We start from the raw sequence: 144,179 nt of genomic DNA, 5'->3' as shown, positions 1-144,179 counted from the left end.
TACAACCTCACTGTGGCCAAGGGTCCACCCTACCTCTCCAGAACTAAAATCTTTATTGCTGAAATAAGACTACCATAGCCCATGGGCTTAAGTGAGAATTGAAAGAATTCAGCATGCAGTAGGCACTTAATAAATTCTGATTTCTGCCTCTTCTCACTCCCTCCTTCCACCACTCTAAGCACAGCCTTAACTGCTCCTCAGTCCATTGACTACACAGTGCTCTGGAGCTCTGGCCTAAACTGAAAGGCTGCTCCAGAAGATGGGAGCATGTCCTGGGAAAGCTGTGGCTCCCGTGGAACCAACCTCCCAAGCTCTGCAGGGAGACTCCCAACCTCCTGTTAGACTCCAAAGCCTACTTCCTCCTTCCCCTTGTGCTCCAATACTGCCCAAACGGTAGTACTGATGGGTGATTACTCCCCATTAGGTACCTGAGGTATACCCCGCCCCAAGAAGAAGACAAAAGAATCCTGATTCCAGCATCATTCAGCTCCAGGTGTGGCTGAGGGAGGGACTGGAAGCTCTATCTACAGATTTTGAAAGGATCCCCTAAAAGGGCAGAGGAAGCACACAGTTTCCATGGTCCCAGAAGACAAATTCAGGACCCAGGACAGTACAAGGTATCAGGAGGTTCTAGAGATATCATACTGCCATATCTACACCACTTTCCAGGTCACAAGATGCTTCTTAGCTCAGAGTGTCTGGACTCTGTGGATCCTAACAGGGAATGACTACCTGCCAACAATCACAATAGAAATTTCTCTAGTGAGGAAGGGTGGAAAGAGGTGACGTTGAGGTCTCTTCAAGACCCAAATGTCTGCAAGGCCACCAGATGATCAGAATCCAACTCCTTCAAAATTTCTATGGATGACCCCAAACATCACATTCCAAGAAACTAGATGCTTTCATGAGGTCCAAAAAAACTCTCCTTTCCTTTGACTGAATGTGAATTCAATCCATGCCACATCCTTCAAAACCCTAGCCACAGCTCCCAGTCAAAAAAAGTCAAGCTGAAATGCCCAACTTCCCTTCCCAACCCATAAACTAGAAACTCACTTGCGCTGTGATCCTAACAAAGCAAGCCCTACATCAGTGACCCACTGAGGAAAGTAGGCCGCCCGACAGGGGGCTACCTGCAATTGGTGCCTGCAAGTGAAGCATTCCAGGCTGAGCCTCCCAGGACACACACATCTCTGTCCGTTCAGTCTCCACACCATTAACGAATGGAGATTTCCCTAGACTGATGCTCACCAGGCTAATTGGGCAGGAAGAAGCCAGCTTTCCTGAAACAATGAAAGTCACTTTGCCCTGGAACTTGCCAAAGTCAAAGTGGGCCATCTTTCTTCTCAAGATCCTAAGACCTCTACGCCAGGGTTGGAAGATATATATGAAGAGGTCACAGAGTGACAGGGACAGTGAGGGCCATTCCAACCCAAGCTCCATTCAGCACTCCATCCCTTGAGTCTCTTTGGAGAAGGAACAAGGAGCACCAAATCAACACCATCAGTGACTAGGACTCATGAATGACTGCAATTTAGAAGAATCTGTCCATTGCGTGGACATCTCCTTTCTATTTTTTTCCCACCAAGTCTTCATTTAGCCCAAAAGAACTTAATTCATCCTCTACTATGAACTAAATGGACATGGCCATTGCCCAATCAACCTAGAATTTAAAGAGAACTATGCCCTCCTGAATTCCCACCCACCAGTACCACCCACCCTGTGGCTCCTCTGATCTCACCCTTTCAGCTACTCCTGCTGGGAGACGTCCAGAGGCCTCTGCAGAAGAGGTGGAAAACCTTGCCAATGCACCGCAAAGTGTTTTTTACATGACAGGTTTGAGAACCAGGGCCCTCCCTGGTCTTGCAGTCACCCCAGGTCAGTAGAGGGATCATCCAAAAAGGGTGGGGACCCTGAAAGCCTGACCAAACCCACGTGGCTGACAAGGGAAGGCCCAGGAAGTGGATATATCCAAGTGGTCAGCAAACAGTGCTTCAAACCTCAGAGGAGAAAGAGGAAGCTCTCCTGAAACCACTGTCCCTTCTCTGGCCTCCATTCTTGCATCCTAAGAGAATTCCGTCACCATTTTGGGTTTGTGTCATCTTGTTGAGGTAGGGATGAGGTAAGGATCAGAACATTAGACACTCTCGTTTCCTCCAGGTGACCCACACTGCTGGTTTTCAGACTACGCTTGGTGGAACCCCATGGGGTTCACAGAGTACATTAAGGGGTGCTGGGGAGTGGATTGTAGGAGCGAGTAGGTAAGGAGCACCGGCCATGTTCTCCCTGCTCAGTCCTATCAAAGAGCAATTCTGAGATTATCCGTTCTGGAGATGGGCATTTTGTGTGAAGAAAGTCTCTCATGGGGCTTTTTGGACACCATTTGTTTTTTTAAAGAGAAAATAAAGCCAAGGCCCAAGGAGAGAAGGGAACTGGCCAAGGACACAGCGTGCGTTGGTAGGAGTCTCCTGACTGTTTCACCAGAGTGGTTTTCACATAATTTAATCAAGCTTTAGGATCAAAGGACAAAAAATGGTATCCAAAATGAAGGTCACTGATTTTCCAGTCGGGCTTTTTCTGTGGATGGAAACCACACGCAACCTGGGTTTGGCCAGGATGCCTGAGACCTGAACAGGTACCTGTGCTAGAATGTTCTCAGGACAGTTGATAGCCCTCACCTCATCAAAGCCCAGGTTCAGGACCCACAAGCAAACCCTGGCAACGTGCCCCTTCCTGAACCTGTCTGTGGAATTGAGCACAGAGTTCATCCTAAGGGGAGCTACCTGGCTCAGGTACGGATCCTTCAGAGGCCCCAAGCCAGAAGGCTCCAGGCAGGGCCCCAGGTGGGGGCTGAGTCAGTGTGAGGAGACATGGTGTCAGCGTCTAGCTAGGGCTCAAATAGATCATGAATAATTTGCTGGAAGCAGCTGAAGGCCGTACATATTCTACAGCCATCAACTGTGGACTGTACATTGTTTTTAAACTTATTTCGTTTTCTCTTTTGCCAAAAAAAGAAAAAAAAAAAGACACAAGTCTTGGGCCATGAGAACAACCCTGTTTCCTCTGCTCCGCAGCCCTATGTTTCCCAGGCCCAGGCTTTTATTGGTGTTTTGTCTGCGATGGGCTTTGGCCACGTAAATGTGGACAAAATGAGGTAACTCACAGATCTCCTGGCTGCACTGTGGCTGATGGCTAATGCAGAAAGAGACAGGCGGGCAGGCAGACACCCCAAACAAGTGGCCACGGGAGCCAGCATGTTCCATAGCTCCACAGGCTCCAGAACAGGGCACAGGACTGCGGAGGTTCAGGAAAGCAGGACGAGAGCCACCATCGCTAAAGGATGAGGGACCTGTCTCACGGGTGCCAGGGCTCTGGGCTGAGTGTCATGGTCTTGTGCACCACAGTGGCATCCCCACTCTGAGTGTGACCTGAGGACTTTCCTGTTCTCAGATGAACCCCACAGTCATTGGGGCCAGGAGAAATGTAGGCCAAAGAGGTGAACACAGCTGCTTTTCTACAGCCCATTCTTGTTCATCCCTGCATAAGTGGAAGACAAGAGGATAGGAGGGAAACAGAGACGAGGGGACTTCCCAGCAGCCAGGTGGCTGGGGACCGAGGCAGATTTGATTTAGCAAAGCAAATGTGACACTCGCGATACCCAGTGACATGGATCAAGCGGACGCCGGTTACACTGTTTTTAGGTTTATCTTACTTGGTTTGCCAGGTTCCACACCCACAGACACCAAGCACTGCCTCTCACCGGCTCCTCTACTGTGGCTCCCACCACAGTGGATCCCCAGCACACCCAGGGAAGACCCAGCTCACTGACCTTCCGGACCCCGCTGCAGGGACAGGGGGAGATTTTCCTGCCACAGGGGAAATTTGGGGTCTGACTAAGGCATGGTCTTTAGTAATTCATCAACAAACACTAACATACTCCCGAGTAAGAATTAAACACACACTCTCTCTCCCTAGATGAAAAGATACGATCATGGTCTTTTTCTTTCCATTTATTTATCTATTCAACAAAATATCTGGGGTCATTCTGGTAGGCAAATGCAGTGCTCACCAATACCTAGCTCTCCTCTTCTTCCTGGAGTAGCCCACACATTCCAATGCCTTTGCGACTGGGTGGGGCCCAGAACCAATTCTGGCCAAAAGGCAATGAGAGGAAGTGAGTTCCTCCTTCTGAGCAGGAGCACTGAGGAGCTTAGAGGACCCTCCTCTGCTCCCTGCTCCTACTACTGCACTCAAGAGTACACTCTTGGTGTGGCTTCAGATAGCAGAACATCCACTAGCAAGAACCTTGAGGAACCATGTGGAGCAGATCCCTCCTCCCTGACCTGTGATGGACAGGAGACGTGAGTAAGAAAGGAGTCTAGATCACACTACTGGCATTTCTGCAGTAATGTGCTACCCAATCCAGCCTATCCTGCTACAATGTCCAAGCCCATGAAATCTGTCCCAAAAACAGAAAGAAAGAGAATGTGAAAAGCCTGATAGATACGGGAGAGAAGTTGCAGAAAGCAGGGCCCAAGAGCTACCAAGAGAAGTTTTGCCAAGTCTGGTCTCCAGGGGTCAATCCCACCCCGTCCCACCCCAGCCAGTTACCGCCCCACCAATCTGAGGTACCTTCTGCTCTGTGCCCTCTCTGCCCCTCCCCAGTCATCCATCTGGGCCACACAGGGAGTGGGGGAGACTAGCTGAGAGTAGGCCCAGGACCAGCTACACAGTGAAGGTGCCCAGGACAAAATGAAAGCCTGCAGCATCTTTTTCACAACTGATTAAGAATCCAAGATGGTGGCTGGTGATATGAGGATCCTGCCAGCACAGAGGCTCAGAAAGCGGAAGGTCTTTTGGGGTTGGCTTATTTCACTTAGCACGATATCCCAAAAAATCCAAAGGCCGAATGTTTCCCCAGACAAGTGGATGATCATATATAACGGGGGTGGGTAGTGGAAGGTGAGAGAAGAATGGAGGAACTTTAGATTATGTAGAAGGAAATGAGAGGAGGCGGGTATGAGAAACGGTGGAATGAGACAGATACCGTTACCCCGTGTAGAGGTATGATTACACGAATGGAGTGAATCTACATCGTGCACAACCATAGAAACGAAAAGATGTACGCATTTGTGTACAACAAATCAAAATGCAATCTGTAAAAATTTTTAAAAAAAAGTTTTAAAAAGTGGAGGGGCAAAAAAATTAAAAAATAAAAAGTGGAGGGGCAAAAAAATTAAAAAATAAAAAGTGGAGGGGCAACAAGACAGGCACAGGCAGAAGCAAGAGCCTCCCAGGGTTCTCCGTGCAACTGAGGCTGGAGTGTTCTGCTCCTAAAATGACACCGGGAGAAGCACAAGCTCCTGGGACATCCCCAAGGTCATGCAGTCAGCGAACAGCATGCAGCACCCTCCTGTGCCAAGCACTGAGCCCAGCACAGCCTCTGGACCCATGGATCCCACCCTCCTGTTGTCACCACCATCAGCAAAATGAGTGAATGACAAGCCGTCCCTACGCACTGCTCTGGTCTGCCTGTGTCCCCCAGAGTCGGTGAGTTGGAAACTTGATCCCTAGTGTGACCGTGCTTTGAGAGGTGAATGTCACTATTTCAGGAGGGGGTCAGTTATCTCTGGAGCTGGAGCCCAATAAAAGAATGGGTCGGGTCCCTTCCATCTCTCGCATGCTCCCTCACCATGTGATGCCTTGTGCCATGTTATGATGCAGCAAGAAGGCCCTCCAGATGCGGCCCCTCCACCTTGACCTCACAGACTCCGGAACCATGAGGCCAATAAACTTGTGCTGCTTGCTGATCGCCTAGTCTGTGGTGCTCTGTTCAGCCACACGAGGCAGGCTGAGACACACAGCAGCCTGAGCAAAGAGGCTGCAGGCCTTGAGCCCCTTGCAGTCCCAGGCCGTGCCAGGCAGCCCCTGACGGGCACAGGGGCATCACATTAGCACCAAGCTTAGTGCTGCAGGGGAGGACAGAGGTAAGTCACAGACTGCCAGGCAGCCCAGGTACCCTACCTAGGAAGGCCCCAGTTCCACAAGCACGGGGTCCACAGCAACAGCCCCGCCTCCTCAACACGAGGATCTCCCATCCCGACTCCTCCTGCCTCCTGAAGAGACCACATGGAGTAAGAAAGGGAAGGAGGTCTGCCTCAGCCCCACTCTGACCTACCTTGTGATCCCCAGAAAGGCACCTGCCTCTTGGGGCCTGTTTCTTTTACTCACTGTAAAATCCAAAAAGGACTTAGATGATCATAAAGTCACTGCTGGCTCCCAAAATGTGACTCTTCATGGCAGGACAGGGCCTGTTAGCCTTGGGGGTCTGAATTTCAAGTTGTCTTGAGAGCAGATGGAGAGGTGGGGTGATGTGACTTTTCCTCCTTCCTGGCGTTTCTGGCACCCGCCTCCCTGGGAGACCTTGGGGCCCCCCGCCCCCTGCCTGGTGTGGTGCTATCTCACATCCTGGGGCTGCTGAGGGGGTGCTTTGCTGCGGGAGTGGCCAGCAGCCTGCTGTCCAGCTGGCAACGTGTGGGACCCTGCACAAAGCCTTTGTGCAAATTGCCCATAAAATCACACTTCTTGCTTCCCCACTCGGCTCTAATGGACCCCACAGAACCATTTATAAGGCCCGAGTGGGGAAGACTTCATCCACCCCAGCCTCCCCGCAGAGCCAGGCTGGCACAGCAGAGGTCTCTTTGCACAAGCATCCAGCTCCAACCAGATGGGCCGACTCCCTTCTGCACAGCCTGGGCGCAGCCTGGGTGTCAGGGCCTCAGAACAAGGGCCTGGACAGAAGCGCAGTGCCCAACACCATTTGCCATCAGTCACTACCCCAGGGGTTCGGAGCCGTCACCGACGCTCACACAGCGTCGCATGAGCTCCTCCCAACCACTTATTTTATTATTATAATCAAAGTGATGCCTGCCTAGAATTTAAGAATCAGACAGCAGAGAAGCAAAAGTCTGCAACCAAACGTGGAAGGAATTTTCTAAGAGGAAAGTCTAGGATCCACTCTACAGATGAAAAACCCACAGGAAGAAAGGTCAAGTGGCGGGCGAGGTCACTCAGCTGGTCTGTAGTGAAGCCCAGGCCCCCTGACCACCCAGGACCTCTGTTGCCTCTGGATGGCATTGACTACAGTCTGTCCTGACTCTAGAAGGGCACCCTTCCTTAGTCTGTTCCTGACCCCACACAAGTCCTGATCCCCCCCACACGAGAGCACAGTGGGAAAGGGGTGGCTTTGGCTCCCCTGTGCATCTGAGGGCCAGTACCTAGCACTGTCCACCAGCAGGCTCTTGCTCCTGGCCCAGCAGCCTCAGCTCCATGTGGAGGTAGCTTCGTTTGCCCATCGTGTGGCTCCTGCCCAGCCCCCGCTGAGCCACCCCCAACAAAGCCTGACTCAGCAGTTTCCATTCATCCCTGAGGCCCAGGGCTGAAGAACCCAGGCCTGGGTCCCCTAACCAACATGCTGAAAGCCAGTCTGCCGATGACGGTTAGCACACACTTGAGAGGCTCTGAGCAGGGCAGCAGGGACACGGTGGGGGCAGGAAGCACCCAACCTGACCCCCAGGGGAGGGACCAGGCCTGCCTCTCCAACCAGCAATGGATGCAAGGGGAGAGCACAGCACAGAATGGCAGCCTGCACTGGGAAATACAAATGAACACCTCATCTGTGGGCAAGAGAAATGCCAGCACTCAGGCCCTTGGGGACAACACCAAGCAGACCGTGGGAGAAGCAGCCTGGAGACCACAGGGGCCAGGCCATCTGCTGGAGGACAATGTCCAAGAGGCTCCTGCTCTGAGCTAGAAACCTGTGTCCCCTGGGCCTGCCCCAGCCAGAGCCATGTGGTCTGGGACAAGCCTGGAATCCTTCAAACCACCCAAAGCACCCAGAATCGTAAGAAATTGAACTTTAGGAGATCCCAGAAGAGGACATTTTATAACCTTAAATAGAATCTCAGAGAAGAGGAGAAAGGATGTCTGCAAGGCTAACATTCTCCCTGTCCCGGGACAGGGGCCCTCTGAGCAGCACCGCCCACCCCACCCCACCAAGAGCCATTCTGGCTTAAGGTTCCTCATGGCTGTTCACTCCCCTGCAGTCAGCATGATCTGTAGCTGAAAATTGTATTTTTTTGAGTTTTTTTCAAATTTAGGCTAAAATCCACTTTCTTGTAATTGTTGCTAACTAGCTCAACTCTAGTGCTATAAAGCAGTTGTTGTTGTTGTTGTTTTTGTGTGTGGTTTTTTTGCAACTTTTTTCCTTCTATAACATGAAACCAATGATCTACAAGTGAATTCCATAGGCGTTCATTTGTGCATTCATTCATTCAACAAATGTTACTGAGAATCTACTAGAGACCAGGTGCTGGAGCAGAGTACAACATGAAGAGAAAAAAGCTCTGCCTCATGAACACTATACTTATTATTGCTTGCAATAACGATAAGTAAAATATACAGCAGCTCAAAGAGAGATAAGTTGTAAAATAAATACAGCAGGGAAGAGAGAGGGAAGGGCTTGGAATATCTACTTAATAGAGTGTCAGGGGAGGTATCATTGTGCAAAGACCCAAAAGAGAGGACTGAGCTAGGCAGCCATGCAGATATCTGAGAGAAAAGCAAGGCAAGCAAAGAGAGCAGTAAGTGCAAGGGCCCTGGGGTAGAAATGCAATGGATTTCAAGTTGGGCACAATGCTATGGAGTCCAGCTGACTGCCACTTTAGCTGTCCACTCAAGAAAGAGCAGGGAATGAGGAGACATTTTAGAGACAAAACTTGAATCTGCTTTGATTTCGTTCTTAAGATCCCTTAGTACTTTATTATAGTATCCGATTATTCTGGCAACATACCTCCCAATAAAGACAACTCCTCACCCCTTTGCAACACTGTGGCTGGGAACTGCTGTCCTAGAGACAAACACAGCCACCCCCTACCCAAGGATGTGCTTGGGAGAGCAGAGGCCCACATCCCTCACTGTCCTCCCTGTCCACCTCTGGCCCCGCTCCAGACTGTCCAGGTCAATCAATCAGTCTCCATCGTCCTTTAAATCATGACATGAGAGATGGAGGAAAGGCACGCTGCACATCCGTTCACACACAACTCAGGTTGCTTCACCCAGACGCATGACCTCCACGTTGGGGAGCTGGTGCACGGGGTGCCCTCCCCTTCGTAATTCACGTCACCTCCAATACCAGAAACATGCATCACGCAGATCTTTTCCCTTCTTTTTTTTTTTTTTTTTTTTTTTTAAGATGTTCCCAAGAAAATCTGTATTTAATTTATGGGCAATTTATAATGGAAATAGACCATATAAAATGTACACAAATGTGTATGGCCATGTAGAGGGCTTGGAAGGAGATAGTTTAGCCTAGCAATAATTAACATGAAGGGTCTCCTCCATGTTGCCAGGTAGACGTTTGGAGTGCCTGGGCTTTCGTTAAACTTAAACCAGAAAGGGCTTGGGGGCCGAGGTCCAAACATTCCTCAACTCTATGGAGGACAGCAGGACGCGAAGCCGACGACAACCCGTTTCTCCAGGATTGCCAAGGCCTTGTTTAAGTTCAGAAGATGCCTGTCTTGCATTACTTGGACAGAAGGCGCCAGCCTGTGTGCCACAGTCAATTTTCTAGAAAATTGGAAACGAAATCATTTCCAATGCCCCAAACCCACGTGAGGCCACAGGACTGGCAAAGGGGTTGCAGGCCCACAGGACACCGATCTGTCCCCACACAGGTTGCTCGGGCCTACAGAGCGCACGCCTGCCCCCCAACACGGGGCCACCCTGCTTGAGTGGAAGAAGAGTTACAGAGAACCTCAGAGTTGCCAAGAGCTATTTCCAGGGGACTTTGATCCACCGAAGCTGTAATCTCTGAAGGGAAACATACTTCATTAAGAAGGTATTCTTTGGTGTCATTCCCAAGGAGAAGACATACTTGGTTTTGGAATAACACAGCTCGCTCTCTCAATCTCTCCCTCTGTCTCTCTCTCTCTCTCTCTCCTGAGTCATGAGCGCTGATTGTAATGGTGCACAACCTTGCCGAACACAGTGAGAAATCACAGAACACACTGTCGGCCAGAAAAGCATGTTTTCATGTGCCCAATTAGAAGCCAAATCCTAGGTGGCGGCGGTACCCTAGCCTAAGGGCCCCACTCCAGCCTCCTGCCCGCTGCCTTCGCCAGGCCCCAGCCCTAGCCCCATCCAGGGCGAGACCCCTCTGTGGGGGAGGTGGGCCACCTCAACACATAGGGCCCCCAGGATGCCCTGAATGCATAGCGAGGGTGGTACGTTTAAATAAGTTTTTCCTGGCGTCTTCCAACATGGTTTAGATCAGTTACCTCATTTTTCAACAATGAAAAGATTAAATAGTTGTTAAGGGTTATAAAATGATTTAATATGCTATTAAGTGGAGATATAAACTATCAAAGTTTAAATTTCCAGAGAGAGACTTAAATATCAATTATACTCGAATCCAATTTCTATGCCGCTCCTCCCAGACCCCCTCCCAGAAACCCACACCGTGGGCAGCTCCCCGCGGCCGTGGGGACACACAGCCGCTCCAGAGGCAGCTTTGAAAATCCAGTTCCCGTGTGTTGGTTTCATGAAAATTTGCCGTGGCCAGGGAAACCAGGCTCAGAGTGTTCACAACACTTTTTTTTTTTTCCTTGAAATGGAGAACAAATCAAATTTTGGAGAAATCTCGGGGATATGTATTCTTGCTGAATGATGGGAAAGGATCGTTAAGTGCCTTTTTTGAAACCAGAGTAGGGCTCTAACTTCTGAACTTTCTCCAGTGTTCACTCATTCACTGCTGGAAACATTTCAAAGGGTAAATTTTTTTTTTTTTCAAACTACCTTTTAAGGAAAAAAATGAAAAAAATAAATAAATAAATAAGCCAGACTTTTCTTCATCTGTCTCCTCTCGTAGCTTTAACTTTTAAAACTATTGGTTCCTCAAGCTCACTTTACTCCCCAAACATTCAGCCTGCAAACCTGCAGCCCTGGGTGTGGACATCTCCTCAGTTCGCAAAGCACCAGGTTAACCCAGAGTATCTGTGAGCCTGTCTCGGTCCACCTTTCGGCCCCTGGACAGGTTCCCACAATGCCAACCCCCGTCACGAGGATGACTCAATAACCCACTTGATCAACTCCATCCGCAAACTGTGCAGGCAGAGCCCACTGCCTGGGAAGCTCAGGGTCAGCCTGATAGAACCCAGATGTGCCCCCACTGCCCTATTGTCTCATCCCTACTCATTCCAGCAGGAGCAAATCCCATGAGATCAGCACCAGGAAGGTAGACCGCAACACAGCCACGCGCTCAAACCAGGTTCCCTGTCACCCCCAGCCGCCATGCCGCGTCTCCTGCCTTCAGACCCCAAGTGGTCTTTAGTGAGGACTAAGAGGGAATGTGATGGAGAGGCGACATTGCCCTGCTCTGCCAGGAGTCAGAGGGTATCAGCTCACAGGATATTTGGAACAATGTTTTGCAAATTAAATGTCTCCCAACCCCAAACTACTGCTGCCCAGTGTCCAGGAATCCAGAAAGTCCCTATCGTGCAAGATATGATTGCAATTATAAAATATGCACATTCCACGCCTCTCACGAAGTCGGACTCCCCAGATGAACAGTCCATCAAAATGGTCCAAACATGGGCCGAGGCTTCAGAAGCAGCCCGAGCTCCTCTGCCTCACGGGCGCAGGAAGAGAGCAGCCTTGGAGCTCAGCGCAGCGCTCCCCACGGCAGTCCCTGGCCACAGCACACACTGCCCACTGTGACTCAGAAGACGATGAAGCAAGCTTCACCGCGAGCATGGCCCACTTTCCCTTCTCGGAGAAAACCGTGTCTGCTCAGAAGACAGGCACAAGCAGCCTGTGGTGCAGCTTGCAGGATGGTGGCCGCCGGGCCATGCGGATGAGGTTTGTCCTTGTGGCCTGCACCATGCCCAGCCGAGGCACTCCTGGTGACTTCAGTTCCCCGTCTCCTGCTCTCACTCTCCCACCAGTAGACTACACCTGAAGGGACTCAGGCTGTCCTGAGGGGACCAGCAGGAAGAGCCCATGTCTATCCCATCTGCTGAGCCTCTGGTTCCAAAGGATGGCCATGTGTCCGGGTGCGGTGGGACCAGGTTCTGGAGGAAGGTGAGGAGTATCCTTCAACCCCATCCAGAGCACCTGCCAGAGACCAAGTGGGTTCTCGCCATTGTCAGTTCTCCTCCCTGGTTTCTTAAGAATTGAATCCCTCCCAGCAGCTCAGGAGGCTGAGGCAGGAGGATCACAAGTTCAAAGCCAGCCTCAGCAATTTAGCAAGGCCCTAAGCAACTTAATAAGACCCTGTCTCAAAATAAAATATAAAAAAAGGACTGGGGGTGTGGCTCAGTAATTAAGCAACCCCGGGGTTCAATCCCTGGTACCAGAAAAAAAGAGTAGAGACCCCGGTGCTGTTATGTAACCTAAAGATACTTTACCCAAATCAGGGCAGGCACAAGCGGCAGCTGCAAGCATCCCCCAAAGCCATCTCTGGAGCCATGGGCTTTGTTCTCCCCGAAAGGTGCCCTGAAGTCTTCCCAGGGACATGGGCAAAGCTCTCCTTAGAAAGGCAGTCTCGGGGTTCCACCAAGTGAGCACAAACATGAAATCAAAATCAAAATCACGCTTGGGATTTGAACGCGGATCCAGCCCAGCGGGGCGGTGCTGAGGCCCCGCACCTGGCGGAGGTGAGCAGAGCACGCAGCCCCGCCCCAGCCTGAGCAGGGAGGGGCGCCCGCAGATGCCGGGCGGGAGGTGCTGACTGCTGGTCGGCGCTATTTCCTGAGCCCTTAAAAAGGGCACCCAGTGAAGTTGCGCGCTCTCAGCAATGAAAGAAGCAAAGCTTCTTTTTAATTCTGGAGCATCACGTAAAACGAGGAGATTAAACTGCTGTTCTGCTCGTAAACAGGACTATAAAAATCACCCTGGAGGGGCTTCCCTCCAACAGGCACTCTCCATCATCACGCGCCGGGAACAGCGAGGACACTGCGCTCACCTTCCCGCCTGCGCACCAAGCAGCACCCGGGCGATCTGGGTGAAGGAAACGCGGAAAGCAGGGACCCACCAGGATCCCAGTGACCGCATCCAGGCGCCATTTCAAAGACCAAGGACCCTCCAATGACCCGCCTCAGCCCCTGGGATGAATTTTCCGAATCTCCAGGCTGCTCTGGGGCTCCATCTCCCCCAGGCTTCATACCCACTGCCATCACTGCCCAGGGGACCTTTGAGAAAGGGCGGGCATGTCCACCTCACAGATGCAAAGACGAGGTGGAGGCCTCCCTGCTGGCAAGGGGTAGGCAGGATCCGAGCCGCTTCTCCCACCTCGACCCATAGTCTATCTCACACTGACCACACACCTCACGCTGGTGTGAACACACGCACACACACACACACACACAAACACACATACACACACACATAAACACACACACACATACACACATAAACATACACATACACACACATATACACACATACACACATACACACACATATACACACACATACACACAAACACACACACATATACACACACATACGTATACACACATATACACATATACACACACATACATAAACATGCACACATACACATATACACACATATACACACATACACACGTGCACATACACAAACACATACACACATACATACACACAAATACACACATACACATACACTCACCTATATACACACATACATAAACATGCACACATACAAATACACACCATATACACACATACAAACCTGCACATACATGAACACATACACACATACATACACACAAATACACACATACACATACACTCACCTATATACACACAAACACATACATACATATACACACACATACACGCATATACACACACATATACACACATGCACATACACACATGCACATACACACACATATACACACATGCACATACACACACATACACATATATACACACATACGCGCGCACACACACACACACACAGAGGCTTCTGTGGGTGACAGACCCTGACATACCCTGGCGGCTGCTTACCCGCAGCCGAGGCTTCCAGGAGAAACCCCACTCCCTCCGTTTTTCCAGGGGGGAACATAAGGGCAGGACTTGGAATATAAATAATAGAAATAGCGGAGCCCCACTCTCAGATCATCTTGTTTCAGTGTGACCACAGTGCTGTGACCCTTGGTTACTCTCAAACCCACTCTTGTCATATAATATATGAACTATGCATAAACAGCTCTGGGTTATGATGTGTTTTCTAAAACTAAGGGAACTTCAGCCATAACACTGACATTTTGTTTCTGGAAATGAAAGCCTGGGAACGGTGAAAATACAGTCCATCAATTTATGAATTGTATTTCCGTGCATACTTCAATTCCCAGCGCTTGTGGGGAAGCAGAAAGAGGATTTGGTTTCTGACGGCATTGTCCCTGGATCAGCAGGTCTAACTCGCCTCGGTTTTCTACTTCATACCAGGAAGCCAGACTCTCCAAATAAGGCCCTCATGAGCAACCTGAGTGACCTAACACTGCAGAAATGACAAGAATAGATCCACGCAAGATGGATTTGCTCGCTGCTTTGGGGAAACAGGCACCCTGCGCCTGCCCAGTTCCTGGCAGGAAGGACAAATACCTTGAGACATTGGGACAGCTGGCCAGGCTTCAGCAGAGACCCAGCTTCTCAGAGGGATCTCATCCTGGACTGTGCCTGTCCCTGCAGGCCAGGGGCGTGGATCCCCAACACCTAGCAAGTTGGAGACGTAGCCAATGTCTGCAGAATGATGAGTGAGGGAGGGGTCTTAATGGCTATAGCCACCAAGGGAGGCCAAGAAAGAAGGTCTCCGTGTGGAAGGAAGATTGAGAGGAATGGGGAAGTGTAACAGGCAAGACGGGGTTTGGGTCTGGACACGATGGTAGGGTTTCACCAGCATCGAGCAGGTGGAAGACACCAGGTAGAGAGAGCTGGGCCACAAACCCCAGGGCGTGGTGGGTCCTGAAGAACAGAAGGAAGGGCAGAAAGCTCAGTTCCATGGGAGCTTTGCAGATGAGAAGGACAGACCGTTAGGATAAGTAGATTCCAGCCGTGATATTATGATGTGTCCTTTTGCTGAAAGATTCTAGAAGGGCCCGGGTGGAGGGATGCTAGTGCCCACACTTCCCATTCTTTTTTTTTTTTTTAAGTGTTTAGTTGTCAATGGATCTTTTTTTATTTTATTTATTTATATGCGGTGCTGAGGATCAGACCCAGGGCCTCGCACATGCCAGGCAAGCGCTCTACCCCTGAGCCACAACTCCAGCCCCAGCCTTCCCACGCCTGCTCCTCCCCAGAATCCTCTGTTGCAGTCCTCTGCCAGGATTGCCTCCCTGTTCCTCGCCCCAGGACAAACCCAGACACCCCTGCGCACGCTCTTCCTCCACCAGGAAGCTTTCCTCGGATTCTCCTCCTGCCCCAATTTCTCCAGCACGTCCTCTCCTCGTCCCACCCTAGCCACCGTCGGGCACCACGAGGCGCGCTCAGGCACTTTGCAGGTTGGCAGCTTTTCCCCCAGGAGACTGCAGAGGGCCCTGGAAGCAGGCCCGCCTCTTCCTCTGTGGGCTTCCCCACAGCACAGCTTTGCCCCGCGCCTGGTGCACCAGTCCTGTAGGAGACCAGCCTGGGACAGGGCCAGCCCGTCAAGCCCAGAGGGCCCAGGCCTAACCCATCTCTGTCAAGCAGGACTCTGACAGCCTCCCTAGCTAGGAGTTGGGGAACCAACTCGGGTGGTTTGGAGCCATCTTTGGTATCAGTGCATGTAGCAAGATCACCCAGCCTCGTCCTTGGACTTCACATGGCCGTCTCCCTGGCTGCCTGTGTCCAAATGTCCTCCTTTCATTAGGACACCCGTCATATTGGATTAGGGGATTAAGGTAAGGTACCTTAGCTAATTAATTTGGGGAACCACGGCTTCTAACCCCTTCTTCAAGGCTCCTGGAGAGAGGCACCAGCCCTCGGTTGAGGAAGTGACCCTGCCTTCTGCCCTCCTCCCAGCGCCCCCCTCGCCAGGCCTCCACAACTCCAGGCCACGGGTCACGGTCATTAAAGGCAGACATGTGTCCTGCCAGTGCCAGCTCCTTCTGGACACCACCACTTCCAGCCAGTCCCACTCCCAGGAGGCCAACTGAGCCTGGCTGCCAGCACCATCCATGCCGGGGGCACCCTGGCTGGTCAGGGAGGATGAACGCAGCCCGACCCCAGGAGGCAGTCTTGCTTTTACAAGGCCAGCGTGGGGGTGGGGGGAGTGGAGAAGAGGCGGGAGAGCTGGGCGGGTGCCGCCCTGGTCCTTTCTGAGTGGGAGCCTGGCCCTTACCTTCACCGTTTGGGGCACAGGAAGGGCCTGCACAGAGGCGTCCACCTGCAAAGAAGCCACCACCCGTCTTGGGCCTCCAGGTCAGTAGCACAGACTCCAGCCTTCAGGACTCTGACCATTGTCACAAGAAAAACATGCTGACGTGTCGCAGGAATTACTTAGGGGACACACACTCACATTACAAAACCATTGTTCCTTGACAAAGTTTCCCTTGGAGAGTTGACAAACTCCTCTTTGAACACGTGAGTGCCTCTGGATGAGCCAAGGGGGTCTTTCCCTGGAATCATACCACCTAGGGGTTAGTCACTCACCCCTCGCTGTGACTCACTTCAGTCAGATTGCTTTCCTGTTGCCTGATGGTAGAATTCAACTACCCAAAGAAAGGGATTTTGGTGGAGACTGATACAGGCTAGGTCAGGAGCACCACCAGAGACCTAGAAAAAGTGGGGAGAGGCCAAATAAGGAGACAAAGAAGAGCTGACTGATGGAGGGAGGGATCGGGGACGAGACGTGGCCTCTCAGCTCGGGCACTGAACTAGCTTGCAGGACTCGGAACAGAGGACCACAAACTGAGTGCCTTGAACAACAAGCACCTACCACCCCACTGTTCTGTGGGCCAAGAGCAAGGTGTCAGCAGCACTGGGCCCTTCTGGGGCTGTGGGGATCAGCCCCAGGCCTGGCCTCCGGCCTCAGGTGGTTTGGAGCCATCTTTGGTATCACTGGCACGTAGGAGGATCACTCAGCCTCGTCCTTGGTCTTCACGTGGCCGTCTCCCTGGCTGCCTGTGTCCAAATGTCCTCCTTTCATTAGGACCCCCGCCATATTGGATTAGGGGACCGCCCTACTTCTGTGAGACCTTATCTCAGCTAATTACATCTGCAACGATACTATTAAATGGAGGTTAGAACTTCACCTGTGGATTTGCGGGGGACACAATTCAGCCTATGACAGAATCTTTCCTGGGAGGGAACTCAACAGAAAAGAGACCAGCCCTCACTAGCTGAGGGGCTCTGAAAACCACTCATCTGCCTGACGTCAGTGACTCACATGTGGAGGTGTGGCGGGGGAGAGGGGTGGGTGACAGTCCCTTTCCACCTGCCTCCCAGCACAGTGGGAAGACCAGAGCCAGACCTGAGTCTGCCAGGTGTGACCGCTGTTCTCAAGTCTCAGCAACGCCTCACTAGAGTCTAGGCTGACTCTTCCATCCCTACTCAAATAAGGACATGGGGCCTAGTTACCAGCACAACCAGCCCCTGGGACTGGGAACTGGGGCACTGCAGAGGGCAAAGGAGTCACCTCCCACCAGGAGCCCTGGAGACCTCTCAAGTGGGAGAGTCTCAGAGACCACGAAAAAGCAGCCTGGAACAGTCCCAGTAAGACGGACGGCACTTGCAAACGGCTGCACTCACAGGGAGCAGCAGCACCCCACTGGCTGAGGCAGTCACTCTCTTCAGAACAAAGCCTGGACGAGGGCACACACCTGACACAAGCCAGCACACAGTAGGCCCTGCAGGAGCCTTAGACCGTGGCCTGGAGGCCCTCTCATGGAGCTAGGGCGACACCCAGTGGCCACCTGGAAAATGGCTCACACGGCCCTGCGGGCTCAGCTGTGCAAATCGAAGGGATGAAATCCTCCAGCCTCAGCCTGGGCCAGTGGCTGAGTCCACCCTGAGTCCTACATCCTCCGCACTCCAAGGTGAGACTCCAGGCCCTAGGAGGGACAGCAAGGCGTGTCCCTTTTACAGAACCATCTAGTCACGCTCACCTGAGAGCGGTGCACTGAGCCCTCGCCTGCAAACCTTCTAATGGGCTTTCTGCTCCAGGGAACATGCATCACTGCAGGACTCCAGGCGCCTTCAGCAAGCCCAGCCTGACACCAGGGAGTGGAGAGGACCCAGCGCTCTCTGGAGCCCTGGGCCTGGTTCTGCCCAAGGACGCTAGACAAGCCCCAGCCCTGCCTGGACCCACTCTCCCCTGCTCAGGTTGGAGTAAAGCATTTCCAAGGGCATCTGCAACTCTGGATCTTTGTGAGCAACTTGTCTTCTGATTCTTGAGAACAGACAGAACTAGTTCAAATTCTGCCTCTGCCTCTGCCCACAACTAGCTCGGTGGCCTCAACCATTGCTCCCAACTTCTCCCTTTCCCCTTCTTGAGTTACGCGAAGGTTCAATGACACACTGAACGCAAAGTTCCTCCACACGGTGGTGTTGTAACAGGTGCTGATGACATCAGTGCTGAAGGAAACAGTTGCAACAGATCTAAGGCAGCTGCCAGAATGTGGAACTAAGTAATCAAGTAAGATGAGAGCCACCTACTTCCTCTGCCCTGTGGTCCTCAGCCACAGCAATCACACAGCCCTGATCATGCACGCACACATGCGCGCGCACGCACACACACACACACACACACATACACAAACACACCTCAACTGCCTAGGGACCCTCACTGACCCCCTCAAGGTCAAAGCCACATTGACTACACCCTCCTTCCTAGAAGCTCCCAACATAATGACCCTCATCCCAACCCACATGGCTGCCTAGAAAAGATTGGAGGCCCAGAGATGAACAGGGAAGTTCCCCTCTGCTTCTTCCCCACCCAGCTGGGCCCAAGGTGAAGCTCTGGAGCCCACGTACAACAAAGTGGGCCCCAGCACTCAGCAGGAAGGAAGGGCTCCAGAAAGTAAAGAGGTGTGGTTGACACCCTCAGGCCGAGAGCAGAGTCTACTTCTTAGATGTCCCATGTCAAGCAAAGGGTAGATCAGCCCTGAGAAGCCTCTGCTGAGCTAGCCTGCTGGTGGGGGACTTCCTTTTGGGCTGGGGGCTGGGATCCTTCCCCACCCCACACTGTGACTTAGGACCTCACTCCCACCAAGTGTACCCTTCAGATAGGCCCAGGCTGCCATGAGCCCAGAGGGTCTTTGTACTCAGTGACTTCAGATGAGGGAAAGTGGAGACCCAGAGGGCTTGGGGAATTCCCCAAAACCACAGAGCCAGTAAGTGGCAGGAGCCAGTGAAATTAGGTCCAATATGATTTTATTTGATCCAGTGTATCCAAAATATTATCATTTCAACACATAATCAATATAAAAATGTTAGAAATATTTTACATTCTTCTATTTGTACAAAGTCTTCAAAATCTGGTATCTATTTAACACTTACAGCACATCTCAATTGGGACAATAAATTTTCATCCAAAATCCTTGATTTGCAGTTGCAGATTCCCATGTTTTAAATGTTAGTATGTTGTTTCAAACATGCATTAAAATTTTCCAGTAACTGAATTAAGTATTTTTAATATAAATTAATTCAAATAAAATTAGAAATACAATTCCTCAGTGACAGAAGCAACACTTCCAATGTTTAAGACCCATGTTTGCTGGTGTCTGCTGAAGTGGACAGTTGTAGCTTTAGATCTTTTGCATCACTCTTAAATAAGACCAGATCCAGATATCAAACACTTGGAACCCAAGTCTTTTCTCCCTACCCTGGTCTGTCTGTCTCAAATCCCTCCAGCTGATTCATAGGTAGGGGTAATGGAGCATCAAGAAGAATATTCCATCTCTAGCAATTAGAGAAATGCAAATCCAAACTCCTCTAAGATTTCATCTCACTCCAGTCAGAATGGCAATTATCAAGAATACAAGCAATGAAAATAGTTAGCAAGGATGTGGGGGAAAAGGTACACTCATACATTTCTAGTGGCAATGCAAATTGGTGCAGCCACTCTGGAAAGTAGTATGGAGATTCCTCAGAAAACTTGGAAAGGAACCACCTTTTGATCCAGCTATCTCACTCCTTGGTTTATACCCAAAGGACTTAAAATCAGCATACTACAGTGACACAGCCACATCAATGTTTATGGCAGCTCAATTCACAATAGCTAAACTAACCAACCTAGATGCCCTTCAATAGATGAGTGAATAAAGAAAATGTGAGATAAATATATATATATATATATATATATACATATATGATGAAATATTACCCAGCTTTAAAGAAGAATGAAATTTTGCCATTTTCTGGCAAATAGATGGAGTTAGAGAAAATCATGCTTAGTGAATTAAGCCAAACCCAAAAAATCAAAAGTTGAATTTTTCTCTGATATGTGGAAGCTAATTCACAATGTGGGGGATAAGGAAGAATAGAGTTACTTTATATTAGGTAGAGGGGAGTGAAGGGAGGGGAAGGGGTATGGGGGAAGGAATGAGAGTAGAGTGAAACAGACATTATTACCTCATGTACATGTATGACTGCATGACCGATGTGCTCCTGCAATATGTACAATCAGAAAAATTTATGTATGATCTATCAAAAGTGTATAAGTGCATTCTACTGTCATGTACAACTAATTAGAACAAATAAAGGAAAAAAAATTTTTAAAGAATAATGTCTACCCAATAGAAATGGAATAGAACATCACTTCTGAGCAAATAACCACTACCTGCAAAGACCCAAAAGGTCTGTGGGGCAAAGCCAGTATGTGCAGCCCAAAGACTCAAGAGCATTAAAGGAGACTCCCAGAAGCAGTGGCAACATTGTATCAGACTGCTGTGAGGCCTACAAGGGAAAACTAACTTGTCTGAGACCAAAATTTAATAAGCAACAAAGCCACAATGAGAGCCAAGTTTTCTGGTTTTCAGCCTGAGCTTCACCAACTCCCATCTATAACTGCAGGTTCTCAAGGGAAGCCAGGACCTGCCTGGGGGTACCCGGAGCAGAAGGTCCCAGCCCGTTTCCCAGTGTAGGAGATGAGAGCCCAGGGTCTGGATTTCTACTCTGAACTGAACAGATGGCCCTCAGCCATCTGTGGCAGCCTCCTTCTCTGCTGTAAAAAGAGGGGTATGTTTGTCTCCCACAGCCGCTGTAACAAAGCATGGCAAACTTGATCGACTAAAACAACAAAAATTGATTCTCTCCCATAAGACTAGAAAAAGAGTCCCCGGTGTCAAGAAGGCCACACTTCCTCTGGAGGATCTAGAGGAAGATCTTTCCCGCCTCTTCCAATGTCTGCTGGCCCATAGCAATGTCACTTCAGTCTCTGCCTCCCTCTTCACATGACCGTTCACTGTCCTCTGTCTCAAATCTCACCTGTCTTTCTCTCAAAAAGATACTTGTAGTGGATTTACAGTCCACCCAGATAATCCAGGTTAATCTCTTTATCTCAAGACCCTTATCTTTATTATATTTGCAAAGATTCTTTTTCAAATACTGTCATTTGCACAGGTTCTAGAGGTTAGGTCAAGGACATATGGGGGGGCAATCATTCAACCCACTGTAAGGGGTTTGACCAAATGAAGCCCAGATCTCACTCAGCTTTACAAACCTCTGACAAAGGCAACTCTCTACTACATAACTCAAGTAGGCAAGGTAAACATCAACATCCCAAGGGGTCCTGGGACAACTCATATAGACAATTAGAAGAGGCTTTGATACGTAGGCTGACTCCCACAGATGTTCTACCAGATGTCAAAGCAAGGCAAACCAAAAATGCACCGCAGATTTGCTTAGGCTAAGAAAACTAAAACCCAGTGCTGGCAAAGATATGATGAAACAAATTTATGCCTGAGAAACTGATATTTACTCCCCAGGACTGACTCAGAGTGGGCATTTACTGAATCAAATTGATGATGGGTATGTAAATTAGCAAATCTCTTGGGAGGGGGCATGTGGCAACATGTTCCAAGAATCTTAAAAAGTGTCTCTTGGCTGCAGATTCCACTAAGGAAATCATCCTTACGAGTGCAAGCATGTCGCAGCATCATTCAGAGCAGCTAGGTATTGCAAACGACCTAGTTCAAGGGAATGGGAACAATTTTGCACAGACATTCTGTAGCCGCGAAAGTGACATTAAAACCAGGAAACAGATAAGGCCACATAAATAAATCAGAACTGCTGCGGGGAAGGAAGAGGAAGGTTTCTGGAACATCAGAAAGGCTTTGCTGGGAATACGACGGCTTCAGAATTAATTCCATAAACTATGCATTTCTTGTGCTGTTTTATAATTAAATTATATTTTACAACGAATAAATACATAGAGGACAGATCATATCTTGCTTTTTAAGCAGTAGACCCAGGAACTGGAAGGACACTCTCAAGCCTCCGCAGAAGCACAAAGCCCTTTCAGCACAGCCTTGGAGGGCTCCAAACCATCGGTAAGGTCAGTGTCAAGGCAGCGATTTTGGCCCTGGTTCTTCCTCCAAGTCCACACTGGTGGGCGGAACAGGGTCCCTAGTGAGGGAGATCTAGGAAATCCCTAGATCTGGTCCCCAGAGGCTCAAATGGTTTGCTTTCCGACCTTCCCCAACCTCTGCCCCTGGCTCCCAGACGCGCCTCTTCCCCTGCAACCCGACAAGGAGAGTCGGGGTCCCCTGGGCCTTGGAACAGCCTCGCGGTCCCGGCCGGTCCCGCGGCGCCTCCCCAAGAGAGCTGTGGGGACACCGGGCAGACAAACTCTTGGTCACACCTGGCCAAGTGCCTCACCCACTTGCGGGCGCTCCCCGGAACCGAGAGGAGACAGCGACCTCGGCTTCCGCACCGGCTGGACCGCGGTGAAAGCCCAGGGCTGCGCACAGCCGCTCTGCACCCCGCCCAGTACCGGGACCCAGGTCACCGCAGGCACCAAGGTCGGGGGTCTGTGGCCCCGCCCCTTGGTCCTTCCTGCGGCGCACTTCTCTGCCTCAGCTTCTGGTTGCTTCTTCTGCCCTTTTCGTCCGGCCTCCGCTGGCCCCAGGTGAGGGGTCCGATGGAAGTGCCCTCGAAAGCCTCTATCCGTCCACGTGGATTTTCCACGGGAGGAGCAGGGAGGAACCTGCCTTTTCTAACAGACCCCCAGCCAACGGGGACTTCCCAGCTTGGGTGGAGAGCAGCTGCACCACCAGGAACTTTCCAGATGAGGCTGTGACACGCATTCTGCAGAGCCTGCAGTTTGTCGGTGTGGGGAGAAGACTTGTGGAATTTTGTGACCCAGTGTCCCCAGGGCAGTTTCTCCCAACCAACACAGCAAGACTGCCTGACCTGGGGAAGAGGAGAGTTGAGAGAGAGGGATTTGAGGAACTCCCCAGCTCAGGCTGCTTTCCAGCGCCTGTTCTCTCCTCCATCCGCCCCGCAGGAGAAGGCCTTGGGCCTCTCTCCTGAGCATTATTACCCTAGGTGCTCCTGGTGACAGGACTCTGAGAGCTGCCATGCTTTCTTGGGCTGAAAAGTGACTTTAATCCTGACATTTCAGACCTTCTGGGGGATCTGCCTACCCCTGGTTGCCTGGCTGGCCTTCTACTGTGGTTACGTGCTGTGTGAGAACACCTGGAGAAACCCTATTCAGGGTCTGTTCTCGGCTGTCATGGTTGACCAGGCGAGCAAGATTCTGAGATGCCCTGGTTGAACTTTCCCAGAAAACCAGAGTCCAACACTCCAATAGCCAAGGCAAATACCATGCAACAGCCAGGAAGACAACTGCCCCCCACCTCCCAGCCCAGGACTGAGAACATTCGGGAACCCAGCCTTTTTCCCCCCAAGGCATGCTGCCTCACCTTAGCACAGACTATCTTCACGGTCACAGAGACCACACTCTCTTTGCCTTCCAGGGTTGTCGAGCAAAGCCTTAGCAAGTGGAGCAGCTTTGTGGGGTGGACAAAGAAAACCACATACCACTTGCAGGTGACTGTGACTTACTCGGCTTGGGGGAGACCATAACTGGAGCAGTCTGCTTAGTTCCTACTGGATCCTTCCCCAGCACCAGATGACAGGCAGGAAGCCAAACATTGTAGAGCCTTGGGCTCAGGCGAGGCTCAGAAGAGATGGTGTTCCAGGGAAGAAACCTCGGGTGGGATGACCAGGCTGGGCATGGCTGTGACATCAACTTGGTGGAAGGCCAGCTGGGAGCCCAGCAAGAGCTAGTCTGGGAGTCTGAGGATCTAGAGAGCTTCCAGGAGCTGTTGAATAGAAAAGTTGAGATTAGACATAAGCTGTCTAAATTCAAATCTCAACCTGCTCTTTTGCACTCTGCTCCTTCCCCTGCACACCTCTGCCTGTCTACTGACAATCTGCTTCTCCACCCCACCAGGTCTTGGCCAAATCTCTCTCTTCAACTCTTCCTGAGTCTTCCCTGAGGCTTTGTGCTTTCTTGCTTTTCCTCCAGGGTGATAAATGGCTTTCCTTCTATGTGAGCAGGAAGATATCTGGACCTGTGGAGCTGGGTGAAGAGCCCCCTGCCGCCATCCCATGATCCACTCCTAGTTCACTGGGTCCCTGAGGAAAATGCCCTGTAAAGAGAGCTACATGGAGGGAGCATGACCAGAATAAGGTATGTGAGCTTGGGTGACATCCGCCAGAAGTCTCCAGGGACTGAAACGACAGCATCCATCCTCTGAAGATTAGCAAACTCCTTGTTCTCATGGAGCAAAGTCCCCTAGTACTTAAGTGTCATCAGCCATGAGCTAGGTCCTTTCCTGGAAATGAGATTCGGTTAGTTAAAAGGGAATAGAGCAGTGAAGGTGAAAGAACTAAGAGGTATTTGAGGTAAGCAGCGTGCAGTCAGCACTCACCAGGTGGTGCCTTGCTGTCACCTGAGAAACTAAGAATATAGCATGAAAGTTGGTGCCCCACAGCCCTTAGGATGGCTCGTTGGCCTTCAGGATGGTCCAGAGGAATCTCTGGTCTTTCCTTTGTGTCTTCCCCTTCCAGACATAGAACCGACTTGCTGGCATGTGTTGTGAAGAAGAATGTGCCCAAGATTTCTGAAGCGCTGGACCCTCAGCCGTAGAGGCAGGAGCTCTGGCTGACTGCATGCCTGTGGTAGAACCAAGGATTGACCAGGCAATCCTTGGCCAGTTGGGGTAGATTGGCCCACCTCTTTCCCATATAGTGCATGGCTGGGCCTCCCTCAGAGGGAGGTTCAAAACCACGTCAGCCTTCAAATGCCCCTGTGGCCTATTGACAGTCTGGAGACAGGAGTCACCCTGCCCACCTGGGAAGGTCCCCCTGCCTTTGCCAGTCTTGACTCCCACTGGGAGCCTCTCTCTTTGGCCTGAAGACTAAATACAAAGAGCTCCCTTCTGCAGGCCTCTCTGGCTGGGCCTCTCTCTCCTCTTAGCTCTGCTCATGCTGGGCCGGGAGCTGGAAGGCGGTGCAGCCAAGCTGGACTATGGCCTTACCAGCACTGGGGCCAGCGTTCTGACACTCACTCTACTCCAGCAACAGGCTAAAGCTACCTGGGTGAATTCTACCCAGCTGTAACCCTTGCAGAGTGAGGGGACAGATCAAGAGATGCTCTATAATTGGCCTTCGCAAACTCTGAGCACAAGGACAAACCCTGTCTGCGGGAGGATGCAGAGAATAGACAGCAAGTGGTTATGGTCAGTGTCAAGGTGAGACCCCACTCACACACTGTGAGGGCCCTGCTGTATGGTAGGAAAGGTCCTGGCCTCAGAAAGCCTAATGAGAGCCGGTGTTTTAGGTTACTGAGTATAATCCAGGCATGGGGGGTAGAAGAAAATTCTCCATGAGAACACCAAGCACTTCCCCTCTTGAAATAAGTCATTCACCAAATTCCACGATGGGGAGGTGGCCACTAGCAGATCAGCCGTCAGAGTCGACATCCTTTGAGGTAGAACTAATGAGCTCAGATGCCTCTGCAGGATTATACCTAGATGAGTGTTGGGTCAGCGTCAGCAGACTCTGATGGCAGCCCCAACAGGCAACTTAGAAACTGACAAGACGGGATCAGAACCCATCCTAACAGGAACAGCCCAAGAGTCTGCAAGTGCCTCTCATCCTGTCTCCAAATTTGTACCTGCCATGCAAGATCCCTAAGTGACGACGCACCTCTCAGGAGATCTTGGTGTCATCTGAGCCCATCAAGAGTTTCCCACCCCTCCTGTAGCGTTCTCAGTCAGGATCTTCCCCTGACTTCTCCAGTCTCAGCCCTGGCGACAGCCATGGCACTTACCCAATCCTTATGGACACTTCCTCGTGTTGGAGGAGCCAGCCGCTTCTCACCACTCCCCATGGTGACTATCAGGATGGACTGGAGACAGGTGTAAATGGACACAGCCTTCTCCAGAGTGCCTCACACCCTGTTTCCAAATTCTTCTTGGCAACTGCAGAAAAGAAAGTAACCAGCTAGAAGATCAGGATCTTGGTGGAATTTTGAAGAAAACCTGTTGCTTAATGCCCCCTGCTGGAGGTAGACTTGACCCTAACTCCAGAGTGAGAGAATTCTGTACCCCTCATCAGCCAAGAGGCTGGTGGTGACACCTGTGGCATCCAGACCCCAAAACAGTGAGTTCTCAGAAACCAGAAGGAGCCATATGGGAATCTAGACCACCAGGTATACAGTTTGGGGACACTGAGCAAAGTCCCTGGAAGGCCCAGGTCCTGGAGTATTTCCTGGGCTCTCTGGAAGACATCTGCCTGGCACATGCAGCTGGATGACTTGGCACCAATGTCCAGAGTTGAGTCTGGCAAATGTTCCCTGGTAACTGATAACGGATCAAGCAGGGGAAAGCCACCTGGCCGAGTGGGACTTCTAACCAATCCTCTGTTTAACCAGTCATTAGTTGTGTGACCTGGGCAGTCATTTTGTTGTTGTTGTTTTTGAACCCACTTTCTGAAGAATGGGGCTTTGGCTTCATTAAAGTCACTGGAGACTTCAAAAATGCTGATAAAGCATCCTGCACGTAGACGTCCTCAGAAGGAAGAGGACTGTGTGCTCCTGACTGACGCCCCGAACGGCCCCATTCAGGTCTCCATGACGTCTTCCTTCCCTATCCCTTCTCAGACTTTAGCTCCCCTCCCCTCTCCTCCCCACCCCTCCCCTTCCTCCCTGCCCCCACTCTTCTCTCCAAAGCTACTAGGAAGAAGGTGCCTCAAGTCTTACATCTTAAGATGAGTGGGGCTGGGAAGGAGGGGGTATTGGATCACTCTTGGCTTCCTGAGGCTCTGACGAGGGAACCTCTGCTCCTGCTAGAACAGAAGAGCCCCTGTTTGTGGGAGCTTAGATGCTGGAGAGGATCCCAAGACATTGGCCCCGTAAGGTCCCTTCTACTAGCATTCAGCGTCTCCGTGGTGCACTCACTTCTGTTCTCAGCTCCATCTACACCGCCAGACCCGAGTCTGCCTATACTTGCATCTGCTGAGAAGAGAGGTGGAGAGAGAGCCCCTCCCCATGCTAGAGAGCAGTGACACTGAGCAGCCCTGCCCCACCAGTCCTGCCAGGAACCTTTCTGCCTGTGCCCCCTCCACAGCTCCAAATGGCCCCAACGCAAGTGCTGACCAAAGTGTGCCTTGCCCTTCCAGCAGAGTGCCCTCAGCGATATCTTAGCTGGGCCCATTCTGTTCTCTTGGCCCCAGGAACTCTTGCTGGAGGAGGCCTTGCCGGCAGCACTGGGTGAATTCTCAAGGCTCCTTGGCCAAAAAAAACCTGGCTCTCACCCTGTCTAGTGTCTGGCTATGCTAATTTTCAGGCATTTTATGAGATGTTTAACAAGTCTGGTTATCTTTCTAGAAGAAGGAAATCCATGAGTCCAGAAATCTTGGTCTTCCGGTCTCATATCTCCCCTACCCCATGCCCACCTTGAACTCAGTCCTGGGACACGTGCTTGCCCATCTGGCCTGGTTTTCAGTAGCTATGAGGTTATGTGCCCACCAGCTAGAAGATCAGGATCTTGGTGGAATTTTGAAGAAAACATGTTGCTTAATGGCCCCTGCTACCCTGAAACCCTGTCACCTTCCCCTGGAGAGCAGTACCCAAAGATTCTGTCTGTGGCCTCAGCTGACCATCTGCTTCCTGGTCATCATGGTGGTTGCTATGATGGTTCTGTCCAAGATGACCTGTAAGTCATCCATGAATGATACCAGATTCCAGGTGCAATAAACACAATCAACCAAGCACACAGCACCCTGCTGTCCTATCTGTAGAGCGCTACTTCAGAGATCTTCCCCAAATGAGGGAGAACTCTCAGTGTTCCACAGAAGCCCTTGAGACCTTGACTTGAAGTTGTTTAGTAAGGTGAGATGATTAACTTAAGCCAAGTTGTCCAGCTCCTCAGGTACCAACAGACCTATTAGCAAGGAGGAAATAAGAACAAGAATAGTTATCACCCTCGAATCATGAAGTGGAGGAGAGATTGCCCTGGAGCCACCTCATGCCTGAGAACCAGATCTCTGAGTCTCCATGAGCAGTTCAATGCTCCAGCCTGCCACCTGGCTCCCCTTTCTCAGGAATCGGCCTGACTTCTCGGGAATATGGTTCTGTTCTGCTTCATAAGATTGGTCAAACCCTCTTGTCCCTCTTCTCCACTTGAGTGTTTTGCTGTGATGTCCGTGAGACCATCTTCACTCCCAGGGTCAATGTTTAGCTCAATTCTGAGTTCACAAAACAGGATCTGAATTAGAGCTCATGGTTTAAATACAGGCCTCTTGATTGGGGCCCTTCCTGGCCAGGTCTCGAAGCAGTCTTGGAGGAGTGTGGTAAGAATGTTTCCCTTGAGCCCAGTTATCGAGCTGGCCTCCTTTCCAGATCATGCCGTAATGGACGGAGGCCTCAGCTCAGCCCACACTCTTTTCTGGCCCAGGCAGCCGTCTCAAAAGGGCCATGTTTCTTACTGTAAAAATGGGTGGTCCATCTTGTTAACCTAGCTAAACATCAGGTGTTGGTTAGCTGTAAGCGGGTCGGGGGCCTCCTGGCCTTGGTGGGGAAGAACCCTGGCTGCCTAAGTCCCTGCTGGATCCTAAAGGCTTCAGTGTGCTGACTTCTCCTCATTGAGGACCAGTTCATTATCAAGATTTTTAAAACATTCACAGCAACAAACAAAAGCAGAACATTTTTAGCACAAAATGTTGGCTCACAAATAAAGGATGCTTCAGTCCATCCCTACAGTCACCCCAGGATCTGGTGAGAAGGGGACGCGTCCACAGGGCTGGAGAGCGTGCCAGGGCTAAGACTGGGATTTGCATGTTGTCGATTATCATTGTCTAAAAGCTAAACTTCTCTAAGAAGCAAAAGTAGCAAGTGGAGCTGCCTTGGAAGGGGGAGCACTCTGTGAAGTCCAAGAGCAAAAGGCAGAACACCTGCACTCACCTGTGGTCCAGCTGAGCCAGGCACTGCCACGTGGGCTGGGGGCCACAGGGAACTCCCGCATCTATTTTCCTTCCCACCGGCCGCCAGGGGCCAGCAGCTTCCCCACTAGGGGGATCAAGGACCAAGCTGCAGAGCTCAGCCCCTCCCCTTTCCCACTGCTCTGCCACCATCTAGGATCATGTCCTAATTCTGAAACTCTATTGCCAGGGAAGTGTCCCCTTCTCTCCAAGTTGTATCCTCATACCCAGTTCTTCTCCAGAGAAGCCCAGCATCGCCTCCAGATCTGCCTGTGCACATTAGCAATTAGTTAAACCTGGTGTTGCTACTGGTCCTTGAGACCCCCAGCGTGGCGGGGCTGGACAGGAGCAGCAGGTGAGAGGCTGTTTCCACTCTCTACTTTGCAAGCTGCTCATGAAGCCCATCCTTGTTTCTGTGAGGATCGTGTCCTTCAATAGCCCCTTTTGCCTTGAGGCAACTCTGAATGTTTCCGACCCTTGCAATGACATTTGTCTACAGGCAGAAGCACTGGTCCCAGGGGCTGAGTCACTTGTCTTCCTGTTTGTCTCCATCATGTCTCACTTCTTGTAGGTGTGAGTTAAAGTAGAAAAGGACAGCCACAACCCTATCGGTGACCAGCCCTCCACAGGAAAGTGCAGTGGGATGGCCTGGCGACTGGCAGAGCCACAACCAGCCCCAGGGCTGTGGGCTCCATCCCACCTCCACCACTGGATGCGGAGCCGGCAGCCTGCCCTGTGCCAGGCGCCAGTCAGCTGAGCAGAGCAGGCCTAATTCAGCACCTTCGAGGCTAGGGTGGCTTCTGGCAAGAACTCTTGTCCAATGTGGGACAAAAAGAGGGAGGAGCAAGGTTTGCCCTGGGCTGAGGGAGTTCCTGAGATGCTGGATTTCCAGTTTCAAAACAGAAAAAGTCCTGGACAAGCCAGGACAAGTTAGTCAGCCTGGAAGAAACTCGAGTGTAAGGAATAGAATTTGGGGCTGTCTCCTAACTTTGGTTACAGCCTCACTGAACCCCCTGATTGTCTCTTTTGGTAAACAGATCTGCCTGTCTTGAAGGGATATCCAGCAGCTTCCATGTAGATACATGGAAAATGGCGGACACTTGCCTTATTGGAAGGTGCTCTAACAGATCTCTCACCCTCCTTCTTCCTACCCCTACTCCCCTGGACCTGGGGTTTAATGTGAGATCACTATTTCCTTCCTATATTTGTAAATCAAATTATAACCAGCATTTCAGTGAGCAGAAACCTACTGAGGTAGGAACGCCCCCTTCTCCCAAGGTTCTTCAGGCCAGCTTCCTTTCCTACAGCCCATGGTTTGGGATATGTGCCTTCCCCCAACTCATCTGTGGTTTGAGCATCCTGTTTAATTTGGGACTTGATTTGAGTGCCCATAATATTCTTCTCTGAGTCAGATTACTGGACCTGTGCATAATTCCACACAGGGCTGGGTCAGGGGTTCTAATCCTGGAGGATGATTCTGAGCAAAGAATTTAATCCTGGGGTGGGTCTAAGGTTTGGTGTCAGGATTAGTCAGGAAATCGGTGTAAACTGAGGGGCTCCCCTAACTGGAAGTCACCACTACTCTTAAAACTGAGAGTTGGAAGAACTGGCTCTGGTCATAATTCTATTATTAACCAATCACATAAACTCGAATCCAGAAGTTCCTCCACTGTTGGTCTACCTGTGAAATAAAGGAGCAGATGACTTCTCTGGTTCCTTCCAGCTCAAGAGTTCTATGACTCTGATGAAAATTGTATGCCCATTAAGCAATTCAAAAGGAATTATGTCTGGTGATTTGAAAGCTAGCAGCCAGCCCAAGGAGGAAGAGCACAGGGAGCAAGGCCGGTCTGCTCCCCAGCCCAGAACTCTTGCTGCGGCGTTAATGGACGATGATGGAACACAGCAGCGATTTATGAGAGTTCATGAGCAGGAAGCCTGAGGAGGCTGTACATTAGTCATGTCTGAGATTCCTTCTCACTGATACTGCAAGTCCAGGGAGCCAGCACAGCCACTGCCCAGATGAAGGACTTATTGATCCAGAGAAAGGAAGTCAGCCAGCATTGCTTTATTTTAATAGCAAATAAAAATGACTTTTTCCAGGGAGGAAACCCATATAAAACTATTGGAGACAGAATTCTGGATCAAGTCAGACTGTGACGAGATAACAAAATTACGTGGTATTGCCAGTCCCGATTTGAGAGAGGAAGCATAACACTCCTCAAAAACCCAAACCTTCGAGACTCAGTTACAAAGGGAGGTCTACCTCCAGCTTCCCTGTCCTCCTCCCAGCCCTCTCATGATTGTTCAGAGCAGGTAGCAGGTAGTGACCCCTGGACACGTATCACCCTGTACTTATAAAAGGGCTCAGTGCCAGAAATACACACAACCAACGTGGTTCCTGCTCTCAGGTCCCCTTTTTGAAGGGGACAAAACATGGAATGAAAGAGCATAATTGGAAACTAGGTTGAATGATATGGATGGGTGGTTCTCAAACTTGAGTGTGCATCAGAATCTCTAGATCACGTGTTAAATCACAGATGGTTGGGCCCTACCCCAGGGAGTCAGATTCATTTAATTTGGGGTGGGGCCTAAATCTTCATTTTGAGCAAGTTCCTGGGTGCCTCTGGTGCTGCTGGTTCAGAGACCACAGAGAATGAACACAGTAGATCAGTGCTCCCCATGCCTCAGTATGCACGGGATCCACCTGGGGATCAGTTAGGATGTAAATTCTGATTCAGTAGGTCGGGCACAGGCCCAAGAGGCAATATCTCCCTCTTGCTTCTGGCTTGCTCGGCATTGAACCCAGGGTCTCACACATGCTAAGCATATGCTCTACCACTGAGCTCCTTCAACCCCAAGACTGCATTTCTAACAATGCCCAGGTGCTGCCAAGGCTGCCAGTCTGTGGACCACATTCAGCAGCCAGGGTACTTCATCAGTGTCAAGGAGATTGGAGAATCGGGGTGAGCGGGGTTGATACTGGTGGGGATGGTTTAATGGGAGTTGTTGGACAACGCTGGTCCTTGAAGAATGAGCTGATTTAAGTAAACGAAGAAAAAAGGGTATTCCTGGAGAGAACACTGAGAAAGGGTAGAAAAGTGAACACTAGCCATTGTCAGATGCTGGTGGAAGTGACAGATCGAGGCTTGGGGCTCCACGTGCGGGCGCCTCGCTCCGTTTGATTCCACCTCACCCTCCCCATTCCAGAGCTGGTCCAATCCCAATAAGCCTGCTGGCAGCTGGTCTTCATGATGGAAATAGTTATCGTTCTGTGAGCCCCAGACTGACAGCTCCCATGCCTGTCTGCTCAGCCAACTTGGATATTTTTTCACCTGGCTTGCTAGTAATGGTTTCTTGTTTGGCAGCCTGAAGTGACTCCCACTTTTCTCTTCCAATCTCAAGTCAGAGGAGCCTCAGTTCTCCAAGAGTTGAGTGCCTTGCAACCACACAGGGTGGTAATGAATTTCTCAGCAGGCAGCCAGAGCAAACCAGCATGTTTTGTACAGTGCTGAGTCATGGGTTCCTCTCCTTATTCAGTCAGGGTCATGACCAAATAAAGAAACGCAGCCCTCTCTCTCCCCTCCTCTGCCTTGGAAATCTTTAGTTTATAGGCTAAACCAACCGAAGACACACCCTTTTCTCAACAAAGCTTCATTTGTGGGTGTGAAAACACAAAAACACAAAAGGTTTATCACCTGAAAATTGAACTATTTATAACTGTTCTTATTTCCCAGTCCTACTCTAACAAAGTATCACAAACTGGGTGGTTTACAACCACAGAGATTTGTTCTCACAGTTCTGGAGACCAGAAGTCCAAAATGGAGACATAGGCAGAACCATGCTCCTTCCAAAGACAGGGAAGGAATCTCCTCAGCTCTTGCAGTTCTGGGTGTTCCTTGACTTGCAGCAGCCTCACTCCAACTTCTGCCATCTTCATGAGGCCTTCTGCCCTGTCTGTGTTCAAATGTCCTTTTTCTTGTAAGAACACCATTCACATAAGGACACTAGGAATGGTGGATGAAGGATCTGCAGCTTCCATCTACGTCACCTTAACTAATAAGATCTGCAGGAATCCAATTCGCAAGTAACATCTCATCTGAGGTACCTGTGGCCAGCACTTTCACATATCTTTAAATTAATTCAGTGGAAGCCATCACAGGTACCGGTTACAAAGCTGTATCTTTTAAAAGTCCCTGCTGAATTTGACCTCTTAGAGGGCTTTCTTCCTCTAAATTAAACCGGAAGTGTAAGCTGTTCTAAGTAAAATGAAATCTTACCTACAAATTGGGTCCTTGCTCAGGATCAACAAAAAAGGGGTCACAACACTTGCCCACCTCATACCTATTAGCCAATGATGAATCTGCAAGCTCTAGGCAGCACGTTCATAAGCAGGTTCCTATCAAGTGGTTCCTTGATCCACTCCATACAGTCCTAAGGGCTGAAGGTACAGTAGGGTACAAAGCAGGCACAGACTCCCGTCCCACCTGCCAGTGGGAGGAAGACAGGCAGACACAATGCACAAAACACGGTATGAGTAGATGGAAAAAAATACAGAGACACGAGGAATATGATCACGATTTGCAATTTTAAGCAGAGTGGTCAGAAGAGGGCCAGTGTAAGGCCAAAGGGCAAGCAATGCATGGCGGGAACAGCAAGGGCAAGGTTCCTGGACACTAGCCTGAGATCTGCCTCTCACTCTGCTGACGGTGTTGAAATATACTTTGGGGGTGAGAGCAAAGCAGGAGACTTGTAATACAGAGTCACATCCGGGGATGATGGCAGAGACGAAAGCTGTTGGAATCTGGGTCTACTAGTGGCACACTGGATCCAAAGTCAGGCCTGAAGATCTGGGGCCATAAAGATAGCATCAGCTACAGGTGCAGGACTGAAAGCTCGCTTTGGGATGAGGTAAGTTTTCACCACATCAGTTCTTTAAATCTTTAATCTTTAAAAGAGCTTTAAGTGGAAATAAGTTCAAATAAATAGGCTGCTGAAAGAATATATATTTAGAGGTATTCTTGATATAAACTGGTCAAATTTGCCCCGAAAGAATAGTCACTAAGGTAGGGAACAGAACTAAAAATTTTTTAAAAATGTGACTGGCAAAAGGGAGCTTTTAAACCATGGCTTCCAGTGGTTTTGGGTAGAAGTGGTTACTTCTGGAGGGAACGTGGGGCAGCCTTCTTCATTCACACCTTCCTGACTGTTTTGTCATTACCATATCCATAAATATATTTTATAACAAAAAATTGGCAATCATTTTTAATATGGTTTTTAAAATTATAGGCCTAAGAAAAATGAGGTAGATTTCTATGTCCTCATGCGAAATAATAGCCAAGATAAATTATATTTAAGTTACTGAATAACAGTATGTACAACATAATTCTTTGCATGTGCGTGCATACATGTGCCCATGTTTGTATGCAAAGAAAAGGGCCTGGAAGGGTAGACATGAACCACGGTGAGCCTAAGAGAGTCAGAGAGGGAGTAATGGGGGAACTTTCACTTTTTACATTATATTCTGCAGCTTTTGCTACTTCTTAAAGGAGTACTTTTACATGTGTTTTAATTTAAGATAAAGGTCTTCCCTATATTTTGCTTCACTCAGAGCTCAATTAAACCTCCACACAATCCAAACAGGGATGATTGAATATTTTAAAGAAATAGGCAACAAGAAAATAGAAACCTTCAGTTCCTCTTTATTTGTATGCCTGCAAGAAATAATATGAGCACACAATGATAAGCTCTCCTTAAGGTGTTCATTTCTTTCAATAGTAGTGTTACAACTTTAAAAAGTTAGGCATGGCTCCTAAAAGAACACAGAATGAAAATATGACAAATGTTTAACTGATTAATGAGAGAACCACCCAGGTGGTGAGAGAGCGCTAAGTATTGATGGGCAATGAAGAACTGGGAATAAAGTCGCCAGGTTAGATGCAACACTGGTCTGTGTTCTTCAGGGCAACAAAACCATAGCTTTTAGGGTTGTCTTTTCTACCAGACAGTTCATTTGCATCTCCTCTGAACAAAAATTGACAAGTTACATGTAACCTCAGAGTCTGGCCCCCAATTGAGAGTAGAACTAAACAGTCCTGGGGTCGGGGGTCTGTCAGACAGTTTGGTATGATGCTGAAAGAACATGCGATCCCTCCTTTTGCCTTTTTTCTAAGCATTGGATACTTTTCCTTAACATAAGATACAAATTTACATACTGGCAGCCACAGTTTTCAAGTTTCCAAATGGAGTTTGCTCGTAATATTAATCTGCTTTTCACCATCCTTTGTGTCTGTTTTCAATCAGAAAGAAAAATGACCAACAAGCAATTCTAGCATTGCAATAATGTTGCATTATAAAAATGAAATATATTTTAACATCGTTTGGATACTTACCTTGATGAGCATTAAAACATTTTATGAGCAATTTAAAATTTTTATCGGGACCCAAAAAAAGTCTACGTATCTGCTTTGAGCTGCTGCCTGCTCAGCAACAAAAAAATATCAACTGATAGGAACTGCAGTTTCATATGTTTGTATGGACTGGGGCAGAACTTTGGGCAAGTTACTGAATTTCTTAAATCTCAGATTCTTCCTCTGTGAAAAAACACTTTTGCGTCTCTGCTCCATGCATGATTGTGTGCTGATAAATAGTGTTACACGAGGGTGTTCTCAGTCTACTGTTGTATGCACATTCACAGCCCGTAATTTCTGCTTCTTTACTTCTTTACAAGGTTTTATAATTGTCTTTTACTACATGGATTCGCGCTTTTACCTTCTCATAATTTTAAAAAGTATGAACTATGTTTCTTAACCCGATAGTTTTTCCAAAAACAAAAACTGTGTTTATCATCCTCCTTTCCTTTTCGTAAAGAGTAAAATGGTGTCTTTTGAAGTCCCCTAATGTTACATATGAAATGCAACCAAGTCTCTCAGTCTCCCCCCGCCAAACCCCCCACCAAGTGCCCTTGGCCATTTATGATTGGAATCCTCTTCCCCTAATTTACTGTCACATTTTTGAGAAATATAGGAAATGTTACAATCTAAATTTATGTAGAAGCAGTTAAAATTACACTCTTAGCTCACATAGCAACGCCTCAGTCTGCCCTTTACTAGGCTCTAGAAAACTTAGACTTGTATGTCAACAATTAGTTTTTAAAAAATAACAGTGTATTAGCCCAAACACCCTAAATAAGTTCAACACCACAGCTGCAGCAGAGACTTACCTCCTGATTTCCTCAGCACAAGCTTCTAGCCAGAGACTATCACATGAAGCAAATTAGAATCATGCTGCATACTTGGACAAAACCAGAAGTGGCATCTTTGATCTGTTTTGACCACGTGCTATTGTTTCTGAAGCACACTCATGCTTGGTCTTTAATTTGCCTAAAGGTGCTTTTCTGCATTATAACTTTATTAAGTACAGTTTGCAGGCAAGAAGACCATAAAACCCAAAAAGCCTGAAAAAATGGTGCAGAAACTGAATATACTTTAAAACCACCTAACTGTATACTTCAAATAGATGAATTCTCTCAATAAAGCTGTTTTTTAAAGCATCAGAAAAACACAAGTAAACATTCATGCTACAACAGTTTATGTGAAAATTGCTCACTTTCCAATGGTTACATTTGTTCTCATTGCTCAATTTGTGTTTCTGTGAAAAGTGAATATTGTGGGATAAAATGGAATTATAATTTTTCCAATTAAGAGTAATGGAAATAGTTTTCATTTAATAGCTTTTCACTTAGAAGAAGCATTTTCAGGGACAAATGAAAGTTGTTAAGCAAGAGATAGGTTTAATTATTTGAAACTTCTAGCTAAATTTTTAAGGGTACTAGACTTGGCAGAGATGGAGATATTGAGGGCAGAATAAATGCTGAACTGATTTGCCCTGAGTGTTAAGGATACACTATATTATGCCCACTGAGAAAGGCTTATGACCTACAAAATGGCAGAGGGCCAAGCCTATGTTTAGGATAGAGAAGCCAGTATAAGACAGAAAACCAGCATAGATGCAGAAAAGAGCAATCCAATGATGACTACAAGCTGACTTGGAAATTTAAGCTTGCTTTTCACCAGCTGCACCATAGTTTACTATCATAAAGTCAGTCCAAGGTTTCCTTCAGTTCCAGACTTCCGAAAAAGACAAATAGCTTCAAGCTTCTCAATTAGTGTTGAGAATAATTTTGTAAGCTCAAAAGTAACTTAAGTCCATTTATTCTGTTTTACTGTACTCTGTGAAAGACAATTCTTATAACAAACCATAATCATCATCTGCTTTGTAGAGAGAAAAGAATGGAACAATTCAGTTTAGGCACTTTTCTAGTAGAAAAAGGAAAAGAACTCAACAAATACTGACATATGGGAACAATAATGAACATAAGAGTATCTCTGAGGTAAATATCAAATGTATCATTTAGGCAATCAGAAACTTAGAACCTGAATGTGTAATGCCTCATTTTAAAGATGATAAATGAGGTAAATGTATTATTTCCTTGTTATTTCCACTTAATGAGAAAAAAAAAAATAAGTGCCTGTGTCCCCAATAAGCAAGTGCTGATTCTGAACTTCGGTGATATTTTCCCTGAAAAAGGATGAAGAAACTTTGAATAAAATTCAGACAACCAAATGAAAATTTTTAACAAGTTTTCTTTTTCATATTATATCTGATCTCAGTCAAGAATAAAGAAGAGAATACAAGCCAAGAAAAAAATAAAGTTATATAAGTAGTATTTAAGTATCCTCTTGAGTGGAATGGTTTTAAACTCTCCCAAGGTCTAGAGACTTCACTTAAAAAAAAAGGTAAAAAATTTTTCTTAAAAGGGATTTTTCTGTTTTCATGCAACTTTATAAATTCTTTTAAAGCCATTTCCAACAAATGAAGAGATAAATCATATTGGAAAATGTGACTAATTCCAGAAATATAGACTTCACTTCTGGCCATCTTACTTCATTTCCTCTTCATAGGCATTCACCTGCAGCCCAAATTCTCCATGTGTCTTGCCAGATATTATTTATGAACTATAAACAAGGCAATTAGTTTGTCTGCTTCATGAGACCTCTTTTACTTAAAAAAAAAAAAAAAATTATTAAGGCCAATGATGGCGATTGCGTCTGAGAAAGCCACAGAAGCTCGGCTGCGCCTTCCTCCGGAGACACCAGGCAAACACACTTTCCTTTTTTCCCAGGAGGGTAATTTCCATCCCAGAATAACTTTCCTGCAGCAGCAATCAACTAGTTTGGTAGATCTCAAGATGAGGGTCTGTATCTTTGAAAGCCAAACCACAACAATAAAAATTTTCAACTATAGATGGGACATGCTGGCTTTGGCTTGCTTTCCCTTCAAGCTCTTCCCAGTTCCTGAGAGCCTCATCAGAGCCCAATTGCCTATTGGCAGCACACAATAAAATGGGATTTTTAAAGCTTTACATTTACCACGTGTTTCTGACAAATCCTTACCTCTCTATCCACCCCCATACCACCCCAAATCATTAGTTTGAACAGTGCTGTTTATATGGTAAGTATATTGTAAGTATTCAGTAAGTGCTGAGGACAATAATTACGGTCATTATCCAGAGACAGAAAGGTAGGTGCAATATTTAAAACCTTAACCTCTTATCCATGATTTCTAGAGAAAACAAAGTACAAGCTGAGTTCTTTTAGACTGCTCTCCTGCAAGACATATCTTTATTTTTAAGCCCAAATGTCATGTCTCTGTATCCTAGCCACATAAAAATAGCTTTACTCTCAAAGCAAGTGCAGTGGGTAGAAAATGAACAGGGGACGGACGATTCTAGATTAAAAGAACTCAGAGACATAACACAATGCAATGAAACCTGATTGGTTATAGACCCCCGAATAAAAATCAACACATTTGGAAATAATTTGGCAAATCTAAATGTGGGCTGGATACGGAAGGTTTTATGAAATTTTAATTCATACTAAGTGTTATCATGCTATCGTGCTTATAAGGAGGATGTCTTTATTCTTGGTAGGGACAAGCTGAAGCATTTAGGGGTGAAGTACCGTGATGTCTGTTTCTTATTCTCAAGTGGTTCAGCAAAAAGTATTTTCTTTTTGTTTTTTGGGGGGGGGTTTTATTTTTACAGACTGCATTTTGATACACTGTACACAAATGGGGTACATCATTTCATTTCTATGGTTGTGCATGCTGTAGATTCACACCATTCGTGCAATCATACGTGTACATAGGGTAATGATGTCTGTCTCAGTCCACAATCTTTCCTACCCCACCTCCCTCTCATTTCCCTTTTTAAACATAGAGGAGAAACAAATGTAGCACGATGTTAACAACCGATGAGTCCAAGGGAAGCATTTCTAGGTGATGGCAGTAACACCCATACACTTTCAACTTCTCTGCAGATGAAAAACTTTTTAATTAGAAATTGGGAATAAAGTAGCAAAAATCAGAAGTTCCACTGAAGAAAATACCACACATTTCTTTAAATATTTCACTGTAATAATATACAATTATACATCAATATTATTTACACATTGACAGTTTCTCAACCTGAAATTAACAACCTTAAGTACATGAACTCTCAGTACCAATGCATAAATCTTAAATATAAATCAAAAGAGCTACTCTAAATCAGAGCCCCTAGAAGCAGATGTAAGAATCATGAATTAATAGTTCAACTGAGTTAAAAATTTCAGTAATTTTTTCCAGTATTTCTTCTTTGTTTTTCTTCTTTGTCTAAAATAGTCTGTTTTAAGCTCAGAGCAGCATCTTGGAATCCAGGATTTAAGTCTAGTACTTTCTTGAAATCTTTCAAAGCATCATCGAAATATCCTGTACCAGAACCAAAAAAAATAAGAGAAAAAAAAGCTGAGTATTGGTGTATATTATTCGTAGCAAAATCTGGATACACATACCTTTATATTTATGAGCTTTCAAACACTTGTAGTATACCAAGTTTTTCCTCTTAATACAGGGGTATATAAATTAATTTTGTGTCTTTATGGAATAAGTACACCTAAAATTAACTGCGGAAGGTTGGGGGTAGAGTGCAAGGCCCTGGGTTTGACCCCACACAGCAGGGGGAAAAAATGAAGTTGGCTATGAGTTTATTTATAAGAGTTAATAGGTTAAGTAGCATAAATCATAAAATTTTAACAAAACTATACAACTACAGTAAAATTGAGACATAAGAGATTAATTTTCTTTTTAATTTTAAATGAGAAACAGGATCCACAGTCTCTCTAATAAAGGGATCTGAAACTTTTTCACTTTCTACTGTCTCAAGGGTCTTCAAAGATCTTAACCCAGAGAAGTGTCACAGGTGAGCATCTGCATGACCCTCATTCTGCAGACAAGAATGCAGAGGCACAAAGTAACGGGGTGCCCGGCACTCTTGCACCCAGGTCCAATTCCCACCTCAGTGCTCTGTTGTGATCTACAATGCCCATCAAACACCCAAAATAAACTCAGGTACGCTTCCTTCGTTCCACGCTCCAAACCTAAGTTTCATGTTACCTTTAAAACTTGATGACTACTACATTTGTTTCACAACATTTAATCGCTCTGAAATAACAAGGCAATTGATGGAGGAAAGCAGAAGTAAAGAAAAAATTTTTTAAATTTCTTACCCAGCCTGTACAATATCAACCCTCTGTTGTAATACGGAACTTCAAAACTGGGCTGGACTTCTATGGCAGATGAGTAGTCATCCATGGCTTCAAAAAAATCAACCCTCAAGTACTTGATTTGCCCCCTGTTGTTATATGCAGTAGCCAAATCCTCAGGGCTGCATTTACTTTAAACAAAAAGTTCACATTAAAAACACAGCGTTACCAAATTCCTCAAATTTCCACTTTCATTCTCTTTTGGGCATTGTCAAACTTCATAACCTATAACATGCATTATCTACACTGAAAAAAACATGCAAATAAATAAGAATTGAAATCAATTTCTGTCTAACCCTGTTACTTTTGTAGGACTACAGAACTTCAATGTCAAACTGAAAAACACATGAATTTTATAGGGTGCTCAATGCTCCTATTCACTGCCAACATGTTTTGCTGAATATAATTTTAAAATGACTTCATTTTCTAAGCACACACCAGCAGGGCAAAGAAGACAGATCAAATTGTGTTGAGCAAGAAGGAAAAGCCAGTCCAAAGTTCAAGTTTGCTATGGATGGATCACAAAGTGAATCACCAAATTTACTCTCAAATTCTGAAGTCACCTTTAAACAATGAGACAAAATCATTTTCCACCAGTAAAGAAATCAATACAAGTTAATCCTAGTTGAAAATTCAACACACTGATTCCAGGGAGTGATCTCTGGGATAGAGGTGCCCTCTCTCCAGCCTTAGCAGGGATCCCCCAACACCAGGCTGCCTCCCTGAAAGAAGGGTGGGTTCCAGTTAACTCTGGAAGTCTTGTGTGCAGAAGAGCTCTAGAGACTGCCCCAAGAGCATGAAGTGAACAGACTTTCCTACAGGGGGCTGCACGTCCTGCAGTTCCAAGAAGCCACCAGTTCCACAGGTCTCAGCACCCTCCCCATTACTGCCTTGAACCTCTCTGTATTGGACAACTATTTGCACAGAGAACATTAGGGATTCTTCTCTGAGTCAGGGATGATTCTGTTTTCCTTTCTTTTTTTCAAAAGTGACTCTCAAGTTCAAACCAAACAGAAGCTGCAGGTTAAACTTATCTGTCATTTCTTTGTTATACCCCATAGTGCAAACTGTAGTCCTCAGAAAGTATTTGCGATTGCGGTCAGCTACTTAACATTTCCATTCTTAATATCTTAGACAAGCACTATCACTACTGCCGTCAGCAGAGGTACTAACAGTCTAAGTTTGCTAAAAGTAAAAGAGGAACTGCTGCAATTTTAGAAAATCTCTGTTCTCTGAGCTCTGAAGACTACGTCTACATACCACTAACACCACTGTTAAAAGCAGGAGAACCAGGGCTGGGGATATAGCTCAGTTGGTAGGGTGCCTGCCTCGCAAGCATAAGGCCCTGGGTTTAATCCCCAGCACCGCAAAAAAAAAAAAGAAAAAAAAAAAAATGCTGGAGAACCGGAGGGTACAGGCGCTACATCTGTCTGTTAGTTCACTAGTTGAACTGCTACCCAGTAATTTGAAGAAAAAAGAAGCATCAGGACTTCAATAAGGTTTTAGTAATACATTTGAAGGTTCAGAGCTTTGTTATAAATTCTTATATTCAAAGGATCACACTGAATGTTCAATGTAGAATTAGATCTCACTACATCAAATTCTAAAAGCCTACTTTTTCATGCAGAAGTTTCACTTCCAATTTTAAAGAAATGGGCTAATGGCTGCCACTGAAATTTTTTAATGTTAGGATTTTTGTGAAGATAGTATTTCTTGTCATGGAATTTACCCAAGTTACCTAATCCAAATGAGGATTTTTAGCATTTGGTAGCTTTGGCAAAGACAAGGTACTTGAAAATTAGGTTATAGCTATGACTGCACCTTTGGATATTAAAAAGAAAATATGACAAACCATTCAGAGTAAAAGACATTCAAAGATTGCAAACAGTATCTCAAAACAACTCAGGGCCCTAATAGTTTAAAAACAAGTTTAAACTCTGAAGGATATAGTTAGAGGGAAAAGTTAACAGAGTTTAATTTCAATCCAAGAGCTCCTTGAGGAATATTAGAGCTGTTGGGAGAGTGAAGGCTCATTTTACAGATGAGAAACTGAGGCTCAGAAAGGGCGCCAGTACTGCAAAAGCCAAGCTGAGTATGCAGACATGCTGAAGTCCCTTCAAACCAGCCAAGGCAAATTTTCTTTCCTGTGCTGGTAAAGGGCTGAAATTACATTTGCTATGGACATGTGTTCTTGGGCTGAGATGTGCAATGGAGGAAGTCTAGACGGCATCCACATAATCTATTGCTGAATATTTTTTCAAATCTATTAGAAAGTTCTATTCTCAGAGATAAAAAAGAGGATAGAAAACTAAGTGTCCTATGTTTACCCGTTTTTAAAGGGGGGGCAGTGTTATGCAGGGATAGTGGCATCATCTCACTGCCTGTTCAGAAACTTGTATTAACTATCATTCTAATGTATTCTTGAAATAAGAGAACAATTTTTATCTTTCTAGTTTAGTTCTATATATGGGTTTAACACAAAGTAAGAATAGAGTCTTCAGTGTTTTTTGTTAAGCTTCAGGCAAGAAACTACTGGCATCTGATCAAGAAAAATCAAACCCTCCAGGAGAGAGGAAGGTGATGGTGCAGACATCTCTCAACTGTCCAGAAATTCAACCAACCCTTTCTGTTCTCTTTCCTCACCTTGTTCCATTCCATATCATCAACAAGCGCGACAAAGGCAAAACTTGAAGTAACAACAAATGCAACGACATCCAGGCATAAACCCCAAAGATGCCCTGCACGAGCAGATGTTAGCAGGTAAGGCTGCTAACATCACAAAAAAGAACAACAACCAGACTTTACATGCTTCCTAGCGGAAGCACACTCATCCACTTATAAAATGTTCTTGCCATAATATTCGATCAAACCACAAGATTTTACTACCAATGCACAGACGACCACATTAAATGACAACAGAAACATGCATTCAACAAATCCAAAATATGGAAACTCTCAGAACACAAGATAACGGTTTTCTCAAAAAATAAACTGCTGGGGGGGGGGGGGCCGCGGGGGGCTGGAGGGCGGAGGAGGGCTTTAAAGATTAAGAGACCAGATGTGCAGATATGCAGCCTGACTTGAGCCAACTGCTAACCGACCAATATCAGCAAAGCACTTTAATGTCAATCAGAAAAGTTTTAACACTGACTGGATATTTGATACCAAGGAATTCTGTGATATTGTGGTTATGTCTTTTTAGGAATCCTTAATGAAGGATTATGGAAAATAATAGTCCTACAAGATAGCTCCCCAAGAAAAACGGAGGGACAGTGTGGCTTGGGAGGAGGGAGGGGAAATTGGCCAAACATTAAATCTCTCCCGGTAACAATGGGCCCTGAGGGGATAAAGCAGGCTTTCATCCCCAGCATCTCCACCAAAAGCAAACATTTATCCCTCCCAACCCCAGTGCATCTTGAAGGAAGGAGGCAAAAACTGAATGCTGGGCCCTGAACTTTGACCTTCCCCCATGGCAAATGAGTCCTAAATGGAGTCACAGCAAATATTGAAACTCTGAGAAACCAGGAATCCCCGAGAAAGTAAAACAATGGGCAAGATTTGAGTACTCATCCTTCGGGATATGGGCTCCTATCTCCTCAGATGATAATGAGTTTCAACCCTTTTTACAACCACCCTTCTAAGTTTTAAACTGTACAACTAGCCCCTACCTCTCAAAATTGCATGTCCGTAGACACCAATGAAACTATAAAACCCAGAGTCCTTCTGTAATCCAGGGGCCAGATCCATACCCAGAAAATGGGCCCTCCCGTGCCTGATCCCTGGACCTCGCTGCAGACTAAAGGAAAGTTTGCTGATTCGAGGTTTGATTCCTGGCTCCCGATTCCGTCATTTGTGGGTCATGAGCCGACACTTAACGTGGGGAACGCGTTGGAAACACCCACGAATGACACCAGGTCTGTGTAACTGATGATGCTTAAGCGGGGTGATGACGACCTGCGTTCATTACTCGCCACTCCGCACGCTTAACACGTTTTTTCGTTAACAACTCAAAATAAAAAGTCCAGTTGTGGCTGCAGCAGGGGCACCGTGTTCCGGCGTGGCCCTGCCCGGACGTGCACCCTCCGGTCCCCAGGCCGGGGATCTCCGCCTGCTGACCGCTGAGGGAGAGCCCGCTGGGCTCCAAGGACCGGGCGAAGGGAGAGACGGGGAAGGCCGGGCGAGGGGCGGGGAGCGGAGGCTGCGGCTGCGCTCCGGAGGCTCCTTTAGAGGCAAGCTCCCCGCTCGGGTCCTCCCGCCCGTGACCCAGACCTCGCCTCGGTCTTTCCGCCACACTAGCGGACCCGCCTGGCCGCGACCTGCGCGGCGCTGAACTCGGGTGAAGGAACGTGGGAAATGAAGGATCCCAGCCACGCAGCCCTAAGCCCGAGACGCGGTCCGCCCCAACTCTCGCGATAGTTACCTTCCCGGACGCACGCCGACGGGCGCTGCACAAGCGCACTGGCGAATGTAAGCGGAGTACAGCGCCTCGGCTTCCGTGTGCTCGCCCTTGTCAAAATGAGCCTGGGCGAGTGCTAGAGTGGCGTGGCTTCCTTGCCCCTGCTGTTCTTCCATAGCGGTCGAAGGCCTGGCTCGCGGTGGGGAATAGGGGTTTCCTTCTGAGAGATTAAAGGCGGCGCCACGGAGCTCCTAGTGTACCCCGGAATTTAATTTACCAACAGAACCTGGGCGGTACGGACGAGGAAGTTTGAGTCTTCTGAGGACCCTTCTTCTCGCGAGAGAATTGGTCCGCGGCTAGCGGACCGCGCGGGAATTCGGGGGAAGTTTGAACTGGCCCTACTGATCTGCCGCTCCTCTTATCATTGGTCCCAAACGTTTGTAAGTCCACGTCTAACGTTGCGAGGCGCGTGCTCTTTGTCACAGTGGATTAGGGCCTGTTGTGCTGGAGGCGGAAGGAGGAAGCCAGCGAGGTTCTACGAGTGGCTCTTGGGCTCGCAGAGTTGCCGTCGCTCCCCTCCGGCGCAGCGCCCCACTTCGCAGAACCGGAGTTCAGGATGCTGTAAGCCGACCGGTCACCCCGAGAGACGTGTTGTTGAAATCCTGCAAGCCTCGTTCCTCGGCTCCGAGTCCGAATTCAGACCACACCAGATATTAGCTCCAACAAGGTAGCTGGCAAGCACTCCACCACTGAGCCACAACCCCAGCCTATAATTTGAGTGTTATTGTTCGCCTTAATTTTTTTTATTTACCACTGAAAAATGCATATACTGTTAAAAATACATTAGTGGGAATTACGGGTTAGCAAGAGACAAAAAAAATAATCAGCTGGTATTTTCTGGTGTAAGAAAATGGACTGATTAGGATCAACAAATATGTGAAAAATGTTCAATAATTAGGGAAATGCAAGTCAAAACTACCCTAAGATTTCTCACTCCAATTGGAATGGCTGTTATCAAGAATACAAGCAACAGTAGGTGCTGATGAGGATGTGGGGGAAAAGGCACACTCACACATTGCTGGTGGGATTGCAAATTTGTACAGCCACTCTAGAAGCAGTATGGAGATTCCTCAGAAAACTTGGAATGTAACCACCATTTGATCCAGCTATTCCCACTCCTCGGTTTATACCCAAAGGACTTAAAATCAGCATACAGTGATGCAGCCACATCAAAGTTTATAGCAGCTCAATTTACAATAGCTAAATTGTGGAACCAACCTAGATGCCCTTCAATAGATGAATGGATAAAGAAACTGCTACATATACACAATGGAATATTAGCCATAAAGAATAAACTTATGGCATTTGCAGGTAAATGGATGGAGTTGGAGAATATCATGCTAAGTGAAATAAAAAGGCTGAAAAATCAAAGGCTAAATATTTTCTCTGATAAGTGGATGCTGATACATAAAGGAGGGGAGGGTAAGGGAAGAATGGAGGAACAGCTGGGTTGTGAAGAGAGAAATGACAGGGAGGGAGAGGGTGGAGGGAAGGAAAGATGGTGGAATGAGGCAAGCATCATTACCCTATGTATATGTATGATTACAGGAATGGTGTGACTCTACATTGTGTATAACCAGACTAATGAAAAGTACTCCATTTGTGTACAATGAAGCAAAATGCATTCTGCTGTCATGTACAACTAATAGAACAAACAAAATAGAAAAAGAAAATGGACTGATTCGAGGAGATGACCAAGAAACATGACCCCAATAGGATTTCTTTTTTTCTTTTGGGTTTTTGTTGTTGTTGTTTTATGGCTTTTAATGTGTATCCTGAAAGAACAGATCCTTTAAAATGTGTGCTACTGGGAGATTGAGTTAACCATCTGAGGAAAAATACTTTTAAGCATTTAAGTTACCAGTTCATAATACTCTTCTTCCAGGTGAGTTAGAAAGTTAAAATATTTTTTAAAGTCTCCAAAAATAAAAAGTAGGATGTGTAAGATAATTATCCCAAATATAAATAGGTTTTTCTACATAAAAAAAGGAATACTATGGTTTTACTGTGTCCCTCAAAGTTCGTGTGTTGGAAATTTAATCTCCAGTGTCATAGTGTTTGGAAGTAGATCTAATAGCAGATGTTTAGGTCAAGAGGGTTCCACCCTCATGAATAGATTAATGCCAGTTATTTAAAGGGCTTGAAAGTAGCAATTTCTCTTATTCTCTTGCCATGTTAGGCCTTCAGCTGTTATGAAGCAAGAAGGTCTTAACCAGATAAAGCCTCGTGATACTGAACCAGCCTCCAGCGCTGTAAACCAAATAAATTTCTTTTCTTTATAAAATTACTCAGACTATGGTATTGTTTACAGCAACACAAAACTGATGAAGACAAGAAAGAAAAAAATTACAAAGAATCTGGTATAATCAACTATAAAAATAACGCAGAAAGAAATATGCAACTTGCAAGATAATTGCCATCTTTAGCATATACAGAACTAAATGTTCAAAAATCATTTCTTGAGCATCTATGTGACAGACAAGTTAAGAACTGGGAGCAGTGCAGTGAACAAAAGGAAGTCCTCTGCCCCTACTGAACTTACAGACTAGCAAAGACATGATTTTAAAATTAGTGATTTAGTGCCACAGGGGAAAAAAACAGTATAGGGGGTAGGGAAGTGGTGATTTCTACTTTATAAGGTTGGGTGGAGAAGACTTCATAGGAAAGGTGACCTTCTGAGTACAGACCTAAAGCAAGTAAAGGAGCAAGCCATACTGAAACGGGTGAGGAAACCAAGTGCAAAAACCATGAGGTAGAAGATTTGCTCAAGGAGTAAAAAGAATATTCGTGTTTCTCAACACTGGCTAGTGATCTGAGAAGGAAAACAGCAAGATGTTTACTGAAGGATGGGAAGTGGAGTAGTAGGGAGGTCCTAAATAGGAGTAAATGGCCTTTTTGACAGTCTGGTGAAGCCTACAGCTCCTTCCCATTGTTTTTAAGTGCATTTAAAATACAGGATTATGGGTCTAGGGGTAGCTCAGTGATAGAGCGCTTGCCTAGCACATATGAGGTACTGGGTTTCCAGCTGCAGCACCACATGAAAACAAAATACAGGAAATGTGTCCATCTACAGCTAAAAATATTTTTAAAAAATAAACATTCGCTGGGTCAGTGTGTTTCAAGGTGTAATCTAGGACCGCCTGTATCAGAATTCCTTGACAAGCTTTCAAAAATAAAGATTCCTGGGCTTTAGAATGACTAAATGGAATAGGGATGGGGCCCAGGATTCTACATTTTCAGTGAATTCCCTAGGATTCTGTATGCTGAAGTTTGAGCATCACTGCACCAGGGTCTACTTAGAGATCACAGAGTAAATTTCACAAGTTTCTTTAACTGGTTTCCTTTAGTGAAAGTCATTTACTCAAATATGAAAACTTGGGCCAAAGGGCTTGGTTTGAGATGTGGAGACCTGAAATGTCAAAGGTCACCTGCCTGTTTCTTTTCTGAGTCTAACAAATAACTTAGTTTGTCGTGTTTTTGTGTGTTCCAATCTTCCCATTAGCAAAATAAAGACTGGCCTGTTTGAATGAATGAATGAATAAATAAATAAATAAAATACAGGATTTTGAAGGGACAAAATTATGTTAAAATAGATGTGGAAGTCTTAACATACATACTTTTTATTAACACACTAAATATCAAGTGGAAAACCCAAAGCTAGCAGAGAAAGGAAATAATAAAGGTTAGAAAAGAGATAAAATAGTAGGAAACCAAATATTGGTTCTTTGAAAAGATCAACAAAAATTGATAAACCTTTAGCAAGTTTGACTAAGAAAATAATTACATCAAAAGTGAAAATGAGGGCAATTTTACATAAAAAGAATTATAAGAGCACACTATGAAGAATTATATGCCAAAAAAATTGATAACTAGATGGAATGGACAAATTCCTACAAACAGAAAACCAAGGTTGAATCATGAAGAAATAGAAAATATGAATAACCATAACTAGTAAAGTTGAATAATTAAAAACTCATGCTTTCACTGATGAATCCAACACCAATTCTTAAGTTCTTTCTAAAAATAGAACAGGAGGGAATACTTGCTAACAACTTTATAAGGCCATCTTTTCTCACACTAAAGCCAAGGAAAGACACTAGAAGAAACTACAGACTAACACCACTTATAACACTAATTGAAAAAAACAAAAAGAAGACTAGCAAATCAAATTCGACAGCATAACCTCGTGTACACATATGACTGCATGACGGATGTGATCCAATATGTATATTCAGAAAATGAGTGATCACACTCCATTTATGTATGATCTATCAAAATTATAAAAGCATTCTATCATGTACAACAAATTAGAACAAATTAATTTTAAAAATTCAACAGTATAGAAAACGAATTATACACCATGACCAAGTGGAAATTATTCCTGGAATGCAAAGCTGATTCAACACATGAAAATCACTGTAATACACCAAAATGACAGAATAGAGAAAAACATGATAATCTCAATTGACACAGAAAAAACATTTGACAAAACTAAAAACTCTTTCATGATAAAAACAAGTTAGGAATAAAAGGAATCTACTTCAACATAGTAAAAAATATATGAAAAACCCGTAAACATCAGTTCATCAGGTTCAACAGTGACTGAAAGATTTTTCTCTAAAATCAGGAACAAGGAAAGGATGCTCATGACTCTCATGACTTCTGTTCAATGTAGCAATGAAGATTTAGGCAAAGCATTTTAAAAAGTACAATGGAAAAGAAGAAAAATATCTCTGTTCTCACACACACACACACATACACATAAATAAATATACATACATTTGTGTCCCTAAAAATACCACCAAAAGAAAATACTGTTAAAACTACCAAATGAATTCAGCAAAGTAGCAAGATACAAAATATGCAAAATCAGCTGTATTTGTACACATTAACAATGAACAATCCAAAAAATTTAAGAAATTCTATACAATAGCACAAAACAATAAAATACTTAGAAATTAATTGAGGTAAAAGACTTGTACAATGTAAACTATAAAACACTGTTGAAGATAAATAAATGGAAACATATCCTGTCCCATGTTCATGAATTAGAAGACTTAATGTTTTTAAGATGGCAATATTATCTAAAGCAACCTACAGATTTAATTGAATTTCTATCAATATCCCATCTCATTTTTCTCCAAATTTTAATTTTACCATATAGAAATTTAAACTATGCCAAAGAAGAAATTGCTTAAGTAATAAACCTAAACCTCTTAATGTCAACTTTTAATTTTAGAGAAATCTTGTTATGAAACTTTTAACATGTTTCTTTAGTTTTGCCTGTTTATTAACTTAAATCACACTAAAATATAAATTAATGCTTTTTAGTTTTAAAAAGGTTTTTACTTTCTCATCTATAGTCTTATGTATTTCTGAAATTTTCAACCATGAACATGTTACTCTTATATTTAAAGCAAATAAATATTAGTTTTACTTAAAAGAAAAAAAAATGAACTGAGAACGTAATCATAAAAATACACAGTAGGGGGCAACATAATATTACTATTTTCATTTTGGAAACTGGGAGGCAAGAGCTTGGAGCTGTCAGCAAATTTAAAACTCTTGATTTTTCTCTTAAAAACCTGGCAACAAAATTTTTTCCCTTATTTCTAAATGAGAAATGTCACCTCTGAGGAGTAATTCTCTGCAACTTCAATCATTTGACATTTGCTTGTACCTGTATAAGGATTGGGTTTCTCCCCTTTGATAGCAAAAGTGGTGTGATACATCTGTACCTGCTCTCTCCTTGCCTTCTCCATTCGGCAGCACAACTCCCTGCTAACCAACCCCCACCAAAATATTTAAATGAAGACAAAGCTAACAGCATGTTACCCATAAGTTATCAATAAAGAAAACCTGGGATAAACACAAGTTATTTTTTCTTCAGTATTTATTATTTTCACAAATGTTCAGGTAATAATAAAACCTAAGATCTCAGCACTGGGAATACAGAAAGACAATTTCAAAGTATATCTGAAGAAAACAACAAATTTTTAGCATTTTGTGAGTGTGGTAAGTCAACAGTGCTACGTAGCTTATTAGGCACACTGCTTATTTGTACAGCTGTATCAGTTGGTTCTGTCATTTCAATACTCAGGCCTACTATATCATTCTAAAACATAATATAATTCAGAATAAAGAACAACAGCATTGCTCAAAGTGAGTCAGTTCATGTTTACTGCCAGAGGAAAAGAGAATAGCAATTTCATTATCCTGTCTTCAGTACTCTACCTCTGTCCATCCAACATCTCTTCAGGTATTTGTTTTATGTAGTTAGTTTTGCTTCTCTTTATCCCTTTCATCAAGGGAGAGTTGAATAGAACCAATCGGATCAATTCATACTAGAGGGTCTAGTACCATTTTCAAGCTGAACAAAGTCCCCTGGACAGTGGCAGATCATTAAAAAACTTTCATAGATTTAGATCCCCAAGAGTCATACACATTTTTACAATAGTAGAAAAGATGTGTCTCTGTGTACATACATAGTTATATATGTGTGTATAAATATATAGATTCATATACATATATGAAAATTAGATCCACAGGTTATAAGAGTTTGTTTTTAGAGATTTGGTTTCTGAATCAAAACTGAACATGAAGTTCAGCTTGGCAGTAACTCAGGATTTATCTAAAATAATTAGTTGGAGGAAAAATTTAGGGCTCAGGCAGATGGAGCTAGATGGCTTCAAAAGAAAGTTACCAAAAGGTTATTAGGAGAGGTTTAGGAGTTAATGAGTTCTCAGTAGACTCCTGGGTAAGAACAGGAAAGGGAAAGAAGAGGCAGCAGACCATGGACCAAGAATCACAACTAAACAGCGTCCTACAGGAAATTCTCACAAAGATGGACCTAGTGACAGGCACACCATCCCTACAACCCTGAAAATTCCTCTTTCATTGATAAAGCAGAGAACAGTCTCATGGAAAGATACAATTAAGTTCAACAGGAGCTATGTTCTCTTGGGCAGATACACTGTAATACACAGATTATATCAATCTCTAAATTCAGCTTTGCCCATTCCCATGCTTCCTCCATTGCCCATCTACCTCCCCAAGATTGTACAATGAATTAGTAACCTTGGAATGGTGAGAAAAAAATATTTATTTGGAATGTTCCCATGGGATCATGTAACTAACCATAAGATATATAAATAACAGAGATAGGAAAAAAATAAGACTGACTTCCATAAATTTTATATGAAAGTTAACCTTATTATTTTGCAGTTGTACCTCTGCACAAAAGCTAATAACATAAAATGTTAATAAAATACAAAAATACAACTATAAAATAATGAAGCTTATTTTCATATAAAACTCAGAAAGAAACATTACATATACAGTTAGAGCTAGGTATATATGTTACATGTACTTTTACAATTATATACATTCGTCTTTCCTTTATCCCACTGAACTATGGCATAAGGGACAGAAGTTGTAGTTGCTGATTTCCTGAGCAAGAACACAGTGCTTGCACACAGTGCACATCCAGAACTGATACTCCGTGATTGGGCTTCCTGTGGCAACGCATGTTGGCAATTTCCCTTCTCCCCTGGAGAAACAAAAGAAAAACAGTTAACTACACTTTAAAATTTCCAATTACTCTAACAATGTATTTAATACCCTAAAAATTAAAGAATGAAAAACATGTCAAGATAAACTTCAAATAAATATTTTATTTCATAGTTTGTTTTTCAACTAAAAACTTTTCTTACAATGAGGAAAAGCATTAATATACATGTAGATTAAGTAAAACAGAATGTGTTGTTAAGGTAAACTACTTTAAAATTGAGTGCTTTAATTATTATATTACACATCATACCATAGAAATTCAAGCTTCAAACAAGGTAGAATGGTAGCTACTAACAACAATTAGCCTACCCTTCAAGAAGGCTGTCCAGTTCAGATTTTCTGTTATCTTTTGGAGTATGTTTGGTGAAGATTTCTAGAGCAAGGTCTTCATATTGCTGTTTCTGTTCTGAACTGAGAGTCTCTAATGATTCAAGTTTAATGAAAGCTTTGGAACAAGTACCAAAAGCTCTACTGGCACATGCACAGAGCGCTAAAAGAGAGTATATCTCAACTGCAGGGATGATGTCTTCATAGTCTCTCAGGTGAAGAGCTAGGAAGAAGAGGACAGTGTGAGCATTTAAAAATAATCATGATATCATGAAAATGCATGGGAAAGAATCTATGTAAAGCTGCTGTAGTTTAACCAACATGAACTTCAACAAACTTAAAACAACATTAAGAGAGAGAAGTACTAATAGAGGAAGTAGGACCCATGGTCCCTAGGTTAGGGGAGCCAACTGACAGCTCAGGTCCTGTGATGATTATAACCACCAAATGATGCACACGGCTGACCCACCTAGAAAGATACACAGACAACAAAATTTCTTAATGCTGAAAGACACATCTTTTTTTTCCATTTAAATTAGGAATATCTGTGGCATTCAAAAAAAAGTAGATTAATATACTGTTAATATTAATCATAACTGTCAATTATAACTCAAAATAATGTTTATTTTTGCAAAAATAAATGCAAAGCAGTATAAAATCACATGTTCTCTCTTCTTCTTGTTTTTAAATAGATTAACCCATAAGGTCCCAAATTTTCAATTCTGCAAACATAAGTATTCAAATAGTATTTCAAAAAAATAATCACAGTAGTAAATATATAGTTCGATTTCAGTGTTTTTCTGGGACAAGAGGACAAAACTGATTAATGCTTTTTGTTTGTCTCATTGAAACAACAGGACTCAGAAAAAGGAAGTAAAAATGAGCCTCTAAATTGTCCACTTAGACCATTTATTTTAATAGTTATTATATCTTAATTTGCAATTATTCTATGCTAAAGACATAATCTTTCTTTAAAAGGTACTATAGTGCTAATATCAGATTTGTACCTAATTTGTATCTCTTTCTTCTCTAGTTCTTGCAATCTTAAAATATACCTTATCATAGTATACTGGAAATGTCACAAAATAAGCATAAAATAATATACTCATGTATTTTAAAATATAAAATTCCTCAGACTGGTTCTGAGATCAAGTGTTGATAACAAAGTTTAATGGAAGAAATGTATAAAAATATATTTATTTAGTTACAATAAATAATACCCTCTAATTTCACATCTGGCACATAATGGATTTGCAGGCAATTTACAGGACATACATTGTTTCAGATGGTTTTATAACTGAAAAAAAAATGGAAATATATAGATATCTCCACCCAGTTGGTAGACTCTCAAGTTAAAGTTCTAATTTTTCTTTTAATATAAGTCTAGAAATGGTACATAAATTATAAAAATATGACTTTAAACAGGGCATAATTTATATCAACATTAAGATTTTTTATAAAATAAATATTAAAAATTATTCTTTTGTATAATAACCAGTTAGAAAGACTTTTTCATAGACCCATTGCTTATGATGGCAAAAACAAAAATAAACTACAAAAGAAATATTTACAGCATACAAGAAGAAAACTAAGAATCTTTGGAAAGATTGCCAGTAAATGGATAGAACTGGAGACTAAAATGCTAAGGAAATAAGCCAATCCCAAAAACCAAAGGCAGGATATTCTCTCTGATATGTGGATGCTGACACACGATTCGGGGGATGGTGGGTAGAAAAGAATAGAAGTTCCTTGGATTAGACAAAGGGGAATGAAGGGAAGGGAGTGGGAATGGGAATAGGACAGACAGCAGAATGAGTCAGACATAACTTCCCTTGTATATATGAATACACAACCCATGAAACGCCACATCACGTACAACTGCAAAAGTTGAATCCTAATTAGAAAAATTATACTCTATGTATGTATGTTGAAATACACTCTACTGTCATGTATACCAAAAAATAATAAAAAATTAATAAGACCACAAAATAAAAGGCATAAAACTACAACCTAAAAAAAGAATCTTTGGAAAGAAATACAGATACACCAATGGTTTTTAAAAATTGATGTTTCTGGATGAGAAAAGTCACAAATAAATAAATCAATGATACCAATATTAATATATTAAGTTAAAGCAATTCTAATACAAAGTCCAACAGGATTTCACTGAAACTCCTCCTACCCTCAAAAAGATTGTAAAGTTGATCTGGATGAACTAACACAAGAAAATATCCTTCAAAAAGAAGAGTAACAGCTTAAATCCCAGATATTAAAATGTAAAAATAAATACGAGGATAGTACCAGCCCAGAAGTATACAAATAGAAAATAATAGTCTAGGAAGGGATTAGATATAGTAATTTAATTTCATTAAGGGAGAATTCCAAATCTCTGAGGGAATAACACGTTTAATAAATGATTTTTGGTTAACTAAGAAGTTACAATAAAATATAATATGTAATAACCTTAAAGTTAATGACTTCTTAACTTCCTAAGTGAAAAATATGAAATATGACTGATCAAAAAGCACTATTAATATCATCATCATGCTGTCACTACTCAGGAAGTCCAGGTACCAGAACAAGTGATTTTTCTTTTCAGGAAATTCTCTCTTCATCAGTGAAACAACTGTGAGGAAGATACTATTACCCACTTGACATAAAAAGAAACTAAGGCTGGGAGAGGCTTAGTGATGACCTTATTGCTGCTAGGGAATCAACACATATGAGAGACACTCATGTTATAAAATCTCTCAAGAGTTCTTATACAAACAGTGAAAACAAAAATAAAAACATCACTATAGAATTATAGAAACATTCAAATAAGAATTTCTCTGAAAGATTTTTAAAAAATCATTCCCCAGAATGCAGATTAATGACTACTTAGGATTAGGGGGTGATGTGCACTTGGTGATGATATGAGCAGCAGGGGCCCACCCAGTGTGACAGAGGGCGGGCAGGATGGCCAGGACAGTGTTTGTACTGCTGTTGTGCCGAGCTAAAAAAGCAGTAATGTTACAGTAATGTTTTAATCATTCGTTAATGTTTTAATCATTCGTATGCCTTAGTTTATAACACAGATCTCATAATTAGTTCTTAGGAGTTAACATATCTAAACTCCAGCATACTGTTAAGCCAAAATAAGTTCCAGATTCAAATACTACATGTAAATAATCTTCTATAAATTATAGTCCATAAAAAACCAGCAATATTATATAACTATTAAAAGTGATACAGATCTATGTTTCCCAATGAGAGAAGATAATTACAATATACTGATGGTGGGGAAAGCAAGCTCTGGTCTGAAGAAACCAGAAGGAAGTTTACCCAAATGTTAGTGATCATCTCTGACTTATTATTTTATCAATTATTATTGATTTTATTATTATACTATATATTAATATATTTTATTATTATATTTTTCCATTTTGGAAATTATTAAGAATCATTTTATAAAAACAAGATAAATATCATAGACGTGTATACAATATAAAAATATTTTATAACATTATTTTTAAAAGTAAAAGTATGCCTTATTTCACTCCCAATATTGTAAAAAGAATGTTTTAAAAAGTTTTATATAAATATAGATATCTCCAAAAGGATACAGACTGATCTCTCGGTGTCTAGCTTTGAATGGACAGCATATAAATGCTATACACATTCTTTTGCTTATCTCAAACTTCTGATATTTCTATGAACTATAAATGCTGCCTTCTACATATTAAAAATTTGTTTAAACTTCAAAAATGGAAATAAATTATATATAGCATAATCCAAACATATGAAAATAAATCCATAGTGAAAAATGTTATCGAAACAAATATAAAAACAAGTTGAAGGAGCTGGCCTTTCACATTCGATCTGAAATTTTTCCGACACACGGTATATGTAGTCGACACGCCCACCTGTCTTCAGCGCAGTGTCCACGTAGCCCTCGTAGAGCTGCCTCTGCGCCAGGATAAAGAAGTGGTAAGCCTCGGCCCCTCTCCACGCATTGTCTGTGAAACGACTAGTCGGAGACAGAACTTCCTCTTCCAGCAAGCCAGCCAACGCAGAAGTGGCCTGTGAGAAGGGCAGACAGCACTTTGGGTCAACCCAAACACCCTGTTCCAGCCACCACACAACCTTGTCATTACAACGAAGGTAACCTCTAAAACCGGCAGGAACATATCTACAGACCGGATTTTATCATTATAAATCTTTCATTCCAATTTTTTCCATTATGATTCAGATTCTGTTAAACTGGTATGATCAAGTTTTAAAATAGGATTGATTAAATTTAAGTTAATATGAGATTCATTTATACATTAAAATAATATACATATTCTAAAAAAGATTTCTGGATTATTTGTTGTTCTCTGGTGCTGGGAATTGAACCCAGGGCCTTGCACATGCAAGGGAAGCACTCTACAACTGAGCTACATCCCTAGCCCCTAAGTTTTTTAAATTCTCTGATTAGAAAGGAAGATTTATTAGGTAAGTAAAAAAAAAAAAAAAATTAACAAAAATAAAGCAAAGAATATATATTTTTCATGTAGAAAATATTGAAAATAATTTTCAATATTTCTAAGTAGAAATTTCTAAATTTGAATACTAATTCTAAATCAGTCGTACCTTTCTTTGTATCATTTAAGTAAACAATGGAGATATACAAATTAAAGGGCTTGTCTACAAAGAAAGGTTGGGTCTTTTCTCCTAAGCAGGCGACATGACTGGAGGCTATTTCAAGTGACCTCACCTCTGAACTCTTGCCCTTCACTTTCCCTCTCTGGGCGTTCTTCATCTGCTCATGGTACTGCTCTATAAGTAAGGCTGACAGTACATAGAGCTTCTTCACACGTAAAGGCTTACTTCCTTTCTTTGCCTCTTCATCAGCAATCTTCAAACAGAATTTGGGGAAGATACTTCTTAATCTACATTTGTACAAATATGAACATTTCAAAATTAACTGAAATTTGGTTATCTAAAAAAGAAAAAAGACCAGTAGGATGGAATACAAATACCACCTATTTAAATTTGTGTTTTATATTTTAAAAGCCATTTTCCTTTCCTTATTACTAACATAAATACTCAGTTCTTTCCTTACTATTCAGCCCGTGGAGTTAAAGCTATTAACAATCTTAGACTATCTGCTGTTAAATAGTTAAAGCAGAATGAAAATAGTCATGATGGGATGAGTAACTTCCATACACGAAGGTTTTAAAAATAATATTCCAAGTACACAAAGACACAATGGCATTAACATGGTATATCCTTCAGAAGTTTATTTAAATAATTTTGAGGGAAATTTTTCCTTTTTCATTAATCAAACAGGAAAACAATACAATGTAAAATCTGCATAGATTGATACTGTTCTAGTTAGTTTTATTCCCTCCAAATGGATATTATCAAAAATGCAATATTTTAAAATTTATATAATTGCAAGGACTCAAAATGAATTATCAATAACATTTAATGCCCAAATGAAGGGAATATGTGCTTGGTGGTTCCAGCAAATTCTTTAAGTTTTTATTAACTTCAGTACCAAATATATAATTGTTTAGGAATCAATAAGTTGCTAATATTAATAAATACCCTTGTTAGTAAAAGGTAATACTAAAGCAACAAACAGTTACCATAGTCATAAAATCAGAAAGAGTTTGCTGTAACAAACATTTGGTTCCCCCCCAAAATAGCAAATGTGTTCAGTACTATATAAAAAAAAATTATAACCTGGACAAATCAAATACTCACCAAAATTGCTACATTACCTTAAACATCAGTTTAGCAGCATCAAAAAAGTAACTGGCTTTCCGATAGAGTTCTATGGCATCAAGAGTTTTATTCTTTTCCAATAAGTGAGATGCATATCTAGCTAACAGGGATCCAATTTCTTTCATACTATGACTTTTAGCTAATTCAACAGCTTTGTTCCACTAGGGGAAAAAAAATTATATCATTTGGTCACCCAAGTATCTATTTCACGTGTCATAAAATTCATACATTAAGACTTTAAAGTTTGTAATAACTGATGATATTTCTTCAAAATAGAAAAAAATGATTTTAAAAAATCACTTAAATTCAGAGAAACTATAAGTTCTATAAGCTAACCATGTCAAAAGGATTAAATGATCTAAGACTACTTTGTTTAAGAAGTACAACAGAAAAGGAGTTTATAATCACATTAATTTTATAATTCTATTTTTGCACATGCTAGAAAAGATTCATTTCTTATTCTTTACAGTAATGCAAAATATCTAATTTCAGTTAAGAAAATATCGTTTCAAAATATCATTTCAAAATTAACATTTAAAAATTATTTTTATACAGTAAATAGAGCTTTATAAAATACTCAAAATACTTAAAAGAATATACTGATAGTCAACAGTGTCTATAATAATTCTATACTTTCATTTGAGTTAAATTTCAGTTCTTAAAAATGTCAAATACATGTTTTCTATAAAGGGAAAGGAAAACTGATTTGCCAAAACAAATATTGATAGTGTAACTAGATTCCTTCCTCAGGCAATGACCTACCATTTAATTGGTCCTTCTTTGGAAACAAAACCTAACCCTAAAAAAATGCAGAAAATTGTGAAATTACTTCCAGATAAAAACTTGCCAGACTAAAAGCACAGGTTTATTCATGTTCCCTTACTGTGTTAGTAGGTCAATAATGAGTGGTCACCCTTCAAGGTAGCACTTCAAGAGGCAAGTGCAAACTCCAACACTTTCTCAGGCTTCAACTCTAAGCGGGAATACCTGGCTGCCTCCTTTCACAAAATTCCCTGCAAACCCTCCAACCCTTGCACTTGCCATAATCTCTACAGGATCATGACAGTGATTTTAATTTTATTTCAACTTTAAAATTCCTAAGACAACCAGCTGCACAGACATTAAGTCTCAGCTCCTTACTTGGTTCAGATGTATGCAGGTATCTACGGCTGCCTTGGGTTGATTACATTTCAAAAACGCAGTCACTGCTTGTTCACACATTCCAACACTCTCAAACATTTGTGCTATTTCCTGCAAGGACAAAACAGTACTATCAGATTTCACAGACGAAGGAAATCATTTATATTTTAATTAAGCAAAACTATGCAGGGACAAATGAAAATTAAATTGGTAGTTATAGGAATTTTTCTTTTAAACAGACAGGGCAGAGGCTGTAAGTCAGAACAGATGCTAAATCACCTCCCTCTACAAAACCAGTACTTCACTGATTTAGGCAGTGGATCTATCTGATTTTTACCAGTTTCTGAAAACACTACACACCTTTCCTCTCTCAGCTCAGTAGCTAGTACACAGAAATGTCAAGCTCCAAAACATATCCCACACTAGCAGGTAAAAAGAAGACAAGGAGGCTGGTGGTATGTTGGATGCTAATCATTAATTAAAGGCATAAGAAAAATTCTCCCATCCACAGAGCTCTCAAATACCTCTAAAAAGAAATGCTCCCGTACCAGGCATGGTGGTGCACATTTTGGTACAGCTATTCATAAAGTCAAGGCTCAAGAGGATCACTTGAGTCTAGGAGTTCAAGACCAGTGTTACAGTTTGGATCTGGAATATTCCCCAAAGACTCAAGTGTTCAGAGGTGGGGCTTTTAGGAGGTGATTGTATCATGAGAGTGCTAATCTCATCTAAGACTGAATGGACTATGGCAGGCGAGAGAAAGTGTATGCAGGAGGTGGAACCTAGCTGAAGAAAGTGGGTCATTAGGAGTGTGCCCTACACGGGTGTATCTTGTCCCTGTCCCCTTCCTTGCTTCTCTGCTTCCCAGCTACCATGAACTAAGCAGCTTTCTTCTGCCATCGTTCAGCCTTGATGTTCTGCCTCACCTCAGCCCAGAGCAATAGAACTGAAACCTCTGAAACTTTAAATTGTTCATATCAGGCATTTTGCTCTCAGTGATTAAAAGCTAACACAACCAGCCTGGGCAACAAAGTGAGACCCCCATCTCAAATCAAAATGAGAAATATGCCATTCATCAGTTCAAGAAGCTAGACCCAAACAATTCCTCTGGGAAGTTATGGTACGTAAGGAGAACCACCAGGACAAATCTTACCTGTATGGCTATGTTCCCCACTTTAAGAAAATCAAATTTCTGTTTGTTTCAGCATTCCTACTTAGCCAGATTGTTTCTCTCCCCAACCCCCACACCACTTCCAAAATACTTTTGGCAATATAAAAGTATGTTTTTTATCCAACTATCTTTTTAAAATAATGCTTCTTTTTTTATTAAAAATAATACATTTTAGTAGCAAAAAATATTATAAAACATGAAAAAGTAAAGTTACTCATAATCTCATTACTCATAAGAAACCTCTCAATATTCTGTGTAATTTCCTACTATTTTTGTCCTATGAGTGTATATGTAAGTGTGTGTTTATGTATGTATAGTGACCACACTAATGTAGTTCTGTATCCTGTACTTCCCACTTCATTATTATGTATACATTTTCATATTATTAAAAATTCCTCTAAAATTTGATTTAAAATTTATAGAACAACTTAAAATTTATTATTTTAGTTATTTGGTTACTATTACAATTAAAATTTAGTATTTTCTTAGTAATATTATTATTCTGGATCCTCTAGAGCAACCTTTTTTTTTTAACTTCATCAGACACACCTAATAGAGGACACAACTAACATAGGCTATCCAGGTGCCCATACCCAGAATTATAAGTAATTTTGCTTTCCTTCCTACTCAAGAAAATACTTAAGACTGAGAATAAAGGTAAATGACAATACCGTTATTACAGGGATAACTGTTCTAGTTCACAGTAAGAAAACTGAATTATCACAATTCCATACTTATTTATTAGTTAACAAAATTTTTGAGGTGGAACTCACAACTGATACATGTCCACACCCTGCAGTTTAGAGCTACAACTCCATAGGTATTGTACAGCTCAATGATTTACAGATAAAATACAAATACATTAACAATATTCAACAATTAATTAAAAGATGCTTAAGAGGAATATTCAAATTAAAGAGAACTCTGCTTTCAGTTTCTCTTTTTTGACATTAAATACTTTATTGTTAATGTAACCTACTAAAAGCTGAACTATCTTTTTAAATTTAAGTTGTAGTAAATTTCAAATAATTTCAGATTAATTTGAAGCAAATCCCTGACAACATACATTTCATCTGTTAATAGTTCAGGTATTCAGCTAACTTTTTTTAAAAATATTTTTATTAGTTGTTGACGGACTTTCATTTTATTTACTTATTAATCTTCAGTGCTGAGAATCAAACCCAGTGCCTCACACATGCTAGGCAAGCACTCTACCACTAAGCCAACCAGCTCATCAGCTAATGTTTTAAAGCAATTTTATAAAACTGAAGAAACTATATAAGACTATATGTTAAAGTATTAAGAATATAATTGATTTCCCCTCTACTTTCAACTATGTTATAATACTGATATATTATTTCTTAATTAAAATAAAAGCACTATTTCATGTCTAAGAAACTATAAAATGATACATTTTTAATTTTCTATATTACAGAGGATAATTCCTGACTATAACATAAAAATTTAACAAAATAACCTAACAACTTCAACAACTAAAATTTGCAATACCTACTGGAAGTAACTTGTGGTTTTCTGGGAGTGAACTGACAAGATTCTCTAATCCCGCATAATCTTCTAACATAAAATAACATTCAGCTAAGCGTTCCTGGTTCCGGCCTTGTACATAATATTGTACAGCATTCAACCTATGAAAAGAAAGAAAAACTTTTAAAACTAATGTGAATCTCTTAATAAATAAGTCCTTCCACCAAAAATGTTCATTAGATTTACCAGTAGTAGGATTACCCAAGTCATCATCTTCAGTTATGCAATAGTTTTAAAGCATATAAATTAGCAGGGGAAATCTAGAGACCACATAGCATATTCTAGTTGTAACACTCTGAATATTCTTATGAAATATTATTTTAATCTGATATACCACTATAGTATCCCCACTGACATAAATAAGCACATTGATCAAAATGAAAACTTAAGAATAAAAGCAATGATTCCTGAAAATAATCTATAATAACAAAACAAGAAAATATAAAATAAACTTTTTGTTCAAAAACAAATCACATAATATCTTAGAATTACACACTGTGATTTCAGTGGAAAACTTCCTGGAGCTAAGTGCAAGTTTTATTTACTAACTCCAAAGTTTTACAGTGCTCATTTCACAACTCCAAGAATCTCTTGTTTTCTATTGTGAATCTAGAGAGATCTGAATTTTAGGACTAAGGAGAATAATCTTCATTTCCCTAGCACTATTTCCAAGGGAAGTCCTCTTGCAGCTCCAAAGCTAAATGTTGCATGAGGTGCTTCAGATAGGTTACATACCACTTTTGTCGATCAGCAAAATAGTCTCCAATGGCACTGTGGGCTTGTTCAAGGAGACTGTCATCTGCATCGCCAGATCCAGTTTTCAGGAGTTGGAGTACTCTAAACCAATCCCCCAATTTCAGTCGGAGGCCAATAGCGAGATCTCTGCAACCAATGACATTCATTCACTCATCCATTCAACAAATATTTATCGAGTGTCTACCTTTTGCTAGGTATGGTTCTAGGTAAAGAGAATACAGACAGATAAGGTAACTCTTCAAACACTTTAGAACTAGCCTGACTAGGTAACACACAATGGAGAAGATTCAGATGTTATGGTTCGAATGTATGTCCCCTCCAAAATTCATGTGGAACTATAATTCCCATTGTGGTATTAATAAGAGATGGAGTCTTTTCTTTTCAGGTCTTAAGGTGTATTAAGGATCTTCTGGGAGGATAAACAACATTAATGAAAATTAGAATATTTCCAGTTGAAGTTTGTACGTTATTTTATATGAATAAGAAATGAAAATATGTAATAAAACTCAGTCTATAACACCTTTGATTTTTATTTTATGCTTCCTGAAATGGAAAATTAAATAATGGCCTACACCAAAATAAGAGAACCAAAATTAAGAGCTGTATGATAAATGATAAAAGTCCCTACTCCCTATAGTTCTATCAATATTTTTCCTACCAAGTGAAAAAAATCTCTATAGTGAATTATCAATAGGTGTAAAAACAGAGAAGCAAGCTACCCACAAATTATAAAAGATAAATTAATGTATGGAATATCTAGGTTGTACTCCAAGCTGAAAATTATTTTTAAAAGAAATGGCATGATATATTTAGTCTATTTCATATTTCCCACTTGTAATCTATTATGAACTAAGAGTGACACCTGATCCTCTGTCACCTACCTTCTGTCCATATCAAGATACATTCTTTCAGCTTCTTCAAACCTACCAAAGTAGGCTACCACCTCTGCCTGCTTCATTGACTCACTCTGCAGATTTCCCAGGCGCTTCACAAACTTAATGCCTTGGTAATCTTTGCAGCGCACAAATGCTTGCTCTGCAGTGTACAAATCCAGTTTCTGAAGCGCTGCTTCAGCCAGTAGTCGCCTTTATTAAAAAGAAGAAAGAGAATGCCTATCGAAAATTTCTGATAAACAAGCCTTGAACCAGAACTCAATGATCACACCTATTGTTTCTGGTAAACATGGTGGGAAGTATTTATTTTAGCACATGCAATCACTTTTTAGTCTCTCTTATATTGAGGACTTCCACATCTAAAATGAATTTCTACATTTTCAAAAGAAGAGCAAAGAAAAGTCTGTTCCCATCAGGAGAGATCAGGAGATGACAGAGCTGGGACTTTAAAAGCATGCACCGGACATCTTGGGAGGTTTTGAGTTTTTTAAATACCAAAGTCGGGGGTGTGGATTGTCCTCTATGAACTGAGATGCATCTTCAATTCCAACCTTCTCAATTAATGCTCGACTATCCCGCAAAGACCGAATCTCAAAGTTAATTATATAATCCTTGTTTGGATGCTCTGGATTCTAAAAATAAAAATGAAAAACAAAGGATTCAAATAGCTATTTGTAGAGCATGTTTCTTTTTTTACAATTAAAAAATAGAACCAAAAAAACCTTACATCTCATTATAAGCAAAATTGGGAAGAAAAGAAATCCCCATTGTTATGATTTAGAGATGAGGAGTCTCCCAAAAGCTCATGTATGAGACAATGCAAAAGCTTAGAGAAGAAGTGATTGGGTTATGAAAGCCTTAGCCTAATCAATGCATTATTGCCTGGTAGGGATTAACTGGGTGGTAACTGTAGGCAGGCAGGGTGGGCCTGGAGGAGCTAGGACACTGGAAGTGTGCCTTTGGGGTATGTATTTTGTCCATGGTTGGGAGGGTCTCTCTCTGCTTCCCTGTGCTATATGTGCTCAGCTGCTTTCCTCCGCCATACACTTCTGCCATATATTCCACCTTACCTCAGGCCCCAAGGAATGGAGTCAGCCATCTATGGACTGAGACCTCTGAAAATGTGAGCCCCAAAATAAACTTTTCCTCTTCTAATTGTCAGGACTTCTTGTCAGATCTTTTGGTCATAGCACAGAAAAAGTTGACTAAAATATCCATGTTTGGATATTATAAGTTACTTGGAAAATATCCAAAACACACAAGTCAACTCCTTCCTGCGCAATCGGCCACCTATGGGACGAGTGCACAGTGGTGGAAGGGTCCTTCCCAGATCTGCATTCCCGTTTCCCTCTGCTTCATTTTTTCCCCAGATGATTCCCTTTTCCCCTCCAGAGTGCTCCCAGGCCTCTGCTGGCACAGAAAACACACATGCAGCAGCCTCCACTCTGTCACCCCTTCAGCAACTCTTTCCCTGCCAGAAGCAATAAAACCGTTGTTACGGTACTGTCAGGCAGCCAAGGGATGAAAGAAAAGAAAAAGGGCCAGTTGTCATCACTACTTTCCTATCATAATGCAGCAGGCTGACTAACACAATAAAACAACCAAAGGCCTGCCTTTCAGGAAAGAGCTAGCTAAATGGCCAAACAGGAAAGGCAGTGCAGTCGACTAACTGATACTCTACACATCCCAAGGAATGGAAGAATGGAGCACAGGAGGCAATCAGACCAAGAGTGCAAAACAGCAGAGGGTGATCCCAGACAGGAGAGTTCTTTGAAAAGGTAAACACAGCCACAGGCACCAACCCCCACCCTGCAAGGAAAGCACAATAGCTAAAGCAGGCAAAGTCCTCTGGGGAACTCCTGAGCACCAAGGAGGAATTTAAGGAAAGGGCTTGAGACCTGGATTCAAACAGCTGAGCTCTAATCCATTCTGTCACTCAATGGCTATGTGACAACTCTCTCCAGAAACTGTCCCACACCTCCCCACACCAGCCCCAAACACCCAGGAAGCCAGGGTCATTCTTCTCCAAACAGAAACCCAATCATGTCCCTCCCCCGCTTTCCTCCCCCACTGACTCCAGGATAAAGCGTAAACACCAGAGTCTGCCTACAAGGACCCTGAGGACCCACCCCAACCTCGCGCTCCCAGGTTCATTTCTGCCAGTGCTCCAGCTGAAAGCACCAGCTTTGAAGCCACACCACTTGGAACCAAGTGGTGCTTCTGCAGATTGCTAACTGGGTGACACTGGCAAATGAGCTTCACTCCAAGCCCCAGATTTCCTTCCCCAAATTGTGAGGATTAAGAGAGAACACTCGTCAGACCTTGAGCGCGAGGCCCAGGCGTGCTCTTCACATTATTCCCAGTCTCAGAACTGACCCAATACTCTCCACATCAGAGCTTTGAACAGAGACACCTTCTGACTGAATCGGCACCCCAAGCCTCTTCTGGTTGCTGAATTTCTATCTATCTCCCCACAGGAACTGGCTCCCCCGAAGGTAGGAACTGTGTCTTACCAGCTCTTAACCAATATTTCCCAATTCAATAAATAGATGATCTTCAGATAAGTCATTTTACCCACCAAGATCCTTCCTCATCCAAAAAAAGAGGTGTGTGTAATATCTACCAGGCACGGTCGTAATGACAACAAATGAACACATTTGAAGGTACTGTAGTGTATATTAACCCCTTCCTTTTCCTTCTATATTTCCTCTTCTCTAGTCCTCCAAGAAACTTCTCATATTATTCTTAAAACTGTGCTTGAATGAATCCATAGTCCAGCTAATCCATAGCCCTAAGCCAACAACACCCCAGAGAGAGGTATGACCATATTCTTTTCTTTGATAAGCTTTGCATGTAGTAAGCCAGGTAGGTAATGGAACTGTCACAGAGAATTTGGTTGTGGTTACAGCTTAACTCTTCACCCCACCCCCATTCCTTCTCGACAAACTGGGCACCAACACGGTAGGCTCTCTATTCTAACACTAGTGTATCCATAGTTTTGGATACACCTAACCAATTTAAGTACTTATTTTCTAAACACTTCAGTAAAATCAATACAATCATCAGTTACAGCAATGCACTTTCAAACATTCTAGAACTTAAGGCAATCAGCAACTATGAACCTTTCTTGAAAACCACTACTGATGATAAAATCCAGCCAACTAAAAGACTAATCAAAGAACTCACGTACAGAGAAAATGTAGTAAAAAAGACTAGTATTTGAATTCATTTAAAGATAAGAATCAACAACTGAAAGTTAGGCTTACAAAACAAAATTAAAATGTTCTAAATTTTGACAATGTAAACATAAGAATATTGCTAACACAAAAGAGGGTGAAGATGAAAGAATGTCATCTTTTAAAATGAAAAGTCAATCCAGTCTATTAAAAATTAAAATGTAGTTTAAACTAATAAACTTAGTTTTCCATAAATTTTCTTAACCTGGGAAAATGATATTGTTTGTGGTGAAAAAAAATTTATCTAAAAGGCCAGAATTACTTTATTCACTTTCAGATCATTTAATTAAAATTAAATTTAGCCAGGCATGGTGGTAAACACCTGTTATCCCAGCGGCTCAGGAAGCTGAAGCAGAAGGATCACAAGTTCAAAGTCAGCCTCAGCAATTTAGCAAGACTCTAAGCAATTTTGTGAGATCCTATCTGAAAATTTACAAAATAAAATAAAAAGGGTTAAAGATGTGGCTAAGTAGTTAGCACCTCTGGGTTCAATCCCCAATACCCACCCCCAAAGTTAAATTTAACACTAAAATTGTGGATTACATAATGATTTTATTTTTATAAAGTTACTTACGTTCATCTATCTAACCTATCAAATCTGTCCCTCCACATATATCTTATAGCTATATGGGATGATATTCTCTTATTTATCTAATGCTAATTATGAAAAAAGCTGTCTGGTGGGATTTTGGGTGCTTTCTTAAAATCTTCCTTTTCATCACTTTTCCATATTGATTGAATTATATATAATTATATTCACCACTTTTTAAAAAGTTATAAAGTCATTATTCATTTTTTAAAAAATCAGTGTAATGGCTGGGCAAGGTGGCGCATGCCTGCAATTTCAGTGGCTTGGGAGGCTGAGGCAGGAGGATCTCGAGTTCAAAGCCAGCCTCAGCAAAAGCAAGGCGCTAAGCAACTCAGTGAGACTGTCTCTAAATAAAATACAAAATAGGTCTGGAGATGTGGCTCAGTGGTAGAGTACCCCTGAGTTCAATCCCTGGTACCAAAAAAAAAGTAACAAACACTTCCCAAGAACCAAGTATACCCCAGAAACTTGCTGGATGCTGGGAACTCAAAAAACTCACTGTTAAAGTATTAACACGTAAAAACTTTAGTCATCTTAGGTGGACTTTACCAATCTCTTTGTTTCTGAAAGGACACAGGTAAAATCACATTTTCCAAAGAGAGTCCCCCAAACCTAAGTCTTTTGGAAAAGAGGTCAAGATAACAAGCATAGGTGAGGAAAACAGATATTCTCTGATATTACAGGCAAGGAAACAAGCTCACTCGTTTTACAGGTTCTATACCTTAAACAGGACAAGGTCTCTCTCTTTACTCTTTGCAGAAGTGCTATCCACATAGAGAAGAGTCAGTCAAACGTGGAAAGCATACAGTCTTAGAGTGAATCAAACTCCATTTTGATGTTTGACTGCTGACAGCTTTGAGCTTCATCCTTCTCTCCCTCCCTTTCTGCCTCACATGAACCAAGATGAAAAGAACAGGCCTCCTTTGGGGCCAGCCAGAGTTTCAAACCATATAAGCCCCTACCCACAGGAATCAAAGCACAATTAACAGAGCAGGGCTGGACCCCAGATCTGCGTGACCTCTGAGTCCCCATTCCTATGTGACCTCTGAGTTCCCATTCCTATGCAGGATGCTACACCACCTGTTCAAACATGAATCCCAGTGAAGCTGGCAAAAAGAAATATATTTTTTTAATTACCTTTAATATCTCATCCAAAAGGACAGATTTGATTTCTAAATCCTCAAAGTTACAAATATATCCAGAGGTCTGAATGGGTTCCTTTAGAGACAAAAACAAATGTTAACGTTTCATCATGTAAAATGTCCCCTCCTTTAAGGAATTCTGATTTTAAATATCATCAAAACTTTCAAACCAACAAAAAAGTAGAGAGAATGCCATTACCACCGTATGCCCATCACCTAAATAATTATTAACATTTTGCTAAATAAGCTTTGTTTAATTTTTTGACAGTAGCATTGTAAAGTAAATTAAAGACATCATGACATTTCACCCCTAAACACCCCTAAGCACATTTCTCTACAAGGACATTTAATTCTCAGTAAAACCAATAAACATGACATTTGAATCATAGTACATCTCTCACAATAACACCACAACTTACTGAAAAGTCTGTCTTCTGTAACATAAGCCAGAGAGTGTTCCTGATATATTTTCTACGCAAGAGTTTATTTGCAAATATGTAAATACATCTGTTATATGTCTGTATCTTACCCTGATATTATGCAGGACTGTAGAAAGAAAGTATAGGAAATGCATACTGTAATGTAAAGTAGCTGCCCTAAATCCTTAGTAGAAAAAAACAGGTATCAATAGCATATAAACCAAAATAAATAAACTGTTAATATACTTAATATCTTTATGAATAATAAAAAAGGAATAGGATATGTTATCTGATAATGTAAATAATATCAAAATATAATTTTTAAGAATACATGTGCAGGTATCAGACATATATAATTGTACTGTATGATAATATAATATAATTATAATAAAAGGAAGATACCAAATAGATGAAAGAGGTAAAAGAGGTAAAAATGGATTCACATTTAGTTTGAGTTTATTTGTCTAAGTTTAAGAATGAGGTTCTTGTATGCAAAGTAGATATGTCTAATGGGGTTTTAAAATGTATATTTTCTTTTAAAAAGCCTAAGTTGTTAGTTAAAATAGTCAAAATTATAAAAGACAATTTTATAAAATTTTATAATGCTTTTGCCCTAAAACTATTGTGCTGCATAAGGCAAATAATGTATTTTTATGAGCAACAAATACACATAAAGAATTAGAAAAAATTTAATTGAAAAAGAAAGCACATGTAGTATTTTTTCTATAGGGTCCTTTCACACAGTTTGAGTATTTGGATACTATAGGTAACCAAATATATTTGTATAAACTTGTTTATCTTTAGGAAAAAAATTATTTTTAGCCAGATAATGTAGAAAAGTAGTCAAAAGATAAGTCATAAAAGTTGAACCATAGATAAAAAAGAAAAAAGTACCAAAAACAAAGAGAAATAAAGGGAAAAGTAAAGACAGATGAGATGAAAAACTAAAGAGTTTCCAAAATAATCTGATTATTTGCATATACATAAATATGCAAGTACTTTCACAAAAATATTTTAAAGTTCAACTTCTGCTTGGATTACCTCAACCAATTATCTTTTATTTTCCAAAATTCACCATTCATTCATTCATACCTCAATTGATTATGAAGTTTCAGACCAATGGTCTACAAAGCTAAGCATACACAAGATATTTCTGTTTATCAAAAAAGTATCTAAAGTTTTCCATTCTCTTCCTAGAAACCTGTTTCCCTTACCCAGCAACAAGTCAGAAGACCACAAGTGTTCTTTACTTTTCAATCTTTGCACACTGTGACAAACTAAAGTTTGGACATACATAATTAAGAGGCTTGAGGGATTATATGATCTAATTTTAGCTACCCCTCACAAATTAGACAAGTATCATAAAAAGTTTCTTGACAAAAATCTGTGAATGCAATGTAATACTGATAATACAAGCACAAGCTAATGAAAAGGCAAACTGACTCCTCTGTAACTCACAGCACAAAGCCTTGGGTCAGCCACACTATGGTGTGAAAACAAGGACACTTTCACCTATCCTCACAAGGATAAAAATATATTCAGTTATTAGCTGCAAAACAATAGCTCATCTCCAGAATGATAATACCAACTATGTCCTGGAGGAATATACTATTCTGTAGTTCTGCAGAACTGTTAAATTCTGTCCAGGGCTAGAAGTGTAGCTTAGTGGTAGAGCATGCCCAAAGCCCTGGTCAATTCCCAGGACCTCATGAACACACACACACACACCAAAAAAATCTGTTTTGAGATATGTGTTCTTACATGATCAGTAAGCATCTAGAGAATTCTTACTTATAAGTAAACAAGCAGGAACCAGAACAAGTCAGTGTCTTCCTGAATGAACAGAAAGAACAGAACAGTATGGTTTATTTAAAAAAAAAAAAAATCTAGACAGTAGTAAGGTTGTTTGAAAAAAAAATCCATCTAGCTTTAAATCTAATAGAAACTGAATTTCATGCCAAGCCCAAAAATAAACTCGAATAAAGAAAATAATATTTTTTTAAAATAAAGGCTGTTCTGTTAGAACTACTTAAGAAACACTTTCCACCAGGCAAAAACTTCACTTGGTGCTAGATTGGCCGCGTGTGCTCTGCACACATTATGAGCAGCCAGCCATAACAAACACTCACTTCTCCAGGCGTAGGATTTCCAGCTTAGTATGAGTGGAGCCAAGGACAGAGAAAAAACTCTTAACATTCAAAAAGTATTCTACTCCCATCTTCAAGGTTATCCTGTGATTACCTGTTAAATTTCTACACTTGTTTTGTTGTAAGGGTCAAATATTCCTTAGGTCCTTATAAAAACCCCATGCTTGCAGGTCAAATGTGGCAATCCCAAATGTCTTCTTTTTTTAACCATTTCTTAGGGTCTGAAAACTACAAAGGCCCTCAGATTCCTTAAAGCTTTAACAGAGCCCTTTACATCAGGTTATTTGCCAACCCCAAAATCCTAAGTAGGGCTCAAATGGGGAAATGTAAAAATAATTTAGGATATTAAAGGGGCCAACAGCTTACCACTAAACAAATCACCACACAAAATCTTTGGCAGCTCAAGAGCCCAAGCATGCAATTTCTTCCCAAAGGAAGCTATCAATGTGAAGAAAAATGAACAACACAAAGCATTTATTAACTCATCCCTCTTATTACTTCCCCTAGTGAAGTACAACAGAAAATTCCAAATTGAAAATCATTACTAATTTAAAAATTGTTTAAAACATGTATCTTCTTGATTAGGCTACCACTCAAATTATTTTGTGTTTCCTAAATACAATAGCTAGCAATTGTTCCAGAGTAGACTGAACGACAGGAAAATCCAGAACATAAAAATGAGCTGATGTGATCCAGAAGTGGAAAATCAAAATTTAAGCTTAAAAATCAGAGATAAGAGTTTCCTGATAACAGAAAGAAGAAGAGAATCACAATCCACCTGCACATCTGCAAAAATATCCAGGATTTTTTAAAAAGCCTGGATTAGATGGTGACATTGTGAATGTATAAAAAGTTCAGGTACCCATGAAACTAGACTCATAGGCAGAAGAAAAAGAAAGAACAACTCTAAAGCTGCATATTTTTTAGTTAGATGTTTAAAAGAAATTCAACAAATAGACTACTGACTTTCTTTTTTTCTTTTTCTCTTTGAACTTTGATTAGGAAAAAAGACCATTTAGTGGCCATGATTCTGTTTTTTAAGAAAAGAAAGATAAATGCTTAGAAAGTAACTTTCAGAGAAAGGGGAGAATATCTAAAAAATGAGAATTATTCCCACTTCAGACCAAATATCTTTAACCTCCACAGGAATGTTTACTTTCACAAATTTATGTAGCCAACACCAATGAACCTCTTAAAAAAACAAAGGGGAAATATCCAGATTTTGATCTTTGGCTCATGGACTGTTATGTATGGACTGTTAGCACTCATTTCTTGTTTTTACCTCAGGATCCAAGTTTCTGAAAACATACATTCTCGTCTTCTCCATCATGGCAAACAAATCAGGATTATCCTTGGCCCACTTCATATCCCAGACATCTTTTCGCTCCAATTTTAACAGCTCGCCGATTACTTGCTGTCCTGTGCTGTCTGTTACCCGAGCATCCAAGTCAAAGAAAACCAGAACTCCTGAGTTGTCCATGATAGCAAGACGACTACAAAGGATGCCATTGGGGAAGGGACACAAATGTGAAATTACCATCCGCAGTCTTGAGTACAACAGCTACAACTGTTCTTCAAAATCAATTTATCAAAAACCTGAAACATTGGGACTGGGGTTGTGGCTCAGTGGTAGAGCGCTTGCCTAGCACGTGTGAGGCACTGGGTTCAATTCTCAGCACTGCATGTAAATAAAGATCCAACAACAACTTAAAGTTTTTAAAAAACCTGAAACATTACAAAAATGGCTTTAATTTTTTTTTTAGTAAATTTGACAGGAGATATAGACTTTTCCCCATTTTGCTTCCTTATAAAAAAAAAATACCCAGAGATCAAATCAATTGATAAGAAAAGTGAAAATACTCTCAAAACACTTAAAGAATAAAAAGCTATACAAGGATTTCCATATATCTAATAAAGACATTTAAACCAAAAGCCATACAGTTTAAGACAAGTTCATGACAAACACACTTGTTTTCACATTTATTACATAAACCCAACAATCCCAACTGATAACTTCTTAACACCCCATGAGGAGAGTTTTTAAACTTACCTAGAGTTGCAATTTAAGGATAACTGGTAGGCTCGACAATTAAGAGAATATTTTTGAATCAAACCAACATTAGGAAGACTGTATCTCTGAATGGTGCCAGATTCACGACCCTGTAGGAATTAGTTGTGATTACTAGAACATATTTACCATAATAAAATCAATCTACAACTACAGGTTTCTCTGTATGTCACAGGTGTTTTAAAACCAAAGTGACATCGTCCTAGCAAGTTCCCAGTTCTGATACTGAATTATATCATTAAGTATATGTTTATCTCCTAATTTAATTTAAACCTTTTTAAAGTGGCCAAAGATGGTCTGATTTTTTTTCACAGAACATTCAAGAAAAGTCAAAAACCTAGCTCTTCAGTAAAATGTAAATTCTTACATCACAAGGAAGAAATATCTACAGTTCTTTCTAGTTGTTGTCTATGTTAATATTCAGGATACATTAAGAGCTAAAGCATAAAGTGCTTTCTAAATTAAATTTCACATGTATGAAAAATCAATAGAAGATCATGGTATAAAACAGCTGTTATTGAAAGTCTAGGTTTTTATCCTATAGGCACTTTTCTAACACGAGTTTTGGGTAAGGGAAAAAAATGACCTGAATATCTTGAGTATTTTAAATATGTTTTAAAAAATAAAACTAAATATACATTCCCATGCAATTCTGGGAAAACATTGAAAGATTGACCGCAAATACAACAGACAGGAGAGAGCTGCAGTTTTCAAGCACTGGCCAAGGGACAGAGTGGAAGGTCCACACAGCCAGTCTTGACCTCTTTCCTTTAAATCAGAAACTCATGCTGCAAAAGTTGAAAAGAGGAGCCTGTCAGAAAGGTGGTGATACTACAGAACACAGTGCTCTTAGGAACTTTTTCCCCGTAAAATTAGCTAATGGTTAACAAATGTAACTAAAACTGGAAATATATACACTACTAAGCCTCTGTTTCTGTAATTCCAATGCAAGTCCACCAGCATTGCTATATTAAACACTTATTTCTAAAATTAAATTTTTTAAATGCCAGAGCTCAGGGAAAGACACTATACCATTGATTCTATTTGCAAAGTTCAGCAGACATTTGCCAGCAACCTCTCTACTGCTGGCGAACACCACCTCTTCATTCTAAGTCTTATGAGAGTATCTGAGCCAAAGTATTTTCTTCAATATAAAAGAGAAAACTTTCTAAATCCCACTACCACCAAGCAATCAGTCCCACATCCTTCAACCCTTTGTAGGGAGGGCTCTTTCAACCTGCTGTCAAACTCTAAATGTACTTTATCTTCTCAGATGGCCATCTTTAATTTGTGAGGCAAACTTGAAAACTTTCTCCTTTCTTACATTAGTCTCAGTAAAACATGGGGTACTCACCAGATGCTATTCAAATCCAAAAATCATTGCTTAACTACTTCTAAAATTTAAGCAATTATTACTTATAAAATAAGTGTTTTACAACTTACCACAATCAGTGTCTTATCAGATGCAGTTATGGCACAAATTGGATCTCTTGTGCCCTAAAATAAATAACCAATTATTATTATTTAACAAATACCTATTGCATGCCTAATCTGTAAAATATAGTTGCAGTTCACCAAGAAGAATATGGCAGGGTTGGGGGTACAGCTCAGCAGTACAGTGTACGCATAGCATGAGGAAGGCCTTGGGTTCAATCCCCAGGATCAAAAAATAAAAGAAGGAGAGAGAGAAGGAAGAGGAAGAAAAGAATATTGTCCATAAAGTATTTATTAACTTAAAAGAAATGTACTTAGTGAGCACCTATTATGTACCAGTCACTGAACTAAGTACAAGAGATACTCAAATGAAATCTTTACCCTTAAGGATTACTCAAAAGTGTGCTGCAGAAGATGCTGAACTGAACACTTAATTGTAGACAGCATGACAAAATAAGAGGCACAGAGAGGGGTTATGAGAGCACAGAGGGAGAAGCATCTAACCTACAAGATGGGTGAAGTAAGTTCTAAAAGATGAACGAACAACAGCAGGGCCAGCACATGCCAGGAGGAAAGGTAAAATGGCATGGCACTGCAGCCACCTCCAGGGCATCGTGTCTAGGGAAAAAAGTCATCTCAACAGGTTATACACTGTGTGATTCCATTCATAAAACAGTCTCAACTGATAAAACCATACAGACGGACAGCAGACTAGTGGATGCCAGGGAACATGGATGGACCGGGGAGTAGACAAACACGTGAAGAGATAGCGCTGAAAAGAGTTCCTTTCTGGTGATAAAATCACATCACATTCCATACACACAACCGTATGTGAACACTAGTGGAAACTGAATCAGGAAGAAGGCCCCAGACTAGCAACAGTATTGTATTAATGAAAAATTTTTTTACAATCACATAAGATGTCACCATTGAGGAAGTGGAGTAAAGGGACTATTTTCGCAACTTCCTAGGAGCCTACAATTATTTCAAAATAATTTTTTTAAATAAATCAAAAGAAAACATCAGCCAAACATAGTCAGGAAACTGCAAGTTAATTAGCACAGCTGAGGAATGTGCAGAGGGAAAAAATGGGCATGGAGGGAAGTCGGAGGGTGGTGGAAGTTGTGGGTATCTATACTTTATTCTTAAAAATATGGTAATCTGCTGAAGATTCATATTTGGTGAGAGGAGGGAAGGCAGCTGCTGTGCTATCTTGCTCCCACCGATGACCCACAGGTTGACATTTTAGAGTGCACTGACCAGCAGCATGACAAATGGGTTGGTGCTGTGAGCACGGGGAAGTCTGCAAGCAACAGCCTATGCTGTGCCATTAGACACCAGAGCCACCCACCACATGTCACCATTTAATGTAAAGCTTGATTGATTAAAGTGAAATAAAACTTTAGATTCAGTTCTTCAACAGAACTAGCCAAGTGCTCAGTAGCTACATATGGCTAGTGGCTACTGCACTGAACAAAGATGAAATTCTTCTATTGTCATAGAAAGTTCTCTTACTGCAGTGATCTAGACAGGAACTAATGAAATTGAACTGATATAGAAATAAGAAGGGGGAGGTAAATTTGAGAGAAATGAAGGAGACAGAATGAGGACTTGGAGAGCAAGAGAAAAGGATTTCTCATGATTCTTCCACAGATGGCAGAACCAGTCACTAATATGTACATGCATATGGAGGAATGGATTTGGAGGCAAGTTGAATCTAAATCGGGCTAAATTGGGGTGCTTTCAGGCCATGTGAATTATTACACCCAGACAGCAAGAAATATATTATCATAAATTAGAAAAACTCAACATTAGAAAGATAGGTATTACAGTCATCAGCTTATAAAGGGTGGGTTTCCATAAGAACAAGAAGAGTGCATTAAGTGATGGTCTAGGTCTGGACATAAGGGGACACCACAGTAACAGAGGGTAAAGAGCCCTTGACCAAAAAGACAAAGGAAAAAGCAGTTAGGTACAAAACCAAGAGTGTAGTTTCATGAAAGTCAAGCAGAAAAAAGTGATCAAAAATATTAAACGCCATATATAGATCAAATATAAAGAAAATTCCTATCAGAGTTGGCAATTCAGAGGCCTCTGGAAACCAAACTGCAATGGGGTGAAAATGGAATGTATGAAGAGGGAAAGAAAATGAATATAAGATATTCTTTCAAGAAGTTTAGCTCTAAAAAGGATAAAGAGACAAGGCAGTGGTTAGAAGAAACCATGTGGCTGACAATGGGGACTTGTTTTTAAGATGGGAGAGATTTCAGTCATATTTTATGTGAGGTAGGGGAAAGAACTGCTTGATGATGAATCAATGTGGAATTTCCTGAAAGTTCCCTAACAGAAGGGACTTTCTTACTCACCAGTAGATTTCAGTAGCCAATGTATGACATATGAGAGACATTCAGTGAATACTTGTTGATTAAATAGAAGGAAAAGGTAGATGACCAGAGGGACTCCTGCATATTCTAGTGAACAGATCTAGATCTGTCAAAAGATCTAAATTGAATCCTCACTTTGCTACTCTCAGTTTTCTGTGCATAAGTAGGGAGGAGACTCCATGCTATCTGCTTGGAAGCATCAGATAAGAAACTAGATAAGAAAGCTTTAAATACTCTCAGAAAATCTTATTAAAAATGAAATTGCTACTAAAATATTAAATTACATTAGCTTATAAACAAAAGTATATTTCCACAAAGATACAGTGAACTATGCTACCTAAAACAACTGGTATACTCACTAATATGCCAGAGATGACAGGACCAATCTATGGTCAGTAGATCAAGTGACAGACCCACAGACAATAAGATAGCAGATGCTAAAAGGGGAGGGCAAGAAAGAGGAAAAAGTATGTGCCCCAATGCTTTCAGATAATAAGTTTTTCTATTATCCTATTAGCTACTTATCACCACCTTTATTTTAGTTGAAGAGTTTTTAAGATTTAAAAAAAGTTTTTCAGAATAAAAAAAAAATTTAAAAACTGCTAAAATAATATCCCATTCACTGGAAATGAATTCTTTTTCAGTTCTCAAAATAAAATTACAATATTTACAATATTTCCAAACCTACAGACATTTTCTGGGAAAAATAAAATCACCTACTTGAATGGCTTTGCTATAATCAAGGACCCCATCCACTGATCCAGAAGGAGTATCATCAACATGATAAAGTCTGTTTAAAAAAAATCAGAATTTCAAAGAAAATTTAATAAGGGTTATATTATTTCATAATCTTCAGAACAATGAAATGTTTGGGTGACACCATTGAATATTGTTACTTAATATAAAAATCCTGATTATTTTAACCAATTCTTGATACAGCCGAGTTTCACAAGGTATCTACCAGGTGTGTATAGTTAAGCAACTAATCTGCTTCTGATCAATGTGCCCCCAAATAGATGTGAACATTCAATCATGTTCCCAATGAATTTTATCAAACTATGAGAAAGAGGTTACCCTACCCTCTCAGGAGTAACTTCTAATACATGAACTTTCTCTGTAGCTTCTCCATAATTTCCCTTCTATCAGTATGTTTAATAAAAATAAAGCTTAAATGGATTTCAGGAGCACTAATTAAAGAAGATATGCCACTTATGAACCCTGCCATCTCCCTGGCACCATATTACAATACTTTCTCACAATGCAGGGGAGCGTCATTGCTGGTTTACTCATCCATTGACTCTCACTAGGTGGTAAGTCTCCTGGAGGCAAAGACTCTTTAGTCCCCAGCATAGTACCACACACTCTCAAGTGCCATAATGTCTGCTGGATAATTATTAAAATGAATGAAATAACTTTTAAAGAATTGCTAAAATACTATCCTAGCTTACAGAGTAGCTCCAAGGCCTTGGGCAAATTACTTTACTTTCCTGATCCTCAATTTCTATCTCTGTAAAATAAAAGTAACATTTGCCCTCTGCAGCATTTCTGGAGACAAAGTAATGTTTGTAAAGCACGTAATAAACACAGAGCCTAATACATACAAGGGGTTCAGAAATTGCAGCTATAATATAATCACAGAAAAACCGTGCCATTTTCTAGTTTTTAAATACCATGAAATTTTATAATTGTTAATCTGAAATCATGACTGTACTCTTATCAATGTAATAAGTGCATCAAATTTTAAATAAATATAATAGACATCTATTAAAATGCAGAAACATGGTATGTCTAAATAGGTACATGTTTCTGCATTTTAACACATTTCTATTAAGTATATCTAGGCCTATGCAGTTATCACAAAAGAAGTCAAAGATAAAAAGAGCAGTTCCCTCAAAAGATCATGTGGTCTAGTTCCTTCTCTTAAAACAAGAAAGATACAAGAAAGGCCAGTTCCAGTAAAAGGACTTGGAGTCAGATTAACCAGGCTTATAGATGTCCCATCTATACTTAGCACCTTATGACCTTTGGCAAATAATTGAAGCTCAGTTTCCTGTATGAAACAGGAAATAATACAAACACTGACAAGACTTACCAGAGGATCTGTTACATAAAGAAGTACTCAATAAATGTTGGCTGTTCTCACTGCCATCAACATATTTTACAGATGAGGAAACCGAGATCCAAGAAGAACCAGCTCCGAATCATTAACACCAGCAAACACATCCCAGATTGGAAGATAAGGATGTGCTGTCTTCTTGATTTAAATAGAAACCTGAATTCCTACAACTGGCTAACAGAGGACAATGGTTATACAGAAATGCTGGGTCTTTCCCTCCCACCCCCGGAAACTGTCCAAAGATCCAGCTTCTCTCCAAAGACTGCAGGTATCTGCTTATCATCACTACTACAGGAAGTCCATCAAAGGACTACTGCACTATCCTCAAGGAAGCCAAAGACCCTCTCCAGCTAATCTTCCAGCACCACTAAGAAGTCAAGATATTTACTTTTCAACAGCTTCTGCTTCCATTGAATTCACATGCCCCAAATGCTTTCACTGGTGAAAAATATGCTATCTTTGTACATGAGTGAGTCCTAAAGGGAAGGGAAGGTTGTATTGAGATATCAAGTGACTGTGAGGGAAGAAGATGATTTGAAAAATCAGCCTGGGATTTCTGACCTGACGCCCACCACCCCAGTCCCACCAACACACACCTGTGCTACCTCATTCAGAACCATCAGGTTAACAAATGTGACAAAATGCTTTACTTAAAGACTTAGGGTAACAACATAGGACAACAAACAAGAGTATCACTAACAAAGCCAACTTACAAAACCCTGTAAATGCAACTTCACCTAGACTTACTATAGGGAGTCGTACCTGCAGGCTCCTCACCTCTCCACACAGAACAGCCCACCTTACCCCATTTACCACAAGTCTTCCCAACTCCAGACTTCCTGGAATCCAGAGCAAGGGAGAGAAGTCAAGTCCTCAGTTCACCCCACCTGACACCTCTTCCATATCTGTGCCCAAGGACCCGCTTGTCCTGTGGTGACTGACACTAGAATATTCCTGGAAAGAACTATACCACTAACGCAAAAGAATGAAGCTTTAGTTAGATACTTGGACCTCAACTGAATAATCATATTTCAGTAAACATAATAACCCTAGTATTTGGGGATAGGTGAGTGAAGGTAGCCATTTCATTACTAAAAACAAAGGTCTCTAGTCTTTATCTCTAAGGGCTTTCTTTTATTACACCATGCTATTTCTCTTTTGAGAAATTTAAAATGGATCAATTTGAAAGATATTCATATTAATGGAAAAATATTTTGTAGTAATCAAGGCAACTGGCATTTCTCAAGCATGACAATTTATAATTAACTATATCTAGTTTTCATGTGATATGATTGAACTATTAAAATAAGTATCAAAAGAGATACCTCTCTCTCCCTTCTTTCCGAGGCCGTGTGATCTGATTTATTTCCAGCGCTGTGAGCTTCTTTGCCACACGATATTGCCAGATATAAAATGCTTCTTTTGAAGCTGCTATCACGTGAGTTTTAGTCATTGTAACAAATAATGGTACTGTCAAAAAGAACATTAAGACAAGTTATGGTTATATAGAATCATAGAAGGTCCTCCTGAATGGAACTTCAGGAATCACTGAGTCCAACTCCTCATTTTACAGACAATATACTTGCAGTTTCAAAATATCCACATACAGTTTCTCAAATCAGAAAACAATCTAAAACGCACAGGACCATACCATACAAAAATAACGGATCAGGGGTGGAGATATAGCTCAGTTGGTAGAGTGCTTGCCTTGCAAGCATAAGGCCCTGGGTTCGATCTACAGCAACACAAAAAAAAAAAAAAAAAAAAAAGAAAGTGAAAAAGTTGGGCTGGGGAGATAGCTCAGCTGGTAGAGTGCTTGCCTCGCAAGCACAAAGCCCTGAGTTCGATCCCCAGTACAGCAAAAAAAAAAGAAGAAAGAAAGTGAAAAAGTGTACAGAATGGGAGAAAATACTTATAATCATATATCTGAAAAGGAATTGTATCTAGAATATATCAAGAACACATAAAATTCAATAGTAAAAGCAGGCAAAAGATCTGAATAGACAGTAACCAAAATGTTCATTAAGAAAATGAAAAGATGGTCAACATCATTAGGTATCAGGGAGATGCAAATGAAACCACAATAAAATACAATTTCACACCCACTAGGAGAGCTAGAATCAAAAACTCAAGACAATAACAAGGGTTGACAAGAATGTCAAGAAATAATGGAAATGTAAAATCCACTTTGAAAAATGTCTCAAAGTTCCTCAAAGTTCACTTCCTCAAAATGTTAACTATAGTTACTATATACCCTAGCAAGTATACTTAGATATATACCCAAGAAAGATTAAAACATATGTCCACAGAAAATGTCATACAAATGGTCATAACAGCATTATTCATAATAACCAAAAGGTAGAAACAACCCAGATGCCCATCAACTGATGAATGAATAAATAAAATCCAACCCCTGCCTTCCCTCCCCACAACCAGTTACGGCTTGGTTTAGAATTTATTTTTTCTCCTGACCTCATACGTGTTACATCCACATTGTAACCTGGAAAAGAAATTTTTCCCAAGTTCCTTTCTAATTTAGGAATATATTTTTGTAAACAAATAATTTTTTCATCTGTTTTCTCTCTTTAAAAATATTTAATTGAGCTCCTACTATGGACCCTTTTATGAAGGTAGACAAGATAATCAAATCCAGTTATAGATTTGAATTTTGGATATAGAATTTTTATACTATATAACTGAGTTATACTGAGTTATATTTAAAATGTTATTTTCATCACAATTGTCAAGTTTTTTGTTTAAAATATGTACTATTAACGACCTCTAGATGGAGTTCCAAGTCCCTCCTGGGGGAAAACAAAAGCCAGCCATGAAGAATAGCAACTAGGCCTCCAGGGGGCGCTCCAAGCCCAGGTGCTGTTCTTCACTTCGTCTTAACTAAATTGTAAAACATTTGCTAAATATTTAGTAAATTCCACCATGAATACTCTGATGCTGGGAACTATTATGCTCTTAGAGTAATTTGAGGTAAGTTCACAAACCTTTACTGCTTTCTAATATAATTTTTCCCAAGCACACAAAAATATTTTTTTCCAACCAATGTTTTATCACAATTACAAATTATAATGAAGTTCCTTCCTTCTTTTTGATACATTCTAAATACTCACAAAAGTTTATTGTTAGCCTGATTAATTCATAATTAGGATGATGGTTCAAGGTAAGAGTCAGATTTCTTAGATTCAAATCGTAGGCACTTGCAAACTGTGGCACTGGATAAAGTATTTGTTCTCCCAAAATCTCAGATTACTTATAGTAAATTGAAAATAATAATAATGACAACCTTAGTTTTAAAAGAGAAAATAAATATGAAGCATAGCACAGTGCCTGGAATAGAGTAAATACTTAATAATTTTAAAGCCAATATTTATTGATTTTTAAACCAAAGGCCGAATGTTTTCCCTGATAAGTGGAGGATGATATATAATGGGGGTGGGGGTGGGGAATGAAAGAATAATGGGGGAACTTTAGAATATGTAGAAGAAAATGACAGGGAGGGGGCTAAGAAAAATGGTGGAATGAGACAGACATCATTGCCCTATGTACATGTATGATTACACGAATGGTGTGAATCTGCATTGTGTACAACCATAGAAATGAAATTATGTACCCCATTTGTGTACAATGAATCAAAATGCAGTCTGTGAAAAATTAAAAGCTAAATAAAAATAATAAAAAATAAATAAAAATTATATATGTATATATATATATATATATATATATATATATGCCAGGCCTTCTTTACACATTATAAATATTAACTCACAACCACCCTTTAAGGTAGACATTATTATCCCCATTTAGCATATGAAGAAGGCATGGGGCTGGGACTGTGGTTCAGTGGTAGAACACTTGCCTAGCATGTGTGAGGCACTGGGTTCGATTCTCAGCACCACATAAAAATAAAGGTTTATCGATAACAAAAATATTTTTTAAAAAAGAAACTGAGGTATGAAAGAGCTATAATTTACCTATGACATATGCTAGAAAGTGGTAGGGTTGGACAAGAACCCAGTCAATCTGACACCACATTTTGTGCTCTTAACTCTATACTATACCACCCCTCAGTAAGGATTAGGAAGTATTAGGCACAGGTGTTATTCTTATTATTACTTTTACTATCTATTTAGCTTTTTAAAATACAACCATATACAAATTCTCTAGTCAACACAAAATTAAACACAAAGTACATTGGAAACATGTTCTTTTGAGTCAAGATAGCAGTGATTTCAGTAAATTTATATGGGTTTTAATGCCATCAATATAAATTTTGATACATCTTTATTTAAAAAATTCACTTATCCAGATTAAGCTTCTAGGTTAAAAAGAAGGCCAAATTTTAAGGGACCAAATGTTTTAGAAAAAGAACATTTCCTAGACAAAAGCATCTCACGCCCTCCTGAACTATGTAATACCTGGAAAGAAAAAAATTCAAAATATCTAGAAAGAGTTTTGAACAATATTTTAAGAAAATAATTATGCTTCCATTAATTGCACTTTGTAACACTAAAAGCAGATGTTACTGGTCAAGCCAGGATGTAAAACAATTTAAAACAATTTAGGAATTCAAATATAAGTAAAACCTGCTTGTAATATTTTAATGCTGAGGCCTGCATATGTAAGGCCCCTCCCCCACTTTCCTACTCATGCGTTTCTTAGTTCTTTAAAAGGACCTGGTAAACTGAAATTTGCATGCCTCCATGCCTCTGCAAATACCATCAACTCTCTTTAAAATACACCTGAAGAAATACTTATCCCTCAAAACTCTGCTCAGCTGCAACCTTTTTTACATAGAAAAGATGCCCCTGAGTCCTTACGTGCCAGGACTCATTTACCCAACACCTTCCAGGATACCTGGCCCACAGCAGGGGAGCAATAAGTCATCGTTCAATGGACTGACTCTCTCTTAATTACTTGTTTATAGACATCCTGTAAGAAATGTCATAATTAATTTCTCATTATTCCCAGTGATCACTGAAGTATCCAAAACAGTATATACTTGTTAATGATTTGCTAAATAATTACTCTGTATTTACATGACAGAAAATATTTTCCACATGTTCAATAAACTTTTACTATAGGCCAAGCACAGTGTTAGGTACTGGGGATACAAAAGTTAACTAGACAAAGACCTTTAAGCAGTTCAAAATCTAAACGGGAAGACAGGCAAGAAAATCAATAACCACAGCACAGGATAAGAAGTACCTGTAATAAAAGTACACCAAAGATACTATAGTGCCCCCATGAAAGAGCTCCAAAAGAGGGTTCCCTAACCCCCACATGAAGAGTACGACACAGCCCCACAAACCACACTCCAAAATAATGTGGAAGATCCTTTTAAAAGGTTTCTACAGAGACTAGCAGGAGGAAAAGTATACAGCAAAACAAAAACAATACATTTTAGAGTAGTGCCAGTCACATGTGCTTTTTGTTGTTTTAGTTTCCTGTCCTCGCAAAAATTTGGCATAGAAACTTTACAAAGAAATTTTACAGGATATGTATGAAACAAAAATATTGAGTCTTTGACTGCTTTTCCTGCAGAGCAATGAAAGAACTGTTTGTTAAAATGTCAGTCAGCAAGACTGCAAAAACCATTTTGAGACTCCCAAATACGAATAATCATGCCCTCAAGAATTTGCCATCTTCTGAAAGGGAAGGATTTATATTTTGCTTCATTTTAAAAACAGTCTAGCCTGGTGCAGACGTGCATGCCTGTAATTCCAGCTATTTGGGAGGCTGAGGAAGGAGGATGGCAAATTCAAGGCCTACCTGGGCAACTTAGCAAGAATGAAAAGTAAGAAAAGGTTGGGGAATGTAGCTCAGTCATAGAGCACCTCCAGGTTCAATACTCAGTTCCAGAAACAAAAGAAGAAAAAAAGTCAACCTGAGATAAAAATTACTTAGAGGCTAACCCTATCATCATATGAGTTTATGTTAAACTGCAGATCTTAAAAGAAAAAGAATATAATCTGAAGATTGATGAAATTTACCCTTACAAACTGTCATGCTTCCAATAAATAAAAGTTGCTTGTAACAAGAATCAGTAATAGGAGCTCCAGTGGCGCAATCGGTTAGCGCGCGGTACTTATAAGAATCAGTAATACTCTTTAAGTCTTTAAACAAGGAACATTAACATATGTGGACATAAGTATGAACATACCTATGCCAAAATGGACATAAAATAGGAAGCTGAAACATTTCAATGTATCAAGGTGAATGAGTTACCAAGACCCCAACTTTGGAGCATAAAATCTTCAAGGTCAGTAAATATTTTTCATATTTGCTTATATCACCGGAAGAGTTTAGCAAAATGCAAACATTTAGAAGGTGACATTAACATTTGATTGCTTAGACTGAATGTCCAATCCAGAAAAAAAAAGACTAGTTCTCAGAGTCAGAAAATAATTAAATGGGGGTTTTCAATTTTTTAGATAATTTTTTTGTCATATCCATCATACTATAATAAACTTTAAAAGAAAATCACTACTTTTCAAAGTTATGTGAAACGGCAACAAAATATTTGTTAATGATTATAAACAAGCTTCTTTGAATAAGATTTGAAATTTTTAAGTGGGTTACTTTCAAAACTACTGGATAAAGAAAAATGTAAAATTAAAGAAACAAATGCACTCTGGAAAAAGTAGGGAATTTTTAAAGCTGTCCCTATTAAATAGACTAATTTCATTAGAAAACTCTGGAAAGGGCAAACTTGATTTTACAAGCAGCTAAAGTGTTTTTATGGAAGAGAGGTATTTACAAGCAGTTTAGTAATAGTAAAAGGTGGTTTAACAGCAAATTCTTTCTATAATCCTCAGTTTATTACATTTAAGCATTATGTAGCATACCAATTTCTGTACAATTATATTTCCCATTTAAAGCAAATAATGGCAATTATGAATTATTATGGATTTTAGATACAGTAACCTTATAATTTATTATCTTAACTAGGAGCTTTTGAGACTGAAATGGAGTGTTAATAAGTCTACTATGAGAACAGGTATAATCTGGTACTGGACCTGACAAGCAGAAAGTATGGTCATCCTCTTTACAGGGAATACTATTCTAATGAAAACCATAGGTTTTTAAATTCGTGTTACAAATAAAACCTGATTATTGTTCTGGGGATATGGCTCAGTGGTAGAGTGCTTTCCTGCCATGCCTGAGGCCATGAGTTGAATCCCCACCACAAAAAAGAAAAAAAAAAAGCAGAAGAAATAGATAATAGAGGAAAAGAGAAAACAAATTTAAAGAGGAAATAAGTATTAACATTTCCTTACCAATATCAATGTATTTGGGATCCAAGGGTGTGCCGATAGAATTACAAAGAACTAGCACAAACTGTGAACAAACAAGACAAAACAATATCATAACTCTTGTTTATAACTAATAAAGCAAATATATATCATGCTTATCTTTTTCAAGTATCATTAACTAGGAAATAATTGATAAAATTGTTAGGTGCAAAAATAGCAAATAAAAAGAAAGATAATCTACAACATTAGCTATTTTAAAAATATGAATTAAAATTAAATGAAGACTGATTTCTCAATATAATGGAACACCACAGTTTTAAGAGGATACTTTAAAAATACCTATACACTGGCTCCTTTTCATCATGTATACTTCTAAAATTCCTGACCAGCTATAACATCAAAACTCGTTTTTATCCTATTATAACCAGCTATATAAGAACTAACTTAATTTGTTACCGTTGCACCAAATGTCTCCATTTCACTCTCCTCCTTTGAAGCAATATATAAACATGAGAAATTTAGAAAAATTCAGTTAATTCAGAAAGAACATAATCCAACCTAGCAAAAATGACTTATATTCAAATAGTTATCAATGACCAATATTAGGAAGATATTAAAGCACCCTTTACATCATACCATTCTAAAGTGATAATTTCATTTTTCTTTCACTGTATCAGCAGTAGTATTCTATTTAGGTGTTTTCCTAATCAGAATAATAATTTCAAATAAACCAATTATTTATGTGTTTATTTCATACAGATGTTTTCCTTTTTTCAGCATCTCAATTAAAACCTGTTTAATTAACTTCATAAATATAAACTAAATGACAAAAGGTATACTAAAAACACAATTTACCCTTCCACCCTTTAAAAGCGTATTTACTGTCATGAAATACCACAAGTTGTATTTTTAATTTACTTTTCATTTTTATCAGTTATATTTTCAAAAACTAATTCCACAAGACTTCTCACTAAAACAGCCACTCCCCCCCCCCCCAGCATCCCGTGCCTACTCCCCTGGACTCCTATTCTTGCTATTTATCTCCACGAATCTGAGTAACATGTTTCTAGAGCTATTTCTTGTCTTTTGTTTCAATCCAGTGTATTATTTAAAATCCCAATGATGTACCTTACAGAAATAGAGCAAGCAATTATGAAATTCATCTGGAAGAATAAAAAACCCAGAATAGCTAAAGCAATCCTTGGCAGAAAGAGTGAAGCAGGGGGTATCGCAATACCAGATCTTCAACTCTACTACAAAGCAATAGTAACAAAAACGGCATGGTATTGGTACCAAAATAGAAAGGTGGATCAATGGTACAGAATAGAGGACACGGACACAAACCCAAATAAATACAATTTTCTCATACTAGACAAAGGGGCCAAAAATATGCAATGGAGAAAAGATAGCCTCTTCAACAAATGGTGCTGGGAGAATTGGAAATCCATATGCAACAGAATGAAACTAAACCCATATCTCTCACCATGCACGAAACTAAACTCAAAATGGATTAAGCATCTCGGAATCAGACCAGAGACCTTGCATCTTATAGAAGAAAAAGTAGGTCCAGAGCTTCAACATGTCGGCTTAGGACCAGACTTCCTCAACAGGACTCCCATAGCACAAGAAATAAAAGCAAGAATTAATAACTGGGATAGACTCAAACTAAAAAGCTTTCTCTCAGCAAAGGAAACTATCAGCAATGCAAAGAAAGAGCCTACAGAATTGGAGAAAATCTTTGCCAATCATACTTCAGATAGAGCGCTAATCTCCAGAATCTATAAAGAACTCAAAAAACTCTACACCAAGAATGTAAATAATCCAACTGACAAATGGGCTAAGGAAATGAATAGACACTTCACAGAAGAAGATACACAAGCAATCAACAAACATATGGAAAAATGTTCAACATCTCTAGTAATAAGAGAAATGCAAATCAAAACCACCCTAAGATTCCATCTCACCCCAATTAGAATGGCAATTATCAAGAATACAAGCAACAACAGGTGTTGGCGAGGATGTGGGGAGAAAGGTACACTCTTACATTGCTGGTGGGGCTGCAAATTAGTGCAGCCACTCTGGAAAGCAGTGTGGAGATTCCTTAGAAAACTTGGAATGGAAACACCATTTGACCCAGCTATCCCACTCCTTGGGCTATACCCAAAGGACTTAAAATCAGCATATTACAGAGATACAGCCACATCAATGTTCATAGCTGCTCAGTTCACAATAGCCAGATTGTGGAACCAACCTAGATGTCCTTCAATTGATGAATGGATAAAGAAAATGTGGTATATATATACAATGGAATATTACTCAGCCATAAAGAATGATAAAATTATGGCATTTGCAGGCAAATGGATGAAACTGGAGAATATCATGCTAAGTGAGATAAGCCAATCTCAAAAAACCAAAGGAAGAATGATATCGCTAATAAGTGGATGATGACACATAATGGGGGGTGGGAAGGGTTAGTGTTGGGGTCGGAGTTGGGTTTAGGGAGGGGGGCAGGAATGGAGGAAGGAAGGACTGCATAGATGGAGGGGAGGGGTGGGAGGGGAGGGGGGAAGGGAAAAATGGCAGAATGAAAAAAGAAGAAAAAAAAAATCAGTGATCATATATTTTGACTGTGTAATTGCTACTCAGTTGAGCCATTCATTATACCATGATTTATTTTCCTTTCAAGCATGTTTTGCTTTCCCTATAGTTTATAATTATTTTTATTTTTTCTCTTTGCTTAGTTTTCTAAGGCACCTATTACTAACTCAAATCCCCGATTTTCCTCAGTTAAGTCTATCTCCTCTCAAGGGTTCAAACATACTAGGGATTCTAACAATTGCCTACACTTAAATTTCTTCTGGAACCTTCTGCCCTTCTCTCACTGACCTCCCTGGGCATGTGGCAGAGCAGTCAGTTGGTACCACTGTTCACCAGAGACCCTGTGCTCCTGTTTCTTCCTCTTCCCTCATTTTCATGGACATTATCCTCAAATAACTAACTCCCTAAGATAGGGCAGCATGGAAGCTTGCACATCTGAAAGAGTCTATATTCAACTCTCACACTTAATTGGTTTTCTTAAGATGTGGAATTTTAGAATGGAAGTTAGTTTCCCTCAAAATTTTGAAGGCAATTCTCCTAAGCATTGCTTTTCACAAGTTAGATGCCATTATGGCTCCTCATCCTATGAAATCTGTTTTTCCACTCTGAAAGCTGACTTTAAAAAAAAAAATCCCCAGTGTTCTGAAATTTCAGTGATGTGTCTTGATGTGGAAATACATTTATTCACTGAGCTAGAGGTTTCCAATCTAGAACCTCAAGGAAAATTTTCTTGATTTTTTTTTTTCACTTTCACTCCCCTCCAGTTTGCTTTTTCAAAGTTTTCTTAGAACTACTGATCAAATGCTGAACTTTCAGGACTAAGATTTCTAATTTTCTTATTTTTCACTACTTTCCATTTCCTTGTCTTTTTTGCTCCACTTTGTAGGGTGTTTTCATTCATTCAATTTCTTAACCCTCTGCCTAATTTTTCAATGTGATTCTCATATTTGTAATTTCCAAATTTTTCCTTTTCTATACTATGCTTTCCTTATTTTATAGATAGACACCTCATAATAATAATACATGGTTCTTTTCAGAAGATGTGTTTTTGAAGTGTTCTTTTTGTGTAGTCTTTACTTCCTCCAAGTTCTTTTCTACTTGTGCTTATATTTGGTATCTGTTAAATCCAATGCTTTCTTCAAATGTCTGAGAATTCTTGTCTATCTGCTGTATTTAAAAGTGTAAAGTCAATCAATAAATGGGCAAAAGAACTAAACAGATAGTTCTCAAAAGAAGAAACATAAATGGTCAACAAATATATGAGAAAATGTTCAGCGTGTCTAGCAAGCAAGGAAATGCAAATAAAAACTACACTAAGATTTCATCTCCAGTCAGAATGGTAATTATCAAGAACATGAATAACAATAAATGTGGCCAAGGATATGAGAGAAGAGGTACACTCATACATGACTGTTGAGGCTGCAAATGAGTACAACCACTTTGGAAAGCAGTGTGGAGATTTCTCAAAAAACTAGGAATGGAACTACCATATGACCCAGCTATCCCACTTTTCAGTACTTATCCAAAAGAACTAAAACCAGAATACTATAGCAATACAGTCACTACGAAGTTTATAGCAGCACAATTCACAATAGCCAAATTATGGAATCAACCCAGATGCCTGTAAATAGATGAGTGGAGTAGGGAAATGAGAGGGAGAGAGGAAGGAAGAAAAAGGAAAAGAAACATGACATTAATCAACAAAATCATGTTATATACATATAAAAATGTACCAAAGGGAATTCCATCTTTATGCATATGTAGAAAGTACCAATCAAAAATAAATACAGGAGCACAGGGAGATCAGTAGAGGAGGGAGAGGGAGAAGGGATGGGGATTGAAATTGAATCCCCTGTATATATAATTTTGTCCAAAGGAACCCAAATACTATGTATAATTATAATGCTTTAATAAAAAATAGTGGGTTGCTAAAAGGCTACTTGGGATCTACTTGTTCTTAAATAAGCCTTACTGTGCATGGCTTTTATTGTGAAGTGATGGAGCAGGGCCACTTTCTTGGGATTCCCAATCTTAGTCTTTTCTCATGAGTTGATCAGATTCTCTGGGGGGAGTCTTTCAAACTGCTACCTCAAAGCCTGATGCTTGGTTGCCGGTGCTCTGGGAACCAGATATGGATAGAGGACTGGGAGTAATGACAAGTTGTGGATTTTTAATTTAATTGGTTTCAGCTGAGTTCTTCCACCCTCAGCAATACATGGTGCCCTTCAATGCAGATCCTCTTTGATCCTCCCTGGAGATTTAAGCCCAGTCTTAATAGGTGGTAATCAAGCAGCTGCCCACATTTCATTCTATGGGGGATCTGGGAACCTTCTTTATTATGTCTTTTTTTTTTTTTTTTTTTTAAGTTTTCTCTTTCCTCCATCATTGCTAGTACTTCCAAATTGCTTGTATGTTAGTTTCTTTCTCCTATCAGGCACTCCAAGTCCTGTTCCTCTTCAACATTCTGGAACTGGATGTTTCTTTGCTTTTTCCATAAAAGGTTTATGGTTCAGCTTTCTTAGGCCTGCTAAGCTAATTATCACTAATCCAGCTACTCTATAATCTCCAAAATTTCGTTGCCATTTCCTCTCCCTCTCTGGTCCCTATGGGCTTTTGACTTAAAAAAAAAAAAAATATATATATATATATATATATATATATATATTTACTGTTGTTTCAGTGAGTTTCAGAAGAGAACAAAGACAAATGTGGCTATTTAAATGGTTACCTTTAACCAAAAAGATAATGAGAAAATAAATTATAACCTAGCCAAAGAAATTGGTAGTCCTATTTTCTAATATTTACATCTTTCTACAAATACTTAAATTGTAAGTATACTTTTTAACAAGATATTATTTGTGCTATTTATTTTGTGCTATGAGATGTTGATTTTTAAACTAATATAATTTCAAATAAGAGATTTCTCAATGTCAAAAGCTACCCAAATACTTGTAAATAGTCACTGTTGGGGCTGAAGAAATAGCTCATTTTGGAGAGTGCTCGCCTAGCATGCGCAAGGTTCAAATCCCCCACCCCTCAGGGAGAAAAAATAGTCATTGTTATATCATTTCTTTAGTATTTATAACAGGCATCTAGACATTCATCTTTTGCTTGTGAAATTTTAACTTGGTAAGGATTATGATGTTTTAAATATATTTAAATATATTTCAGAGAAAAAATTTCATTCAGTACTGAACCAATCAATATGAACTGCCAATGATTAGCTTAATGGAGAAAAAAAAAATCAAAGAATACAGAAGCGATGGAGTCACAGTTTTCCAAAACAGGTCTAGATTAAGGTGGCCAAAAGACCCAGTGTTTTGCTGTACTTATACTTGAGAATGTAGATAACTCTAGCCCAGTTCTGCCAATTGTTAACCAGTCTGTGCTTTAAGAAACCAGGGAATTCCTACCTGAGGATGACTTTCATCAGCTTTCGTAGCCAAAATGCAGAAATCGCCACAAGTGGTAATAGAAATGATACTCTTCACATATTTAACGTATTTCTCATTGTTTTTAGTATCCCAAAAGACAACACAGTACTCAGGACGATCGGGTCTGGTGTATGCATACACCACAGTATTTGAGCAATAGCCCCACTAGGAAGAAAGGAAGCAGAAAAGGGAAGAAAAGGGAGGAGGAAAGAGGGGAGAGAAGAAAGAGGAAGGAAAGAATATTTAACTTTGGGAGAAAAAAGCATTTTCCTTTATTTTTACTTAAGGAATACTGCAGATAGGTACTTTATCAGTATTGACAAAATATATTCTTCAGAAATGGAAGAATTTCTGAATTCTGAGTCTTCACTTCATACCTACCTTTTTCACTAAAATAACAAAAAATGTAATAATACATTTCACAAACAAAAAATGTGATGCAAAAATAAATTCAGTGTGTTTAACCCTCCTCATTTTAATTCTTAAGATTTAAGCTTTGGTGGTACCAAAGCTAGTATGAATCATCAACAGTGTGATCCCTGTCAAAATTTTAAATTCTGAGTCCTCAAGTCAATATTTAAAAATAAGGGTTTCACCTTTCCCCCATGCACATATTTTATGGAATTTGTTCCTATAGTCAAATCTTTCTGCATGACTTATTATTTAGAACAATAACAAAATGCAGATCCTTCCCCACTTCCTCTCAGGAAGAACCTGTAACATCTTTAACTGTAACTAGTCCAGTATTAATCACCACACTGCATTAGTTATTGATTGTGAAACAGGCACTTTCAGCTTTTCCTTCTAACTCTTATAATATACTTACATGTAATTTTGAATACACTAACTCCTATTGCCACATTATGTTTACTATTAATAACTAATAATTATGTTTAGCTTTTAATGCCATGATTATTTTCTACAATAAGCTTTGACTTTAAAATCGTTTTAAATTTGCAGTGAGGTTGCAAAGATATTACAACGTTCCCATATTCCTCTCACCCATTTCCCTATTAACATTTTATATAACCATAGTACATTTGTCACAACTAATATTACTATTAACTAAATTACTATTACAACTAACTGAACTCCATACTTTGAGTTTCATTAGTTTTTCCCTAATGTCCTTTTTCTATCCCAGAATTCCATTTTAGACACATATTTAGACAATGTGTCTCTGTGGGCTCCTTTGGGCTGTGACAGTTTCTCAGTCTTTCTCTATTTTCAATGACTTTGGCATTGAAAGAGGAGTACTGCTCTGGTATTTTATAAAGTGCCCCTCAATCTGGGTTTGTCTGATGTTTTTCTCATGTTTATTGTGGGATTATTGGTTTTTAGGAAGATCAACACAGATGTGACATGTTTTCATCACATCCTATTAGGAGGTATGTGGTATCTACAGGACTTCACCAATAACTTAGCCAAAGTGGTGTTCATGAGGAGTCTCCACTGCTAAGCTACTTTCTTTCCTCTCTCCATCCTCCATTCTTGGGAAGTGAGTCACCAAGTGCAGCTCCCACTCAAGCTAGGGGAACGGGGACTATGCTCTACCTCCTGGAGTGGGTATACATTAAGTGAGATGGTACACTTCTGCAAGGAAGATCTGTTTCTTCTCTCCCATTTATCTGTTCATTTAAATAAGTTAATTTTATCAGTGTTGACTCATGGACATTAACTTCATAATTTGGGTTATAATACACTTGCATCATTTGTTTTATTCCTCAAATTGCTCCAGTGTTAGCCACGTGCCTTTGACATGGTCACATCCTTTTTTGTTAGGGTTCTTCCTTACTGCCTGGCACTGTACCATGCTCCAAGCTTATCTTATATTTTCCCTGCCCTAGTGTTAGAATCAGTCATTTCTCTGAGGGACTTTGCCCTTTTAAATTAAATATATAAGATTTTTCAAAACATATAATTTATCAGATATTTCAGAGCTTGTTTTGGATCAAATGTTAAGTTTAAGATAAAATATTGATTAAATATCAAGTTGCTCCTTCTCATTTTCCCCCTCCTAATCCATTCTCTGCTCCTTCTCTATTCTGCTCTGAGCCCTGGAAACTGATTTCTATGAACTCTATCACCTGGGCTACCTTGCCATCTGGTACCTAGTTGGATCGACCAGTAAAAGGTACATAAGGTGGAAAGATGAATGGACTATTTACTCGCCCAATCTGTCTCTGCCTGCCAGTTGGTGGTAGCCAAGCCACTGCTGGGCAGCTCCTCTTACACAGTCACAGCTCTCCTGCATTCCAGGAATGCTACTCCCTTACCTTGCCTACTGGTGATGGCATCTATTTGCTAAGCCCTGGGTGCCTGCTTTACTTCCCTTAATGCTAACCACACCTCTGTAATAAACCCTTCAAGTTTCCATCTGTTTCCTACGGAGACCCTGACTTAAAAGGTCATTTTACTAACTATACACAGTATACTAGAAAAGCTAGTTCGAAGGTCCTCAGACACAACAAAAGCCTCCTTTCTGTTAGTTTCTAAAACAAAACCACTATGAATATAATGATCTTTAACAAATTATTTCGTTAAAAACACTTTATTTTACAGACGTTCTTAATACCTTATAATCAGGCCGAATGTTCGCAAAATATATAAAGGAATCAACAGTTAGGGCAATTTTCAGTCCATCTCCTTCCCAAGATAGTGCAGACATCTGCTTTCCAGGAACTTTCAAAGTACCCAGATGCTGGAGAAAAAAAATATGTATATATTCAATCTAAAGTATGTATCACAATGAACAAATTACCACTGAACATTTCATCAAGATCAAAAGTGGTATGGAAACTCTTGTGAAACAATATTACTAATTTTAAGATCATTTTCCTTGCATTTTAGTCACCAAAAAATGCATGTGATGGGAGATATTTACAAATTCTATCCGAAGAATGTGTTATCAAATTTCATCAAATCTACCATGCCAGAGATTAAAAAATATACATCTTTATTTTTATGTACAATTAAGAAAATTGCTAATTAAAATATGACCACTTCAATTACATAATGCATCCCAATTTTTTTCTTTCAGTTCTCAGGATTGAACCCAGAGGCATTTGTTTATTGCTGAGCTACACCCCCAGTCTTTTTTATTTTTTATTTTGAGACAGGGTCTCGCTAAGTTGTGGAGACTAGCCTTGAACTTGCCATCCTCCTGCCTCAGCCTGAGTTACTGGGTTTATAACCATATGTCACCACAACTGGCCAATGCATCCCAATTTTAAAGTTGTAAAAAACTGTAGTTTTTAGATTCAATGAAATTTTGTATTAGTAACCTCAACACTGAAATCCTACCTCTCTCTTTCCTCCCCTACAACCAACCAATCACCAAACCCCATCACCTTTGCTTCTTTCTATTCTCCACAGCTGCTTCTTTGTGTGACTGAACTATGGGAACAGCCTCCCTTTCATCTCTTTTCTTATTTCCACCCTCTCTCCTCCAGACTCAATCTCTATTCTGTGTCACAGTTACCTTTCTGGAACAAAACTCTGATCATATCCTTCCCTGCTTTAAAAAAAAATTAATACTTTCCAAAAATCAATAGCTCCCCGTTGATCATACATTCTTTGGCATGGCATACAATACCTTCCTCCCATATGGCTTCCTTCTTTGCTGAATGCCCCCACTATACAGCCATAATTACGTATGCCAACTTGTGAGAGAACTACTCTGCCACCATCCCTCAGGTCCTTATCACAACCTTCTGCCGGAAATCCTCCTCTTTCCCAGGCCTCCTTACTCTTGCTATTCCTTGTCCTTCTGGAGTACCCCTCTCCATCCCTCAAATACAACTCAGATAGTGCTTCCTCAGCGAGCCTTGCCTTCTTCCCTCCATGGTCCCAGGGAATTTGACAGTGAGCTCCTCAAGAGCACTCACTTCATGGTCAAGTTAGTTTATTCATATACTAACATACTTGCTCATATACTAACGGTTGATGAGTGAATCAATAAGCAAATCAATGAACACAGCACTTTTAATCTATGGTTCTCATTTGACAGACCAGTGTAAACCCCAAATTTCCAATTAACTGCACTGGTATCCCTTATTCTTAAGCAGATGTATCTAAAGTCAAGTTTAATGTTGCTTATGGTCTGAATGTTTATCCCCCCCCCCAAAATTCAAGTTGAAATTTGACCTGGAAACAGTATTAAAAGGGGAGGCTTTTAAGAGGTGACCAGGAATAATGTCAGGTGAATTCAGCCCTCTATTGTCGCTTTCTTGCCCTTCCTCTTTTCCTTCCCACCTTCCTCCATGTGATGATGGAACAAGAAGACCCTCACCAAATGCTGCAGCCTTGAAAAGGGACTTCTCAGCCTCCAAATCTGTGAGCAAATAAACTTTCTGTTCACTGTAAAGTGCCATAACAGACCAACACAACTGTATTGAACCCTATTTTGCCAGGGAAACCAATGAACAGAAAAAAACTCAAGTTTTAACCTAGCAGGGTCCATCTTGCTGCCTACATGAAACAAAAGGGAACACACAAGCTCTTATGACAGTACACTTGGTACTGACCCATCCACAGAGAGAGAATAAAGTCATCTCCTAACTGTACAAATCAGCCAGTTGGTAGCAGCAGCAAGGGCAGAAACCAGACTTAGTAAGCACTGGCTACATGCCAAGCCCTGGGTAGAAACTTCATCACTGTTCTCATCTTTCATCTTTATGACAGTACCAGGAGGCATTGCCCTTCTTTCACAGAACAAGTAAACCGGGCTTCAGAGGTTAACTTAAGATGAACTACACTGTGGAAACGGAATACAAAACCAGTTCAACCTGACCTCGACCACATGCTCTCTCCTACCACAGCTAAGACCACAGTGCAAAACTCAGTGAGCCCTAACCTTCAGATTCAAAGCAAATTCTTCTCTGAGGCTTAAGGTTGAACCTTTAGATATCCTCCTTCCAAGTATCTTCCCAATCTTAATAAAATAGATTCAAAGATAAATCCCCCATATGTTCACTCATCCCAAAAATTTCAAGTGAGTAATATGCCCTGAAAAGTTACAATTGATACTTTTAAGTACAGTTGAACCAAAACCTTCTTAACAGTTTTCAGAATATGTTTAACACACTGATTTTCAAAATAAAATACACAGGGCTGGGGAGATAAGAGTTCAGTTGGTAGAGTGCTTGCCTCTCAAGCACAAAGCCCTGGGTTCAATCCCCAGCACCACAAAAAAAATAAATAAATAAAATAAAATAAAATAACACAGACCTTAGGACACATGTTTTTCTACTTGAATAAGGTTGAACTAAGCAGGCGGGAGGACAGATAAAATAACAATGTTAAACTAATGGGGACCCACAAGAAGAAGCAACAAAGAATATGAGTGATGAAAATTATAAGCACAGAAATAATTAGAATTCAGATTTTTATTTAGGAACCTTAAAAACTCTGCTTTTGTTTTGTTTGTTTTAGCTTTCACATCTATCAGAAATATCATTAGCTGACAATGCACAGACAGTGCCTCCGCTCTGCAATACATTCACTAGGTAAAGTTGAGCACCAGAAAATACCATTTCTTATCCTTACAAAAAAGCTCAAAATCTATAAAAATATTAATATTAAAATATCAAAACAACTGGTATAAACTTTTTTAAAAAATATTTTCATTAGTTGTTGATGAACCTTTATTTTATTTACTTATTTATATGTGATGCTGAGAATTGAACCCAGTGCCTCATACATGGTAGGTAAGCACTCTACCACTGAGCCACAATCCCAGCCCTGGTAAAAATCTTTTCATAGCCAAAAATACACATTCTTGCAGTCTATGGTGAATTTCCAAAAACTAACAAGGTATCTAAAAGGAAGAAAATAGAATATAAGGTTGGAAAATAAGATAGGCAAAAATATATTAAGCTTACTTATTAGTAAGCTCTCGTTTTCTAAATTCTTTCAGATTCACAATACATTTAATCTCTTACTTGAATGGTCCAAAGCTACTTCAGAAAATTCTCTTTAGAATTTAATTCATTAATAATATCACAGAGAGGAATAATAAATGCATTTATGAAAACAATGCTTATATTTTAATGTAGCATCATTTAAGATTCAATATTCTTTGTATAGCCTGGAGATTAATGCTCTACCTGAGGTATAGGTAGTAAAGATTTTCTCCAATTTTGTAGAATCTCTGTTCACATTCTTGATTGTTTCCTTTGCTGTGAAGAAAGTTTTCAGTTTGATTCCATCCCATTTATATGTTCCTGATTTTACTTCTTGAGCTTTAGGAGTTTTATTGAGGAAGTCCGTTCCTAAACCAACATGATGGAGAGCTGGACCTACTTTTTCTTCTAGTAAACACGGCGTCTCTGGTCTAATGCCTAGGTCCTTGATTCAACTTTGAGTTAAGTTTTGCAAAGTGAGAGATAGGGATTCAATTTCTTTCTGTTACATATGGATTTCCAGTTTTCCCAGCACCAGTTATTGAAGAGGCTATCTTTTGTTCAATGTATGTTTATGGCACCTTTGTGTAGGATGAGATAACTGTATTTATGTGAGTGTGTACCACCTGTACATCAGATAAAGCATTAATCTCCAGGTTATACAAAGAACTCAAAAAACTTAACACCAAAAAACAAATAACCCAATCAACAAATGAAGTTAAGGAACTGAATAGACACTTCACAGAAGAAGAAATATGAATGGTCAAAAAAATACATGAAAAATGTTCAACATCTCTAGCAATTAAAGAAATGCAAATTAAAACCACACTGAGATTTCATCTCACTCCAGTCAGAATGGCATTTATCAAAAATACAAGTAACAATAAATGTTGGTGAGGATGTGGAGGGAAAGGTATACTCATACATTGCTGGTGGGACAGCAAATTGCAATCACTATGGAAAGCAGTATGGAGAATCCTTAGAAAACTTGGAATGGAACCACCATTTGACCCAGTTACCCAACTCCTCAGTATATACCCAAAGGCCTGGGCTAGGGAGACAGCTCGGTCGGTAGGGTGCTTGCCTTGCAAGCACAAAGCCCTGGGTTCGATCTCCAACACGGCAAAAAAAAAAAAAAAAAGAAAAAAGAAAATCACCAATCTTCCAACAACTGACCCTCAATCCCAAAGGACTTAAGATCAATATACCACAGTGACGCAGCCACATCTATGTTTACAGCAGCTCAATTCACAATAGCTAAGCTATGGAAACAACCTGGATATCCATCAACAGATGAATGGATAAAGAAAGTGTGGTATATACACACAATGGAATATGACTCAGTCATAAAGAAGAATATAATAATAGTATTTGCAGGTAAATGAATGAACTGGAGAATATCATGCTAAGTGAAATAAGCCAGTCCCAAAATACCAAAAGTCGAATGTTCTCTCTAATATATGGATGCTAACCCAAAATAAGGGAGAGTGAGGAGGAGAAAAATAGAAATCCATTGGGTTAGACAAAGAGGAATGAAGGGAAGGGAGGAGAGAGGGGAACAGAAAGGACATAATTTTCCTAGTCTTGTATTTGAATACATGACCAGGGTAACTCTGCATCAGGTACAACCACAAGAATAGGGTCCTAAATAGAATAAATTATACTCTATGTATGTACAATTTGCCAAAATACATTCTACTGTCATGTACAACTAAAAAGAATTTAAAAAAAAGATTGACTCTTAAGATAGGTTTTCTTAAATAATCACTGCAACAAATTAAAATCATTAGAAATTTGGCAGAAGGGCAGACATATATGTATGTTTAATTTCTCATCACATTTAAAGTATCACATTAAGAATGACAAAATTGAACCTCAAACAGGTATATTACACTAAAATCTACTCAAAAACCAGTTGTGAAAAGAGATACCTATTCAGATTATAGAGAAAATATTCTAAGTAACTACTGCACAGTGATTTATATCAAACTTATGGCTTTCTAAATGTACAGATTATAAAATAAATTCTATGATACAATAAAATGAAAATATGTAAAGTGAAGACATTAGTCAGACATATACTTGATATATCAAGATTATTACTTAAAATGTCCTTAAAAGAAAAATTGACAAGTTTGTACCTTTTCTTCATTCTTTTTTCCCTCCTTGCCACTATACCATTAAGTGGAAAGAAGATAAAACAAATACACTTACCTCACCAAATGGAGTGTAAAACTGCACCGTGTTGACATCTTTATCCTGAGTGACTACTCTCTGGGAGCCTGCCACGGCTAACACGCTGCCAGTTTGGTTCCACTGAATACTGACCACATACATGCCCGTATCAATCAAAACCGGATCTAGTCAAAAAGAAGATAAAAACCAAAAAACAAACTGTTTGTGCACTTAGTCTAGAGGACTTGATGATATCAAAAGCAATTTTTGAGTATGTTTTAAATTCTCCAATTTCAGATAAACAGAAAGCTTACTTACTTTGGTCATTCTCATGTTTCATTATTTGGCATCTCCCATTGTCAAAACAAATAGCAAGGCAAGGGCAATCGGGCTCCACGTAGCCCTCTGTGCCGTGGTACCAATGAATTCCCGCAATGCTGATGGCTCCAGTGACGTTCACCAAACATTTCAGCTTCATTTTCATCTAGGTAGAATTGGTTTGGTTCGATATTTACATTTTGAAACAGAGCAGTATGAACGGATACCATAAATAGGATTTAAAAATCTGGACTTGAATGCAAGCTTAAACACTTATTGGTTTATCAACCGTGGACAAATCACTTACCGATCTCTATCTTCCCCACGTGTAAAATGAAGGTTAAAACAAACGGAGTTTTTTAGACTCAGATGACAAGAGGTATATGAAAGTGCTTTGAAAATAGCAAAGTGTCGTACAAATGGTAGCAATTTTATTTTCACCAGTCATTGGATTTCTGAACTGTCCCAACCCTCACTAAAAACAAAACTGCCCATCAGAAACCAGAGATCCACCACAGCTCAATCTTGCAAAGCCAAAACTTTTCTCCAGGTTATGCTGTGAGCTTCCTCTTTTTCATCCTTTTTCTAGAAATTGATTTTTCTCCCCTGGTATAAGTTGGCCATTCTTTTTATAAACAAACTTTAGCTGCTACAAAAATAACATTGGTATCTACATGTAAACTTTGGCTTCAGGCACCAGAAGACATTCTCAAAACTTAAATTCTACATTATCCTACTCATTATCCCTCTGCTTCAATGTTGTAGCACCTTGTTCCATCCATCTACCAAAAAATCACAACTAAAAACTACACTCTAATATGTTACATTAATTTGCCTTAAAGAACTCAAGACTTAGTTTTAATATTTTTTAAAGTTGGATGATTAGAAAAAATTAAAAAGTCAAATTAAGGACTGATTACAGGGGTACAATGCACACACCTATAATCCCAGTGACTCTGGAGGCTGAGGTAGGAGGTTCACAAGTTTGAAGACAACCTCAGCAATTTAACAAGACCCTCAGCAACTTGGTAAGAAACTGCCTCCAAATAAAAAATAAAAACGGCTGGGGCTGTGTGGCTCAGTAATTAAGCACCCCTGGGTTCAATTCCCAGTATCAATAAATAAATAAATAAATAAAGACTAATTACATAAGCCATCATAAAATACAAATATATATACATATGAATGATATATTAAAAATCATATAAAATCATATAAATAGAAATAATATATATGCTTACTATAAAATTTCCTTGATTATCATAAATGTGTATTTCACCATTTGCCATTCCAAAAAGTAAGATTTTACTATCTGCAGACCATGCTACATGGCACAACTGTACGCCCTTCAGGTCTTTTCCCCAAATACGATTCCCTAAAACAAAACATAAACATAATTATTAAAAGTTCAGATTCATGATCCTCCAATAGTTGCTTTCAAAATTTTTGTTTCCCTAAAGAGTTCTCACATTCCTCTCAGCAATCATGCAGTCATTCAGTGTATTTGGTCAATAAATATTTATTGAGCACTTTACAGGAGCTAAATTCCCAAGAGACAATTAAAATAGCAGCTATTTCAAACTTTCTCCCATTTCTTCTAAGCTGATACAGGTTCTCACTCCCAATTAATAGACGAGTTCATCTTCCACTTTGGAAAAGAAATATAAGCTCCTCAGAAAGAAATTCAGGACATTTAGAACACAACTGGATCACACATCCATTCTGGTTTGCCCTCTGAAACAAAGGAAGAGGTCTTCCAACCAGACCTCTAAGGTTAATCCTTCCACCTAATCTGTGATCTGAACCCTTCCATATTTGCAAAAATCTCCCTTTATGGATTATTCTCATTTTCTTTTTCTCACTAAACTCATCTTTCTAGGCCCTTTCTAATAAACATTTAAATATACAGAGGTCTTCTAAATCATCACCTCAAATAAAAAGCAAACAAAATAAAACAAAACACTTCCTTCAACTCTAAGCTACCTCTCTAGCCACCATTCCCTCTCAACCAAACCCCAATAAGTTGTTGAGGCTGGCCTCAAACTTGGGATCCTCCTGCGTCAGCAGCCTGAGAATCTGGGACTACAGGAGTGAGCCACTGTACCCCATTTCCATCCTCAGTTTCTAAAACTACAGTACAGCTATTGCTCTATAAATTCTCAGAAATATTCACTAATACACATACACACATGCAAACACACAGATGTGAAAATGACTTTAAAATAAGTTATTGCTCTATCAACAGTTTCATTCATATTATTACCTGTAAAGGTGCTGACTTACAGAAGACCCAGTTTTATCTACATACTAGAATTTGAAAGACATAGGTTTTAAGGCTCTAAAATACAACAATGATACACTATCTTCTACTAAAAATACCATAGATTGCTATAATTTTATATACTTCTTGAAACTAAGATCTATGTATTTATATAGTCTAACCAATGTAAAGATGAATTATATGACAGATGTATTGAAAATAATGCTGAGAAATTAATTCACATTTTTTTCAGTGCCACTGTCGAAGATCAAAAAAGAAGAAATTGTTTTCTCATGTAGACTTAAAAGCAAACGGTTAGAACCAAATGATGCTCCTTAGATTTCATCAAAATATAAAGCAACTATTTTCCCTTTTAATGTCTTTTTTTTTTTTTTTTTTTTTTTTTTTGCGGTACTGGGGATCGAACTCAGGGCCTTGTGCTTGCGAGACAAGCACTCTACCAGCTGAGCTATCTCCCCAGCCCTCTTTTTTCTTTCTTTCTTTCCCCCCGCCCCCCACGTGAGGGTCGCTTGAATGCCTGGAGTTCTCAATATCTCAGTTCCTCCACCTTTGCTCCTTTCCCCTGGATTCAGAGCCACCTGTGCTGCAGTGTACACCTGCCAATCTCAGGCCGCCCCCGAACAGCCGCAGGTTCCAGGCCCAGGAGGAGGGGCTGGGCGGAAAGGAGGAGAGTGGGAGCGTGGTGCTCACGGCGGGTCGGGGGAGGCGGAGGGGCGTCAATCAGAATGCTAACAATATGATAATTAACTTAAATCTCTCAAAATAAAAAAGTCGGCTAAGTGCTGCTTAGTCGTATGTCCAATAAACACATTACCATCCACTGAACCAACTATCACAGCCCCGTCTTCATACACGATGCAGATCTTCTGTCCGTCCGCATTCCAGCTCATACTTCGAACCACTGATTTATTCCGATTATTGATCATCTCTTCATACCAAGAGCCTGTTTTCCCAAATTAAAAATTACAAGTCAAAACTTTCCACATCTATTAAATGGTACTTAAGAGTTGACAACACTCTATAAAGTACAATGTGCAATAAATAATTGCAAAGTTTTGTACGCTTGAGATATTAAACTAGACAACCTTCAAATCAAACATAAACAAAAGGAAAATTTAATTAGGCCTTGGCTAATCATTTTTTCAAATATTCTCACAGGAAGCACATCAAATGCCCACCTCTTTTCTTTCAACTCTCTCTTTTTCTCATTTTCTTCTTGTCAATTAAAAAAGGAAATTTCATTTTCTTTTGCAAGGTTAAAACATACTATTTTTCTGAGAGCCTAACTTTCCCCACTTGAAACCTTAACTTTTCAGATAGTAACTAAGGGGGAAAAAACAGAATAACAACAACTTTATATATATGCATAAACTCTCCAATGACTAGTTATAAGTATATGAGGTGAAAGCATATTAAGTACAACTCTAATCCTACTTTGAAAAATTCTTAAAACAACTCATATTACATCAGCAGTACATTACATATGCTATCACTAATGCTGAACAACAAAAACATCTGAGCTACACAGAGCTGGAGTAAGATGTGACTTCTCTTACAGTATAATCAAATTAGAAGCAAAAGAACAGGGAATTTTGTCTTCATTTTTGTGTTTTTTAAAAAACTTATCACATTCTGGCCTAGGGAACTCTGGCTAGCAGCCAAGCAAATGTCATGTGATTTGAAATAACTGGTCAGAGGAGGGTATTAATAGAATTAGGACTGAAGTCCAGAGAAAACTTACTTTGGAAACAAAGTTCACTTCAATCTACTATACTTTCTACCAACTCCACTCCTCAAATACACTTTAAAAATAATATTCAAGTGCTAAGTATATTTTTTAATTATAGATTTGTAAACAACATACCCTGAACCTTTTGAAAACAGCACACATGTACCTGTCCCTTTGGAAGATAATGGCTACAGGCTTCAAGAGAACATGTATTATGAGTTGCTTTTCTAGTACTAATGATGCATCTAACCTAATCCTCCTCTTCCCCTCTCTACCTTGCTTTCTCTCTCTCTTATAGATAAGAGGCAAAAATTATAGGTCAGAAGTCAGAGCTAAGATAAAATCTGCATCCATGAAAGAAAAGGAAGTTGACTGGTCCAATATAGGAAATGAATTATTATTGCCACTGACTTCTTCATAAATATGCTTTTATGTAACTCCCACCACCAACCACAGAGGAACTAATTCTTATTGGAAATCTACAAGGGTTAGAGGAAGGAGAAGAGCTTTCTAAGGATAGAAACTATTTTACCAAGTACCTAAGTTCATTTTGGAGTCACCTAATTTGCTTTCTTAATGCACAGTTACAGTTCAAAGGAAATAAAGTGACAAGCAGGCTACAATAAATCCAGAAATATCATCACTATGCAGTCAGCATGAACTCCTCTTCTGTTTACCAGGGGTCTATTTTGGAGATGTTATTTCTCCATCCAAACACTGTGATCCAGATTCCAATTTGTGAAAGATTAAAGCAGCAATTCTAATGCACCTTTATATAACATCCAGACAATGATAAGCCCATTTTGATCACTGGTGGTCAACTTCTGATACTGTTCATTCCATGTTACAACTTGAACAGAACCTAGAAGGTAGGAAACAATTTTAAATGGCTACAATTAATTTCAAATTTGTGCCTTTATAAAAGTGAACATCAAGATGGATTTGTAGTTCAGTGGTAGACCACTTGCGTAGCATGTGTGAGGCACTGGGTTGGATCCTCAGCACCACATAAAAATAAATAAAATAAAGGCATTCTATCCATCTACAACTAAAAATATAGAATTTTTTAAAAAATAGTATGTTAAAATCAAGACTGTTCCTAATCAACTAACCAGTCTTTCAAATATTATGAATGCCAAAAATATTGTACCCAAGATCACTAATTTTCTATAACAATGCATAGTACTCTCACATCCATCCCTGCAAAGGCACACTTCATGGAAAGCTGCCAGTAAATCTGATAGTGGAAACAAAAGTAGCAGGATTTATCAAACTGGCTTGCCTCCCAAGGATAATGCTGTCCAAAGGACACCAAGTTATTCCTTTGAATTGTTTTATTTCTGGTTGAAAATGCCCATAATCTGTTTTCCCCCTTCCATCCTCCCCAGTTTTACATTCTATTTGTAACATACTTTAAGTATATCTTAAACCTCTGGGTTACAATAGTAATTGATTTCTTTTAATTCTCATATCTGTAAACACTTTTGTGTTTCCTAAGGATATTCTTTTTCATAACTATCTTACAAATTTAACTGACAAAATATTATCTAACACACTATTCATGTCCAAATTTCAATTGTCCAAGCATGCCCATTTTTATTTATTTTTATTTATTTATTTATTTATTGCTGTATTAGGGATTTAACCCAGGGCCTCATACATGCTAGGCAAGCTTTCTTTCACTGAGCTACATTTCCAGTTCATTTTATTTTATTTTGAGCCAGGGTCTTGCCAAGCTGCCCAGGTTGCCCGTGAACTTGGGATCCTCCTGCCTCAGCTTCCCCAGTAGCTGGGACCACAGCATGCACCACTATACCCAGTTATCATGTCCTTCATAGATACTTGTTTTTCTCATTCCAGAATCCCATTTAAGATCATATTGTGCATTCAGTTGTTACATCTTTTTAGATCCTTTAATCTGTAATTACAATCTTTAAAGGGAAAATAATATATATGTGTTACAAAAACATATATGTATCTGTGTATGTCATCCATAGAGAAATAACAATATTTTTCACATATAAAATAACAGCTACTTTTTCAGATTTATGGAAGATGTTTAATATCTTAAAAGTTGTTGAATGACTCTAGGCCATATTAATTATGGTTCAATAAAAATATTTAAGTATTATGATTATTTAAAATGTTGACATTTCTGCATTAAGTAGATGGTTTCTAAATGACTAAATACAATTTAAACATGATAAACAAAATTGCAGGACTTACCACTATGACCTTCAAGAGTCTGATTCATAGAAAGGTTACTAGGGGCAGCAAGACCCCTCAGTTTTGCATCGTCTAAAATAAAACAAAGCAAAGAAAACTAATATGAACAATAAATAAAAGTAGAAGCAACAGGAATACCCACATTTCAAGACTATTGTAAAGCCAAATGAGACAGCACAAGTTAACTATCCAGGACATGGAAAATATTTAATAAACGCTGCTCAAAGAGTGATCACAGCATCAGAAATACCAGCATAACTGCAGATGAAAATTCTCAGGCCCTGTCCCAGATCTACTCTGGGGGTGGAGCCCAGAAATCCATTTTAACAAACTCTTCCAGTGATTCTGAGGTCTGACAAATTTTGAGAGGTTATGCTATAAAGGAACCCAAAATGTAATATAGTTTACCTCATTTGACAAAACAATGAACTAAAGTTCAAAGATATTCAGTAACTTGCTGAAAGTCACTCAGTAGTCTTATGAAGAACTGATTCCAAAGCTAATCTCTTTATCTAGATCTCCAAGGTAGATTATCAAGATTCCTAATCTATAGCAATACCAAGGAAGTTAAAGAAGTATGAAATTGTTCACTGTGATTCCAGAGAACTAGAAGAAGAAAGAAATCAAGCTATAAAGATGAGACCTATCAATAAAAGTGTAACATGCTGTAAAAATAAATAAAATTTTTTTCATTCTACTACACATGGAAAAAAAAGTGTAACATGTATTTCATTTTCAGTTTGGGGGCACAAGTTGTGTAATCATAACACATTTGATAAGGGGAAAAGCTGATCTGGACCTGTAAACAAACTGCCAAAATGTGAGATTTTGTGATGTTACTGAAATATTAATTGGCATGATTTTTATTAGACTCCTAATAATATAATGCAATAACTGGACCTAGCACAAGACAACATAGTAACTTGGTTTAATTTTTCATTTTTTTTCATTTTCCATCAATAACTTCAGCAAAAGCTGAAGGTTCACATTTTACATACTCTTAACTTTTCTCTAGAAAAAATGTCACAAAATGTTTGGGACTTTTTGTTCTTAAAAGAATTAGAATTTCTCACTGACAAATACCAAGAGAATACCCCACTGAATCAAGGACACTTTTCCTTCTTCTACCAATTTCAAACACGTGAGCTTACATTCGTTTACCTGTCTGTGTCTCTAATTTCAAAACTTTCAGCAATCCATCTTCACCACCGCAGGCTATGAACCCTTGGTCCTTGTTCCAGGATATGCATTTCAGCTTCACATTACTGGGAATGGCAATCTGCAAAAGGAATCACAGTCACGATAGCAACTTTCCACAACGTTCACGAAGGACTTGGGACGTACCTCTACGGGAGATGAAAAATGATGAGAATCTTTCAAGAAGAAAAACGCACGCCTTGCAGGAAAATGATCTGTCATGAAAATGGACATGTTCCTCTGAAATGCCCCAGGCTGCACAATTTGGTAAAAAGGGAAAGAAGTGCACACAAGAGAAGGGCAGAGGCTGCGGGGGAAGCCAGGAGATAGGTCACCTGGGGTATTTTCAAAGGGTGGATGGGGCCGGGGGTCATGAACCCGTTCCCCACAGAACACCTGGCTACCTTTCTTTTCTCTTGCCAGGTGATGATCCGGGTCAGCAACAAGTGGAGGAGGACCGAGACGGTAGCGCCTGGTGATCCATCCTGCAGGTTACCCAAAAGGACCCAGGTGGGGACAGGTATGGCAGAGACGCGGGAGAGGGTTTCTGGCTCGGCTAAGGCGGGTTCCCAGACCCGCAGAAGGTCCAAGGCCCGACCAAGCGGGCAGGTGGGCAGCGGGGCGGAGAAGCCGCGACCCCGACCAGGTGAAGCCGCTCGGTTTGGCGGGCAGGATGCGAGAGCGGCCCGAGGGGCTGGGCACGGAGGAGGAGCGGGGCGGCCCGGAAACTCACCTTCTTGCTCAGGTAGAAGAACATCGTGGGAACCCGGAGAGAATGGACAAAACCCGCCGCAGGGAACCGGCTCTGCGGCCCCAGTCTGGGGTACCAGCGGCTCTGGGAAGCTCCCGTCGCCCTGGCAACCGCCGCTGCCCCGGCACATCCGGGGCGCGGAGGGACACTTCCGGGGTCGCCCTCGCACTGGACGTCGTGCGCCTGCGCGGGCAACTGGGACGTGGTGGCGCGCGAGGACCTGCGGTGGGGCCTGCGGCCTGGCCTCCAGCCTTTCTTCGCTGGGCGCAGGGTCAGCGACCTGCACTGCCAACCGTGCGCACGCCTCCGGTGCCCCTTTGGTCGCCTCCGCAGCCCTCCGCCCGCGCAGGCCCTAGGAACCGCCAAGCCACACCTGGCATGGCGGCGCCTCAGGTGTCATCAGTGTCAGTACAAAGTGTCCATTCCAGTGAGGTCACCGGGATTTGGTGTTCTGTAAGCTCCACCGTCCCAACATCCTTAAAAGGAAAAGCCACTTATTGCATTTGGTACGCTAATGTCATCGGCCGGGCAGCTCAGACGTGCGTTCTGAGGGTTGGTTGCCTTTTTGATGTAGGGCATTGTAGAGCCCTCTGGAGCAATTTGAAGAGACTTTGTTTATTCTGTCGTGGAATTTTTAAAAGAGCTTGGCTAAGCTGACCATCCGACCTCGAGAGCCCTTGTAAAAGGAGTATATGAACTTTGGCTCATTACAGCTACGGTGGCCATTGAGGCATAACCTCCCATTTTAAAATATTTGAGCTGTTGAGCGTCTTCTCTGGGATAGACTTTTCTGTAGCTACCACTGTTGATTTGTATAACCTAGCATGTGCTTTAAGCAGCAGCACTAATTTCTCCACTTGGAGTCTTTCCCCTCCCAGGCAAATCATCTTCAAATCCTTTGATCTAGGTCTGCTGTCTCATCCAGCATATACTAGAATTGGCAAAAATTCCTAGTGCTTTTCCCATCAAATCTGAACTCCATCCAAAATCAGATCTCTGACTTGGGTTGTAGCCCAGTGGTAGACTGCTTACCTAGCATGCAGGAGAACCTGGGTTCCCACTCCAGGGAGACAAGGAAAAACATCTTCCCTCAGTCCTGAAATGCCCTACTGTGGTGCCCACCTCTAAGCAAGCCAATAGCTTCATTCCATTTAGATATCCTATGATGTTCTTATTCTCCTAAGAGGCCAATTGTGTTCAAACCAATCCAAATCAGGTCTACTGAGGAATTTCAAACTTAATGACTACCCCATTCAGATATTTGTTTTCAAATGTTTAGCTAGTTTTTCAGCATTAAACAGTAAACCAGGAGCCTATGATACAAATCAGTCATAGAGTCATAGACTCTGACACAAATCAGTATTATCTAAGCCAGAGGTTTTCACTCAACTGATTAAGACATGATATAAAAGGACCTCAGATTCAGACCAGAGACCCTTCATCTTATAGAAGAAAAAGTAGGTCCAAATCTTCAACATGTCGGCTTAGGATCAGACTTCTTTAATAGAACTCCCATAGCACAAGAAATAAAAGCAAGAATCAATAACTGGGATAGATTCAAACTAAAAAGCTTTCTCTCAGCAAAGGAAACTATCAGCAATGTGAAGAGAGAACCTACAGAGTGGGAGAAAATCTTTGCCACTCATACTTCAGATAGAGCACTAATTTCCAGAATATAAAGAACTCAAAAAACTCTACACCAAGAATACAAATAACCCAATCAACAAATGGGCTAAGGAAAGGAACAGACATTTCACAGAAGATGATCTACAAGCAGTCAACAGATCCATGAAAAAATGTTCAACTTCTCTAGTAATAAGAGAAATGCAAATCAAAACTACCCTAAGATTCCATCTCACCCCAATTAGAATGTCGATTATAAAGAATACAAGCAACAATAGGTGTTGGCGAGGATATGGGGAAAAAGGTACTCTCATACATTGCTGGTGGGGTTGCAAATTAGTGCAGCCACTCTGGAAAGCAGTGTGGAGATTCCTCAGAAAGCTTGGAATGGAACCACCATTTGACCCAGATATCCCACTCCTTGGCCTATACCCAAAGGACTTAAAATCAGCATACTACAGAGATTCATCCACATCAATGTTCATAGTTGCTCAATTCACAATAGCCAGATTGTGGAACCAACCTAGATGTCCTTCAATTGATGAATGGATAAAGAAACTGTGGTATATATATATGATGGAATATTACTCAGCTATAAAGAATAGTAAAATTATGGCATTTGCAGGCAAATGGATGAAATTGGAGAATATCATGCTAAGTGAGATAAGCCAATCTCAAAAAACTAAAGGACAAATGATCTCACTGGTAAGCGGATGATGACACATAATGGGGGGTGGGAGGGTGGCAAGAATGGAGGAAGGAGGGACTGTATAGAGGGAAAAGAGGGGTGGGAGGGGTGAGGGGGAAGGAAAAAATAACAATGAATCAAACATCATTACCCTATGTAAATGTATGATTACACAACTGGTATGCCTTTACTTCATGTACAAACAGAAACAACATGTATCCCATTTGTTTACAATAAAAATAAATTTAAAAATAAAAGACAGGATATACTGAAGCTGTTACTGTGAAGCTAGTTTTCCCTCTTGAAAAACTCATTTCTCTCTTTGGGTAAATACCTTTCCCTCCTTCACATGAGTTCTGTTTATTCCTTCCATACTAGTATTTCTTTGTGATATCTCACCATGTGTTACCAATCCTATGTTCAGGTAAGTTTAAAAAATATGGTAGCTCTACATGATTTCCTTTCAAATGTTTTGAAAAAATACAATAGATAATTCCTATATACTGCTTTGGTATTTATTTTTTCATTTTTTCTTTAAAGTGAATATGTTAGGTTTGCATGGGTAGATTATATATACTTTTCAGGAATTTATATTAATGTAAAACTCATCACTATTTTACCTAAATTTTGATATTTAATATTATTCCCTCTCCCACACCACAATAATTAAAGCTTTTTTATTTAATCCAAGCTTAAATTTTTAGCCTCAAGAATATAAGACTATAATAGCCAAGTTATGGAACCAGCCCAGATGTTTGTCAACAGAAGAATGGATAAAGAAAATGTGATATATATACACAATGGAGTTTTATTCAGTCATGAAGAAGAATGAAATTATGCCATTTGCAGGAAAATGGATAGAACTTAAGAGCATTATGTTAAGTCAAATAAGCCACGTTCAGAGGTCAAGGTTCATGTTACCTCTCATGTGGAAGCTGGAGGGGAAAAGGGCCAGGGTGTCTCATGAAAATAGAACGGAGACCAGTAGAGTAGAGGAAGGGCACCAGGGGGATATGAAGGAATTAAAATGAGCAAATTATGGTATGTATGAATGAAGGTATATATGAATATGTCACAGTGAATCCCACTGTTATGTACATGTGTAATGCACCAATAAGGAATTTTTTTAGATTTTTTTTTGTTCTAATTAGTTGTACATGACAGTAGAATGCATTCACACATTTTAATAGCTCATACATAAATGGAGGGTAATCTAAAGAACTAAACGAACTAAAAAATTTCTTAGGCATTAAAATACAATTCATAAAAATTATGTGGAACAAGAAGAATATAAATGCATTTATGGAAATAAATGGTATAAATTTCAAAAAAATTAAGTGCGATTAGATTATAGGAAGAGTATTAATATCCTGTCCTTTGACAAGAAGCTGTTACATTCAAATAATTATTCAGTTCAACATACAGAAATGTGTTTAATAGACAAAATTGATGTGAATTACTAAAAAAAAGTCATGACATTAACAAATAAGGATGATAACTTTATTATTAAAAACAATGAAAACCAAGAAAGAATTGAGTAGTACACAACTTAAAGGACTGTTTTGTTCTAAAAGTTATAAGCTGTAGAGATAATGTATCAAATATATGTGAAAAAAGTTATGCTTATTACTAACATTTAAACAGACGTTAGATGTTGCTTTATAACAATTCTATAAATATGTTATCAGTTGAATTCTAAAGCAAATGATAAATTTAGGATGTTTTGCCCTTGTTAAAAAGTTTAGCACCTTAAATTCACAACTAGTGCTCTTTAATTGTGCATTTCTAACACCAGAATGAGTTAAAAATTGCATGTAATATTTACTTAATCTGTTAACTACTTTTAAATGTGTATTACAATCCCTTGATCAGAACTTCAATAATACTCCAGCAAAAAATAGCAAAAAAGTGTTTATCAGTTCTAAATTATATTAATCTCAATTTAATTATATGAGCTTTTTCATGTGTAAATACTTTGTACCATTTGCACTTTCGGTAATAAAACTGGTTTATTTTATAAATACTATCAAGAGAAAATATATCTTAAGCTTCCATTGTGGATATGATTATCTTACTAATATAAAAATTTGAAGTTATAAATGGCTCAATTAGTAGAAAATTAAAAATTGAACTTTTTATTCTACTACCTACCAACCATTTCACAGTTAGAGCATAGAGACACTAAAGTTTGCTCTTAATAAGAATATGCACATTTATTTCCTTGGAAAAAGAATACTTATTCTCCAGAAAATCCTCATATTTATCTAGCAATATTCAAGCATTTATAATGGCAAATTATTAGCAGGAACACTGAAGATACAAGTGTGCAAAAGAATATTAATTGCACCAAGTTTTCCACATTTCCACATTTTAAGCAATTTAACGATGTACTTGTCCATATTCATTTACTTGCAACTTCTGCAAAATGTCATCAAGTGGCTAGTTGTTAAGGCCAACACCATTTATTTTTACATATTAGAAAACACGAGCACACTTTCAAACACTTCAACATGAGATAAAAGAAAACTATGTCCTAGTATAAGTGAGGAAAAAGAACAAAATTGTTTCCTCAGCAAAATTCTCATCCAACACTCATTCCATTCTTCAGAGACCTTGATAAAATTAATGGTCTTCAAATATTTTTGCTCATATAAAATTTAATTGGCAGATACCTATTAGTAAGATGGATGAGGGAAGCAACATTTATGAAGTCTTGGTTAAAGGAATTACTGGTCCTCTGGAAATTCTACTTTTCTAGAAAATGCATCTTAGTAGATTCAGGGTAAGTGAGAGGTGTGCCTTTCTTCTGTAGTAAGGAAAATGGCAATCCTGAAATGGGAGAATGGGAAACAAGGATGCCAGCTGATCCCAAGTAGCATCTTAAGTAAGTGAACTATTTGGAAATCGATTCAATTTGAACTGGAAAGTCTGCATACTCCTAGGTTGAACCTACCTCGATCTATGCCACTCCTCTAAGGTAGTAGAAACAGAGTTGTTAACTTGAGCAGCGATGAGAAAAAGTACTTCTGTTAATACTTTGAAGAATTGATTTTGAAAGATCCTGAGACAATATCATGTTACACTTTAAAATCTGTTTTTGAACACCTGGCTAGCCAAAGTGTAGAATCATGTGTAATCTGAGATATCACACTCCGTCAGTCTGCGGATTTGTTCTTTACAGATGCAGATTCTGAACTAAGATATCCATATTAAAGAATCAGCATAATCACTTCATCTGGGGAGTAAGAACTCAATTTGGAGCATACACTGCCATGGAAAAGTAACAGTTATGCAGCTTTTACAGGTAATATTAAATGGTCTATTAAAGCATTTTAAAAGAACTCTAAATTGAAAAAAAAAAAAAACCTGTATGTTATTGTTGTTTATATTAAAACAACAAATAAGGCCCTTGCCTGCAGAATGTCTAAAACATTTGGCTCAGGTGTAGTACCTAGACTGGCTTCGAGCAGAAGCAGAAAACCTTCCAGAAAGGATATGTTTGGTGTTCAGTCTCTGGAGGTAGGAGCTGACCTTCTCCTGGTAAGCCAGTGTGGCCTCGCACCCACAGACATCTTCCGTGGAAATGAGTCTCCGTGCCTCTTCAATGGCTACAATGACAGTACACAAAATGTTATGGAAGAATGATAAAATTATGGCATTTGCAGGCAAATGGATGAAATTGGAGAATATCATGCTAAGTGAGATAAGCCAATCTCAAAAAACTAAAGGACGAATGATCTCACTGATAAGCGGATGAGGACATATAATGGGGGGTGGAAGGGGTTAGCATTAGGGTTAGGTTTAGGTTTAGGGTTAGGGATAAGGAGTGTGGTAAGAATGAAGGAAAGAAGGACTGTATAGAGGGAAAAGAGGGGTGGGAGGGATGGGGTGGAAGGGAAAAAAAAAATAATGAATCAAACATCATTGCCCTACGTAAATGTATGATTACATAAATGGTATGCCTTGACTCCATGTACAAATAGAGAAACAACATGTATCCCATTTGTATACAATAATAATTTAAAAAAATGTTATAGATACCTAGAAAATAAATCAGAACTGAATCCAGGGGAGTTCAACCCTGAGTCACATCGCCAGCCCATTGTTTTTATTTTTTATTTTAAGACATGTTCTCACTAAGTTGCTTAGGGTCCTACTAAGTTGCTGAGACTGACTTTGATTTTGTAGTCCTCCTGCCTCAGGCTCCTGAGCCACTGGAATTCAATATTACTTTTTTTTTTTTGGTGCTGGGAATTGAACCCAGGGCCTTGTGCTTACAAGGCAAGCACTCTACCGACTGAGCTATCTCCCCAGCCCCAATATTACTATTTTTAAGACTTACTGAAATGTATTTTGCAGGAGGTAAAAGGATATAAAAGCAAATGGAAGAGGATAAACACTTTGGAATAATAATATCATAGAAAACCTTCTGTTAGGTGATATGGGGGAAATGTTTATAATTGTCAAAGCTGGTGATGATTATATGAGAGTACACTAAATAATTCTTTATACTTTCATGATTATCAGAATTTATCAATGATACAAAGCAAATTTTTTAAAAGATGATGTAGGAGAAGGCCCAGAATACAGCAATAAGACAATCTTCTTCTGGTACTGTCTTCACTAACAAATGAAAAGGAAAACAATAACCCTCCACTTGTATGGCCAAAGTATTTCAACAGTTCAAACTAGGTTACACCTGATTTTCTATATAGTACTGTTAATCTATTAAATGGTTTGGCAAGAGTACTAGTTTTTACCCCAAAATACTTGGGAACTAAAAATTCAGATATACATTGACTTTTAAGTAAATGTGAGAGACTCATAGAGGTAACTCTATTTTTTTTCTGTAATTCTGTGAGACAAACATTCCTGTTGAATATTAGAGCCCTTATAATTGCAAATAGAAATAAGCATAACTTTCCAAGATTAGACTGCTGTCTAATCTTCCAAGTGAGGGAAACTCCTTGGCTCCCATATTTTCTTTCATTTTCTACAAAGATGCGACACAGGCCTGGGGGACCATAATTCACTTAATTAAATGCAATCTATGTGTCTGAATCCTGTTAAAACCTTTTGGGACCAGCCAGCCCAAATCCCACCTTAATCAGTCTATCTATCAGTCAGTAAACAGAACATATCTATCGATTCTCACCTACATGCCCATCATCCCTGTGCAGAGTGTAACATTTGATGCTTGTCCAGTCTCTCTTGCCTAATAGACTCCAAGCTCTAGGAGGGCCTGTCTCAGTGTGGTGTTCTAATTAAAATTCTCTATAGAAAACTGCAAATCAGTGATGAGCAAATTGGAAAGTTGAGAGATGAACTCATGCACAATAGCATCCAAAAGAATAAAATACATAGGAGTGTCTTTTTTAAAGTACAAGACATACACTAAAAACAACAAAAACATTGTTGAAAAAAATTAAAGAAGAACTAAATAAGTGGAAAGACACCATTTTAATGGATTGGAAGATTGTTAAAATGGCAACACTTCCCAAATTGATCTGTAAATTCAATACAATGCCTATAAAATCCCTGCTGACATTTGTGGAGAAATTGACAAAATGATCCTAAAACGTACAGAGAAATGTTAGTGACCCAGAATAGCCAAAATAATCTTAAAAAGGAGAAAAAAATTGGAGAACTCACACTTTCTGATTTCAGAACTCTCTACAAAGCTATAGTAATCAAGGCAATGTAGTGTTGGCACAAAGAAGGCATGAGGATTAATGGAATAGAACTGAGATTTCAGAAATAAACTGTTAAATTTATGGTCACTTGGTTTTCAACAAGGGTAACAAGACAATTTAATAAGGGAAAGAATACCATTTAAACAAATGATGCTGGGAAACCTACATAGCTACATGGAAAAGAATAAAGTTGAACCCTTACCTCACACCATGTGTGTGTGTGTCCACATGTATGTGTATGTGTATACTCATATGTATATATATAACTCAAAAAAGACCATAGATCTAAAAGTAAAACTATAAAACTCTTAGAAGAAAACACCAGAAGTAAATCTTCATGACTTTGAGCTAGAAAATGGTTTCTTAGGTATAGTGCTAAAAGCACAAAATGCAAAAGAATAAATAAATTGAACTTTATAAAATTAAAACCTGTGCATCAAAGGATGCATCAAAAAATGAAATGATGATCCATGATATAGGAGAAAAAACTTTCAAATCACGTATCTGCAAAAACTGCAAGTTCCAACTCAACAAAAAGATAGAAAATCAACTTTTAAAAATGGGAAAAGGGATTTCAATAGACATTCTTCCAAACAACATATAAAAGTGGCCAACAAGTACATGAAAAGATGATCAATATCATCAGTCATTAAAGAAATGCAAATCAGAACCACAATGAGATATTGCTTTATCCCATAGGATGGATAAAATTTTAAAAAGACAGTAATAAGTGTTGACAAAGACATGAGAAACTAGAAGCCTCATTCATTGCTTGTGAGATTCTTAAATGATATAACCACTTGGAAAAAGAGTCTGGCAGTTCTTTTAAATATTAAACATAGAGTTTCATGTGACCTAACAATTCCACTTCTAGGTATATACCCTAAAGAAATGAATATGTATGTCCATACAAAGACTTGTATTCTAGTGTTCATAGCAACATTATTCACACCAGTTGAAAAAGTGGAAATAAACTGTCCATCAACCAATGAGTGAATAAGCAAAATGGGGTATTTATATGCATAGAATATCATTCAGCAATGAAAAGGAATAAAGCACTAATGCATACTACAAATGGGGATGAATCTGTAAAATTGATATTAAAAGAAACCAGTCACAAAGACTGCATAGCATACCATCCATTTATATGAAATGTCCAGAATAAATAAATTCATAAAGGTGGAATTAGTGCTTGCTAGGCACAAGGGATTGGGAGGTATGGGGGAATTACTGATAAATGGATATAGATTTCTTTTCAGGGTGATAAAAAATGTTCTATAACTAGTGCTGATGGTTGCACAATTTTTTAGTATACTGAAAATCAATGAAACGCACACTTCAAAACCGCAATTTTTTTGGTTGGGCATGTAACTCAGTGGTAAAGTGTGCGCTTATCATGCATGAGGTCCCAAATTTGATCCCCAGAACCACACACCAAAAAATTTAAAAAGTGAAGAGTAAATATTGTGGAAAGTAAATTACATCTCGATAAAAATGTTGTAAAAAGGAAGAAGGAAAGAAAACAAAGGAAGAAAGGGAGAGAGGGAAAAATACAGGAAGGGAGAAAGAAAGCTCGCCAAAAGATATAGATATAAACTTAAGAGCTCTCCACCTAGAAGAAATGAATCCAGCCTTACTCAACTTTTTAAGCCCTGGATGGTCTCCTCTTTCTTCTAAATATCCACAGTACTTACTGTGTGCCATTTAGGTAGCATTTGTGTTATGCTTTCTCACAATGTTAAAATGTCCCCCCTCCCCTACCTGGAATTCCTACCTGGAATAAGTCTCCAGTTTCTTCCTCAGAATCTAATAGAGGACAATTTGTAAAACAGTAGCTCCATAAACACTAGTGAATGGAATAAATACGTGAACCTTAAACAAATAAAATGAAGTGACAGCCTAAACCATTATAAATCATGCTGAATTCTCCACCTTCCAGGAGGGGAAAAAACAAGATTTATTTTTCTGAAGATTAACCACTAAGGTAGAATGTCATTACCCAGACTTACTCAAGTTCTAGAAGCAAGCTGATCCTCATTATCCCTGCCTTTCCCCAGAAACTGATTCACACTCTATTTCAAATGGAATAATATCTTCAATGAAGAAATAGCTGCTGAAAACCTACTATGTGTCAGACACTGTGGTAGAGGCCAAAAAGTACAGATAAGATCACCACCCTTGGGGGTGAGGATTACAATCTGAGGGTGAAAACAGCCAGTTACCAGGGGCTGGGGGAGGAGGAATGGGCAGTTATTGTTTAATGAGAACAGAGTTCTAGTCTGGGATGAGGAAAATGTTCTGGAGATGCATAGTAGTCCTGGCTGCCCAGCAACGAGACTGTGTTGAAGTCACTGAATGGTATACTTAAAATGGTTAGGATGGTAAATGTTATGTTATGTATAACATACCACAATAAAAACATCAGACTTAGGTAGAGACAGTAATTAGAAAAAAGAGAGAGAAGAGACTGGAATCAGGTCATGGAAGGTAGACAGGCAGAGGAAGGTCAGTGTTTTATTTTGTAGGCAACTGGAAGCCAGTGGAAGATTCTGGCCAGGAGAAAGGTTCATAACTAGATACAAAGAAAGAACAGCTTCCTCCTAGATTTTCCTGCCCAACAGAACAGGCTCAGAGGGCCGGGCTTCACCTGAGCACGTCTTCTTGTCCTCGTTCAGGTTGTAGCCAGGAAAGCAGTCACAGTGGTAGGAGGCTGCCCCGTCACTCACACACAGGTGCTGGCAGCCGTGAGTGCCCAAGACACACTTGTTCTGGACTAACCAGGAACGGGGCAGGAGAGAAAACATCCACATGTTAATCAAATATGCAACTACACACAAATTCTGGGAGGCAAAATCTTCCATTTGGTCTCAACCAGCGCAGAGAATGAATCCTTGCTCAGTAGCCACAAGCCACACGTGCCAGGAGAAAGTCCCCTTCCCTTCTCCACCTCCTACCCTGCGGCTCACCTTTGATCACAGACATTCCTGCTTCCCTCCCCTGCAATCTAATGGTGGCTTCTCTTTTTTCTTCCTGTAGCACTGTCTTTATTATATTCCAGAACTTACCTTTCTGGTGACTACCAACATCTCCGGCTTATCATGGATCATCACCCAAAATAATCTATTAGGGACCTCACTGCTCACAGAACTAAGTGTGATGCTACACAAAAAGAACCGTATTGAACAAAGACCTGCCATCTATAGCTTATAAAACAGGACAGCGAGCCATTGACCTGGAGACACACCAAACACACACACACACACACACACACACTCACTCACTCACAAGCACAGAGAAAAGTGATAGCAATGTTAGAACAAAGATGATGTTTATGACTGACAATGAAGTACTTATCATCTCTCAAGTAACATTTCAAGGATGAAGACAGTTTGCCCAAATATAAAAGGAGAGCAGAGGAAAGTGCCACCTCAGTCCCACGTCCAAACTGGCCCAGGACAAATGAAAATGGCAACTCTCATTTAAAAACTGAGTAGGGTTTCCTGGGAAACATGGGATCTTCCTCTGCCATGACGGGGACCAAAGCGTTTCATTTGTTCCCTTCCAGCTCCTCTCTTAAATCGTCATTCCAAGCTCAGAAACCTTCCATGGCTTACTTGCCTAGAGAATAACTTTGCATGAAATGCAAGGCCCTATGTAATGTATCCATAAAGTGCTTTTCCAACCTTAACATGGATAGTCCCCTCTTCCATACAATCTAGATTTTTTTTTCAGCAAAATGCCACAGAGCAGACTATTCTATTTTCCCCTCATCCCAGCGTGGCATTCACTCTACACATAGATACTGCTCCAGCCCTGATCTAGGGCTCCACATCCAATCTACAAACCTCCCCACCACCAGCTCGGGGAAGGCAGGTCAGGGGAACCATCTGACAGTGGTGTGGACCCAGCTTTATTATAGTACTATTCCTTATTACTTTAAAATACACGTATACTAACTTGTTCACAGTTCTTTCTCCTCCCTCCTCTTTGCTGTCAGGTTCTTTGTACAATGAGACAGTAGTTAAAGGCTCAAGCAACCCTGGGAATATGGGATCAAACCCTGACTCTACTACTTACAAACCAGGTAACCTGAGCAAGTTTTTCAATCTGTCTATGCCTCAGTTTCCTCCCAAAGTCGCATGACCTTATGTATAAAATGCTGAAAACCTCGAGCCGCCCACAGAAGGTGCTGAAGAATGCTGCCTACCGTTACCTAGGAGCATTACCTGGAGCTGTCTGCCTTTGCTGGACATTTTCTTTGATTTTTAAAAAAATAAAATGTTTCATGTTCTTCCATAACATCTGTTAATTTAAATAGAAGTGTGCTTTTGTCTCATGTTCCTGAATCCTCCTTGTTGCTGGCAGGTCAGAGTACCAACAGGGAAGCAGTGGGAGGAGTGTGGGGGCCCTCCCTGAGCCCCTGCATCCCAGCTGGCTCCGTACTGTTCCCCTGCCCCCGCCAAAGCCACCCTCTGCTCTCTTGGCTAAACCTTCCGCATCCTTCAAAGCCCAACTCCAGTTCCTTGCAGCTCAGAGTCTTTCCAGACTCCATGAGCCTCCAGGGCCCTCAGCTCCCATCAGTGCCTCCCCTGGCTACTTCCTCTCTGCTTTCAGAAGGAGTTGCTTCTCTACCCAGGCTATAAATGCGCTGGGACAGAAACATGCTTCGTTATAGCCTCACACTCTGGAAACAAAGCAGGTACTCAGTACCCTTACTGATTTCATTTTTTAGAAAGGGGACTAGTGATATGCCATTTTCCTTTTCTCTATCTTGACAAGATCCCACAATATAGCTCCCGAAGGGAGGGAAAGATGCACAAGATCTAAAAAACATTCAATGTGCCAAAATGGGGCACCACCTCGAGAACTTGGATTTTCTCCCCTTTAGGACTGTTTTGACATTTATGAATGCCACCCTGTTCTGCCAGTGAGTTTAAATCAAATTAATGAGGATTAGCAGTCCTGGTAGGGCTCATCAGCCAAGTCTTCAGGCTCAGATTCACCGAAGATTGATCAGCTAGAAGCTGTCAGGGAATGCCCTGCTTCAGACTTACTGGAAGATCTGTGTGGGTCTAATTCAGGCATTTACAAAGTCTCCTTTACTAAAACAATCCAGCTTTAAGATTAACATTACAGAAAAGTTCCAGGCCAAGTTTTAACTGGAAAAAGATCAGTTCAGCCTATCACACTAAATAGTTACTGTCCAACCAACTTCCTCTAAAGTCTCCTATTTGCTTAAAAAGTCCCCAGTGTACAGGGCTATAAAATTTTCCTGGATAAGGACCCTATATTTAATTAGCTTTTCTCATATCCCCCATTCCCTACGCATTTCCAGTAATTTTCTGAAGTGATCTATGTTTGCAAAAACCAGTGAGCTCACCACCCTCTGAGCATGCGTGGCTTCATTTGTAAGCACCACAGAAGGCCTGAGCCCTGTTGTGCTCTAAGCCACTGAGAAGAACTTCTCCCCTGGCAAATTGCACGTTGGTTTCCCCACCATAGGAAGAGTCAAATAGGAAAGAATCTGTCGGGTAGACCTTACCTGCGCACGTCTTCCCATCTGCATTCAGAGTGTAGCCCTCGTAGCATTCACAGTGATGAGACCCATCTCTGTCGTTCACACAAATGTGCTGACAGCCATGTGTACCAAAAGCACATTTGTCTTGAGCTGTCAGTGAAAAATCCAGGGAAAAAGGAAATAAAAAGTCAAAGAGTCTTTTATTACCCATAGATAGACACCTTTTTGTTTGCCGCTAGAAATATATACGAGGAAAACTTACTGGAGGCTATTCAAAGCTGTCAGCATTATTTGCTCTAACTAGAAGTTAGCGGAGTTAAATAAAATCCTGCACATGCCATAATTATTCTCCAGTCTTCCCCAGTTCCTTTTCAAAATCAAAACTGTTGAGTTTTTAAAATCCAAGAATCTCATAAACACTTTATAAAGGATTCCTTTTAGATTAATTGTATTTTCCCCAATTTAGAGAGGTATGTACAATTATGCGACTAATTACACTAGATTTGGAAAAACAGAATTAAAATTTGAAGAAATTGTAGTTGAACCCTTTCCTGTTTTATTTTTTATTTTTATTTATGTATTTATTTGTAGTACTGGGCATTGAGCCCAGGGATGCTTTATCACTGAGCCATACCCCAAGCCCTATTTTCTATTTATTTTATTTTGAGTCAGAGTCTTGCTAAGTTGCTGAGGCTGGCCTAAAACTTGAGATCCTCCTACCACAGTTCCCCCAGTCTCTGGGATTACAGGCATGTGCCACCATGCTCAGCTAACCTCTTCCTCTTCTATAAAAGAAGAAAATAAGCCACAAGGAGACCAACTGATTCAGGGCAGTATCAGAATTCAAGACTCAAATTTTCATTCAATGCACTTACTCTGTACTAGTAAATTTTTAAACTTTTTTTTTATTTTTAAACTTTTTATTTTAAGATAATTTCAGACTTATGAAAAACTTTAAAAAATGCAAGGAGTTCCTGTATATTACCTTTCTTCTCCAAATGTTAAAAACTTGCATAACTCTAGTATGATTATCAAATACATTGATATGATTTACTAATCTACATAGTTTTTTCAAATTTTGCCAATTGTTCCACTAATGTCCTTTTTAAGATCCAGGACACCATCCAGGATACTGCATTGCATTAAGCTGTCTCATCATCTTAGTCTCCTCCAATCTTGGACATATCCCCAGGTTGCCTTTGTACCAGAAAATTATTTTTGTGAACTAAGAATGTCTCTATGTTTGGGTTTGTGTGATGTTTCCTTGTGGTTCTGAATTTTTAACGAGAATACCACAGACATGTTGCTGTATCCTCAGTGCAGGATGTCAGTTGATCCATGATGTCACTGTGGTCATCACTAATGATGGTAGCTTTGATCACTTTGATGACTTGACTAAGGTGGTGTCTGCCAGGTTCTCCACTACAAGGTTACTATCTTTCCTTTCCAAAGCAATAAGTATCTTGTGGGATATTATTTGATGTTAAATTACTAAATTGTAGCATTTGGAAGGACTGTGAGGGCTGAGAAAAGAAATGAGCCTCACATTTACACGTGACACATACATGTTACTATTTCTAATTTTTTAAATAAGACTTGGAAATGGGGGGAAAAAAAAAAAGAATGACAAGGGAGGAAATCAGACCAAGTGTGGGGGTGGGACTTGGTGCCCTGGGTCCCAGGGCATGTGACCAAGTTCCAACACTGGGTAGGCAGGTGGGCATGTAAGTAGCAGGGGCACAGGCTCCTCCCCACTTACCGGAACAACTCTTCCTGTCTTCGTTCAAGGTGTAACCCTCGTGACACTCACAGTGATAAGAGCCAGTCCTGTCGTTCACACAAATGTGTTCACACCCGTGCGTGCCAAGAGCACACTTATCGATAGCTATCAAATAAGAAGCAGGACAACTGTGAACGCATAGGGAGTGGCAGTAAGTAAATCATCAGGCCACGCTTAGGACACAGCTAACCAAGGAGGCGGGGCGCCAGGAAGGGCAGCGGTAGAATGTGGGACTGACTGGTATTGGCTTTCCGTGACAGACCCCGTCATGCGGGTTAAGTCTTTTCCCTTCTTTGGGTCCCAAATTCCTATCTATAAAATGACTCAGGGGCTAAGGATATAGCTCAGTTGGTAAAGTACTTGCCTCGCAAGCACAGGGCCCTGTGTTCAATCCCCAGCACCGCCAAATAGTAATAATAATAATAATAATAATAAATAAAATAAAATGAAATAAAATGAGTCAGGTTGAATTCAATGATCTGTTTTCTTCCTCTCAAAAAAAAAAAAAAAAAAAAAAACCAGGGGCTGGGGAGTTAGCTCAGTTGGTAGAGTGCTTGCCTTGTAAGCACAAGGCCCTGGGATCGATCCCCAGCACCCAAAAAAAAAAAAAAAAAACAAACAAACAAAAACAAAAAATCAATGACCAATTAAATCATCTTGAGATACAATGAAATGGGATTTTGATGTTTAAGAAAAATGGCGTGGTTCTTTTTCAATTTCATCTTTCAAGAGAACGAATATATTTTGTAAGTGAAAATGATATGCAATTATAAAAAGTCAACAGAACTTTACAAAGAAAAAAGTAAAAAAAATTTTCTAATTCAAAAAAAAAAAAAAACTTTTCCTAGAATTAAAAAGAAGAACCTGATTGCCCTTCTTGGTTGACGTTGAATATTCATGCCCCCAGGTGAGGGAGGCCCTCTCTAAATTTTCCCCTACTTCTAAAGTTCATGAGGCTGTATGATGAGAGAAGGAAAGGGAGGCTTGTATCCAACTAGGTCCAATCCAGGGGCAATGCAAAGCCACAAAAGGACCAAGGGTTTGGGATCCCATATCATCTTACCTGTTGCGTTTCAAGGAAGATCATCCATGAGCAACAGTAAACCAGCCAAATGGCAGTGAGGTAGAAAAGGAGTCAAGTACTGGCCAGTCCCACCCCGGAAGAAGGGCTCCCAAATAACCACCCCGGCCCCCCAAGCAGCCTCACCTGCGCACGTTCTCTTGTCGGCGTTCAGGGTGTAGCCCTGGCTGCACTCGCAGTGGTGGCGACCCTCGCCGTCACTGACGCACACGTGCTGGCACTGGTGTGTGCCCAGCGCACACGGGTCCAGGGCTGTGCGGGGAAGTTCGCAGCCGTCAGCGTCCACAGGCAAGGACCTTTCAGACCCTTCCTCACGTGTTAGGAGGACACTGCTCTTCTCTTTATTTCACTATCAAAATTGGGTATTTGTTGTCTGCCTCGGGCTTACTAGAAATACCCTTAAACTAGAAAATGTTACTAATTTAGAATTACAGACCTTGCTAGAGACCTTCTCAAAGGAGAAGGGGAATTTTGGAACCGGAGCTGAAGCCAAGCACTTCCATCCGTCAGTTAACCGGATGTTTCACTCCGCTTATCCACAGTCCTATGAAAAGGATTTTTGCTTTCCAGCCACAAGAGACCGAGAGAACAGTAATGAACTGCTGGAAGTGCTTACCAGCAAGTTGTGCCTGCAAAGCCAGAACTTGGTTTGCAAGGGTTCCAGAGTTTGTGTCTGAACAGAATTCACAGGCAGGCATGCCCCTTAGCCGGGGACACGCTCTCACTTGGGTGACAATGCATATTTCCACAGGCACAAGATGGGGGCAATCTGGGTAACTGCTTTCTGAACATGCAACACGGGTTCTTGAGGTCAGGTATCTTTGTAGGCAACTTGGGGACAGTGAACTCATGATAAATACAAACAGGTGAAAAGAAAAGAACAAATTAAATGAGATTACATCAGCTAAATGGCATCTCCAGCTTTTTGCTCCTAGAGACATTTCTATCTCATTGGATTTTTTTTTTTTCCAGCAACATGTTTTGAAAGATGAATCAATGAATCTAGTCACTTCTGAGGAATCAAGGAGGCCTATTGGAGAAGGCTGGCACTCCTGTGGCAGGTAAACCAGCCTCCATTGCCCTTGGCAGCAGGACAAGGCTCATATTTTCCCAAGAAGGGCCTTTTCATGGAATGATCTTTCCAACCTGTTGACTACGACTAGCTGCCCCTCAGTCTTTTTTCCATAGACAGGACGTCCCCCACCCCAGAACAGCATGTCTTTTATACCAGAGGAAAAGCTTGCCACTCACCACTTGTTACTTTATGGCCCTCGAGCCCAACCCCAGGTGCCAGCTCTGACACCCAACTGTACCACAGAGCAGAGACGCGAAGGAGCAGCTCTCACCCGCAAACTTGGGGGTTTTCCTGGGAGAAAGAAAGCCACTTTCTTTGTGGAACCCAATGAATACCAAATAGATGCTACCAAAGCCAATGATGGCCTGAGAAGGCACAGTGTCCCAGGACAGGAAAAAAGGAACCCCAGCCAGGTCTGGCTGAGATGAGGCCAAGCTTCCCCCAGACCAAGCTGCTTCTCTCATTGCCCAACTCACTGGTGATCGCTGGGTTTCACATTAGTTTAGATATAAAGCTCCTCAAGATTTACAATTGCAGTTATTGGCTCAATTGCTTGTCTCACCCCCAACCCCAGAATGCTCCTGGATGGTTGGGAGAAACTGTTTTTTGTCATCAGTGATCAATAAATGCATGCTGAATAAACAAATGTGGAATAAATTATATAACAAAAAAAAAAGGTATTTATGTTTAGAAATTCACCTGACCTAGAAATCTGTACACACATTCTTGTGTAATCCCACAGAGAGCTTCAAAGAATAATCTCTAAAAGATAATAAATAAAGCATGAGCCCCACAAATCATAATTCTGATCAGATCAATCACTAAAAATAAACCCCAGCCCCAGATAAATTCATGTTGATACATCTGGCTGATTCATGCTAAAAATTCCAATGAAATTAGCATGTTCATATTCAAACTACAACCTAAAGGAAGAAAGAAATAGGAAAGTAAAAGAATGATTTTTTTTAAAAAAATCTGCTTCTTTTGTCTCTCAGCTGAAGCAAAACCCCAATCTTCTTGGTCCCTAATTTTTTTTTTTTTGTAGTTGTAGATGGAGAGTATGCCTTTATTTTATTTGTTTATTTTTATGTGGTACTAAGGATCGAACCCAGTGCCACACACGTGCTAGGCAAGCACTCTGCCACTGAGTCCCAGCCGCAACCCCCCTAATCCTTTTACTCCACAAAGAATAGCCAGAGAAGGAGCCCAATCTGAAAACGAGTGTTCCCTAACACTGTGCACACTGACAGACACTGTTCCCTGTTTTCTACAGAACAAGTAGAGTTCTGTTAAATCTGGAGATGGTAAAGCTGAAGCAACTACCTGGAAAAAAAAAAATGTAGTAGGGGATGGAGACAAGACAGGCATCTTGAGGGTTTTTTTTTTTTTTCCTGACCCCATCAGGGAACAGCAGGATTGTTTATCCTGGGTATTTCTAGACCTTCACATTTCTAATGCAAACACGAAGATTTTATGAGCAAACCAAGTATATAATGCAGCTCTATATTTCTAAACCAACACCATGTGTTTAAGTTGGTAAAAAACACCAAAAAAGCACTGCATGCATTTTAAGTTTTCCATAAATGTCCACCACCACCACCCCCAAAAAAAGGAAGAAAAAGGAGAAGAAATCTTCTTTTCCACTGGGTACACAATGTCTGAAATATAACATCCTTGCTAGCTGGAAGCAAAGACTTACCAACTTACCACAAAAGGTTTCCTGGAATCTAGAGGAGAGTTTCTCAATGACCCCGTAGGTCTCCACATAGAACACGTGCTCATCCAGGGGCTCACTGGCCATCATCTTGAGGGACTCCATATCTGCCCGGTCCACACCCACAGCATAGAGCTCAATGCCAGTTGCCCGGGCCCGGGCAGCCACCTCATTCACCTGGTCCTGGGGCCTCCCATCTGTCACGATGATGGCCACCTTAGGGATGTTGGAAGTAGGCCCCCGAGCCCCTGCCTCCACTCTGAAGGCTTCATCCATGGCTGTCTGGATGGCCAGCCCCGACATGGTGCCTGTGGACAAGGGTGTGATTCGAGCTACGGCTTGTTTCAGGGACTGCTTATCTGCGTAGGTCTGCAGCTGGAACTCAATCTTCACTGTACTGGCATAGTTCACCAAGGCCACCCGCGTGTCAGCTGCCCCAATGTCCAGAGTATCAATGATCCGGGAGACAAAGGTTTTCACTTTGGTGAATTCCAGGGGCCGCACGCTTCGGGAACTATCGATGATAAACACCAAATCCAAGGGCCTGCTTTTGCAAACACCTGCAAAGAAGAGCATGGGGAGTTGAGAAGACCGAGCAATGATCAGACCACAATCAGAAACGGGACAAAGCACACTCCCTGTCAACTCTGGGATTCCAGGAGGCCAGGCAGTATTAGTACCCCTTAATCACAAAGCCACTGCCTGCTGCCTTCCCCAAGTTCATCCTCCTATGGGTGCTGAAAGTACCAAACCCTTTAGAGTCCCATAGTGAGATTCACATGGAGATGTGACATGTCCCCCGACATCTACCTATAAGCTGGCGAGCTCTGAAATTTCACTTAGAAATCATTCCTCTGTTTAGGGTTTTGCTCCCAAGATTCCTTGTGACCCTCAGGAGTTAGTGGGTCCCAGTTACATCCCAGGCACCTTGGCTATTTGAGGTGATGGGACTTCAGGGTGTAAAAAGTCCCAGGTTCTCAGGTCCAGCCTCACTGCACAGTTCCCTGCCGAGGCTTCAAGCAGTGGCAGAATTTGAGGCAAGGCACTCTGACAATCTTCTAGTAGTTTCCTTCTTCTATTCCACTTCAAGGGGGTGAAAACCACCCCACAGTGGCCCTAAATTCTCCCTCCATCTGTTCACCCATCTTGTCTGGTGAGCTTTGGATTAGCTGAAGATGGAAAGAGGAATGACAACTTTATGATAAATGTCTGTCACACTCCCAAATTTGTGAGCATGTCTTATCATTTTAAGGAGCAAAGGTTGTGACCTGTTATCTATTCTACTACCTACATCCAAACTCACATAGCCACTCTCATTCACTATTCATTCACTTTTTTTTTTTTTTTTTTTTTTTTGCAGTTCTATACAAAAAAGGCCTGTGAAGTCCCGTGCAGTCCTACAAAGTCCTGGGTCTAAAAAGGACAATAAGCCAGATGTCCCACTCTTCACTGTTTTACTGTATTATTTCTACGCAAAAGTACCTGGCACACTGTAGTGACACAAATTTTAGTTTCCTTCTTTTCTTTCCTAGTCTTTCCTGCTCCCTCCAACCCTATTTGCACATCCCTCTCCCAGTCAGCAAAATCAAGTCCACTAGTCAGGACTAGATAAGAAAGAAACCAGTTATCAACTTCTTTTTCAAGCAATCACATAGACTCATGCATACACATCACACACGTAGCCCTAAATGGACATGAAGTGTCAATCAAGGTTCTTTCCTTTTCCAATAAAAAAAAAAGAGATGATACTGCTCTAAGAAGGCAGTTACTCAATGAGTAGGGAAGAAAGGTGGACTCAAAAGAAACTCTAAGGCTAAGCTGTTTATGGAAGAAAAAAACTTGTCTAGAAAAAGGATCAGGTCTGTGTAGTTTTCTTTCAAGAGCTGAAAATTACCCTCTTGGCTTTCTCCTGCTGTCTGGAGGTATTCAATTAAGAAAAGAGTACCTTACTTTCAATAATACTCTAGGGATCACAAGACACCAAGGCAACAGTGCTGTGAAGCCGGAAGTTCAGAGGTTGTCTATACTGCATCCATCTAACAGGTGAGACACTGAGGTTCAGGAGGAGCGAGAACTAGGCTGCAGTGCCATGTGACTGGACTCCAGGTTTCCTGACTCCCAGCCTCGGAGCCTTTCTGCCACACCGTGGCTGCTCCCTCTGAGGCAACATTTTCCACCATAAAAAATCAACATCATCTCATGTGCCTAGAAACATCCTGTATGTTGACTTTGAGCCACCTCCCTGAAATATGCTGTATGTCATGTATTTAGTTAAGTCAAAAGGAATTAAAAATCTCTCTTTTTAAAATTTCTCCAGAATTTCACTTCATCCTTACAGATGCCCGTGGATCAGGGGCAAGGAAGAAGAACTATGTTGCAAATCCCGCCCGGAGAGGGGTCAGGTATTTTTGCATTATTGGAGTAAAAAGAAGAAAAAAAAAAAACATGATAGGAACCCTGTAATTAATATCCAGTGGCATCACTTGGATAAATCATGGTTCTATTCCTGCACCCAAACACACAATTCCTTCCTTCTCCACTGAATTCTTATTGGGGGGAGTTATGGGGGTGTGGTTGGCAGCATAATGCACCCCCCTCCAAAAGATGTCTAGGTCCTTATCACAGGAACTTGAACATATGCTACTTTTCCTGGCCAGAGAGACTTTCCAGGTATGATGAAGGACGTTGGGATGCGAGGTTATCCTGGAATATTCGGGTGGGTCCAATATAATTACAAAGACCTCTAAATGTGGAAGATGATGGCAGGACATGGGGTCCAAGTGACAGGATGTGAGAAGGATTCAACCTACTGCTGCTGGCTTTGAAGAGGGAGGAAGAAGGCCATGAGCCAAGGAACACAGCAGCCTCTAAGAAGCTGAGACAGCAGGCAAATGCTTCTCCCCTAGAACCTCCCAAGAGACAGAGATGCAACCCTGTCAGCATTTTGACTTTAGCCCAGGGACACCAGTCAGACTGACCTACAGAGCTCTAAGATAATAATGTGGGTCCCTGGGTTGGGGATATAGCTTAGTGGTTAAGTGTTTGCCTCACATGCCTGAGGCCCTGGGCTCAACACACACACAGAGTATTGTATTAAAGTCACTAAATTCATGGTCATTTGTTGCAACAGCAATAGAAAACTAATAAAGGAGTCTTAACCAGGGTAGCAGGCAATTCTGTGACTGTCTGATTCCTTCCTAATTTGAACCCCATCCACAAGGAGCACTAATCATTTTTGAGTCTCACTCTCAATGACTAAATAGCAGCAATTTGATTCTCAAAAATAGAGTATCTGAGTCTCCTAAAATGTTTTCATATTCATAATATCACCAATTTTGATGGTTTTTTCTAGAAATAAAAGTCCATAGCAAAGTCATAGCAATTCCTGGTTGCTAAGAGGAGAGAATCCAGAAAAGGTGTAGAATGTGCTGTTTATTCAAGAATTACTCTTCACAATCAGGTTTGGTAGGAAAGATCCAGTAGAGTTTAGGGGGAAATGGTCACACGGTACAGAATCTCGCCTTCCCCTCCAGTCCCATCCTGAAGAGAGCGAGGAGAGGTCTAGAGGCAACTCCACTTCTGGAGAAAAGGCTATTCCGGCATCCCCCACCTGGAGCAACCAGCTGGCTACCAGCTGAATTTAACCCCTGTGAGTCCGGCCCCTCTTTTATCATTTCAAACAAGGTAGTATACCAAGAGTCCTTTGAGCTCCTTCTCAACATATCCAGAAAGGAGGGGACAGACAAGGCAAGTAAACCTGACAGGCAGCATTGCTGGCTAGGTAAGACAGGACACCCAGAAAATGGTTTAAACATCCTCTTTCAAACAAGATTGACACCAACTTCTTGGTAATGAACATAAAATCGTATGTAAACCATATGAAGAGCTTAATAGGCTGGAGCAGTGGAAAGAACTCTCACTTGGGATTTCAGGGACCTGAGTTTTATTCTGAGCTCTGACACTGAGTTGCTGGGTCTCTTCACTTTGATAAGGGTTACCCTGTCTCTCTCAGGGGTTGTGCCAGATGATAGGACACAACCAACTTGGCTGCGCCAGGAACTTTGCTCTGCCTCAGGAACCAATTACTGACCAAAAAGAGAAATAGAAGTGTTCGCTGAGACTCGGTGTCTTGGGTCTTTGGGAATCTAAGAGAACCCAGCTCCGGTGTTGGGCCCAGTCGGGAGGACACCTGGTTGTGGGCAGGAGAACAGGGTTGAGACTAGAATGGTTTCAGGCATTCAGATGGCTTCTCTGGTTCCCTTATTGGCCTCCCGCCGGCACCCCCAGATTTCCCTTCTGCTAAATCCCGGATTCCACTGAGGCAGCTTGAGGGCTGCAGGGGAGAGGGCAAAATCACCCACAATCCTGGAACAGAGGCGGAGAGATTTCGAGAGAATTAAAGCAGAATCCCTGGAAGGCTTTGGTCCACTGAAGGAAGAGACCGGTCGTGTTGAACGCAAGTGGGAGGCAGTCCCAGCGCTGCCCCAGCAGCCCCATGCTCCCTGCCCAAATCACAGGCGGAGTTGGAGCTTCGGGAAACCCAAGTTCTAGCCCGGACCTACGAGTAACCTGGAGTGGCTCCCTTGCTTTTTCTGGACCTCCGATTTTCCGTACGGGATTCCTCGGGGTGGGAGGGGATTCTATGGCCCGCGCCACTGCCTGCCTGGAGCTGGGATGCGGGACACTTGGCAGAGGCCCGAAGCGCTCCTTCCATGCCGGCTCCGCTGCCCACGCCCGCCCCATCCTCGGCCCAGGCTCCCGTTCCCTTTGCCCTGCAGACTGTCCCTCTGAAGCCGGGGCCCGACTCCCGCCCGCGCCACTGTACCTGCGCCGCGATTCCCACCTGGCTCGCTGGCCCCGGAATAGGGCGCGCGGGTGGGAGCCGGGCGGCGCCCGGGGCTGCCGGCCGGGCCGCGGGTCCCCAGCCTCCGGACACCCGGGCGGTCCAAGGGGCCGGGGGCGGCGGGGGGCGGCAGCAGCTGCAGCACCGACCAGAGCAGCAGGAGTCCGGGGAGCTGGCGCGCGGGGGCCAGGCGCGGCATGGTGGGCTCGGCGGGCCTGCGGTGGGGTCAGCGCTCTCGGGGTCAGTCCGGGTCCGGGGAGCCGCGCGAAAGCCCCCAATTTAAAGGTCCCGCGCCTGCGGCCCCGCCCCGCCCCGCCCCAGGCCGCGACGCAGGCGAGCCGCGCCACCCGTCCCAAGGCCAACAAGGAGCCTTGTCTGCGCATTCCAGTGGCCGAAGCGGAATGTCTGGGGCAAGGCGGCCAGCGGCGCGGTGGTCACCGCCCGCCCCGGCCGGGCTATGGGTGGGCTCGGCTGGGGGCCTCCTGGCCTCCTGGCCTCCTCGTAAAACGCGGAGCGGCCCAGTGCGCTCTGCAGGAGCGCGTCCTGCAGGACCCTCAGCCCAGAGCCCCGCGCCCCCGGGCTGCCCGCCCTGTCCGCTCAGGTGTGCCTGCCTGGGGGCTCCGAGCGAGAAACCCGGGTCCTCACACTACCCACCCTTCCCTAGCCAAATAACCCGAGTTTTACTGGGAACTCTTGGTTTTTGAAAAAAAGAAAAAGAAAGAAAAGGCCTCACAGATTCTAGCAGCACGAATAGAAACGCTTTCATTCGCCTTCCAACATCCATAAACATTTGAACCTACATTACCGGGAGTAGAAAATCAAACATGCCTTCCCCCAGAGAGCCCGGTTGGCTGGAAGGACAGGCTGTACCCACAGAGGCTCCAAAAAGCCTTCCCTATATCTCATTTCCTCTCCTGAAGAGGTACCTGCAGCACAGGGCTGAAGACTGCTCAGGAGACCTCAAGAACTCAGTCTGCTGGGAGAGAAATAAGCATAAATGATGTAGCCATCCAAGGACACATGGTGGATTTAGAGAAAAAAAGGCCTGGGCAAACCAAGAAGGCTTCTGAAATCAGAGGACATTTCAGCCGCGACTTAAAACATGGCACGAAACTGAGTTCCAACGGATCCTATCTGGTCCCTGCCTCTACTGTGGCCCTTCTGCAATCCATCTTGGCAGTTACCTGAAAATCACTTCTCACACTATAATACACCATGTTCTTTGTAGATTTTACACAATCTACAAAGAAACAACCCAAGTATCCCTCTTTGGATGAATGGATAAGCAAAATAAAATGTGATATCTACATATTACAAGGGAATATCATGCAGCCTTAAAAAGGAAGGACATTGGAACATGTTATAACATGAATGAAACTTGAGGACATGAAGGGAAGTGAAATTACTCACAAAAAGACAGATACTGTATGATTCCACTTAATATGAGATATGTAGGGTAGCCAAATTCGTAGAAACCAAGTAGAATAGTGGTTCCCAGTGGATTTGGGAGGTAAGAATTGAGAGTCATTGCTTAATGATATAGAGTTTCAGTTTTACAAGATGAGAAAGTTTTGGAGATTAGTTACACAATAATGTGATTAAACTGAATATACATGAATGTGTCACCCCAAAGTTCAAGCGTTGGAAACATAACCCTCAAAGTCATGGAACAATAGTATTTAGAGGTAGAACTTTGGGAGGCAATTGGGATTAAATGAGGTCATAGAAGGGTCCATGCAATGGCATTAGTAGCTTTGTAAGAAGAGGAAGAGAGACCCAAGCTAGCAAATTTTCTAGCTTTGCCATGCGATACCCACTACTGAGTAGGCTTCAGGAGCAGAGTGGATGCTTGCATGGTTCACTGCCCAGTTCCCAGAAAGTCTACCTTACCACATGCAGGTTCATAGCCAATGACAGGAAATGGAAGATCCTAGAACAGGGCTGATGTTGAGCCTTACCAGGGTGAGCAGGGTGGTCAGGCATGATAGAGTATTTGTAGAAGAAACAGCCTGGCACTTCTTTATTCGAGTCGAGCTATGCTCAGGAAAGGGTTTGCTCTGTTTCACTTCACTGACTAACAACAGACTGCTCTGTGCTGGGCATTGGCTCCACGCAGTGGCCTTTCCTTGGCCTTCTGTGGTCTTCCTCCACCACCAGGCCTCTCTGTTACCAATTCGGACCCCAAACTGGGTTCTTTTTTCACTCTTGGAATTGCAGAACCAATAAACAAGAATGAGCCCCAAATGAGCAATAAAGGAAGGTTTATTCTTGGCCAAAGGATAGGAGAAGCAGGGAGAAAAGCTCTCAAATCAACTTCTCAACCTTTTGGCAGTAGGGAAGTCATGATATAGAATAAAAGAAATGAGGGAGAGGGAAAAACAAATAAAGAAGAGGAATTGTCATGTCTTCTGAGAATGGTGTGGAGATCTTCCAGGAATGTGGGCACCGCCTCTTCTTGCTGTTTTTTTGGTTCTTTCTGATTGTCATTATGGGAGTTGTCAACTGCCATGGAACTGGGGATGGCGGTGTCATTGAGTATGCAGATGGGATTTTAATGAAGTTAAAGGTTGTCTGGCCCTCACCCTGACGGTCATCTTAAACCCAACTGGTTTTGGTCAGCCCACCTGCAGAGGGACTTCTGGCCTTCAGGTATCCTTTTCTCAAAGATAAGCAAGATTAGCGAGGGTAGAAAATCAGCTGAGCCAGTGGGTAACGCTTCAGGGGAAGGTCAGGGAAGAAGCTGTCTCCAGAACAACGGTGTCTTTCCGCACACTGATCTGTGAGCATCTGCAAAAATCAAAACTATTTAAGCAAGGATGAGAAATTGACCTGGGGATGTTGCTCAGTGGTAGAGTGCTTGCCTAGCATGCATGGGGCCCTGGGTTCAAATCCTAGTACTAAAGAAAGAAAGAAAGAAAGAAAGAAAGAAAGAAAGAAAGATCACTAATATCACTATATTTTTTATTTGTTCTTTTTAGTTATACATGACAGTAGAATGTATTTTGACATATCATGTATACATGGAATATAACTTCCCATTTTTGTGGTTGTGCATGATGTGATTACACTGGTCATGTATTCATGTATGAACATAGGAAAGTTATGTCCAATTCATTCTACTCTCTTTCCCATTCCCATCCCCTCCCTTCTCCCCAATCCAGTGAAACACACACCCGCGCCCCACCCCTGCCTATTGTGAATCAGCATCCACATATCAGAGAGAACATTCGGTTGTTTTTTGGGGGGATTGGCTTATTTCACTTAGCATGATGGTCTCCAGTTCCATTCACTTACTGGCAAATGCCATAATTGCATTCCCCTTAGAACTGAGTAAAATTTTGTTGTGTTCATGTACCACATTTTCTTTATCCATTCATCTGTTGAAGAGCATCTAGGTTGGTTTCATACCTTAGCTGCCATGAACTGAGCTGCTATAAACATCGATGTGGCAATGTCAATAGAGTATACTGATTTTAAGTCCTTTGGGTATATACCAAGGAGTGGAATAACTGGGTCAAATGGTGGTTCCATTCCAAGTTCTCTAAGGAATCTACGTACTGCTTTCCAGAGTGGCTGCACCAGTTTGAGCCCCATCAGCAATGTATGTGTGAACCTTTCCCCCTACATCCTCACCAACATTTTTGTTACTTGTATTCTTGATAAATGCCATTCTGACTGGAGTGAGATGGAATCTCAGTGTAGTTTTACTTTGCATTTCTCTAATTGCTAGTGAAGGTGAACATTTTTTCATATATTTTTTACCATTCATATTTCTTCTGTGAAGTGTCTATTCAGTTCCTTTGCCCAATTATTGATTGACTTATCTGTTGTTGTTTTTGTTGTTGTTTGTTGTTGCTGCTTTGTTTTGTTTTGGGGTGCCAGGATTGAACTCAGAGGCACCTGGTCACTGAGTCAAATCCCCAGCCCTATTTTGTATTTTTTTTTTTTAAGAGATAGGGTTTCACTGAATTGCTTAGCACCTCGTTTTTGCTGAGGCTGGCTTTGAACTTGTGATCCTCCCGTCTCAGCCTCTCCAGTCGCTGGGATTACAGGTGTGTAGCACCTTGCCTGACTGGGCTATTTGGTTTTTTGGTGTTCATTTTTTTGAGTTCTTTATATATCCTGGAGATTAAAGCTCTATCTGAGGTGCAGGCGGTAAAGATTTTCTCCTATTCTGTAGGCTCTATCTTGATCGTTTCCTTTATTGGAAAGAAGCTTTTAAATTTGATACCATCCCATTTATTGTTTCTTGATTTTAATTCTTACACTTTAGGAGTCTTGTTGAGGAATTTAGCTCCTAAGCTGACACGATGGAAAGTTGGACCTACTTTTTCTTCTAGTAGCTGCAGGGTCTCTGCTCTAATACCTATGTCCTTTTTCCACTTTGAGTTGAGTTTTGTGCAGAGTAAGATAGGGATCTAAATTCATTTTGTTACATATGGATTTCCAGTTTTCCCAGCACCATTTGTTGAAGAGGCTATCTTTTCTCCATTGTATGTTTATGGCGCCTGTGTCTAGTATGAGGTAACTGTATTTATGTAGGTTTGTCTCTGTGTCTTCTCTTCTGTACCAATGGTCTTTATGTCTATTTTGGTGCAAATACCATGCTGTTTTTGTTACTATAACTCTGTGTTATAATTTAAGGTCTGGTATTGTGATGCCTTCTGATTCATTTTTCTGACTGAGGACAGCTTTGGTTATTCCGTGCCTCTTATTTTTCCAAATGAATTTCATGACTGCTTTTTCTAGTTCTATGAAGAACATCATTGGAACCTTAATTAGAATTGCATTAAATCTGTGCAGTGCTTTTGGAAGTATTTTAACAATATACCTATCCAAGAACATAGGAGATCTTTCCATCTTCTAAGGTCTTCTTAAATTTCTATCTTTAGAGTTCTGTAGTTTTCATTGTAGAGGTCTTTTACCTCTTTTCTTAGATTGATTCCCTAATATGTTTTTTTGAGGCTGTTGTGAGTGGAATAATTTTTCTAATTTTTCTTTCAGTTGATTTAGCGCTGATGCATAGGAACACAATTGATTTAGGATGTTAATTTTATATACTGCTAGTTTGCTGAATTCACTAATGAATTCTAAAAGTTAAAGTTTTGTGGTGGAGTATTTTGGGTCTTCTAAATATAGAATCATGTCATCAGCAAATAGGGATCATTTGAGTTCTTCTTTTCCTATTTGTATTCCTTTAATTTCTTTCTTGTCTCTAATTGCTCTGGCTAGAGTTTGCAGGACTATGTTACATAGAAGTGGTAAAAGAGGGTATCCCTGTCTTGTTCCAGTTTTTAAAGGGAATGTTTTCAATTTTTCTCCATTTAGAATGATGTTGGCCTTGGGTTTAGCTATATAGATTTTACAATGTTGAGGTATGTTCCTACTATCCCTAGTTTTTCTAATGTTTTGAGGTTCTGTATTTTGTGAAATGCTTTTTCTGCATCTACTGAAATAATCATGTGATTCTTGTCTTTAGGTCTATTGATGTGATGAATTATGTTTATTGATTTCCATATGTTGAACCAACCTTGCATCTCTGGGATGAACCCCAATTCATCATGGTACACTGTCTTTTTAATGTTTTTATATGTGATTTGCCACTGTTTTATTAAGAATTTTTGCATCTATGGTCTGAAATTTTCTTTCCTTGATGTATCTTTGTCTGGTTTTGGTATCAGGGTGATATTGCTTCATAGAATGGGTTTGGAAGGGGTTCCTTTCCTTTCTATTTCATGAAATAATTTGAGGCAGATTGGTGTTAGTTCTTCTTTGAAGGTCTGGTAGAACTTGGCTGACAATCTGTCTGGTCCTGGGTTTTCCTTTCTTGGTAGGCTTTTGATGGCATCTTTACATTCATTGCTTGAAATTGATCTATTTAAATTTTCCGTGTCCTCCTGATTCAATATGGGTAGTTCATGTCTCTAGAAACTTGTCAATGTCTTCAATATTTTCTATTTTATTAGAGTATAAATTTTCAAAATAGTTTCTAATTATCATCTGTATTTCAGTAGTGTCTGTTGTGATATTTTCTTTTTCATTGCGAATGCTAGGAATTTGAGTTTTTCCCTCTTTGTTAGCTTGACCAAAGGTTTATCAATTTTGTTTTTTTTCAAAGAATCAACTTTTTGTTTTGTCAATTTTTTGGATTGTGTACTAGTCAGTTTTTCTTAAATGTGACCAAATGATATGACCAGCACAATTATAGAGGAGGACAGGTTAATTTGAGGGCTCATGGTTTCAGAGGTCTTAGACCATAGAAGGCTGCGTCCATTCCTTGGGGCTTGAGGTGAGGTAGAACATCATGGTGGAAGAGTGTGGCAGAGGAAAGCAGCTTGCATCATCAAGAAGCAGAGAGAGAGTCTCCACTTTCCAGATACAAAATATATACTCCCAAAGCCACACCCTATTTCCCACCTCAACCAGCCACACCTTGCCACTTCAGTTAATCCCATCTAGGACTAATTCACTGATTGGGTTAAGACTTCTACCAACCAATCATTTCATCTCTGAACCTTCCTCCATTGTTTCACATGTGAGCTTTTGGGGGACATCTCACATCCAAACAGATTTTCTTCTGTTTCAATTTCATTGATTTCAGTTCTGACTTTAATTATTTCCTCTCTTCTACTGCTTTTGGTGTTGATTTGTTCTTCTTTGTCTAAGGCTTTAAGATGTAATGTTAGGTTATTGGTTGACTTCCTATCCTTTTAATGAATGAGCTCAATGCAGTGAACTTTCTTCCTAGCACTGCCTTCACAGTGTCCCTGAGGTTTTGATGTGTTGTTTGCTATTTTCATTTACCTCCAAGTATTTTTTATTTCATTCCTGATTTCTTCAGCTATCCATTGGTCATTCCATACTGCATTATTTAATCTCCAGGTGTTAAAGTATCTTCTATTTTTTATTTTATCATTGATTTCTAATTTCATTCTGTTATGATCTGATAGAATGCAAGGCATTATCTCTTTTTTTTTTGTACTTATTGAGTTGCTTTGTAGCCTAAGATATGGTCTATTTTACAAAAGGATCTATGTGCTGCTGAGAATAAAGTATATTTACTCAATGATGGATGAAATACTCTATTTTACTGATTTATGAAATATTCTATACACATCCATTAAGTCTAAATTATTAATTGTACTTTTTAATTCTGTGGCTTCTTTATTTAATTTTTGTTTAGAATATCTATCCAGTGATCAAAAAGGTGTGTTAAAGTCACCTACTATTATTGTGTCCTGGTCTATTTGGTTCTTGAAATTGAGAAGAGTTTTTTGTTTTTTGTTTTTTGTTTTTTGTTTTTTTTTTTAATGTACATAGGTGCTCCATTGTTTGTGGCATAATATTTTATGACTGTTATATCTTATTGATGTATCATTCCCTTAAGCAGTATAAAATGATCTTCTTGGTCCCTGCTGACTAACTTTGACCTGAAGTCCACTTTCTCTGCTATGAAGCTATGCAATCCATGTGAATGATATGTTTTTTTTCCCATCCTTTTACCTTCAGTCTGTGGATGTCTTTGCCTTTGAGGTGAGTCTCTTGGAGACAGCATATTGTTTGGTTTTGTTTTTTAATCCAACCTGTCAGTCTACATCTTTTGATTGATCAGTTTAGTCCATTTACATTCAACATTATTGTTGAGATATGATTTTTATTCCCTGTCATTTTGATTTATTTCTGATAGACTCTTTTTTTGTTTTGTTTTTTTACTGGGGATTGAACCCAGGGCCTTCTGCATGCAAGGCAAGCACTCGACCAACTGAGCTATATCCCCAGTTAATTTATTTCTGATTTTAAATTTGGTTTTCTCCTTTGATTGACTATTCTTCTAGTGTAGTTCCTCTCTTTACTGGTTTTTACTTTTATTTTTTATGTCTTCTCCACGAAATATTGAGTATGTTTTGTAGAGCAGGCTCTCGAGTTGTGAATTCTTTTGTTTATCTTGGAAGGTTTTTATTTCATCATCAGTTTTGAAGCTTAATTTTTCTGGGTATAGTATTCTTGGCTGGCATCAATTTTCTTTCAGAGCTTAATATATATTATTCCAAGACCTCCTAGCTTTGAAGGTCTGGGTTGAAACATAAGCTGATTGGTTTTTCTCTAAATGTGACTTGTCATTTTTCTATGGCATCCTTTAAAAATTCTACCCTTAGTCTATATGTTAGGCATTTTCATAATATTGTGCCTTGGTGTGGGTCTGTTGTAATTCTGTATATTTGGAGTCCTGTAAGCCTCCTATATTTAATTTTTCATTTTGTTCTTTATGTTTGGGAAATTTTATGATAGTATTTCACTGAAAAGTTCATGCATTCCTTTGGTTTGTATCTCAGCTTTCATCCATCCCAATAAATCTTAAACTTGGTCTTTTCAGTTTATCTCATATTTCTTGGAAGTTCTGTTCATGGTCTCTTAACATCTTTTCTCAATGGTCATAATTTTATTTTCAAGATTATATATTTTTTCTTCACTACCTGAAATTCTGTCTTCCAAGTGATCTAGTCTGTTGGTGATGTTTTTCATTGAATTTTTTATTTGGTTTATTGATTCCTTCATATCAAGGATTTCTGCTTGATTTTTTTTCAGAACCTCTGTCTCTATTAAAGTGATCTTTCATGTCCTGCATTTTCCTCTCTAATATTGCTCCTTACATTCTCCTTTACCTCACAGATATTTAACTACATACTTTCTAAACTCCTCCCTGAAATTTCTCCCACTGTGGTGGCGATGGATTCTGTTGTTGAAATATCTGGTTTGTTTGGAGCAATTTTTTCCCTTGTATTTTCATGTTGCTTGTGTGTCTACCCATCTAACAGAATAGATGTGAGGCAGTGGATGTTTCTACCCTGTAGACTTAGAGTGTCCCTGAAGCTTTCCAGTACCTAATCACTTAGGGGGAGGCAAATAAAAGCAACAACCAATGCAAATAAAAATACAGTATTAAACCAAATAGTTGCTGCTATGATGTCTACAATGTTGTCACAATAAACAGAAATGTTATGATCAGTTATTGCATATAATAAAAATTATAAGTTTATGAAATGGTTTACAATTTCCAATGGTGAATAGAGAGATAACAGAACTGGTGTAGGATGCAATGATTATGAGAGAGGAGGAGAGAGGATAGAAGTAAAAACTTAAAGGAAGAGTGAAAGACAGAACAATAGAGATTGGCTGTTAATAGAAGAAAAGAAAGAGATTCAAGGGAAACAGATGAGAGAATAAATATATAAAGTAAAACTTTTAGAAATTAAAAATAAAAGAATATAAAACAAAACTGAAATATACCAATCAAACTTCCCAGTCCTCAAAATACTGATCCATGAAAAATAATTGGTTCAAAAAATGCTAGAAATTAGAAAAGAGAAAAGAAAACAAATATCAGTATGTATAAATGTCTGTGAACCATTAACTTCACAATTAATCAGAGAAAGAATAAAGGGCAAAAAAAGGATCTCAATGAAAAGTTAAAGAATTGTTTCTAAAAAAAATAAAAATTAAAAAAGAGAATTGTCTCTGTTGGAGTTCAAAAAATTCTCAGCTTCCCTTCTCAGCAGTTAGATAGTTAGGTGGTGTTTTCTGGAATGTGATGCTTGTTCCATCCTCAGGGTGGGGTTGCTAGGGTGAGAGAGGTAATCCTGTAGGTGGAACTCCTGGAGGTGGGGTTTAGGCTTAGGTAGGCTCTTAACTGGATGCCAATTGGTCTGGAAATTTTAAATCCACACACCTCCAGGGCCCAGCAATTACTGGACCACACTGGGAGACTATATCTCAGGATCTCCCCTGGGTTCCACTCAGGTGGTGGAGGAGCCAATTCTTACACTACATCACCTGCAGACCCTAAATTTCTTGGTCTTGGTTTCATTCTCAAAAATCAGTCTCTCCCTCTCTTGCCCTTTCCAATTCTCAGCCAGGCATGTCTTTCCCAACAAGCAGGTGGATTAGAGGGGGAAGGGAAGAGCCACATGGGTTTCCGGGATCAGTTGTCCCCTGTGCAAACCTTTCTCCATGTTTGATTTTATCCTGGTCACTTAGGCACACTCTA

General features: G+C 40.7%; 3 protein-coding genes across 5 annotated transcripts; all 3 read right to left on the bottom strand.

Moving 5' to 3' along the window:
- Positions 1-37,681: 37,681 nt before the first annotated feature.
- On the bottom strand, positions 37,682-45,795 carry Ttc32 (tetratricopeptide repeat domain 32). Its single transcript, XM_047523599.1, has 3 exons — positions 45,514-45,795; positions 41,058-41,224; positions 37,682-40,260 (listed from the first exon to the last, which is right to left on the bottom strand). Exons 1-3 carry the CDS (start codon positions 45,663-45,665, stop codon positions 40,121-40,123), a joined length of 459 nt encoding a protein of 152 aa, XP_047379555.1. The 5' UTR covers positions 45,666-45,795; the 3' UTR covers positions 37,682-40,120.
- Positions 45,796-50,418: 4,623 nt separating this feature from the next.
- On the bottom strand, positions 50,419-110,236 carry Wdr35 (WD repeat domain 35). Of its 3 annotated transcripts, XM_047523041.1 has the most exons (28): positions 110,102-110,236; positions 109,333-109,450; positions 108,172-108,243; positions 106,715-106,807; positions 105,031-105,159; positions 103,177-103,310; positions 101,936-102,101; positions 101,657-101,802; positions 96,115-96,240; positions 93,519-93,704; positions 87,964-87,996; positions 87,532-87,592; positions 81,565-81,709; positions 78,844-78,913; positions 75,749-75,802; positions 74,288-74,397; positions 73,520-73,730; positions 69,667-69,747; positions 65,200-65,336; positions 64,693-64,896; positions 63,791-63,937; positions 63,024-63,156; positions 60,340-60,450; positions 59,196-59,360; positions 58,184-58,324; positions 57,351-57,507; positions 53,428-53,668; positions 50,419-53,098 (listed from the first exon to the last, which is right to left on the bottom strand). In XM_047523041.1, the coding sequence occupies exons 1-28, from the start codon at positions 110,123-110,125 to the stop codon at positions 52,948-52,950; spliced, it is 3,546 nt and encodes a 1,181-aa protein (XP_047378997.1). In that variant the 5' UTR covers positions 110,126-110,236; the 3' UTR covers positions 50,419-52,947. The 3 variants fall into 3 exon arrangements, with proteins under 3 accessions (XP_047378997.1, XP_047378998.1, XP_047378999.1); XM_047523042.1 differs by lacking the exon at positions 87,964-87,996 and having other exon boundaries at positions 50,420-53,098; XM_047523043.1 differs by lacking the exons at positions 50,419-53,098; positions 53,428-53,668; positions 57,351-57,507 and having other exon boundaries at positions 58,192-58,358.
- A 4,573-nt stretch (positions 110,237-114,809) lies between these two features.
- Matn3 (matrilin 3) lies at positions 114,810-134,333 on the bottom strand. Its single transcript, XM_047521884.1, has 8 exons — positions 134,117-134,333; positions 129,285-129,851; positions 126,629-126,754; positions 125,401-125,526; positions 123,666-123,791; positions 120,771-120,896; positions 115,928-116,038; positions 114,810-114,865 (listed from the first exon to the last, which is right to left on the bottom strand). The coding sequence occupies exons 1-8, from the start codon at positions 134,331-134,333 to the stop codon at positions 114,810-114,812; spliced, it is 1,455 nt and encodes a 484-aa protein (XP_047377840.1).
- Positions 134,334-144,179: the final 9,846 nt, after the last annotated feature.

Source organism: Sciurus carolinensis, chromosome 13 (assembly GCF_902686445.1).
Source record: "Sciurus carolinensis chromosome 13, mSciCar1.2, whole genome shotgun sequence".
NCBI classification, from domain to species: domain Eukaryota; kingdom Metazoa; phylum Chordata; class Mammalia; order Rodentia; family Sciuridae; genus Sciurus; species Sciurus carolinensis.
This window is presented reverse-complemented; position numbering and strand designations above follow the sequence as displayed.

Excerpts from the sequence above, each read along its gene's own strand:
- Wdr35 (XM_047523041.1), bottom strand. The coding sequence starts at position 110,125 with ATGTTCTTCTACCTGAGCAAGAAG. Across the intron at positions 73,731-74,287 it reads TCCTTAAATTGCAACTCTAG|TCGTCTTGCTATCATGGACA; the intron begins GTAAGTTTAAAA and ends CATCCTTTGTAG. Across the intron at positions 65,337-69,666 it reads TTTTGGATGAGATATTAAAG|AATCCAGAGCATCCAAACAA; the intron begins GTAATTAAAAAA and ends TTTTATTTTTAG.
- Ttc32 (XM_047523599.1), bottom strand. The coding sequence starts at position 45,665 with ATGGAAGAACAGCAGGGGCAAGGAAGCCACGCCACTCTAGCACTCGCC. Across the intron at positions 41,225-45,513 it reads GTCGGCGTGCGTCCGGGAAG|TAAATGCAGCCCTGAGGATT; the intron begins GTAACTATCGCG and ends TTTTGTTTAAAG. Across the intron at positions 40,261-41,057 it reads GTTGATATTGTACAGGCTGG|GATATTTCGATGATGCTTTG; the intron begins GTAAGAAATTTA and ends GTTCTGGTACAG.
- Matn3 (XM_047521884.1), bottom strand. The coding sequence starts at position 134,333 with ATGCCGCGCCTGGCCCCCGCGCGCCAGCTCCCCGGACTCCTGCTGCTC. Across the intron at positions 120,897-123,665 it reads AGATGGGAAGACGTGCGCAG|TCCAGAACAAGTGTGTCTTG; the intron begins GTAAGGTCTACC and ends GTTCCTGGTTAG. Across the intron at positions 116,039-120,770 it reads GGACAAGAAGACGTGCTCAG|CCATTGAAGAGGCACGGAGA; the intron begins GTGAAGCCCGGC and ends CTGTCATTGTAG.